We start from the raw sequence: 144179 nt of genomic DNA, 5'->3' as shown, positions 1-144179 counted from the left end.
TGCATGCTCATAGTTCTTATGCATCTTATATCTTGTTTTTGTTTATTTTATTTGCATTGATTCATATAAATCTAATGTTTTTCTCTGAATTGCTTATTCATCAGTTCTTAAGTGTTTTATGGTATTTCTCATAGAATTTTAGTACTTCTGATACCATTCTTACAGGACCATACCACTCAAGGAAGATTCTCTGTCTTCCTTGTTTCCATATATTACTCTTTTTTTTTCCAAAATCTATATTTGATAAGTTCTTTGAGTATCTATATTTTTCTTCATATAGCTCTTTATCTCTTCCTTATTATCATCTCTGTATCATAATTTCATTCTTTCATTCCTCCTGAATAAATGGAGTAGAAACATTTATCAATCACATGCCAAGCACAATGCTAAAAGCTGAGGGATAAATAGAAAATATAAGACAGACTTCCTCTCAAGAAGCCCACACTCTAATTGGAGATTACTCATAAAAAAAGTTCTGCTACAGGGAATAAAAAAGCCTAAAAGTTCTAAGTGTTGAATGAATGGTAAGGGCCAGAGGTTCCTAGGTTACATAAGCAGGTCAGATGTCAGTGCCAGGGGACAGTAGGGCATAGGAGAAGGGTAGGTGGTAAGAATTGGAGAACCTTTGGAGGCAATAATAGAGCAAATAAAAAAGCTTCTAATTGGAAGTGATTTTCTATCTAATTAGAAGGAAATGGAGTCATTGCAAAATATCTCATGCATATTATATGAACAGTTAAGCATACTGGACAAAGGGAAAAGGAAAAAAGAGCAGTTATAGAGAGTCTTCCCAATATCCAGCAATACCAGATGTGTTCTATGACAACCAGGGCTGGGGGAAGGAGAAAGACAGAAGGCAAAGGGGAAATGCCTTCATCCATGACTGAATTTCCTTGTAAAATTCAAAGCCATAGATACTGCAGTATTTGACCTTTTTTGAACTCTTCTAAATCTACTTTACCCAAACCTATGTTGTATTTCAAGCCAAACTCAGATTCCCTATCTTTATCTTTAACTCTGAAAGGAAGTTGCCATGTCTGCCCAAAATTCCTGTCATTTTTGCTTCTCAATAATGATTTTCTTCTTGTTGATTGGAAGCTGGTCCAAAATATCAAAGACAAAATTCTGACTAAGGTTAGTTAAAAAAAATGCCATTTAACTGTTCTACTTTTGACTGAAAGAGAGCTGGTATCTATATGGCAAATATTTTCCTATCATTACAATATTATATTTCTGGACCAGGTTTATGATCTGTTTCCCAGAGTCCTCATATATTTTTTCCTTAACTTTAGATGGGATTATGGCAGGGCTTCTTAAAGTTTTTCTACTCACAACTCCTTTTTGCCCAAAAAATTTTTACATGACCCCAGGTACATAAATACATAAAATTAGGTTTACAAATAAAACATTTGCTGATAATAAATCATAATTTTGAAATGTGCATGGTCAGTTATAGGACAACATATGGAGTCATGAACCACAGTTTAAGAAGCTGAGGTATATGGTATATGCCAGTAGCAATATTGCTTTTATTTTTCCTTCCATTTATCCTTTTCCTAATTCTCTTCTGCATGCTTCTCTTTTGTAAGTAGATTTCCTCCTATAAGTATACATTTGTAAGAGTAGGAGTATTCTACTTCTCTTTTATCTACTCTTTGAATGAGATATAACATCAGTTAAATTCCAGTTGTAAGTCCCTGAAGTTTACAGGTACTTATGAAGCTGAATTTATTTCCTTACTTTAAGATGACTAATCTATGATGTTTGTTTACCTTGTTTACATTAATTTATGCACTTGTATAAAGACAAGTGAGTTCATGGGCTTTACTGCTTCCTCTCTTTTTACAAAACATCTTTTTTGAATTACTGGCCCACTCTATCATGGCTCATAATTTTTTGTTGGCAAATGCTTTGAAATGATTTCCTCCATCTCTCACTTTTCTTTTACTTTAAAACTCTCTTGACTGGATTTATAAAACTCCAGAGAAATGTCTTTATTCATAGGATCTTATTTGACTATCCCTGGCCAAAAGCTTATCATTTATGAATTTTAAGCCATGATTGAGAAATACAAATCCTGTTCATAGATAAGATTTTTAAAAATTAGCCTTTCATTTCAAATCGTCTTTTGGATCTTTTGCCTTTAGTCAACAAGAATTATGAAAATACTACCTTTGTGCCCCAAGTCATCATTTTCATTCCTAATACTTCATGATTCAAGAAGTTTGTCTGGATTCCTTCTGGTGTTAACTTTTCTCCACATAGGAACCACCAAAAGTAGAGGGTATTAAATAGATTTCACAAATCTAAGAATTTGCTCTTCAGAATGTCCTGGAAAGTTATCTTGAGAAAATTATAAAACTTTGTATTAGTCATTCTAAGGTTACAATGGGCTATCTCAATGCACTTCAATATTACTCATCTTCTTCTGATCAATAATAGACTCTTTTGATGAATGTGTAAATTCACATTATTATTCATTAGAGTAAAGAAAATGCTTTTTTCCTCAGAGTCCAGCTCCATCTATCATACCTATTACATAGTTAAAAATATTGATTAATTCTTCCTTTCTTCCTTCTTTAAATCACATTCTTCTATCATCCATCTTTTTAAATATAGTTTAGGATTTTCTAAATCCTAAACTTCTATCATTTAAGCTTTTTCCTCTTTTTCCTTTGAAACTGATTTAATAGGAAGTAGGAACTTAGTAGGGAGAAAAATATATTTTGTGGATATAGCTATTATTTATAAAAAATAAAAATACAATATGTTCTCTATAGATTATCCTTAAAAATTCTGTCTTCATGCTTGCTGGAAACCAGATCCTCAGTCCTCATCCATTCTTCTTGGTAGCTCTAGTGTCTAATACCTATTATGAACTATAAGGAAAAAGTATCTTTTTGCTATTCATCACACTAGGGAACTCTGTCAATCAGTCAGTCAACAAACATTAAGTGCTTGCTGTTTTCAGACATTGTGTTAAGTGCCGAGCATACAAAAATAGAAAAACAAAAACAAAGTCACTACTTTCAAGGAGTTTGCAATCTCATCTGCTAAGTACTTTTTTATATTTCTTTATTTGTAATAATTTTCCTTTCTAGAAAGTAACTTGACGTTTTCTTGTTCGTATTCTTACAAAGGCCCAATGCAAATAGAAGCTGCCCTCTGCTATTGTCTGTTTCAGAGTCTTAAGAAAAAGCTAACTTTTTTCTCTCCCACTGAAAAGACATAATATATATCTTCCCTTTATGATACTACTGTTTTATAATTTTTCATTTTTCAGATCTAGAACCCGAATCCCAGAATGTTTGTCCAACATAGCTAGTTAATAGTAGAACCAAGAATAAAACCATGGTTTTCCTATCTCTTTCCATCATTTCCCCATTTCATGATGCTGCCTTTCCAACTCTTTTTCTTCTTAGACTCCCAAAGGTAGCTGTGAACTAGGATTCTCTTTCTCTCTCTTTCTCTTTTCTCTTTCTGTCTCTTCTCTCTCTCTCTCTCTCTCTCTCTCTCTCTCTCTCTCTCTCATTCTCTCTCTCTCTCTCATTCTCTCTCTCTTTCTCTTTCTCTTTCTCTCTCTTTCTCTCTCTCTCTCTCTCTCTGTCTCTCTCTGTCTCTCTCTCCCTCTCTCTCTCTCTCTCTCTCTCTCTCTCCTTACACTCAAACACTCCTGAATTATTCCACACTAATTACTTTATTATACTTTCTGTTGTAGACATGGCCTTCCTCTTTACCAATATCAATCCTAACACATATAGCCTTGATTTCATCCCCTACTGTTTTTATTTCTGGAAAATGGGTCTCTCAATAATTACTTTTCACCCCACAAATCTTCAATCTCCATCTATTGATTCTTTTCATGCTGCTTATAAACCAGAACCCCCCATCCTTTCAAAAAAAAAAAAAAAAAAAAAAAGGACTCATTAGTTCTTGCTTTTCTCCCCAGCTATTATGCTAAATCTTTCTTTCTTTTCTTAGTCAAGCACTTTGGAAAAGCTGTCTACATTAATTGTTTCCCTACCAGCACTGTAGCTTTTTTTTTTTTTTAATGTTTTTTTGTGTTTGTTTTTGTTTTTTGTTTTTTGTTTGTTTGTTTGTTTTGTTTTTTGTTTGTTTTTTGTTGCTGTTTTCTCCTTTTTTTCCAGTTTTTCTTAACTCTAAATTTTATGTTACAACTGGTACTTTCACACCTAGGTATAGAAAAGCATTATTTCAAATTTCAAACATTTTTGGGCTGCTGTTTCCAGTTCAGTGAATCTGTAAGTTTTTCATTGTTTCCACGATGGTGTTATTCTGGGAAAGGTGTGGTTACTGTTTTCCTGGTCTATGCCCAAGAAGGGCCTGAATTATTTGTGGTCATAATCACTAGGTCTTGTCTTGGCCCTGGAACTCTGAACAGGTCTCCTACTCTCCTGAAGCCACAAACACTAGCATTCCTCTCTGTTTTATAGCTGTAATCCAGAATTGTATATGGGTAATGCAATTGACAATTAGCATCAGTTGTGGTAGGTGTTTGCAAAGGTCCCTTATAATCTCTTTCTGACCAGTTGTCTGAGCCCTTTACAATCTCTAGGTTGAGAACTCCTGAAGTCACTGCTATGGCTGTCTCCGAGGCCCATTGCTGGGGTTGCTGCCCTCAGAGCTCTCAGCTTATTTCCAAAAGTCACAGACCATTCCTGCCAACTTCCTAAATTGTCTTAAGCTAGAAAAATGTTTTACTTTAAATTTTGTTAGCTCTGCCACTATAAAATTTGGTTTCAATTGTTATTTTAAAATTGTTTGAAGTAAATGTTGGGAAAATTCTATTGTGTTCCTACCTTTATTTTGCTACCTTGGTTCTGCCTTTAGCAAGCTTACTTTCTAATAAAGGAAATAAAATATGTAAATCCATGCATGGTCTGCCTTTTCTTATCTAGAATTCAGCACCCACTGAATTTTATTGTTTTGTTGAATTTTAGTAAAGGGCTCTTTTGCTTGGTACTTGTACAGCCAAGAGCCCTTCACTTTGGAAATTATGTGTTTATTGGAGGCAGCCTGGGGCATGAGCTTCCCAGGGAGATGGTTCTTGGTTCACTCTGTGGCAGGTGTTCCTTAACCTTTTTTATATCATGGATCCTTCTGGAAGTTAGATGAAGCCTATTGGACCCCTTCTCAGAATTATGTTATAAATGCATAAATAAAAATAAAATAAATATGATATAGAGGAAATCAAGTATATTGAACAGTATGTTTTTTTTTTTAAGTTTATAGACTATAGTTTAAAATTTACTCCTCTATGTGAATGCTCTAAACTCTCACCCTGTTGCCAGAGTGGGAAACTTTTTTTTTATCTGCTAAGAACCATTTGGATATTTATAGCATCATTAATAGGTCATACAAAATTATCAACTTAAAGGACTCAAGCAGTGGAAGTTTGTTGTCACCAGTGGTAGTGTTGGCAGGGCCAGGCCAAATGATTTCATACGCCTTATATGGCCAGCAGGCTGGACATTCCCCACCTCTGCTAGTGAATAGAACCTATCATAGATTCTCAGATTATCTGAACTTTCTATGTTAACAATAATAGTTAATATTTACATAACACTTACTATGTGCTAAGCACTATGCCAAGTGTTTTACAATTATTATGTCATTTGTTCCTTTCAACAACACTGATGGGTAAATGCTATTATCATACCTATTTTTATAGATGTGGAAAACATAGTAGACAAAGATTAAGTGATTTTTCCCAGAGTCACATAATTAATATCTGAGAACAAATTTGAACTCAGAACTTTTTTGCCAGCTATTGCCAAGCTGTATCCATCATCTACCTTGCTGCCTCCAAATCTTACTCAGTCTTGGTCAACCAGGAGGAGTTACAGTTTCAGTCTCTGATAGACTCCTTAAAAATATTTTATTTATTTATTTCATATTTTCTTCCAGTTACATTTAAAAGAAACAAACAAAAAATATATATTTTTATATTTGTTTTTAAAATGTTTGAGTTCTAGGTTCTCTCCCTTGTCTCCACTGACAATTAAGAAACCACATGTAAAGTTATGCAAAACATTTCAATAAAAGTCAAGTTGCGGAAAAAAAAAAATAGATCTCCCACTCTAATAAAAATAAAAACTCTCTAGGAAAAAAAGATAAAAAAAGACAGAGAGAGAATGCTTCAATCTGTATTCAGATACAATCTGATAGATTCTTAACAAGTATTTTATGAATTCATCAAATTCATAAGATGTAAATCTGTAAGGGACATTGGAGACCGAGTCTAGCATGATAATTTTACAAATAAGAAAACTGAAGCCTAGAAAGTGGAAGTAACATGCCTAAAAATCACTTAAGGAATAAACTAGTATGTATGCTCCTTGAGGGTATAAATGTTTTATTTCTGTCTTCATGTCCCGAGCGCCAAAGCCTGGCATATAATAGGCATTTCATAAATGCTTGGGGATTGATTAAAGTAGATCAGGCATTTAAACTTAGATTCTCTAACTTAGGGTCTCATGTCCTACATAATGCAAGGTAACATCTTATAATGAAATTCAATTCTTAAGATCAAAGAATCATCACTCTAGAATGAGGAGAAACATCACAGCTTCAAATTGGCTCAACCTTTTTGTCCAAGGTCACAGGGTAATAAATATCAGCAGAGGAATGCAGATTCACTGACTCTAGGTCCAATACATTTTATAGTACACCACACTAACTTCTAATTCAATTCAATTCAACAAATTTTTCACTTGTCTTTCTAATGTTTCAAAATGAGTAGAGGCCAATTTAGCTGTGCAATCCCAATGGCCCTGGATTTTCAAAGTGATAACTCCAGTTCAGTGTGACAGGTTGCTGATGTCCTTGGTTGACATCTAACCTTAACAGGAAAGGAGGGGGACATAATCTTCATCTTAGATATTTCTAAAATCTTTTCTTCCAGTTTGTAAGTTGCTTCGGGTTTTTCTTCTTCTTTGTCTCTGTTCTGAAGAGTTTTGATTTTGAGAAATAAGTCTGTACTATTTGTATGAGAAGGAAAAATCAATAGAAACAGAAAGTTTAATAAAAACAAAATACATTCTCCATTGACTTTAATTAACTTGGCCTTAGGTTTACAATTCTGGCAAATGTGGTGAATGAAAAAAAATTACTCATGTACCAGACAAGTTTTCACAAGTCCTGTTAAGTATGAAATATCAAATTGAAATTCATATACATACACACACATATTATTTTGTTTGTAACATAGGATGAGAATAAGAAACTTCAAAACCAAGGCCAAATCCAAGGTTCCTTAGAGTATCAGGAAGGGAGCAGAGCAGTACTTCAAACCTCGGTTCGTATACAGACCACCAAAAGCAGGTGAATTGATTTATTGATATTCTGAAAAAAAAATCTGTTGTTTCCCTAGGTTCAGATCAACTCAGCTCTGTGTGTGTGTATGTGTGTGTGTGTGTGTGTGTATGTGTGTGTGTGTGTGTGTGTGTGTTCTTCAGAATCTCAGCTTGGAACAAACATATAGCCCTTGAGTTCTGTCTGTATTTGTTTACATCAGCACTTCTGTTTTATGGTTATAGTGTGCTGTTCTGTACAGGAAAACCCAGATGTCAATATATCAACTAGACAGAAGAAAATTACGTGGGTGCGTTCCTATAACGTGGTGAAAGAGACAGAGTGAGTAGCACAATACATGTGCTTTTATGAGATTTTCATAATATTTTAAAAGTAAGCATGTTTTCAGATACTTATGCATGAATGTATACATATGCATATGTTTGAATAAGTGTAAGATGCAAACATAACTTTACAAGTGTAACCAAAGAAAGTGAGCCATGAAAGTAAAGGATATGACAGAAGTATTGCATGTAGATATAGAAGTACCAGTTAATTTCTAAGTATATGTTTGTATGCTTGTTTGCACACAAGTGAAAGTAATATATAAATGGGTACACCTGTGTTAATTCATACATAGAATTATTGTATGCATATTTGTACTGTAAATGCATATATTTATAAGTTTACAATGGATATATATATCTGTCAACATATGAATATATACAATTATATATATATATATATATATATATATATATATATATATATAATTGTGCCAGTTAGAAAATATTTATTAAGCATTTACTATGTGCCAGGTGCTGTGATAAGTGCCATGGCTATAAAAATGTATGCACATATTTGCATGCTTATGTACACATACTTATATGTTGGTACTAATGTTTGCTTGTTTGCATATTTCTGTATTTATGCACTTTTGTACATGTATGAATATAACTGCATGCACATGTATTTTCATGCTTTGGTACTTGGAGTTATTGCAAACTGAATAATTTTTTAGCTATTCTAGTTTAGAAACATAATTTCCTGTGTTTGAAAAATTTTAGTATAACTGAACTAGGAAGCTGCCTATTATGGCCATTCAGCTGAGGCTGCAGATAGGCTTGTGGATTCAGAGGACTCTGAGTCAGTTATTGAATAAAAATGGACTTTCATCAAAAACCAAGGATGTTAGATTGGCATAGTTTTCTATGAAAATTGATAATAAAGCACCACAGAATTCTAATCCTTAAAGCATTGTGTGGGGTTGAAGGAAAGGTTGGGAGACATGATATTTTTTATGCCTCAAAACCAATAATTTGGCTATTTTCTTCTTGGGGCAGTTCCTCAGAAGGAGAACGTGGTTTTACATGAGAAGATGTGGCCTCCAAAGGAAAAAAATGTATAGAATTACAGAAAATCAATTGAAAATATAAAATATTTTTCTTCTGAAAATAATAATAATAATAAAAAAGAATTATACTGAGGTCATTCAAGGCAATTCCAATAAACTTGAAATGAAAAGTGTCATCAGTATCCAGACAGAGAATTATGGAGACTAAATGTGGATCAAAGCATAATATTTTTTACTTCTTTATTGTTATTGTTTGTTTGTTTGTTTTTCCTTCTTTCTTGTGATTCACCCCCCTTTCATTCTGATTTTTCTTATGCAACATGGCGAATATGGAAATGTTTAGAAGAATTGCACATATAACCTATATCAGATTGCTTGCTGTCTTAGGGAGGAGGAAGGGGGAAAGAGAGGGAGAAAACTTTGGAATATAAGGTTTAGCAAAGGTGAATGTTGAAAATTTTGCATTAATTTAGAAAAATAAAATGTTTAAAAAGAATTCTTTGTCTTTTTCGTTACTTTTGGCTATTTCTATTTAGGATCTTATTTATTTTTATGAAAATGTTACTGAGAAAGTCAAATCCAACTCTAAGTTTCTGCCATCAGAATATTGTGTCATGTTCTTGGGGACATATTTTAGGAGGAATGTTGGCTAGAAATATGTCTAGAAGTAGTTGGAAGAATGGTGAAGAGACCAGGAAACATGTGGTTGGGATCAGTTGAATAAACTAGTCATGTTTAGTTTAGAGAAGAATAGAATTAAAGTATACCTGATAGCTGTCTTCAAATATTTGAAGTTGTCATGTGATAGAGAAATTTAGTTTATTCTGCAAGACTCCAGAGGGAATAAAACAAAAACCCAAAGATGAAATGTAAAAAGAAACTAGTTTATGTTCAATAAAGAGCCCCCTAAAATAGGAAGGGAGTATGTTGTATAGCAGAGAGAACACGAGAGAATAAAAAGATCTGAATTCTAGTTCTGTCTCTTCTACTTATTAGCCTGAGGATTTTGGGAAGGCTGCTTAAACATGTTGTTACCTTGTTTGTAAAATGAACAGAAAATCCTCATTGTCTATTCTGTGTGAGGGTAGTGTAGGGAAAGTGAATTGTCAACTGTAGATGTGTCCTATGATTTAATAGAGAAGTTTTTAACTGTGTAGGTAGCTTAATGAGGTACTTAGTGACCAGTAATGGAAAGGATTCATGCAGAAGATGGTGACCACTTGCTAAGGATATTATAGAAGGGAAGGGAATTTGGTTAGATTGACTTCTTTCAACTCTATGAAGTTATGAATACATATTGGGTGTATTTATCATACTGAAAGGATGATGAAGAGGAATCATAGTAGCTATGTTTAAAAAAAATTTAGTGTCATGTAAGACATAAAATAATAATATGATAATATAATATAATATAATAAGAATAATAATATGACCTATTCTTTGGTACTAGAGAAGATTGTATCAGAACTAATGAAAGGAGTTAGAGGCTCATAAATAGAATGAAGAATAGAGGAAGAAAATTTACATGTCCAATATCTATCAAGTGGTCTGATTTGACTGGAGTATTGTATAAGTGACGGGAATAAGGAAAAGGAGAGAAAATAACCATAAATATTTTAATAAGAAGGATAGTAACTACCCTGATAGTAATTGTGTAGTTAAATAAATAGGAATAAAAAGAAGGGGCTTGTCTAGCAGAAAAGGTATGTGGTAAGAAAAGAAGAGATATTGAATATAATCCTAAAAAATTCAGCCCTAGGGAGAAGGGGAATAATGAAGAAAAAGGAGAGGAAGAGGAAAAGAAGAGTGAGAACTTTTTTGGGAAAAATGATAAGTTTAATTTTAGATCAAAAAAGATGATATGTGGCCATATTCAGTAGGCAATTGGAAATAGGAATTATTCTAATGAGGAGAAACAAGGAGGGTTGTTTAATGAACTAGATATTGATTTGCAGGGAATTCATTAACTATTATCTTCTATTTAGCTTTTAAAGCCCTTAACAACCCTAATTTTTGCTACCATCCCAATCTTCTAACACATTACTTACCATACTCTATGACTGAACTATATTGGCCAACTAGCAGTTCCTTGCTTGTGACACTCTATATCTTAATTTCATGCCTTTTCACTGGTCATTTCTCAATCTCGGAATTCTCTTTCCCCTTACTTCTGCCTTCCAGTTTTCAATTCAAATCCCTCTTTCTGAAAGAGGCCTTTCCTGGTCTCATCTTTCCTTCATTTCTTTTAACTCTTTCCCTCTGAGATTGCTTCTCATTTACATTGTATATATCTTATTCCTTGAGAACAAGAGCTGTATTTTAGCCATTCTTTGTATTCTTGAGGCCTGAAAAATAGTAAGCACATAATGAATGCTTATTGATGTTATTGTCAGCTTCTGCTTTTTCATACCTTGAACGATATCTTCCCCATATGGACATTTGTCTGGCAACAACTGATTAATTATAGCTTATGTATGGGCCCATCTTGGAGAACACTTACTTGATTCTCCATTGTTTCTATTCTCTTATTCCCCAAGAACCTGACTGACTTTTAGGGGTTGTATTGTATTATCTTGCTGTGCTTTGATCACTATTGTAAAATAGTAATCATACTATATAATTTTTAAAATTATGATTATGGTATAGCTCTTTACTAGTCCATATTATTGTATTTCTTCAGACACTAAAACTTCAGAGAAGAATTAGAGTTCCTGATAGCAGATCATCCCACTTTTCTGAGCTGAAGTTATTAATAATAATAGATCTCTTTCCAGTGATATCTCAGCTAAGTGATGTCTTTCCTACCTCTTTTTCCTTCAAACAGTCCAGACTTTTAAGGCTCACCTAACCCTCAGGAAGCACAAAATAAAGTCTATTGCATTATAAGGAGAAGAATTTTATGAACGGCGTAGAAATATCATATGCATTAAGCTTTCTGTTCCGGACTTTGTGTTCCTAGCAAACTCAGTATGGTATTATTTAACCATTCTGGCTATAACTCTCTTAAAGGAGATAAGGATACCATTTAAACTTTCTTGATTGCTGCCAAGGTTAGCATTTGTTAGAGAAACTAGTTGTCAAAGTCATGATCTTGGTCTGAAAGGGTCAAGAATCTTCATTCAGAGAGATTACAGGATATCTACTTCAATCCTTGTTTTTCACATGAAGAAATGGAAACCAATTGAAATAAAATGACTTGCCCGAAGTCACTCAATAGATAGAATAGGTAAGTTTCAAATTGAGGTTCTCTAATCCCAGAGACTGTGACATTTTCTCTGTGCCATGATTCATCTGATGATAGCTACTGCAAAACCTTTTGGATTATTGTGCTTGGCCAGAGCAGCGAGGTGGCATAGTGGATAGAGTGCCAGACCTGCCATCAGGAAGACTCCTTTTTGTGAGTTCAAAGCTGGGCTCAGACATTTACCAGCTGTGTGTTATCACTTCATTCTGTCTGCCTCAGTTTCCAATCTGTAAAATGAGCTGGAGAAGAAAATGGCAAATCTCTCCAGTATCTCTGCCAAGAAAACTCCAAATGAGGTCATGAAGAGTCACATGTGATTGAGGCAATTAAACAACTTCACTTGTCCTGTCCTACCAACTGCTTTCTGGTAACTGCTATAGTCTGAATATATTATTATTCTATCACCTTGAACTTCTTCCACATTATTAGTAAATGGGAGCTTTAAACCTAGCTAGATTTCCTGAGGGTCATGTTCTCTCCCCACCTTTTTTTTTTCTACATTACTTCCCATAAGCCTTTGTCCTGCAGCTGTTGTGGCTGCCAATCACCAAGTAGAACTGGGACAGAGAAGATCAGTTGAGCGCTTGTTACAATGTTTACTTGCATCGGTGGGACACTCTCTGGAGGAAGTCCCAGATTCTCAGCTGTGCTTTCTTGTATGAGTAGCTCCGTTCCCTTCATGTCACAGATTGTCTTTACTCTCTCCATAAGTATGACCATAAATTCTGTCATAGGGGGAATACTAGAGAGAGCATCCTCATCCACGCGGATCTTCCCTGAGCTGGTAATTCATAGTTGGCTTTTGTAGCTAGCTATCCAAATCAGACTGGCAGCATTCAGTTTGGTGCTAGTCAGAATATTTCTGTGAGTTATTGTATATCAGTTTTTGGAATTTAACTCTCTCTCTCTCTCTCTGTATATATATATATCTATATATCTATATCTATCTATATATCTATATCTATATCTATATAGATATATAGATAGATATAGATATAGATATATAGATAGATATAGATATATAGTCTTGGAGTTTGTAACAGTTAACTTTAAAGACAAAAACTCTAATTTGTGGAGAGGGTAATGAATATCTCTGTCAATCAATCCTCTACAAGAAAATGCAAACCACTTTAGGTAGCCATCAATCTCTTAGCATAAAACTGTTTATTAAACCTCCTGGCTGCCATCACTATGTTTGTATCTTCCAAAGTCACCTCTGATATATATAAGATACAATTTAAGTATAAGTTCAACTTACATGTGTCATCTCAACAACATCCAAAAGTTGATTTCCCCCACCTATGCTGTGATGGAGATTTTCCTCTATAGAGTTTCTCTTATTTCTCTTTCTACTTATCTGACCATTGCTTCTCAGAATTCTTTGCTGGATCATCATTCATACCTTACCTCCCTGTGTGGGGCCTTGCTCTTTTCTCTATTCATTTTCTTGGTGTTTTTATCAGCTTCTGTGGGCTCAATGACATCTACACCCAACCCTCTTCTCCCCAAGTTCTCATATCTCATCAAAACTGCATTTTGGAAATCTAACAGAATGCTTCATATGCATCCCATATTCAACATTTTGCTTTAATTTAATTCAGCAAGCATTTATCAAATGCTTACTATGTGTCATATGCTTATTTTCCAGGCACACAAAACAAAACAAAATGAGAAAATACCAACTTCTGATCTCAAAGATCTCATGTTCATAGGGACAAGATGGGGAACCAATATATATCCCCAGTATTATTGGAAGCTTTTGTACAGGAGGCATTGGAAACTGATCTGGCAATGTGTGGTACTTGATCAGTATCTTAGAATCCATTTTAATCTCAAGCGGAAATCTCTAGGACATTTGCTTATTTTAGATACCCAAAAGCCATGGTTTCCACCTCTTCCTAACACAGACAGCTGTCACCATGGTTATAATTGTTAGATTTGGTTGATTCTCTACCATTCTTAGTTAAATGGACTGCGTTCTTGAGAAATTTGGTGGTGCAACAAAAGTAATAGTGAGATATCCTGAATAAGGAAGAGAGTTAAGTTAAGTCAAGAAGTTGTTACTGTTGTTATTTTGATGAAGATGGGGAGATATGAGTATGTTTTATTCAAAAGAAAAGGTGTTAGTAGAGACAGAAATATTAAAGATGCAAATTAAATATAAATATGGAAAATGATGCTGACACAAAGCCTCACAAGATGGGGATAACATCAAAGAGGACAGCTAGGGTCAAAATATCAATGACATGTGCAGTCAGTAAAAGGAGGAATGCCATCTCTTTCTTTAAATCAAGAGAAAAAGTGAAGAAAGAAAGAGTAAAATTACACATAAAATATTTCTAGTATTTTTGGTAAAAAGAAAAATGTTTGCTGCATGAAGGATTGACTAATTATAGACTTCATTTATTCCTAATATTATTCTTTTTATTCCAGTTCTAGGAATTTCTAAAGAAATGTTGTTTTTGAATTTGGGAGGAAGGAAATAAGAGAAATCCTTTCTCCTATTTTCTTACCTCTAGGCAAAGCCTGGGAAGGTGGATGCCAATTCAGCCTAAATAGTAAGTTGAAGGATTGGACTCTGTGTTAGCTGTAACCTCTGTAGTAAGACATAATCAAGAGCTAGCTATGCTATGAGTTTAGTGTCATTCATCAGGGCTAAAGATGTGGACAATGGCAAGTAGCATCAATTGCTCTGCCTTAGCCAAGAAGCTAAAGTTCCCCCCCCCCCCCAGCTCTGTCCTTCTGTTTTCTTCAAAGATCCAGAAATGCAACCTTTTATCATTTAATACACAATGTTTTTCCCTACCCATTCTGTAATGTGGTTCAGCACAAAGACATTTTTCTGCCCCCCTTTGAGAAGGTTCGACAACCATGCATCTTGTGATTATTTTCCCATGTGAATTGTCCAAAGATTTATCTGGAACATCAGGCCAAAGGAATGACTGTCATTCCTACCACATAGACAGCCCAGTCCATCTGTTATTGAAACATGTTCCCAGCTCTACCACCATCCTGCACAGAATATACTGCCAAAGGCAGTTAAGACAAATTTGAGGGGGGAAAATTTTAAGACAGAGAAGAAGAAATTAAAAGTCAGATCTAAAACAGGGCCCAGAGACACATTCTCTCAGTATTCTCTATTACCATCTCTTCTTTAGAAGGACCATTTCTTCAAGGGGTGTTTGACCTTGTAATTATCTTGGGTTTATGCAAATTACAGATTTTGAGACTCCTGCTTTGTGAAGAAACTAATAGCAGACAGTGGAGCTGAGGATTCACTCATTTACTCTTCCACTCTAGCCAGGAGCACTCAGTGGGACTAGTACAGCAACTGGCAGAGGGAAATAAATGCTCCCCAGAGAAAATACAAGACAAAATAACTAAATAAGTATGTGAATGTCTATAAAAGTAAAACCTAGCAACCTTGAACAAATGCAAACATGAATGATCCCTTCTCTTCTCCAACCAGATGACCAGAAGTCTTCTAATTGACATCTCCTTTGGTTAACCCTTCTGCTTCCTTGACAACATATATTTCAAAACGTGACTGAATATAGATGTAATTATGAGAAATCTTTCTGATATCATAACACTCCTGCATTTAGCACCCTCTTTTCCAAGCGACCTAGTATTTTTTGACACTAATAATTTAATCCAACACAATCTAATAAGCTTTTTACAAAGCACATATGGTGATTTATCTAGATTTACTTTTCTAAAGCAAGGTTGACTGCTTGTCCTCACAATTTTAGGGGAGATTCTGAGGGGCTGAGTATGTCCCTTCTTTAAAACCATCAGCTTAAACAGTCCACTTCAGTGTAGTTTCCTGTTAATTTCCTGTAATTTACAATGTAGTTACAGTTAACCAACTAAGATTAGTTTTTACAAAGAGGTATTTATTTTGAAGATGTGGGGGAAAATGGAGGTAGAAATATTTTCCTTCTGATAACACCTGGGAAAGATACTCTATACAATTTTGGTCCCAGTGATAATGGGTTCAAACTGGGAATTTCTATTTAGAATCAGGTCCTTAAAGTTTATGCCCAAATGGGATATTGTTGCCAGATAGTTCACTTACTAAAGGATAAAATCTCAATATTCTTCCTCAAAACATCAATGATATATTGCTGCAAATGCAGATGAACTGTGAATAGGTTATTCTCCTGATCTTTCAAAGATCATAAGGTAATAGACATGTACAACAGGAAAGGATGAACACAATAGATATAGAAAAAAATAAGGTTATGAACTCGGCTATATGCTGGCTGTAAGGGGATAGGGTACCCAGCACCTTCATCTTCCCAGAGGCCCTCAGAAGCTCATTTTTTCTCCAATAAAGGTATGGAGGAAAAAGTGTGTGATGAGAAAGAAAAATCTGGATGGCTAGTGGTCCAAATCTCCAAGGCATTTCCATTGCAGAACATCATGTTTTTGAGAGAGAGAGAGAGAGAGAGAGAGAGAGAGAGAGAGAGAGAGAGAGAGAGAGAGAGAGAGAGAGAGAGAGAGAGAGAGAGAGAGAATTCCCAGCCTCTTCTATGTAGGGATTATATCAGCCCACTCTTTCCCCTAAACATACATAAAATGTGCACGACATTATGCTAAGTGTTGGAAATACAAAGAAACAAAATAAAAACTGTCCTTGCCCTCACACAGCATATATGCTTTTGGGAGAATACAACAGCATATACATGATTATTTGAAGAGAGAAAGAACACTGGCAATTAAAAGGGATCAAGAAATGACTCCCTCATGGGCTGAGCTTTGAAGTAAGCCAAAATTTCTAAGCTATGGAGCTAAGGACAGACACATTCTATGTACAGAATCTGTATAATGGAATGGAGTAGGAGATGGGACATCAAGGAGTTCAGAAAGGAAGAGATCACTGTGAAATTAAGGAGTCAAAGGAGGTTTCATTTCTAAGGATTTCCAAGTTACTATAAGATTTTTTAAGCACTTAACTGAAATATTACCCATGAGCTAAGTAGTAGAAGTTTGTTTTCCACATTCTTACTGATGAGGAAATTGATGTTCAGAAAGTGAAGTAACTTGCCTATAATCACACAGCAAGTAAATATCCAGATTTAGAATTTAACTCATGTTTCTTTACTCTTTTCACTATATCACATGGCTTAAAAACAGAATTGAATTGGCCTTTGAAGGATGCACAAGATCAGTAATAAAGGTCAAAGAGATGACTGTGGGCAAAGGGATGCAAAAAGCATGAACAAAAATATTCAAGAAGCAATAAATAAGTCAAGCAAAGAAATTGTACTGACTGAAGAAGAACATGCATAATGGTGATTTAAAGTAGATGGTTTTTAGGAGAATATAGGAAGAAGTTTGATTGAGGAGAGTTTTCAGAGTCAAGCAGAGGGATTTATATTTGATATAAAAGATAACAGAAAGCCACTGGCAGTGCTATATAAGAATGCCATAGTAGAATTCAAGGAAGATTAGTCATCATCCTCCGAATGTCATAATGAGGTAGAAAGATGAAACATTGAAATGGAAGAGAGCAGGAGTTTACTGAAGAATCTAAAAGTGAGATGATGAGAAATGAGATAAATGTGGCCACAGAAAGGAGAGAGAGAGAGAGAGAGAGAGAGAGAGAGAGAGAGAGAGAGAGAGAGAGAGAGAGAGAGAGAGAGAGAGGAGGGAGAGGAGAAACTGAAGGACAGGATTTAGTAAAATATTGTATGGAAGTAATAAAGCACAGGGAGGAAGCAAAGTTAATGCTCAAATTTCTAGCATGTGAAAATAGAAGATTTTTAGCTCAAATAAAAAAGGACCAATAGAGAGTCAATATATTTTCTTAGGGAAAAGTTATGATTTTGGTTTTGTACACATTGAATATGAAGTGAGGAAAAACATGACATCTAAGTGGAGAAGTTCATATAAAAAGAAGTTTGAATTTTCAAGATTATAATATTAGTGAGACCTGGAAATGTGAATTTGAAAGCCAATAACTCTGTGAATGCTGATAGAGTCATGAGAGCTCATTATAAAAGTGATTGAAAAAAACAGCAGAGTGAATAACAGAGACACTTAGGGGACATCCATTGTTAGGAAGAGAAAGAGAAGACAATAAAAGACAGAGATGGAGAGTCTAAAGAGAAAAGGACTATTATTGTCATCAATGCTTGTAGTAGTAAAAACAACAATTTTCAAAACCTGTTTAGGAGTTCAAAAGTGAATCTACTGAAGCAGCTATGTGACTTTTGGAAAATTATTTAATCTCTTTGAATTTGATTTTCCTTCTCTGTAAAATGGCATATGACTTGTGCTGAACCTTGAAGGAAAAATAGCATTTATGGAAGAGGTAAGGATTTGGAGACAATCCAGATAGTATGAGTAAAAGTTCAGAGGCTAGGATGCATGGAGTATGGCTAGGGGAAAGCAAGTATAGCAGTTTGCTGGAATACAAAGTTGTGGAAGAAATAATGATTCATAAAGATGTAGAGACTCGCAAATGATGACTTATGGTAGACTATGAAACTTGGGCTGGGGGAGTTTAAAATTTATTGACAATGCAGTATCATAGATACCACCTGCACAGAGTTCCTAAAAAAATGAAATTAACAATTTAAAATGTCAAGAAATCACTGAGGATTCAAAAGCACTACATTTGGAGTTAGAAAGGACCTGAGAGTACACTTACTATAATCTAGAGAACCTAGCATATTCTCTATACTATAATCTATAAAGTATATACTCTATAGTATAACATATATTATATTATTCTTATAAGATTTTCCAGAAATACAAATGATATATATTCCATAATATATATACTTATATACCTTCAATGAGAGATATTTTATTATTTCTCAATTATCATCCCATTCCATTCCATTTTAGAAAGCTACATTTGAGAGAAAAATTTTCTTTCAATGAGCTCAATCTGCCTTTCCATTTGGAGATTCAAATTATCTCTCTTACTTCTGTTCCTGCAACCAAACAAAACAAGCTTAATCCTTCTTCCTTATGAGCATATTTCTTATACCTAAAGAGAGCTATCCTGTCCTTGCTAAATCTCTCCCATAGGCTAAAAATTCTTAGTCAATTTAATTAAGTCCTCATGACATAAACACAAAGCCTTTTATGATCTACATTCTCCTCTGGACAGTATAAAATACCTTTTCTAAATTGTGGCTCTTGGAGCATAACAAAATATTCTAGATGTATTTTGATCATTATATTTTCTTGTAAATGATGATGATGGTGACTATGATGATGTTGATGATGATATATGTGCCAGACTTGTGATTTCATTGATTGAGGAATGTCAAGAAGGGAATTCCTTCATTCATTGTAGCATCAGCTTCTGCTTTGCAATTTAGACTGTTAAATTAGAAAGTTGTTGAGGCCACTGAATTAGTGACTTTTTGTGGGTTATAAGCTAGCATGTGTCAGAGATGAGAAAAATCTAGGTTCTCAATGTTTCAAATATGAATGACAATAGTTGAGCAATCCCATTTCTTAGTTCTTTCAACATGTCAGAAAATGTTATTTGATCCAAAGAACTTGAACTCAATAAAGACAACTAGATGCTTTCTCATTATCCTCTTATTCATCTTGTGTATTAAATTCTTTTAGTTGTCTTTTATATGTCTTTGCCAGTTCAATTTCCCTCACAGAGATAACAAAAACAAAATAAAGATAGAACTGGTTTTCTTTTTTCTTCTGCTAATGGTCACCATTCTATACTTTTATTTCCCCCCTAAAATAGGTTAAAAATGAACAATAAACTTATTTTAATCATTAACTTTCTTTGTCAGCCTCAGTTCACTTTTACCTTTATTACTTTTAACATTATCCCTCCAAGGTCATTCCATATTTTACATTCATTCTACATTATCTGCCTTTTATTTCATAGAATCAAAATCATTTGGTGCCTTTCTTTTGCATCCATATTTGTAGCCTCTACTGACAAATTATTTTTCTTTTAATTTGAATTATTTCTATTAATGCTTTCAATATTTCATTCATGATAGCTTCCCATCTCTCCTGAACTGAATTTTAGTGTATAATTTTAATCTCTGGGATCTTCCCCATTTTTTTCTGAAAGCTATGAAATGTGCATTCCCCAGATTCAGGGTTCAGGTTAGTTTGAAATTAGAATCTCTTTTCTGTCACAAATTCTATGATGGCCTTTACTACCACTGATTTGCCCATCATATCAACTCTAGCAACCAAATCTTTATTGATGAGAATCTAATCCAGTGTAGGATTTCCACTTTTTGATTTCTCTATCTTGTCCATGATAAAATAGTCATTAAGGCAAATTTAGAAGTTATTAGTTGCTCTGTTTCTGGCAAAGACAGAGTTCAACAGATGTCCAAATAATTGAAGTCTCTCATCACTACGTTATCATTCCTCTGTGCCAGGTTTGGGATCTACTTCCCAAAGTTTTCTTGCTGCCCAGGTGGTCTTTAATATATTCTGATGACAATTTTCATTCTGTTTCTGCCTCTATTGATCTTTCTCCAGATGCTCTTCACCATGTTTATTTCTCTTTGTTTCCTGGATTTTTCAGACAAGTATATATTTTTAAAAAATCTGTTCATTCTGAATATTATATTTCTTTCCAGACTAATAGTCTAAATCTCAATAGACAATTTTGTCATCTTGGATTAATAATCCTAGTTCATCTTGTTTTTTACCCATATTTTTGTATGAAATATTATATTTGCATACATGAATACATACATATGCACACACATATATACACACATACAGAAAGAAGAAGAGAGAACAAGAGAGAGAGAGAGAGAGAGAGAGAGAGAGAGAGAGAGAGAGAGAGAGTTGTGAGGTTCATTACTTTTATTCTTATATTTTGTCTCCTTCAAATTTCTGAGTTTCTCAATTGTCTCCATTGTAACTACTCTCTATGCTATGTAATATGGTGAATATCCATAAGCAGTTTTATTTTTCCATCTTCATTTTTTCAGTTTAGTCCCTTTTGATTAGGCTTAAAAGGCTCCAGGCAAATACAATCTTACCAGCTCGTGTTTGGTTCACTCCATCCCTAGCCAGGAACCTGTCATTCCTACATTTAAAGATGTGGTCCAGAAATCCAAGTCCCATTCTCAAACACCATCTTCTTAACCATCTGTTCACTTCCCAAATCTGCCTTTCTCTTCTGAATCCTTTTCCTTAACAGGCAGCAGTGATGAAAACACCACCTGTGCCCTTAAGGTCTTTACTTTCTTGCTGAAGACTGCCATTTTTAGCAAAGTCTTCTAGGTTCTTTCTGGGAGTAACATTTGTGCCCACACAAATCACTAAAAATGGACAATACTCTCCATATTAGAAGGTCCTCTGGCATATTTTATATATAAGCCCTAGAAAGATAGCTGATAGCTGACTTCTTTATCATTAAGCAAACAGTCCATCTCAGTACCTGATAAGAGTAACAGGGAATAACCCACTCCCTGTTTCATCACTTTATCACTTCTTTCACTTACTATTACTGGATGATCTATTGCTTGACATCACCTGACAATCCACTTTAAAAAGCTCCATTTTTAAGGTGCTTGCTAAATCTCAAAGCAACCAAGTATACTTTGGGATAACTATAATTCTTAGGAAATTTTCATTACATTAAACCAAAAATAAGTATCTATTATTTTCACAAATTTATCTTGGTTCTGTACTTTAAGATTAAGCATAGCTAGTTAACCTTCCCTTATTTATACCCTTTCAGGTATTTGAAGAGAGCCATCATAGGCTGGGATCCCTAAAACTTGCCAGGCTAAGCATCTCTGTTCCATTCAATTGTTTCCTATGTGGCACAGTCTTTAAATCCTCTCTCCATTCTGATTAATCTTCTCTGAATTTGTATCAGAATGATGTTGTGTTGAACATTTCTGCCCTGATGAAGAACACCTCATTTCATTGTTGGCTGTCATTATGTAATTTTTTTTCCCTGAAATGTATCTAAGTCAAATTGTATCTTCTTGTATAAAAGTAGTTGAGAACTGAGATAAATGTAGTCTTAGTATCACTTCAATATTTAAATTATTTATATATACCAAGTTTATGGAATGTGTTTGCTGCATATACAGATAATTAGATCAAGATCCTCTGTAGCTATTGTTGATTTCTTCGATTCCTTAGGAAGGAATTTGATCCCTCACAAGTAAAGTGAGTTTTGAGAATTACAATTATAGTCTAGAAGTCTAAGGGAACCGCTAAATCAGTGAATGTAATTGCAAAGCATGTTGTATCACAGCTTAAGACTCTGCTCTAAAAGAATAGCCCAATTGAAGAAGACTTGAAGTCAGAAGACATGGATTTCAATTCTGACTAGTTGTGAGATCTTATGAAAATTATTGATCACTTACAGCTTCATTTTCTTCTTATGTAAAAAAAAATTAAGGCCTGGGTGAGTTTATCTCTGAGGCTATTTCAAGCACTAAATGGGAGAGGACTAATAACTACTTCCCATTATTATCAGATGAAGCCAATTTTTCTCTTCAAATTACCATGAAGTCTTTACATTTAAAAAAGAAAATTTATGTTCAAATTCTCTCTTTTCCTTCTTCTACCAATCCCTATTGAGAAGATAAGAAAAATAATGTCCATTATAATACTAAGTCATGTAAAAATACATATATACCCACTTGAGCAACAATTACTGTGAACTATATGGAACTTAATGGAAATTGTCTCTGATGAGTCACACTTAACACTCTCTCTAGGAAGAAAAATAGGCAGCACTAAGAATGGTTTTTATTTAGATATTTTTATTTATTCCTACTTCCCTCTGAATAAATTTATATAGCATTAGGGAGCCTGCCTAGCCTTTGTCTTTTCCCTGCTTTCATCTTTCTCCCCTTTGTTCATCTTTTCTCTCTAGCCTATCCCTGAGCAATTGAGTTTTTGAACCCTCTTGTGGGACTTTACATTATTCTTAGAAAATTATTAGCTTTAGCCCACCAATCTACTTTGTCAAGATCTTTTTTAGATTTTTTTCTATCTTTTATTCATAAATTGTTCCTCCTCAGTACATCATCTGCAAATTTGCTAGAAATGTCATCTCTCAGATTCCCTTATGATTCACAGAATCCCATGGAATCTGAAATAGACATGCCCAAGAGAATAGTAAAGGATTCAGAAGGTGCTCTAAGAATGCTTGTGATCCCTGGTCATATTAATGTATACTATCCTTAAAATATTTGGCAACTTAATCCCATTAAGCAATGACCTTCATAGAGAACACAGAATGAAAGACAAATGTCCTCACATCTACAGAAGTCAAACAAGTATAGTTCAAAATATTTTATCACTTGGCCAAATAGCAATATCACATTAACTCTCTTTATTTGGCTCTTGTCATTCTAATTAACTTTGTAGCATGAAAGCCTATTTAGAAAACAGCATTCTAGAAATCTAAGCTTGCTCTGCTTTTACAAGCCTGGGGGATTGGGTTGGTAAGACACTAGTGCCCTCATCTGCCTTTCCTTTCCATACATAAATTATTTTTTCCTTCTTGCTGTTGTCTCACTGTTTATTTCTTTATTAGTCACAATAAAATAATGTTGAACAGCAGAAACCTAAAACCAAATCCCATGGGACAGTGTTAGAGACTTTTTTTTCCAAGATAAAGTCATTCATTATTTGGGTCATGTCATTTAATTGTTTTAGTATCTACCTGACTACATTTATTTTACATTTCTAGATCTCATTCACTAGAAAAAATATGAGATACTTTAATACATACTTTTCTGGAATGTAGGTATATGGCTAACTAATATCCCCTTGTCTTACCAGTCTGTGAACACTTCCAGAAAAGGAAAGGAAGGAAAATCATGAGGTTATTAAAGAAAGTCATAGCCTATTCTACTTTTCTTGTTCTTACTATATATATAATCTGTAGTATTGTGTTCAGTTACATAAAGACACATTTTGGGAAGATGATTGATAAGTTGAAGAGCATTCAGAGGAATACAACCAAAATGGTGAAAGGTTCTGAATTCAAACTACATGAAAATGGTTGAGGGAAGTTGAGATACTTAGTACCTAGAACAGAGTCTGACACATAATCAATGCTTAATATATGCTTGTTGATTGATATATTAACAAAAGAATGATAATAGCTAACATTTATGTAGTGCCTTAAGGTTTAGAAAGTACTTATTAAAATTATCTTGTTTGATGTTCATGACAATCCTATGAGGTGTTGCTGTTATTATTTACATTTTGCATATTGGAAAACTGAAACTCAAAGACATTCAGTAATTTGGACAGATTGACAGCTGAAAAGATATTCAAAGGTGATATGAAAGTCATCTTCAATGATGCAGGGATTTGAAAACAAAAATGATGAAAAAAGAATTATATTTGTTCCGCTTGGCCTTAGGGGTCAGAACTAGAAGAAAATAAATGAAAATTACAAAGCATAAAATTTCAAATCAATATAAGGGGAAACTCTCCAATAATTAGAAATTCATAATTAGAATAAACTGATATAATAGGCCCTTTTTTAACAGCATTCTTCAAATGAAAGCTAGATCAATGATTTCTTTCTAGGAATGATGAGAGGTAGTGTGATATGATGCAAAAAGTGTTTGGTTTGGAAACAATGGGCCTAGATTCAAATTCAGGCTCTTCTTCTTGTATCAGGTGTGGCAAATCAAGTCACTTAATGTATCTAAACTTTGGTTTCCTTGTTTGTAAAATGAGGGGGTTGACCTCAACATTTTCTAAAGGTCCTTGTGATTCCAATTCAAAATCTATGATCCAATGGTTTTAAGTGGGATTCTCAGTCAGGTATGGGTGGGTTCCAAGGAGCCATAGGCACTTAGTGACTGTCATAGTCTGGCTGTTGCTAATGGTGTCAAATGTTTCTTAAAGGTCAGTAAACACAATGTAGAAATGTTGATGTTATTCCTCTTACTTCTGTTGTATGTGCCAGGTAGCAAAGGTCACATTCATAAGATTAGATGCCTGAGAGCAACTGGTCCACAATGTTGGGTCATAACTAATACAGGAAGACATGGTCCAGGAATTGTCTGGCAATAAAGAACATTCCTTTGGTTGGAAAAATTAGGAATATTGTGCCTGGAGAATAGAAAATTAGGAAGGAAATAATAGCTATCTTCAAATATTTTAAAAGAAATCATGAAAGAAGAATCCAACTTATTTTGGCCTCAGAAATATTAAACTAGGACCAGTTTAGATAATAGCAATGGGTGATAGCTATGTGATAAAGTTCATATGGTCCTGACATTTATAATCTACATGAATTTGTTTATTGCTTTTTTTCCATGAATAGTGCTACTTAGTTTGCAGAGAGGTAGCATGCTATAGTAGAAAGATTGACTAGAGTCAGAAGACCTTTAATAAATAAATTAATATTTATGTAACTTCTACAAAAGTTAACATTAAAGTTTACAAAACATTTTAATACATATTTCATTTGAGTCTTTACAAATACCTTATCCATGTATTAAGACAGAAATGATAACATCCACAAATAAGAAAATTAAATCTGGGAGAGGTGATTTGTCCTTGGTCACATAGTCAATCAGCTAACCAACATTATTAAATATTTTTATGCCATGCACTATGATAAATGCTGAAAATAATAAAGAAAAACAAAAACACTGTTCTTGCCCTTATAAAGCTCATCCCTTAATGGGGGAAATGATGCATAAATAATCTTGTATATACAATACATAAATAGTGTAAATAGGAGAGAGATTTTTTTAAAGGGCACTAATTAAGGTAAGGGATAGCAAGATGGTATGGTAGATAGAATGCTAGGCCTGTAGTCAGAAAGACTCATCTTCCCAAGTTAAAATATGGACTCAGACACTTCCTAGAAATATGACCGTGGTAAAGTCACATAATCACATTTTACTCATCTGTAAAATAAGTTGGAGAAGGAAATGGCAAACCACTGGAGTATCTCTGGGATTACAAAGAGACAGATATGACTGAAAATGACTGAAATACAACACTGACAATAACTCTTGGGGCAATATTGAAATAATACTGAAATTCTTGAAATAATTAACAATGGGTACAAAACAATAATAACATTTAATATGCCCTATTTCTAGCTCTATAGAATTATTCATATGAGCCATTATACCCTTATCTTTAGTAGCTATTCAGGTCATTCACATAAATGGCATATACCAATGGGCTACCTGTTCAATGTTGTATAAAATATATATATATATATATTTTTTAATTTAATTTTTATTTTATTTTATAATTATAACTTTTTTTTTGACAGTACATATGCATGGGTAATTTTTTACAACATTATCCCTTGCACTTACTTCTATTTATATTTTTTCCCTTCCTCCCCCAACCCCCTCCCCCAGATGGCAGGCAGTCTTATACATGTTAAATATATTACAGTATATTCTAGATACAATATATGTGTGTAGAACCGAATTTTTGGTTGCACAGGAAGAATTGGATTCAGAAGGTAAAAATAACAGTTTACACTCATTTCCCAGTGTTCCTTTTCTGGGTGTAGCTGATTCTGTCCATCATTAATCAATTGGAATTGGATTAGCTCTTCTCTATGTTGAAGATATCCACTTCCATCAGAATACATCCTCGTACAGTATCAAGTGTATAATGATCTTCTGATTCTGCTCGTTTCACTTAGCATCAGTTGATGTAAGTCTCTCCAAGCCTCTCTGTATTTCTCCTGTTGGTCATTTCTTATAGAACAATAATATTCCATAACATTCATATACCATAGTTTACCCAACCATTCTCCAAATGATGGACATCCATTCATCTTCCAGCTTCTAGCCACTATGAAAAGGGCTGCCACAAACATTTTGGCACATACAGGTCCCTTTCCCTTCTTTAGTAGTTCTTTGGGGTATAAGCCCAGTAGTAGTATGGCTGGGTCAAAGGGTATGCACATTTTGATAACTTGGTGGGCATTATTCCAGATTGCTCTCCAGAATGGTTGGATTCTTTCACAACTCCACCAACAATGCATCAGTGTCCCAGTTTTCCCACAGCCCCTCCAACATTCATCATTATTTGTTCCTGTCATCTTAGCCAATCTGACAGGTGTGTAATGATACCTCAGAGTTGTCTTAATTTGCATTTCTCTGATCAATAGTGATTTGGAACACTCTTTCATATGAGTGGAAATAGTTTTAATTTCATCATCTGAAAATTGTCTGTTCATATCCTTTGACCATTTATCAATTGGAGAATGGCTTGATTTCTTATAAATTAAAGTCAATTCTCTGTATATTTTGGAGATGAGGCCTTTATCAGAACCTTTAACTGTAAAAATGTTTTCCCAATTTGTTACTTCCCTTCTAATCTTGTTTGCATTAGTTTTGTTTGTGCAGAAACTTTTAATTTGGTGTAATCAAAATGTTCTATTTTGTGATCAATAATGGTCTCTAGTTCTCCCTTGGACACAAACTCCTTCCTCCTCCACAAGTCTGAGAGGTAAACCATCCCATGTTCCTCCAATTTATTTATGATTTCGTTCTTTATGCCTAAATCTTGGACCCATTTTGATCTAATCTTAGTATGTGGTGTTAAATGTGGGTCCATGCCTAGTTTCTGCCATACTAATTTCCAGTTTTCCCAGCAGTTTTTGTCAAATAATGAATTCTTATCCCAAAATTTGGGATCTTTGGGTTTGTCAAAGATTAGATTGCTATTTTTATTCACTATCTTGCCCTGTGAACCTAACCTATGCCACTGATCAACTAGTCTATTTCTTAGCCAATACCAAATGGTTTTGGTGACTGTTGCTTTATAATATAGCTTTAAATCAGGTACACTTAGACCACCTTCCTCTGACTTTTTTTTCATTAGTTCCCTTGCAATTCTCGACCTTTTATTCTTCCATATGAATTTTGTTGTTATTTTTTCTAGGTCATTAAAATAGTTTCTTGGGAGTCTGATTGGTATAGCACTAAATAAATAGATTAGTTTGGGGAGTATTGGCATTTTTATTATATTCACTCGGCCTATCCAAGAACACTGAATGTCTTTCCAATTATTTAAATCTGAATTTATTTTTGTGGCAAGAGTTTTGTAATTTTGCTCATATAATTCCTGACTCTCCTTTGGTAGATATATTCTCAAATATTTTATACTATCGACTGTTATTTTGAATGGAATTTCTCTTTGTATCTCTTGTTGTTGGATTGTGTTGGTAATGTATAAAAATCCTGAGGATTTATGTGGATTTATTTTGTATCCTGTGACTTTGCTAAAATTCTGAATTATTTCTAATAGCTTTTTAGCAGAGTCTTTGGGGTTCTCTAAGTATACCATCATGTCATCTGCAAAGAGTGATAGTTTGATTTCCTCATTTCCTATTCTAATTCCTTGAATCTCTTTCTCGGCTCTTATTGCCGAGGCTAGCATTTCTAGTACTATATTGAATAGTAATGGTGATAGTGGGCAACCTTGTTTCATTCCTGATCTTACTGGGAAAGGTTGCAGTTTATTTCTATTGCATATTATGCTTACTGACGGTTGTAAATATATGCTCCTGATTATTCTAAGGAATAGTCCATTTATTCCTATACTCTCAAGCGTTTTTAGTAGGAATGGATGTTGGATTTTATCAAATGCCTTTTCTGCATCTATTGAGATGATCATATGGTTTTTATTAATTTGATTATTAATATGGTCAATTATACTAATAGTTTTCCTAATATTAAACCAGCCCTGCATTCCTGGTATGAATCCTACTTGATCATAGTGTATTATCCTAGGGATGATTTTCTGAAGTCTTTTTGCTAATATCTTATTTAAGATTTTAGCATCAATATTCATTAAGGAAATTGGTGTATAATTTTCTTTCTCAGTTTTCGATTGACCTGGTTTAGGTATCAGTACCATGTGTATGTCATAAAAGGAGTTTGGTAGGACTCCTTCATTCCTATTTTTTTCAAATAGTTTATATAGCATTGGGGCTAATTGTTCTTTAAATGTTTGGTAGAATTCACATGTAAATCCATCTGGTCCAGGGGATTTTTTCCTGGGGAGTTGATTAATAGCTTGTTCTATTTCTTTTTCTGAAATGGGACTATTTAAGCAATTTATTTCCTCCTCTGTTAATCTAAGAAGCCTATATTTTTGGAGGAAGTCATCCATTTCACTTAAGTTATCGAATTTATTGGCATAAAGTTGGGCAAAGTAACTCCTTATTATTTCTCTAATTTCCTCTTCATTGGTGGAAAGATCCCCCTTTTCATTTGTAAGACTAACAATTTGATTTTCCTCTTTCTTTTTTCTGAGCAGATTTACCAAAGGTTTATCTATTTTATTGGCTTTTTCATAAACCAACTCTTGGTTTTATTTATTAATTCAATAGTTTTTTTACTTTCCATATTATTGATTTCTCCTTTTAATTTTTGTATTTCAAGTTTAATTTTTGGTTGGGGGTTTATAATTTGGTCTTTTTCTAGCCTTTTAAGTTGCAAGCCCAATTCGTTAATCTTCTCTTTCTCTATTTTCTTCAAATAAGCCTCTAAAGATATAAAATTTCCCCTTATTACTGCTTTAGCTGCATCCCACAGATTTTGGTATGATGTCTCATCAGTGTCATTATCTTAGGTGAAATTATTAATTGTTTCTATAATTTGCTCTTTCACCCAGTTATTCTTTAAGATGAGATTATTCAGTTTCCAATTACTTTTTGGTCTATTTATCCCTAACTTTTTACTGAATGTAGCTTTTATTGCATTGTGGTCTGAGAAGAAGGCATTTATTATTTCTGCCTTCCTACATTTAATTTTGAGATCTTTATGTCCTAATATATGGTCAATTTTTGTATAGGATCCATGAACTGCTGAGAAGAAAGTATATTCCTTTCTATTGCCATTCAGTTTTCTCCAAAAGTTTATCATACCTAGTTTTTCTAATGTTCTATTTACTTTTTTAATTTCTTTCTTGTTTGTTTTGTGGTTTGATTTGTCTAAATCTGAGAGTGCAAGGTTGAGATCTCCCACTATTATAGTTTTACTGCCTATTTCTTCTTGCAACTCTCTTAACTTTTCCTTTAGAAAGTTAGATGCTATACCACTTGGTGCATATATGTTTAGTATCGATATGGCTTCATTATTTATGCTACCTTTCAGCAGGATATAGTTTCCTTCCTTAACTCTTTTAATTAGATCAACTTCTGCTTTTGCTTGATCTGAGATAAGGATAGCTACCGCTGCTTTTTTGGCTTTACCTGAAGCATAATAGATTCTGCTCCAACCTTTTACCTTTACTCTATATGTATCTCCCTGCTTTAAGTGTGTTTCCTGTAAACAACATATTGTAGGGTTCTGATTTTTGATCCAGTGTGCTATCCGTTTCTGTTTGATGGGAGCATTCATACCATTCACATTTACAGTTAAAATTACTAATTCTGTATTTCCTGCCATCATATTATCCCCAAATTATGCTTTTTCCCTTGACCCCCCTGAACCTCTTCCCCAATATTCAATTTATAGACCCCCCTTGTGACGAGCAGCCCTCCCCCCCTTTTTTTTAGTATCCCTCCCCCCTCCCTCCACGTCCCTTCCCTTATTCTCCTTTTCCTTTTCCCTTTTCCTCTCCCCCCTTTTAATGAGGTGAGAGAGAATTCTCTGAAAAACAAATATGACAATTATTTACTCTTTGAGCCTCTTCTGATGAGAGTAAGATTTACACAATGATTCTCCCCCTCTCTAAATTCCCTCAGATATGGTGTATTTTCTATGCCTCTTCCTGGGATGTAGTTTCCCTCTTTTTATCACTCCCTCCCCTTTTTCTGATACTACCCTCTTCCCTTTACTACACCACCTCCTTTTTTTTTTCTTTTATATCAGTAAAATCAAATTATCCATGTGTACTTTCTATATACCCACAACAGAGATATAGTTCTCAAGGGTTCTGTGTACCTTTTTCTGTTTCTCTTCAGTCTTGTGGATGTAGATCAAATTTTTTGTTTAAGTCTGGTTTTTTTCTTAGAAACATATGGAATTCCTCTATTTCATTGAATGACCATCTTCTTCCATGGAAAAAGATGCTAAACTTAGCTGGGTAGTTTATTCTTGGTTGCAATCCTTGATCTTTTGCCTTTCGGAATATCAGGTTCCAGGCCCTTCTATCTTTTAATGTGGAGGCAGCCAGATCTTGTGTGACCCTTATTGTGGCACCTTGGTATTTAAATTGTTTTTTTCTAGCTGCTTGCAGGATTTTCTCCTTTGTGTGGTAACTCTGCAGCTTAGCCACAATATTCCGTGGTTTTCTTTTGTTAGGGTCTATTTCAGAAGGAGTTTGATGAATTCTTTCAACATCTACTTTCCCCTCTGTTTCTATTATCTCTGGACAGTTCTCTTTGATAATTTCCTGTAAAATAGAATCTAGGCTCTTTTTTTGGTCATAGTTTTCGGGAAGTCCAATGATCCGCAGATTATCTCTCCTAGATCTATTTTCCAGGTCTATAGATTTTCCCAGTAAGTATTTGATGTTGTTCTCCAGCTTCTCACTTTTTTTTTTGTTTTGTTTTGTTTGACTGATTCTTGGGTTCTCAGTGAATCATTCATTTCTATTTGTTCCATCCTGACTTTTAAGGAATTATTTTCTTCATTCACAGTTTTTAGTTCTTTTTGTAAATGCCCAGTTTCATTTTTAAATGAGTTATTTTGCTCTATTGAATTTTTTTCCATTTCCCTAATTTTTTTTTGAGAATTGTTTTCTTTTTCCAATTCAGAAATTCTATTTTCTTGAGACTTTTTTTATCTTCTCCAATTCAGAAATCCTACTTTCCTTTGATTTTTTAACCTTTTCTAATTCACAAATTTTGTTTCCCTGCATCTCCTGTGAATTCTTTATTTTTTCCAACTCCAATTTCAGGACGTTGTTATTCTCTATCATAGCTTCCCTTTCCTTTCCCCATTTTTCTTCAAGCTTTCTTAACTTTTTAATAGTCTCATCTAGGAGAGAGTTATGTGATGGGGGGCAGGAATCGTTCCCCTTTAGGTTGTTATCTGCTGACTCTGTGCTGTTAACTTCCTCGGGTTGGATACCCGCTCTTTCTCTGTGTAGAAGGAATCTATGGTTTTTTTGGGCTTCTTGCTCATACTTAAAAAATCTTTTGGGGTTTGTCCTGGGGTAGGAAATTATTTATTGATTTCTTTACCAGCTTCTTCCCAGACTGGATGGATGCAGAGGCCCCTGCACCTGAGCTAAGAGAGAGCTCTGGGAGAGAGTTCCCCACCCCCTCCCTGGAAGTGCTTCAGAGGTGATCAGCACTGCTGTGCCCTGAGGGCGCTGTGTTTAAGCAGCTTCCCTGAGGTTCGAGACTGAACAGTAAAAGTGACTCAAAGTCTAGCCTATGCGTCCCCGTGGGACGTGGATGTCTGCAGCAGGTGACGTGAAAAGCCCCTGCGCTCAAACTGGAAGTGTCTGCCAGAAACTGTGGTCCCTTATTCAAAGGTTCCACTTCTCTGGGACTTCCGTTCCACCTCCTCCAGCCGAGCCAGGCACTATGAGTTACCTCCCCGCCCACTCTTCAATCTCTTAACTACCCCAGGTAAAACCCTGGATTGCCTATGTAGGCCATACCTCCAGTGCCCAGATCTGCTGAGTCACCCCTGGGATCTGGGGAGATCCAATCTGGTTTTAAATTTTAAAGTGACTTATATTTCTCCTCTGAACTGCTGTTTTATAAGGAGAGAAGAGCTAACAGCCTGTGCCAGATTCTTTTATGTCAGTGGATTCTCTGATCCCAGAGCACTCCCCAGCGCGACCGGCGCAGTGTGCCACTATCCCACCATCTGCACTGGCCTTTCTTCTTCCTCCCCTGGGAGCTGACCTTTCCTGCTAAAACTCCAGATTCTCTTCAGCTGGTAAGTCATGGTTCCAGTCCTTGTGGATTCTATCAGTCCAATGCTATTTCTGAGGCTGATTAAATCTAGTTGGTTGTGAGGGAAGAAAGGAGCTTACACAGTCGCATGTATCTTCTCCGCCATCTTGGCTCCACCCCCTCGACTGTTATTTTGAATGGAATGTCTCTTTGTATCTCTTGCTGTTGGATTGTGTTGGTAATGTATAAAAATGCTGAGGATTTATGTGGATTTATTTTGTATCCTGCAACTTTGCTAAAATACTGAATTATTTCTAATAGCTTTTTAGCAGAGTCTTTGGGGTTCTCTAAGTATACCATCATGTCATCTGCGAAAAAGTGATAATTTGATTTCCTCATTTCCTACTCTAATTCCTTGAATCTCTTTCTCGGCTCTTATTGCCGAGGCTAGAGTTTCTAGTACTATATTGAATAGTAATGGTGATAGTGGGCAACCTTGTTTCACTCCTGATCTTACAGGGAAAGGTTCTAGTTTATTACCATTACATATGATGTTTACTGAAGGTTTTAAATATATGCTCCTTATTATTTTAAGGAATAGTCCATTTATTCCTATACTCTCAAGCGTTTTTAGTAAGAATGGATGTTGGATTTTGTCAAATGCTTTTTCTGCATCTATTGAGATGATCATATGGTTTTTATTAATTCGATTATTAATATGGTCAATTATACTAATAGTTTTCCTAATATTAAACCAGCCCTGCATTCCTGGTATAAATCCCACTTGGTCATAGTGTAATTATCCTGGGGATGATTTTCTGAAGTCTATTTGCTAATATCTTATTTAAGATTTTAGCATCAATATTCATTAAGGAAATTGGTCTATAGTTTTCTTTCTCAGTTTTCAATGTACCTGGTTTAGGTATCAGTACCATGTCTGTGTCATAGAAAGAATTTGGTAGGATTCCTTCAATCCCTATTTTTTCAAACAGTTTACATAGCATTGGAGTTAGTTGTTCTTTAAATGTTTGGTAGAATTCACCTGTAAATCCATCTGGTCCTGGAGACTTTTTCTTAGGAAGTTGGTTAATAGCTTGGTCTATTTCTTTTTCTGAGATGGGACTATTTAGACTACTTACTTCTTCCTCTGTTAATCTGGGCAAGCTATATTTTTTGAAGGTATTCTTCCATTTCATTTAAGTTATCGAATTTATTGGCATAAAGTTGAGCAAAGTAGCTCCTAACTATTTTTCTAATTTCCTCTTCATTAGTGGTGAGTTCACCCTTTTCATTTTCAAGACTAACAATTTGCTTTTTCTCTTTCCTTTTTTTAATCAGATTGACTTAGGGTTTGTCTATTTTGTTGGTTTTTTCATAAAACCAACTCTTAGTTTTATTAATTGATTCAATAGTTTTTTTACTTTCAATTTCATTAATCTTTTGAATTTCAAGTTTTGTGTTTGTCTGGGGGTTTTTAATTTGTTCCTTTTCTAGCAATTTTAGTTGTAAGCCCAATTCATTGGCCCTCTCTTTCTCTATTTTATGCAAGTAGGCCTGTAGAGATATAAAACTTCCCCTTATTACTGCTTTGGCTGTATCCCACACATTTTGGTATGATGTCTCATTATTGTCATTTTCTTGGGTGAAGTTATTAATTATGTCTATGATTTGCAGTTTTACCCAATCATTCTTTAGTATAAGATTATTTAGTTTCCAATTATTTTTTGGTCTATTTTCCCCTGGCTTTTTATTAAATGTAATTTTGATTGCATTATGGTCTGAAAAGGATGCATTTATTATTTCTGCCTTACTGCATTTGATTTTGAGGTTTTTATGCCCTAGTATATGATCAATTTTTGTATAGGTTCCATGAACTGCTGAGAAGAAAGTATATTCCTTTCTGTCTCCATTTAGCTTTCGCCAAAGATCTATCATATCAAACTTTTCTAGTATTCTATTTACCTCTTTGACTTCTTTCTTATTTATTTTGTGGTTTGATTGATCTAATTCTGAGAGTGCAAGGTTGAGATCTCCCACTATTATAGTTTTGCTATCTATTTCCTCTTGCAGCTCTCTTAATTTCTCTTTTAAGAATTTAGATGCTGCACCACTTGGTGCATATATGTTTAATATTGATACTGCTTCATTATTGATGCTGCCCTTTAGCAGGATATAATGCCCTTCCTTATCTCTTTTAGTTAGATCAATTTTTGTTTTTGCTTGATCTGAGATGAGGATGGCTACTCCTGCTTTTTTGGTTTTGCCTGAAGCATAATAGATTCTGCTCCACCCTTTTACTTTTAGTTTGAATGTCTCACCCTGTTTCAGTGTGTTTCCTGTAAACAACATATAATAGGATTCTGACTTTTAATCCAGTCTGCTAACTGCTTCCTCTTTATAGGCAGTTTGCCCCATTCACATTTATGGTTAGAAGGACTAATTCTATATTGCTTGCCATCCTATTAACCCCTGCTTATGCTTTTCCCCTTTCCTTCCCTTTTACCCCCCTACCCAGTATTAAACTGGTGAACACCACTTGCTTTTCACAGCCCTCCCTTTTTAGGATCCCTCCCCCACCTTAAAGATCCTCCCCTTATTTTACCCCTTTTCCTCGAAATTTCTGTATTCCCTTCCCCTTAGTTTACTCCTTCCCTTTCCCTTTTCAATGAAGTGGAAGAAGTTTCACCATAAATCGAATATGTCTTTTGATACACACTATGTTCATCTCCCTCCTTTCTTTCTCTCAGATATAATAGGTTACCTTTGCCTCTTCATGAGATGTAGTACCACCACTTTACACTTTTTTATTATATAATTTCCTTTCCACCTCTAGTTTCTAAGACAAATTGTACATATGTTCTTTACATATTTTTTTGGCAGAAGTATAGTTCTCAAGATTTCTTTTTACCTTTTTAGAAATCTCTTGAGTTCTGTATTTGAAGATCAAACCTTTTATGTAGGTCTGGTTTTTTTATCAAAAATAGATGGAATTCATTTATTTCATTAAATGTCCATCTTCTTCCCTGGAAAACGATGCTCATTCTTGCTGGATACATTATTCTTGGCTGCATACCAAGTTTTTTAGCCTTTTGGAATATCATGTTCCAGGCCCTGCATTCTTTTAATGTGGACACTGCTAGATCCTGGGTTATCCTTATTGTGGATCCTCCATATCTGAATTGCTTTTTTCTAGCCGCTTCCAATATCTTTTCCTTTGTCTGATGGTTCTTGAACTTGGCCACTATATTTCTTGGCGTTTTGATTTTAGGGTCCCTTTCAGTAGGTGATCGATGAATTTTTTCAATGTCTATTTTACCCTCTGTTTTCAGAATGTCTGGGCAGTTCTCTTTGATAATTTCCTCGAAAATGGTGTCCAAGCTCTTTTTTTCCTCCCATTTTTCAGGGAGTCCGATTATTCTCAAATTGTCTCTCCTGGATCTGTTTTCCAGGTCTGTTGTCTTTCTAGTAAGGTACTTGACATTCTTTTCAATTTTTTCATTTCTCTGGTTTTGCTTGACTACCTCTTGGTTTCTCCTTGAGTCATTCATTTCTACTTGTTCCAGTCTAATTTTCAATGATGTATTTTCTTCACTCACCTTTTTTATATCTCTTTGTTATTGTCCAATTGAGTTTTTATCTTCTATGGAATCTTTTTCCATTTTATCCATTTTATTTTTTAGAGAGCTGTTTTCTTTTTCCAGCTCACTAATCCTGTTTTCCTTGGAGTTGCTTACCTTTTCCAGCTCACTAATCTTTTTTCTTAATGATTTGATTTCTTTATCCACTCTTGTCTTTGAATGCATGGGATGACTTCTTCAGGCTCTCTTGACAAGCTTCCCTTTCCTTTTCCCATTTCTCTTCCATCTCTCTTGTGAGAGCCTTTTTGATTTCCTCTATGAGGTTCTTTTGTATTGAGGAGCAGCTTATATCCCTCCCAGGCGATACATCTGGGGACAGTCTGTTCCTAGTCTCCTCAGCATTTGAAGTCTGCTCCCTCTCTACACAGAAACTGTCACTGCTTAGAGCCCTTTTGAATTTTTTGTTCATTTTGTCAGAGTAGGAATCAAAGAAAACAAACTGACAAGAGAAACAATTGGTCTGTTTTGTGGGGGATGGGGCTGGATGGTATTAATTGGCCTCCTCTACAGACTGGGCGTGGGGCGGCAGAGAGCCACTAACAGAACAGCAATGACTGTACTGAGTCTGCGCTCCGAGGCTCTGAGAAAGCACTGAGTCAGTCTAGGTGGGGGTTGGGGGTGGCCGGGTTCTGAGAGACGCTGGCTTTCTGGGGTTTTAATCTTCACCTCCGGTGTTTATACCCTCTCTGCTGCTCCTGGCTTACTGCCAAGACGGAGTATCCACACTGGGGTAAAAGCCTTTTCGCAGAAACCGCAGGGATGGTACCCCTCCCCCTCTGGTCTGAGCAGTGTGAGCTACCTGTCTCACTCTAGCCTGCCTGCCCTCAGTCTGTGCCCATTCTGATTGACCCTCCCCCGAGCAAACACAGACCTTTTCTGGCGACTTTCAAGGATGTCTTCTCTTGGTGATTATTTGTGGTTTTCTTTCTGGGTCAAGCATTAAGTCTGAGGCTTGTCATGAAGTAAGTTCTGAGAGAAAATGAGGAGCTCAAGCAGCTGTCTGCCTCCACGCCGCCATCTTGGCCGGAAGTCCCTGTTGTATAAAATATAGAAAATATTTTTCACCCACTTTGTTTTTGCAGTGTAAATGGTGAGGCTATTTTTTGGGTTTTTTCCCCCTCAGGAAATTTTATATTTTATATTCTAAAATTTTTTGCAAGAATTTTCAGAGATCTTGATTTGCCATATTATAAATTAAAACATTAAAGTATTATGATATGAAGTAGAACATATTTTGAAAATTACTGTTTTAAGGAATAAAAAATCTTATTAGGAGGCCCTGTACTAGCACTCATGCAATTATGAAAATGTCATCCAAAAACAGGATCATCTAGATAACTTTACTGTTACCCCTCTTCTATTTGAACTTTGCACAAGAGATCCTCTATCACAAAGCTCTTAAAACTATGGGTCATAATTCCATATGGGGTTGCATAACTGAATGTTGTGAAAAATTTGGCAGCAGTAAAAGATATCAAATATTCTGCCAAGAATTAATTCTTTATGTAAAAATTAAACAAATACATCCATCTCATTAATATGTAAATTTGCTTTTGTTTTAAATAAATGGTAAAATTATAAAATTTTACATATACCAAAGAATTGTTTTAAAATAAATATCTTTAAGATTTATTATTAGTAAATGTTTGTATACCTATTTTATGCACTTATATATACTTACAGCAATTTTCAGAGGCAAAAAAGAGGTCATGAGTGGAGTAGAAAAAGTTTAAGAAGTGCTGTTCTATTAGACTAGCAGGCACCTTTGGTGAGAACATGTCTCGGCAAGAACAATTTTTAGAAGAATAAAAATTGCAGATGAACCATAAAGCAATGGAAGGATCTCATAGATATAAGGAAACCGCAGCTTATTTTATGAGGCAAAAGCTGGATTGGATTTTACTTTTTAAAAAATCTACTCTTCCCCCACTGTAGCGAGCTGTCGTCTCTAGAAGCTGCCGGATCGCTCTCTGGGAAGAGATCTGCTGTGTCTACTCAAATTTCTCAGACAGATTCTTCTTCCTGTAACGAACCGTTGTCTCCAGGCAGTTGCTGTTAACTCTTGTCCAAAGAAGTGACTTCCCTTCCTGCAGAGAGTCCCGTCAAGCCTGATGCAATTCAGAGTCTTCTTCTTTCTCTGAGAGTCCTCTCTTTTATTCTCCCAGAGAATGGGCGTGGGATAATGCAAGGGCTTCTGGGAAGAACCACCCCAGCCAATGAGCTTGCCCCCTCTATCAAGTCAACCTGAGTTCTCACCTTGTAATTGTCCAGAAAACCTGAATTCTCACCTTGTCACTGTCCAGACAACCTCAGTTCTCACTTAGTAATCCTAACATCTCCCCCTTTCTTTTGATTTAGAACATAGGACAGTCATGACCTTGAAACATAAATCCATCAATATGGGAAGTATTACAGATAATTACATAAATGACCTTGAAACATAAATCCATCAATATGGGAAGTATTACAGATAATTACATAAATTACATAAGCATATAGTAACATAGTAACATAACACATGCTAGAAGTATATAACATAATCATAAATTGAAAATTTATAAATGTCCATAAGTCCATTGTCCATTAGTCTCATCTTGTGTGAGGAAGTCCAATGATTCCTGCTGGTTTTAAAGTTCTTTAACAGTCTTCTTATTATCCATGCTCTTTCAGTGTCAGATGTTTCTTAGATCTTCTCCTTTATTTTGAGGTCTTTCTCTTTTTCTGTCTCTCTCTGATGGACAAGGCGAATATGACTCGTTGGCACCCATCTGATTCCTTCTCCTGCTGAAGAAATACAAGCAAACCCTCTCCCCCAGGCAGTTAACCTATCTGGTCCCTTCCATTCACCACTTTCTGGATCTCTCCACATCACCTGGCGATTATCTAAGGACAGTGGAGATGCTCGCACTGGACACTGCCCTTCTGGTGGGTTATAAAACCTGTCTGCCGGAGCCAGTGCATCTTTGTCAAAAATTAGAAAATTAATGGTATAGAGAACTAAATTTAGAAGTTCCCTAGGGCTACCTGTGGCTCCCCCTTTCTTTTGTTTTTGGAGGAGTGTTTTAATATCTCTGTTTCTTCTCTCTACTATTGCCTGCCCTTGAGGATTAAAGGGTATGCCCGTGGTATGTAAAATCTTATACTGTGCACAAAAGTGTGTAAAATGTTTGGACGTATATGCAGGTCCATTGTCTGTTTTTATTGCTTGTGGCATACCCATAATTGCAAAAGCTTGTATAAGGAATTCAGTGACCACTCGGGCTGTCTCTTTTGCTGCTGGCATTGCAAATGTGAATCCTGAAAAGGTGTCTACCACGACATGAATAAAAGATAGACGACCAAAAGATTTATAATGGGTCACATCCATTTGCCAGATTTCATTGGGTCTCAAACCACGAGGATTCTTCCCTGGAGGGAGTGTAGGAGCATGGAAAGGAAGACAAGCTGTACAGCTTTTTACTATGCTCCTAGCTTCCTCTCTTGTGATTCCAAATTGTAAACGTAAAGCTCGAGCAGCCTGATGATATTTAGAATGAGATTCTTGTGCTTCCTGAAATAAAGGACTACTGGCTAACATGGTTAGAAGGCTATCTGCCTTTGAATTTCAATCAAAAATGGGACCTGGAAGTCCACTATGTGAGTGGACATGCAAGATATAAATCTTGCCTGGATGTTTTCTCACTTGCTCTTGAAGTTCCTTAAAGAGCTGATAAATATTGGAGGCTGCAAATTTTATTTGGGCTGTGGCAATTCTTTGTACTACACCTACTGAATAGGCTGAATCAGTAATTATATTTACGTCTCCTGGGTAATAATTAAGAGCTAGCATGATAGCAAATAATTCATTCTGTTGAGTGGATTGAAAAGGAGTCCTGATTACTCTCTTTATGGTTAAATCATGAGAGTATATGGCACAAATATTTTCTTTGGAGGCATCTGTAAAGATTGTTGGTCCTTTAAGAGGAACCTTAGAAACCTTTTCTTCAAAAATCCATCGCCAATTATGTAGTAGCCGGGTAATCTTTAATGGAGATCCATGTGCAAAATTTGGAGCGGTGGCCAATAAAATTTGCCATTCTGGGATGTTTTCACAGCATACATTAATCTGTGCGTTAGTATAGAATGTGTATATTTTTTCAGGACTTATCCCAGATAATTGTGTTACTCTCTTAATAGCCTTTAATAAAATCCTAGCCACAAGCACTGGGTAAGGTGTAAGGTTTTGTTCTGGTTGTGCTGGGAGGTTCACCCACTCAATCACTCTGTCTCCTTGATGAAGGACTGCTGTGGGTGCCTCTTTTGTAGCAAAAACTGATATTTCCAAGGGTTTTTGAGTGACTCTTTCAACCACATTGGATAAAGCCAGTTCAACTTCTCTCAAAGCCTTTTGTGCTTCTTTTGTAAGCTGGCGTGGTGAATTTAAAGCACTGTCTCCCCTTAAAATGTCATAGAGAGGTTGTAGTTGATTGGTAGTTAAGCCTAACACTGGACGCATCCATTGGATATCTCCTATTAATTTTTGAAAGTCATTTAAGGTGTTCAACTTCTCTGTTCTTAAAGAAAGCTTTTGTACTGTGAGTGTCTTAGGATATACTTCATATCCTAAATATTGAAAAGGAGCATGTCTTTGAATTTTTTCTGTAGCTATATGCAGTTTGTAGTACTTTAATGTTTCCATGGTCCTTTGTAGACATGCCTCTAACATTTGTTCCTCAGGTGCACATCCCAAAATATCATCCATATAATGTAACAATATTACTTTTGGAAAGGCTTTTCTTACTGGAGCAAGAGCAGCTGCAACATACATTTGGCACATAGTAGGGCTGTTTTTCATTCCCTGTGGCAAAACTGTCCATTCATATCTTTTATATTTATTTTATTTTATATTATATTTTATTTATATTTATTCATATCTCAGCCAAATTAACACTAGGCACTGAAAAAGCAAATCTTTTCATATCCTCCTTATCTAGAGGAATAGAATAGAAACAATCCTTAATGTCTATAACCCATAGAGGCCATTCTCTTGGCAACTGAGTAGGAGATGGAAGTCCAGGCTGAAGAGTTCCCATAGTTTCCATCTGTTCATTTATTCTTCTTAGATCAGTTATCATCCTCCATTTTCCAGATTTCTTTTTCACCACAAATACTGGGGAATTCCAAGGACTTAGAGAAGGCCGCAAGTGTCCTTGGTCAAGTTGTTCTTGCACTATGTCTAATAAGGCCTGAATTTTATCACTTCTTAAGGGCCACTGTTCTACCCACACTGGTGAATCAGTCTTCCACTGAATAGGAACTGGTGAAAGTGCAGGTAGGCCTTCAACAGCAGCCCTGCCTAAAAAGCCGAAGTGCTTATTTGTAATCCTATCTGCTGTAAAATGTCTCTTCCCCACAGATTGATGGGGATTTTTTCAACCACAAAAGGAGTAAAAGCTCCTGTTTCTCCTTCAAATACCCATCTCAAAGGCCTAGCACTAACTTCTGCTGCTATTGATCCTCCCACCCCAGACATATAGGTGTCTGCTTTAATCTTTGGCCAGTGACCGGGCCAATTGGCACCTCTAATAACTGTAAGATCTGCACCCGTGTCTACCAATCCTTCAAATGGTATTCCGTTTATATAAATAGTAAGCATAGGTCGGTCAGCTGTCACAGCTGCTGTCCAATATATTCCTGGATTTTGTTCATTGGAGTCAAAATCTAGGCGACTATCACTAGGTTGCTTATTAGGGGTCCGTAACAATAAGCCTGATGCTACTACTTCTCCTGGTTGATAAATCACACGTTGTCTGCCTGTGTTAGTGACTGGGATATTAGATACACGTTCTCCAGTCTCCCACATCAGTGTATGGATGGACACTGTTTTGTAGGCACTCTCAGAAGGTGAAATGGTCAAGCCTACTGTGCCTGGAGGCAAAGGATCCATAGGCTCAACAGGAACAGATTTCACTTCTCCAGGGAGTATCTCGGTAGTCTCTACTGCACACAACTCTATTTTTCCTAATTTCAATCCCTTTCTTCCATCTGATTGCCTTTTGGCTGATTGATCGTGTCTTAAAATTCTCTGGATGTAACCTCGGCTGCCATCATGCCCCACTTGGGGGGCTGAAGCTGGGCCCCACCTGTCATTTCCCTGTGTCAATCTACATTCGGAGGCCCAGTGGAGGCCCTTGTGACATTTTGGACATGGAGTTTTAGGTCTTCTCTCACCCTGTCTTCTCACTGTATCTCCATATCTACACTGAGCTCTTAGATGCCCAATTTTTCCACATTGAAAACATCGCCGAGTTTCTCTAGAAGGCCCTTGCCATGAGGGACCCTGTCTTTCCACATTCATCATTGTCCGGGTGTAAAAAGCATTTGTTCCCACTGTAGCACAGCGTCTTATGATCTCCTCTAAAGGAGCATCTTTGTCTAATCCCCATATAATTCTTTTGCAAATCTCATTGGCATTTTCCTTAGCCAGATGTCTGGTCATTATTTCTGTAGCTGCATTTTCTCCAATAGTTCTTTTGACAGCAGTTTGCAAACGTCCCACAAAATCTGCAAAAGGTTCATTGGGACCTTGCTGTATTTTAGTGAAAGCCTCTCCACGATCTTTCTGTCCAGGAAGGACACCCCAAGCTTTTATTGCAGCCTTAGCAATTTGTTCATATATTGTCATGGTATAATTAATCTGTTCCGAATTCTCTCCATATTGACCTTCACCAGCTAAGTGCTCAAAAGTGAATTGTGTGTTAACTCCTATTTCCAAATTGCATCTGACTTGAATTTTACATAATTCATGAAATTCCGCAAGCCATAATAAATTTTCTCCAGGTTCCAGACATGTCCTTGCTATGGATTTCCAATCATTCGGGGTTAGGACTTCATAAGACAAACCATCTAGTAACATTTTGACATAAGCTGATGTAGCCCCATAAAGGGTACAACCTTTTTTCAAATCCTTAATTTTATTCAAATCTAAAGGTGCATATCTTCTCCTTTTTTTACCTACAGAGTCAGTATTTTCAATCACAGGATATGCATGTATAAAATCACTTATATCCTGTCCTTCTCTCTTAGCTTTAACCAATGCTTTTTCTAATCTTGTCATAGGCTTAGGCTTCTTCACAGGCAATTCTGTTTGTGTTTCTGCCTCTTCCCCTCTTTCTTCCTCCATCTCTGAAGGTGGGATTGATGTGGGCCTGTCAATAATCTGTTCTCTAGGCAGGGTTGAAGCTTCTTCAAGAGAATCATACCATAATTCCTCATTTAAATCCTCTTGCTCTAGGGAAAGATCTTGATCTTTCCTTTTTTCCTCACACTTCCTCCTCTGTTCATTTTTAAAACTTTTCCTTCTCCTACAACTTGCTTGATAGTTTAAGGCTAATTGAACTATGTTGTAGATATAAAATACTTCTGCAGAAACTGAACGAGGCCCATTTTTTGCTTGAAATTCTTTCATTTCATATCCCACTAGCTTCCATTTATCTACATCTATCTTTTCTTCCTCTAAGAACCAAGGGGATGTGCATCTTAATGCAGCCAAGAGTTTAGCAATCTGTACCCAGGTTACAAGTAAACTCTGCTCCTCAATTATCTTGATTATACTCTCTATAGTACCACTCCTGAATGGGGGTGGAGCTGAGGTTGCTTCTGGGGCTGGGGTTGAGTCGGCTGAGGTCCAGGGATTGAATTTAGCTAACATCTGCCCCATTTCAGCTATAAGAGATTCCTGGTTTAGCCCTTAACAAGTTAAGTTCCTTATTTATCTATTAGCACGCTCACTTAATCTTTAACAAAGTTTCCTCGTTACTCACGGTTCTGGGTCAGAGAGATTGAGATCTAGATCGGAAGCTTTTCCACTGGAATCAGGATCGTGTCTGCCCCACGTTGGGCGCCAAATGTAGCGAGCTGTCGTCTCTAGAAGCTGCCGGATCGCTCTCTGGGAAGAGATCTGCTGTGTCTACTCAAATTTCTCAGACAGATTCTTCTTCCTGTAACGAACCGTTGTCTCCAGGCAGTTGCTGTTAACTCTTGTCCAAAGAAGTGACTTCCCTTCCTGCAGAGAGTCCCGTCAAGCCTGATGCAATTCAGAGTCTTCTTCTTTCTCTGAGAGTCCTCTCTTTTATTCTCCCAGAGAATGGGCGTGGGATAATGCAAGGGCTTCTGGGAAGAACCACCCCAGCCAATGAGCTTGCCCCCTCTATCAAGTCAACCTGAGTTCTCACCTTGTAATTGTCCAGAAAACCTGAATTCTCACCTTGTCACTGTCCAGACAACCTCAGTTCTCACTTAGTAATCCTAACACCCCACTGCTAGTATTTTTTATGTACATAGTTTTTTGTACATTATCTCTTCTATTAGAATGTGTCCTTTGAAAAGAGAGACTATATTTTTATCTCTCTTTGTATTCTCAGAATTTAGCATAGTGCCTAGAATATTGTAAGTGCTTGTTGACTGAATGTGACTCATTCTGTGTCAGTGAAAACTATCATACTGAAAATGTTTTGATGTGAAATTTATTGAGGTTTGACATTTAAAAATGCAAATTGAAATAAAATTGAGGATCCTTTAAGAACTGAAATACATATTGTCATTGTAGTTACTTGTTTTTGTTAGAGTTATTTTTTTAAGGGAAAGAACTTCCTAATCTCTAATACTCAAGCTCTTTGGCTTGAATAATAGTTGGATACATTTATTCAACAAAACCACTGACATGCTTGAGCAGCTAGATGGTTCAGTGGGTAGAACATTGGACCTGGAGCCAGATCCTAAATTCAAATCTCACCATCAAATACTTACTAGCTGTGGCAAGTCACTTAATCTCTTACTCTACTGGAAAAGGAAATGGCAAGCCACTCTACTAGCTTTGTCATGAAAACCCCATGGACAATATAGATAGTCAAGAACATTCCATGGGGGCCCAAAAATCAGACATTATTGAAAGACTGAATAACTACACCAATCCCATCTAAGACATTTAGAAGTGGTAAATTTAGAAATTAGAAAAGAAAAACCTTATATCTTAATCTTAGTTATTCCTTAATTATGTGAACAAAATACTCGGCTTTATCCACTTTCTAATTCTGGGACAATGTAAAGAGTCTGATAAAAGAAAAATATTGTTTGGAAGTAAAATTCTTCTGTGGATTGGTACTGATTTCTTCTATCAAGAGACATCATCATTCCCCCATTTTGTAATTTGATGACCTTCTTAAACTCATTGAAGGGTTTTTCTAGAGCACTGTGTATGTGTGTGTGTGTGTGTGTGTGTGTGTGTGTGTGTGTGTGTGTGTGTGTGTGTATGAGAGAGAAAGATTATCCTGAAGCAGCTTGAGCAGTATAGAAACAAACAACTTTGTTTTTTTTTTCCAGAACTCATATACTTCTGAGATCATGATACATGTGTTCTTTCTTGATATCATACTATTTCTGCAATTCCCTTTTTGACAATATTTTAAGATTAATGAATATAAGAAAACAAAAGCAACTCTACTTGGGTCTTAACATCTAAAAGAAAAATCTTTGATATTTAAAATTTTATATTGTCTTTTTATTATTATAGCTTTTTATTTACAAGATACATGCATGGATAATTTTTCAGCATTGACAATTGCAAAACCTTTTGTTCCAACTTTCCCCCTCCTTCCCCCTACTCTTTCCCCCAGATAGCAAGTTGACCAATATATGTTAAATATGTTAAAGTATAAGTTAAATACATATGTTGTCTTTTAAAAAATGAAAAGAGTATTAGAAATTGCTTGCTTTTTACTTTTTTTCTTTTACTAACTTTCACTTAATAGATAAGGAAACTAAGGGGAAAGAAGGTACTTTTCCAAGCTCTCACTTAATGTTTAAATTGGAGATGGAACTAGAACACAAGCTTCCTTATTCTTAAGTACAGCATTCTTTTGCTCTTTTTCATTCCCTTGGTATTTTATACATTTAGATTTAACTTTCAAGCACATATGCTCCACTAACAAGAACTAAATCTGCAATTAGAACATTTTCCTCCAACTTGTAGTAGGTTTGTTGGATAAATCAATTCAATAATTTTTCAAGCCATAGGGTTTGAGTCTAGTGATTAGAAACATATATCTACCAGTCCTTTCCCTTAAAAATCACTCTACCAAAAACAATTATGTGCAGTAAAAATACGTCTTTCAGTTTTTCAAGGATTCTCAATTTTATTGGGGTGCATAATTCCTATAATTGGGCAATTAGATTGCATAGTGAATACAGTGCTGGCCCTGGAGTCAGGAGGACCTGAATTCAAATCTGGTCTCAGACACCTACTATCCATGTAACCTTGAACAAGTCATTTAATCCTGTTTGCCTCAGCTTCCTCATCTCTAAAATGGACTGAAGGGGAAATGGTAAACCGCTTCAACGTCTTTGTGGAGAAGGAGAGCATATGAAAAGTTGGATATGCATGCAAAATGACTGAACAAAAATAAATATTTCCTCTAAATGCACAACACATAACCCTTCTACAATTTGGAAAAAAGATCTTCAAGAGTTAGGGCACATAATTTGTTAGCTGTAGAACTGATAAGGCAGTAAACACCTTCTTTTCCCCTATTAAATAATTATATCTCCAAGAACTGTAACTAGTACTACTCATCTACTGAACTTGGTTGTTATTTAGGATGAACCATATTTGTCTCCTCTCAATTTGCCTTATTTAGATGCTAGCTATTTGATTCTGATCCAGCTTTCTGACCATACACTTGTTTATCGCTAATCTGATATTGTAGAACAACCCTTGTCTACTTTCATAATTTAGTTATATGACTCGAGTAAATTCCTGCCTTAATAAACATAATCATGAATCAATAGGTTATATTATAACCAAATAAAAAGATGATTTGACTTCTGTTATATATACTATTGGTTTATTTTCATATATCATGTTGTTATACATTGAATTACTTCATGTGCTAAATCAATTATACATGTATATGTGTAAAATATGCATGTATATACATAAATTGAACAACATATGAAAGAAAATTGTAACTTGTACTGAATTTAGAGTGATTGCATGAATTAAATGAAATATATGAAAATCAACATGTATGCTATTTTGCATACCAAAGGATGCCCTGTTTTCTCCCAATTGATTTACAGGATCTATCAATTTTCACTTGAGGAGAGCATATAAAACACACATTTATAAGACTTTTACATTTTTCTGATATAAAGAGTCGAAAAAATAAAATATGAAATTTGTACATATGTGTGCACACACATAACACAAAGTATTATTTCCTAGGGCAAAAATTGCTTCAGTGCCTTTTTCAAATGAGCTAATCAATATGTGTCTAACAGAACACTGAAATTAATAACCAAAGAATTCTGGACTCCAAAGTATCATGAAATTACTGGGCAAATGTATATTGCTTGGTTATGACTTAGCTGGGAGAAATGAGGATTGTAATGCACTTTCTGGTTAATCACCATAAGCTAGAGGGATTTCTCTCATTAAGATCACCCTACTCTGAACCCAGAGGGTGATCCAAGAAAAGACCTCAGAGGTGTGTTAAAGAAATGCATCACTTCTATTCACTGTTATCTGCTGCTTGGGAAGTTGAAAAACCTTTGAACTCTGTCAAACGAGTAGAAATGGAGCTAGTTCCACATATCTTAGACTTGAAGGTCTCTTCCCTTTCTTAAAGAGAAAAGTGCTACCTCAGAAGCTAAGGACTTGCCTAGAACAGGAACAGAGCATAACAGAAATGGAGTAACCTGGCTCACAAACAGAGCATCCTATCTAGGAATAGAGATGTATGGCCCAACAATAGGGGCAGAAATACAAAACTTCTAGGCTTCCATCTAACATAGACATTATGCCCAATAATAAAATTTATAAGGACAGAGTCTGAACAAGAGAAACATATGGGCCTATGTTTCCAGAGTTGTGACTTGTTCTGAACACCTATATGCCTAAACATGTCCCTATCATGATATTTTAAATCTATGTCCATTCTACTCTATTTCTTCAACCCCCACAAACACTGTATGACTAGCTAGAATAACATACACCTAGTTTATGGATAGAATGCTGTGTAATTATTATGCTAACTTTACCCTTTAATAAATTCTTTTTAAGAGTTGAGTCAGATTACTGATTTGTTGACACCATGCACACTAGTATCTATGGAAGTATAAATATATGTATTCATTATAGCTACTCCCAAACTCTAAAAATAGAAGTAAGCGTATGTTCTGAGACATATCAAATAATTAACATAGTTTGGGGAAAATGAAAAGAGAAGAAGAAAGAAGAAGAGGAGGAAGAAGAAGAAAGAAGAAGAAGAGGAAGAAGAAGAAAGAAGAAGAAAGATGAGGAGGATGAGGAGGAGAGGGAAGAAGATGAGGAGGAAAAGGAGATGGAGGAAGAAGAAGAAAAGAAAAGAAGGAAGGAAGGAGGAGAAAAGAAAGGAGAAGAAATAAGAAAAGAAAAGGAGGAAGAAGAGGAGGAACAGAAACAGAAGATTAGAGAGAGAGAAGGAAGGAGAAAGGAAAGAAGAGAGATAGAGGGAGAATCCAAACAACAGCATGGGAAGGACAGCCACCCCACTAATATGAATATAAAATGAAGGAATTTAGGATGTTTAGTGTAACTGGTTGGCCTGAAAAAGGGAAAACAGGTTTCCATGTGATAGTTTTTAGGTCTGTTATGTAAGCAAAAACAAAATTTTACCAGGGCAGAGATTGAAGGGAAAAGGGGGGGAAGGAATAAGGATGTCAAGGGTTTAACTTTTTCCTCTCCCTGCCCCACCCATATCTAACAAGTTGGCAATGCTATATCCCAGTAATATCCCGTCTGTCTTCTCCTTCTACTCACAATGCCAGCACTCTGGTTCAGAACTTCGTCATCTCTTTCCTGGACTATTTCAATTGCCTCTTAATTGGTCTCACTTCTTCCGAACTCTATTCTCTTTGATTGATCTACCACAAAACTGACAATTTGATATTCCTAAAAATTAAAAGATCTGCTCAAGGCTACTCAACTATTAAGGTTCCAAATAAAAAAAATGAAATCAGAACTCCTCTGTCTCAGAGTCCAATATAGTTATGCCATCCTCATATTTGTAGATAATTATAATATATAATCATAAGATCATGACATTTAGAAATATATGAAAAGATCATTGGATGAAGAATAATTCTTGAGGAAAATGAACAGTTGTGAGAAATTCTACTAGTTTATAAACTCCATGTATTTGATCTCTAACCTATATATCTTCCCCAGGACTTATTATGATGCCTTGGCCACAGTAGGCATAATTCTACACTTTTGAATGAATAGTATAATCAGATATCCTCTTTTTCCAAATGAGAAATTTGAAGCCTAGAAAGATTAAATAACTAGTTTAAGGGGATAGAGCAGGGCTTCAGATTCATATCCTTTTCCTCCAGATCTATTTTTTAATATTGTTACATCAGACATTTGTACTCATGGTACCACAATGATATGCATTAATTCTCACTTAAGTATGCCTTATTGTGGAAGCAGAAAAGAACATTATAGCTGTAGCTTTCCTGTTTTGGTGTAGCCAGATGTTTTCAAAGAATTGGACCATAATAAGAGACATATTCCTCATGAGATAAATGGAAGTCACTAATATCTATGGGATGGAGGTAGAATTTCAGCCATGGGGGGCAGACTTTTCCTACTTCCTCACACTCTTTAACCCTTTTTCCAATCGACTATTCTCTGCCTACTCAAAAGGAATTTATCCCCAGCATAATTTTATCTAGGTAAGTCTCTGGTCCCAGCCTTATGATGATGAAGAAGAAGATAAACCAGGATAAAAATATTTGCTATAGTATTTGGTTATATATTTCATTATTCACTTCAATCAATTATTCAATCTATTCTTAAGATGATCCCACAATTATGCCCAAAAAGTTATTAAACTGTGCATACCCTTTGATCCAGCAATGCTACTACTGGGCTTATATCCCAAGGAAATATTAAAGGGAAAGGGACCTGTATGTGCCAAAATGTTTGTGGCAGCCTTTTTTGAAGTGGCTAGAAACTGGAAAATGAATGGATGCCCACCAATTGGAGAATGGTTGGGTAAATTATGGTATATGAATGTTATGGAATATTATTATTCTGTAAGAAATGACCAACAGGATGAATACAGACAGGCTTGGAGAGACTTAATCAGCATCAACTGATGCTGAGTGAAATGAGCAGAACCAAGAGATCATTATACACTTCAACAACAATATTATATGAGGATGTATTCTGATGGAAGTGGATATCTTCAACATAGAGAAGATCGAATTCAATTCCAATTGATCAATGATGGACAGAATCATCTACACCCAGAGAAGGAACACTGGGAAATGAGTGTAAACTGTTAGCATTTTAAAAAATTTTTCTCCCCAGGTTATTTTTACCTTCCAAATCCAATTATTCCTTTGCAACAACAACAACAAAATTTGGTTCTGCACATATATATTGTACCTAGGATATACTATATGATTTTTAATATGTATGGGAATGCCTGCCATCTAGGGGAGGGGGTGGAGGGAAGGAGGAGAAAAATTTGGAACAGAAGGGAGTACAAGGAATAATGTTGTAAAAAATTACCTATGCATATGCACTGTCAAAAAATGTTATAATTATAAAATTAATAATAAAAAATTTTTGAAAGAAAAAAAAAGATGATCCCACAAAACAGATACAATTAAAAATAGTCATCTCAGCAGCTCTGCATAGATTCACCTTCAACACTGCTTCAAAAATTATTACTTTCACCAGAATTGGGATTTCCATGGTGGGAGGTACAGCTCTCTCTTTTAAAAGTCTCTTTTAAAAGAACATTTAAGCATAAAACATTATTCATCTGATAAGAAAAAGGCCTCATGACTTACTTTCAGATAAATTTAACAACCTGTTTCTTACCTGACAAAAAAAAACAACGTATAGATTATATTGCAAAAGCTCCATGTAACCATAAATCAGCTATTTCTTTTGAGGAGCAGTATGAACCTATCTTTGTCTCCCTTTCATCTCTGGAGACACAAGAGTCACAAGCAAAGTCTTGAAGAGGAGACAGTCCAAGGCATTACTGGCTCTTTGTTTTCATCATGTAAAACTTAAAAGTGTCTCCAAGATGTCAAATCATGGCTACAGAATACTTCACAAAACTGTTGAGAAAATGGAGATTTCAGTCCATTTTGACAGTTTTTTATTATCATTCTACTTAGAAATAATTCAGAATTTTAGCAAAGTTGCAGAATACAAAATAAATCCACATAAATCCTCAGCATTTTTATACATTAACAACACAATCCAACAGCAAGAGATACAAAGAGAAATTCCATTCAAAATAACTGTCGATAGTATAAAATATTTGGGAATATATCTACCAAAGGAGAGTCAGGAATTATATGAGCAAAATTACAAAACACTTGCCACAAAAATAAAGTCAGATTTAAATAATTGGAAAGACATTAAGTGCTCTTGGATAGGCCAAGCGAATATAATTAAGATGACAATACTCCCTAAACTAATCTATTTATTTAGTGCTATACCAATCAGACTTCCAAGAAACTATTTAAATAACCTAGAAAAAATAACAACAGAATTCATATGGAACAACAAAAGGTCGAGAATTTCAAGGGAAGTAATGAAAAAAAAAATTAAGTGAAGGTGGTCTCGCTGTACCTGATCTAGAACTATATTATAAAGCAACAGTCACCAAAACCATTTGGTATTGGCTAAGAAATAGACTAGTTGATCAGTGGCATAGGTTAGGTTCACAGGGCAAGATAGTGAATAAAAATAGCAACCTAGTATTTGATAAACCCAAAGATCCCAAATTTTGGGATAAGAATTCATTATTTGACAAAAACTGCTGGGAAAACTGGAAATTAGTATGGCAGAAACTAGGCATGGACCCACATTTAACACCTTATACTAAGATTAGATAAAAATGGGTCCAAGATTTAGGTATAAAGAACGAAATCATAAATAAATTGGAGGAACATGGGATGGTTTACCTCTCAGACTTGTGGAGGAGGAAGGAGTTTGTGTCCAAGGGAGAACTAGAGAGCATTATTGATCACAAAATAGAAAATTTTGATTACACCAAATTAAAAAGTTTCTGCACAAACAAAACTAATGCAAACAAGATTAGAAGGGAAGTAACAAATTGGGAAAACATTTTTACAGTTAAAGGTTCTGATAAAGGCCTCATCTCCAAAATATACAGAGAATTGACTTTAATTTATAAGAAATCAAGCCATTCTCCAATTGATAAATGGTCAAAGGATATGAACAGACAATTTTCAGATAATGAAATTAAAACTATTTCCACTCATATGAAAGAGTGTTCCAAATCACTATTGATCAGAGAAATGCAAATTAAGACAACTCTGAGGTATCATTACACACCTGTCAGACTGGCTAAGATGACAAGAACAAATAACGATGAATGTTGGAGGGGCTGTGGGAAAACTGGGACACTGATGCATTGTTGGTGGAGTTGTGAAAGAATCCAACCATTCTGGAGAGCAATCTGGAATTATGCCCAAAAAGTTATCAAAATGTGCATACCCTTTGACCCAGCCATACTACTACTGGGCTTATATCCCAAGGGAATACTAAAGAAGGGAAATTTTTGTGGCAGCCCTTTTCATAGTGGCTAGAAGCTGGAGAATGGTTGGGTAAATTATGGTATATGAATGTTATGGAATATTATTGTTCTGTAAGAAATGACCAACCAAACAGGAGAAATATAGAGAGGCTTGGAGAGACTTACATCAACTGATGCTAAGTGAAACGAGCAGCACCAGAAGATTATTATACACTTCAACAATGATACTGTACGAGGATGTATGCTGATGGAAGTGGATATCTTCAACATAGAGAAGAGCTAATCCAATTCCAATTGATTAATGATGGACAGAATCAGCTGCATCCAGAAAAGGAACACTGGGAAATGAGTGTAAACTGTAATTCTGAATCCAATTCTTCCTGTGCAACAAGAAATTCGGTTCTACACACATATATTGTATCTAGAATATACTGTAATATACTTAACATGTATAAGACTGCCTGCCATCTGGGGGAGGGGATTGGGGGAGGAAGGGAAAAAATCTGAATAGAAGTAAGTACAAGGGATAATGTTGTAAAAAAATTACCCATGCATATGTACTGTCAAAAAAAAGTTATAATTATAAAATAAAATAAAAATTAAAAAAAAAGAATAATTATTAAAAAGAAAAAAATTATCATTCTACAAAAGTCATATAATCAGTTGGATTGATTTAAGTTTTGACCAATTGCTTTGGGGTTATGATGTCTACCTAGCCTTTAGGCACTTATTACTATGAGTATGAAGACAATTGGAAATTAAGATACCAGTATTTACCCATAAATCTTTCACAGTTATCTGTTTGAGAACTTGGCCTACACTTACATGACCAGGGCCATTTCTACAATATGAGTCCTATGTAAGATATAAAAAAGCACAACTATTATCCCACTAGTCTAGGATCTTAGATCTAAAACCTGGGGAGTATTGGACCACTTAGCCTAGGTTAAAAATAGGCTAGACGATGCAAAATTCCACCTTGATTTTCTTAATTCATAATAACTTAAGTGAGAAACCTCAAACAACTGCTATCAGTGATTATATCAATGATGGAAAATATATGATATGGCATTGTATTATCAGAAGCAATCACAGATATCAATGACTAAGGGCTATAAATAGAGATGACTAAGAGAAATTGCAGCAAGAGAATGGCACTGAAATATCTTACATTGGAAGATACAAGAGTATCAAGCTTTACTAACACTTCCTTCTCAAATACTGGTATTAGTATGCACAAAGCTGTGGAACGCTCCTAAATGTAAATCTCCTCTCTCCTTGCTATTATTATTTTACACCTATTATTAATTATTTCAAGAATTTCAGTATTATTTCAATTATTAATTTCTGCTTTGCCTTATTTCTATGAATTATGTTTCCTTGTGGATCATATGGCATAAATTGTTTCTAGCCAGTGAAAACAGAACTCAGGAGACTGAGAAGACAATGACAGTTTCGTTATCATCAATAACATATAATATTTTATCAAGTTAATTATGAAATGTTTGACTCAAAAGTCATATCTTTAAATACTAATGCAAAATTCTTTGTATTTTGGCTTAGTTGCTTCTTATTGATTTTGGAGCATGTGAAAATAAAGTGAGAGAGACAAATAGGATATAGATAGAATGTGGAAGGAAGCTCCATTTCTGAGTTAGAACTGTGATTACATAGGATCACTGAATCAAACATTCCATTTAATAACTTTTTTGAGGGGAGTACTTTTATAAAGTAAAAGGATCAGCTGAAGCAACTGTGGACATTTAACCTGAAAAAGAAAAGGCTCAGGAGCATGCAATGGCAAGTACTTAAATGACTATTTTTGTGTAAGAGAAATTCACCTTATTTTGCTTTATTCTGGTGGGTAGAAGTGGGAGGATATGAGAAAGTTGAATAGAGATAGAAATAGACTAAATATAAGGAAAGATACCTTGATATTTAGAATTGTTCAAAAGTAGAATGGATTCCCTTTAGAAGTAATGAACCCTTCATCTCTTGATACCTTCAAATAGAGATTGGTTGAATATTTTGCTAGGCATGTTGCAGCAGGGATTTCTGCTCAGTTACAATTGGATTCTACATCCTCTTGAAGTTCTTTCCAAATTTTTAACTTTCTGGTTCTTCTGACTAGTCATCCATATGTCAAGAAAATAAATGTTACAAAGGGGAAATGAAATTTTTAAGGTGGACCCAAGAAGAGATTGAGAATATTGAAGTTATTGATTTTAACTCTGAAGACCAATACACATTTGCAGGACTCAACTAATTTCTTTCAAAATTTCTTGAACACACAGTGATAGGGACAGAGGTAGAGAAATGCCATTACACATATACTAGTGCTGTGATTAAAGGTCATACTTTTAGCATTTCTCCTTTCCTCCCCCAAGAATGAAAAGGATGCAAGAAAGGCCTATAGCATATTCATTAAAACTTTTATTTTCTTTTACAAACATGGTGGACATGGATGAGAAGCAGAGAGGATGGGACAGACCTAAATAGTTTGCAATATGTATCATGGGAAGGAATAGGTAAAATTATAGATATGTTAACTCATTGGAACATTGTATTCTTTGAAAGATATAGTATGTCAAAACACACAAAGAAGCAGCAAGCATTAGTAGAGGAAACCTTTTAAAATCATTATTATTTCTAATATATATTGTAATCCTGTGACTAAGACATTGCTGAATTTTAGCTGTGACCATAGTCACTTTGTACTAGGGAACAGGTTAGTATTAGTGTCTTCTTGAGGAACGATGTTTTCTTTGTACATAATGGAATCCTATTGAAATTTGCATAAATACATTTGTCAAATCACACAATCTCAGAGCTAACTGGAGGTTCAGAAGGTTATCTGGTCCAGACTCTACTTATGCCAGAATCTTCTCTATAATATCCTCATAAAATGGATCATCTAACTTTCATTTGAAGACTTTCAGGGATGAGGAACTTGAAACCTCACAGTATACAGGAATAATATCTTCAAGAAAGCCAATAAAAAAGTAGTCATTGGAGTAAGTTTAAAATGTCAGATCAAATTAGTTTAAGCAAAAAACAATCTTAATATTTGTGTGTTCAAAAATATTCTTTCCTCTCTTTCACATTACATACTACAAAAAAGGAGAATTACTTCCACTATACCATTACACCTTAGTTTCTCCAAGCCCCGTTGTCATCTATTTTAGCCATAAAAGTCTAATCAGCTTCTCCTTTTTAGTTACCATCCTTTCCCTCAGGTAATTGTGTTTTACTTCTTTCACTTTTATTAGTATTTATCCATCACCAGGATATCATTATCAGAAATCATCAAAGTCTTATTTGTGAACATTACTTGAAATTTCTGCCAATGGCATGAATGAATCAATTCCTACTGAGTCTAAAATCCTGCCATTGTAATCCAGTTATTAACTGTTGACCTGTCTCTAGCCACATTAGCCAAAATAGTAGTAAGTCCAAGAGTAGGAATAGATATGCAATGATACAAATTTGAGGGAACTGATCAAATTGACTTTATTTTCTTTATATAAATGTGGATTCAGTCAGTATTAAAGCAAAATGTCCTACATATTTTGTTGCTATCTTTTTCTCCTTTCATTTCCCTATATCTTTAGGTTTATACAATCCACTTTTAAATTACTTCATAGAATTAGCCTACTCCTCTGTAATTATGATGTCTTGATCAACAAGGATTTCAAGGGCCAACAATCAATATGATTCAGAAAAGGGAACTAAGATGATGAGAGATACATTCAATAATTCTCCTAATTGCCTCACTTTAGCCTCACTTTAAAAAATCAAGGGAAGACCTTGAGACTCTCTCATTAAGAGAAAAAAAAAACCTCCTTATTGTCACAATAATTATCACCTGAATTTTCTATGCTAAGCTTAACCAGTTTGATTCCCCAAACATAAGAAGGGAATTTTGAGTTTGGGAATGCTAGAGAGAACAGTATTTCTAATTAAAACAATTTAAACCTCTGTCCAGTCCTTTCATATATGTCTGCAAACTTACTTCATCTCCCAGTTTCAGGTCTAAAACCTATTATTTCACAGTGGCCATTAAAAAGCCTCTGTAAAACACCATGAAATTACCTTTAGCACTGCTTTGTAATAATGTCCTTTTATTCTTGGATGGTCTCAAGTTGACAGCTATCAAGGTTGGTGTAATTTGTGTCAAGCGGGCCATCTACAGGGAACATTTTGGAGTAGTGAAGGTTCAGGAGATGGGGGGAAAAGGTAATGAATACAAAGTGTAAATGCCATAGTAAAGTAATAGAGACATATAATAACAGCCAGGGAAATTTGACCTTCTGGCCAGAAACCTGATAGTGAACCAATTGGAGAACTTTAGAAAATTGGATCAGCCTCAATAGTCACAGAGTAAACATGGGAAGTGCAATACCGTCTTATTAAACATAATGCACGCTTAATGCATAATTTTATTGCAACCAATTTCATGCTACTGCTTTAAATGAGACTGGGTCTACTTCCATTGCATCAGTCCACTACCATTAGTGCCTCTTAAAAGAACTGCAAGGCCAGTAAACTATCACTGGTCTGATCTCTTCCTTATCCCATACTTTCTGCTTCATAAACTCTCCCTGTTCCCACAGCTTGTAGTGAGATCTTGTCTTCATTCAGTACATGGCTTTTGAAACACTAAACTGTTTTGGCAAGTCGTTTGCATATGGGGATGTGACAGCATTTCCATTTTATGTGAGCATGCTAAAGCAGTGAACCTTGGCATCTAGAGATTGCCTAACTCCCAGCCCTAGGAACATGACTTTCTGGTGTCCATACACTGAAGCTGGGGCTGGGGATTTCTCAGGAGAAGTTGTGTCCATTTTTTTTTAAGACAAGAGATAGTATTTACCTCTGGATTAAAATAGAAAGGCAGAAGTCTGGGAGAAAGAGAGAATCTTATTTTTCTAAAGCCCTTCTTGATTAAACTCCCACTCCCCTTTCCAATGAAGAAAATGACAGAAAATATTTCTCAGTATTTTTTCCAATGATTATTTCAGGCCTTCATATATCTTAGCATGCTGCATATGATACATTTTAAGAACAAATCAAGTTCTATAGAATTCATGTTTATCTTCACATACTAACTTTAGCTCTGTAAAGGGAGATAAATACATGTATGTATGGATGCGTGTATACATATACATACATACATATAGTTGTATGTGTTTATATACACATACAAACATATAGTTGCATTTAAAAAAGAAAATTTCCCTCAGGATCTGCTTCCCCTTTCCTTCCTTCTCCATGACTTTAAAATTTCTGAAGATTTTTTTTTTAACCTGAATAAGAAGAAAGGATAGAGCAGAAGGACCCATGAAAGGAAATAGTGGAAGGTTCTTATAGTTCTCTAGAGCCTTTTATAAATTCCCAGCACAAAGCTTTCAGCAAATTAATTCTGAGCCATGGTTCTTTCATTCCTGCTCTTGGCTCAGCTATTGTGCCTAGGAGTCAAAAAGTCCCTGAGGTCAGTGGTTGAATCGGGTCCATCAAGTGCTGTCCTTGAACAGGGTAAACAAGAGACAACACAGAAGCTATTGAATTCAAGTAAGACCCACATCAGTTCTTTCAGACATGATAGAGAAAGGAAAGTTTTAATTTTTGATAGACTAGAGACATGTGATATATTAACTTGCTCAACAATCAACACATTTTTATTAAGTAACCTATGTGCCAAATATCATGCTAGGTATTGGAGAGACAAAACAAAATGGACACACTCTCTGCCTGCCTTCAAAGAGCTTATGTTCTATTGAGAGAATATAGGCACAGAAAGGTGAATAAAAGAATAAAAAGTATAAGTATTGAGAAAGTGACAGAGAAAGAGAGACAGACAGACAGACAGAGACAGAGACAGAGAGGGAGAGGGAAGAGATAAAGACAGGGACAGGGATAAAGAGAAAGAGAGAGGAAGAGGGAGGGAGAAATAGGGAGAGATACATGATGGAGTGTGCCCCAAGTTTAAACAGCATGAGTAAGTTTCCTACAAATTGTATGAAATTTACAATCATATTTTCATGTTTGAGTCTCCTTATTCTCTTATAATGTGCCAGGATTTTTAATGGTAAAGGATAATACTGTACTATGAACAAAATAAAATAAGATACATTGAAAGCACTGAAGTAGATGCAAGATAATTATGAGAGGTTAGGAGAAGGCATTGGTAGCTGGGAGAATCAAAACAGCCTTAAATAAGAGAGAGCACTTGAAATGAGCTTACAGGGAAACCAGGTATTTCAAGAGGCAAAGATGAAGAGTGAGTATACTCTAGACATGGGGGAAGAGGACGCAGAAGATAGCCTTTGTGAAAGTAGGTGGTTGAAATATCTTACAAAAGGAAAATCAACATTGTTTGGCTAGACTTTAGATTGTGTGAAAAGGTTGAATATGTTAATAAGCCTAGAAAGCCTTTATATGCTCTCCTAAGGTTCCCTGAAATCTTAAAATTCATCTCTCCAGGAAGATGACTCCTTTTCCATATAACACTACTGTTTCAGACACTACTTCAAGAGAATAGCTTGGAATGGTTAGAATGCAAGTCCCAATTATATCCTTGGGAAATCCATTTGGAATTGGAGACTGGATGGAGCACAGAAATATTCCATACATCCAAATTCTTTTGAAGTCTGTGAAGACTTATTTGAGCTGGAAGCCTTATTCTTGTATTTTCTATAAAATTATATATAAATTATTCTCTAGACACAGAATATTGGTGAAGAGGATAAGAACACAACCAAAATAAAATGGCTCCAACTTTTGTTCTTCTAGGAAAACTTAAAAACTTTCCGGCTTAACATTCAAGGTCTCCACAATTAATTGCATTCTACCTTTCTAGGTTCATCTCATATTATTCCCCTCCATGTACTCTATGCTGCAGCCAGCTTACTCAGTTTTCTAAGTACCCTTGGTACTCTAATAAATAATTATAACAATAATAATAATAGCATTTATATAGTACCTAATATGTGCTTCATAATATGTACCAATATGTAATGAGCACTGTGCTAGGTTCTCTAGAAACATTAGCTCATAAAGTTTCCTCTTTCTCGAATGTCCTCTTCTTTGCCTGTTGAATCCCTCCTTCTACCCTATGAAGTCCAATCCAAATATTATCTTTTCCATGAAATGTCTCCCAGTATCATGTAGTAGTTTCTTATGTGACTTTATCATGCAGCTATGTGCTGCATTAGGTCAGGTGTAATTTCTCACTTTAACTTTATATGTTTCCCAGAAGCTAGCATATGGTAGATATTTATATATATATATATATATATATATATATATATATATATATATATATATATATATATATATATATATATTGTATTGGATGTTGTTGCATATGTATTACATCATAAGGAAATGTATTATATTGAGTTATATGATATGATATTCTATTGTTTTTAAGCTAAGTTGAACTGACATGGGTAATGCAAATTAGCCTGATTTTTAGGGAATTATATAGCACTCTATTAGTCTTCTACAAGTTTGAAAGTCTCTATTTTTGGTGTTAAGTCCTGATTAGCTTTCAATGTTGCTTCTCTTTAGCTACTATTATTTGAAGTCTAATAGTTTTATTCTTGTTTTGTTTCTATTTCTATTATCATAAAATGTGTGTGTATGTGTGTGTGTGTGTGTGTGTGTGTGTGTGTGTGTGTGTGTGTGCGTGCATCAGTACTTTTTTCCCCGGTGAAACCACACAAGTTGAAAATCAGATTTGATTGACTATCCAAAATGCTGAACCTGATTATCTCTCCAAGACACTGGTTGAAAAGACAATTAGACCATTCTCAATGGAAGATTAGCAAACTCCATGAAATTGTTGGTATCTTTCCAAAAAATGTCCCATATTATGCTTTATAATGCTATTTATATGACCCTGGACAAGTCACGTTCTGTCTGCCTAAGTTTCCTCAACCATAAAATGTCAATAATATTAGCATTTACCTCCCAGGGTTGCTATGAGGATCAAATATAAATAATATAGGTAAAATGTTTAGCATAGTGCCTGGCACATAGTGCTTACTCAATGTTAATTCTATTACCTTCTTCCCCAAATCAGAATCATCTCCATTCTCTATATAACCCTTTCCTATCTTCCCAATTATAATAATGCACAGGAAAATGTTATAGTATAAATTATCAGAGCTTACAAATCTCTGTGCAGAACTGTGCAGCCTTGGAAAAACATAGAACAATCTATCATTAACCTACATGTTCCAGAATTTATCCCACCAGATATACCATACCAAACAAATAAGGAATTCTGGGATGAGTAATGGCATAAAATTTCCAGGAAGCTTTCTCCCAATTATCCATTTTACCAACCAATATTGAATATTTGAAGACATTGAACCACATAGGCCCTAACAAGTAATCAGGACAAAATAGAAGAGCCTGGAAAGAGAACAAAGAATTGGGAAACTTATGGTTGTTAAACTACATTAGTAACAAGGGAAAACAATGAAGAAAAGGCATATTTAAAAGAAATTTTCAAGAAGTAATCATTGTTGGTTTTTTTGTTTGTTTGTTTGTTTTTTTCCCCTGAGGCTGGGGTTAAGTGACTTGCCCAGGGTCACACAGCTAGGAAATGTCAAGTGTCTGAGACCAGATTTGAATTTGGGTCCTCCTCAATTCAAGGTTAGTGCTCTATCCACTGCGCCACCTAACTGCGCCTCATTAGACACTTGTAAGTCAACATATAGGGGTCCAAGGAAAAAAAAGGTCAAAGATATCTGAGGTTTTAAGCCTCAGTGATAGATAGAAAGGGGTTGCTATTGGTTTTAAAAATATAGAAATTAGAATGGGAAATTATTTGAAAATTTTTAACGAGAGGAGCAGGGAAGGAAGATAATCTGAGTTTGGGCCACATTCAATTTTAGATGATGGCATAATTTGTGAATAGAAATTTTAGAGATATGGGCTTAAGATATAGTTTTGAAAAATCTCATAAAAGAAAAGATTGAAGTTATGATACTGACTTTTAGTTTAAAAGTTAAAAATTGCTCTACCATGTTTTTTGTTTTCATTCCAATTCCAATTCACTAAACATTTAGCACTGTGGTGATTAAAATAATGAATAAAAATATAAATAGTACCACTCCTTCCTTCAAAGAGCTTATATTTTATTAAAAGACATTAGAAACAAACTAGAATTTGGTAAAAAAAAAGATTGAAGGCATCATGAGAAATCCACATGGAAGTAGATAATCTCTTTTTGGGAAGAGAAGAGAAATTTTCATGAGGGAATTATAGAATCAAAGAATGTTAGATCTGAAAAGGGACACAGACTTCATCTGGTCCAAGCAATACTTGAAGCATGAATCTCCTCTATAATATTTTTGACAATCAATCAATCAAAAAGCTCTTATTAATGTTCCATATGCTATAGGTACCTTGGAACTAAAAACCAAAATGAATGTCCTGACCTTAAGGAAATTACATTCTATCAGGTTAGATAGTTTTTACATAAATTAGGATGAATAGGTAGTCAGGTTTGCTTGAAAACTTTTAGTGATGGGGAGCTTAAAGGGTAGTTATGAAGGTAGACAATTCATTTTGGGATGCCTATAAACATACTTATTTTGCTGAATGTGTCGCATTCATATAAAGATGATTATTGAAGTAAGGAGTTTTAATATAGTGGTATAATAAAAAGAAAAAAGAGGGAGAAAGAAAACATTAATTATGCATTTACTATGTACCAGATACTGTGCTAAATATTTTACAAATATTATCTCGAGACTTCTGGCCAAGATGGCAGCATGGAGGCAGACAGCTGCTTGAGCTCCGCGTTTTCTCTCAGGACTTACTTCATGACAAGCCTCGGAGTTAATGCTTGACCAGAAAAGAAACTCACAAATAATCACCAACAGAAGACATCCTTGAAATTCACCAGAGAAGGTCTGTGTTTGCTTGGGGGAGGGTCTAACAGACTGGGTACAGACTGAGGGCAGGCAGCAAGAGCGAGTCAGGCAGCTTACATAGCTTGGACCAGGGAGGGGAGGGGTGCAATCTCTTCCGTTTCTGGGAAAAGACTTTTTCCCCAGTGTGGATGTTCCATATTGGCAGCAAGCCAGGAGCAGTGGAGAGAATACACTAGAGGTGAAGAATAAAACCCTGGAAAGCTAGCATCTCTCAGGACCTGGCCAACCCCACCCCCACTCCCACCCGGAGTGACACAGTGCGTTCTTAGCGCACAGATGCAGCTCATCTATCTTTGTCCTGTAAGTGCCTCGCTACTGTCTCCTTAAGTCTAGAGTAAGCTGGATAACAACATCCAGCCCCATCCCCCCCAAAAAACAGATCAATTGTTTTTCTTGTCAATTTGTTTTCTTCAATTCCCGCTCTGACAAAATGAACAAAAAAATTTAAAAGGACTCTAACCATTGACAACTTCTGTATGGAGAGAGAGCAGACTTCAAATACTGAGGAGACCACAAACAGATTGTCTCCAGAGGAATCCCCTAAGGGGGATATGAGCTGCTCCTCAATGCAAAAGACTGTCATAGAGGAAATCAAAAAGGGTCTCACAAGAGAGCTAGAAGAAGAATGGGAAAAGGAAAGGGAAGCTTGGCAAGAAGAGCCTGGAGAAGTCATCCATAGTGGATAAAGAGATCAACTCATTGAGAAATAAAATTAGTGAGCTGGAAAAAGAAAATAGCTCTCTAAAAAATAAAATGCATGAAATGGAAAAAAATTCCATAGAAGAAAAAAACTCACTTAAAAACTCAATTGGGCAATTACAAAAAAATATGAAAAAAGTGAGTGAAGAAAATACATCATTGAGAATTAGGCTCGAACAAGTAGAAATGAATGACTCAAGGAGAAACTAAGAAGTAGTCAAGCAAAACTAGAAAAACGAAACAATTGAAAAGAATGTCTTATTGGAAAGACAACAGACGTGGAAAACAGATCCAGGAGAGATAATTTAAGAATAATTGGACTCCCTAAAAAATGTGGGAAAAAAAGAGCATGGACGTTATTTTCCAGGAAATTATCAAAGAGAACTGCTCAGACGTTTTGGAAACAGAGGGTAAAATAGACATTGAAAAAATTCATCTATCACCGACTGAAAGGGACCCTAAAATCAAAGCACCAAGAAATATATTGGCCAAGTTCAAGAACCATCAGATGAAGGGAAAAATACTGGAAGCTGCTAGAAAAAAGCAATTCAGATATGGAGGAGCCACAATAAGGATAACCCAGGATCTAGCAGCATCCACATTAAAAGAACAAAAGGCCTGGAACATAATATTCCGAAAGGCTAAGGAACTTGGTATGCAGCCAAGAATAACTTACCCAGCAAAAATGAGCATCATTTTCCAGGGAAGAAGATGGACATTTAATGGAATCAATGAATTCCATCTATTCTTGATGAAAAAAACAGACCTACACAAAGTGTTTGATCTTCAAATACAGAACTCAAGAGATTTCTAAAAAGGTAAAAAGAAATCTTGAGAACTATATTTCTGCCATAAAGATATGTAAAGAACATATGTATAAGTTCTCCTAGAAAATAAGGTGGAAAGGAAATTATATCATAAAAAAGGATAAAGTGGTGGTACTACATCTCATGAAGGGGCAAAGGCAACCTATTATATATGAGAGAAAGAAAGGAGGGGGATGAACATAGTGTGTATCAATAGACATATTCGATTTATGGTGAAACTACTTCCACTTCATTGAAAAGTGAGAGGGAAGGAGTAAGCTAAGGGGAAGGGAATACAGAAATTGTGAGAAAAAGGGATAAAATAGGAAGAGGAACTTTAAGGTGGGGACAGATACACAAAAAGGGAGGGCTTTGAAAAGCAAGTGGTGTTCACAAGTTTAATACTGGGTAGGGGGGTAAGAGGGAAGGAAAGGAGAAAAGCATAAGCAGGGGTTAACAGGATGGCAAGCAATATACTAATTAGTCATTCTAACCATAAATGTGAATGGGGCAAACTGCCTCATAAAGAGGAAGCAGTTAGCAGACTGGATTAAAAGCCAGAATCCTACAATATGTTATTTACAGGAAACACACCAGAAACAGGGTAATACATTCAAACTAAAAATAAAAGGGCAGAGCAGAATCTATTATGCTTCAGGTGAAGCCAAAAAAGCAGGGGTAGCCATTCTCATCTCAGATCAAGCAAAAACAAAAATTGATCTAATTAAAAGAGATAAGGAAGGGCATTATATCCTGCTAAAGGGTAGCATAGATATTGAAGCAGTGTCAATATTAAACATATATACACCAAGTGATGCAGCATGTAAATCTTAAAAGAGAAATTAAGAGAATTGCAAAAAGAAATAGACAGCAAAACTATGATAGTGGGAGATCTCAAACTTGCACTCTCAGAATTAGATAGATCAAACCACAAAATAAATAAGAAAAAAGTCAAAGAGGTAAATAGAATGCTAGAAAAGTTTGATATGATAGATCTTTTGAGAAAGCTAAATGGAGACAGAAAGGAGCACACTTTCTTCTCAGCAGTCCATGGAACCTATACAAAAATTGATCATATACTAGGACATAAAAACCTCAAAATCAAATGCAGTAAGGCAGAAATAGTAAATGCATTCTTTTCAGACCATAATGCAATCAAAATAACATTTAATAAAAAGCCAGGGGAAAATAGACCAAAAAATAATTGGAAACTAAATAATCTTATACTAAAGAATGAATGGGTAAAACTGCAAATCATAGACATAATTAATAACTTCACCCAAGAAAATGACAATAATGAGACATCATACCAAAATGTGTGGGATACAGCCAAAGCAGTAATAAGGGGAAGTTTTATATCTCTACAGGCCTACTTGCATAAAATAGAGAAAGAGAGGACCAACAAATTGGGCTTACAACTAAAATTGCTAGAAAAGGAACAAATTAAAAACCCCCAGACAAACACAAAACTTGAAATTCAAAAGATTAATGAAATTGAAAGTAAAAAAACTATTGAATCAATTAATAAAACTAAGAGTTGGTTCTATGAAAAAACCAACAAAATAGACAAACCTGTAGTAAATCTGATTAAAAAAAGGAAAGAGAAAAAGCAAATTGTTAGTCTTGAAAATGAAAAGGGTGAACTCACCACTAATGAAGAGGAAACTAGAACAATAGTTAGGAGCTACTTTGCTCAACTTTATTCCAATAAATTTAATAACTTAAATGAAATGGAAGAATACCTTCAAAAATATAGCTTACCCAGATTAACAGAGGAAGAAGTAAGTAGTCTAAATAGTTCCATTTCAGAAAAAGAAATAGAACAAGCTATTAACCAAATCCCTAAGAAAAAATCCCCAGGACCAGATGGATTTACATGTGAATTCTACCAAACATTTAAGGAACAACTAACTCCAAAGCTATATAAACTATTTGAAAAAATAGGGATTGAAGGAGTCCTACCGACTTCCGGCCAAGATGGCGGCGTGGAGGCAGACAGCTGCTTGAGCTCCTCGTTTTCTGTCAGAACTTACTTCATGAAAAGCCTCTGACTTAATGCTTAACCCAGAAAGAAATCCACAAATAATCACCAAGAGAAGATATCCTTGAAAGTCGCCAGAAAAGGTCTGTGTTTGCTCGGGGGAGGGTCAATCAGACTAGGCACAGACTGAGAGCAGGCAGCCAGAGCAAGACAGGCAGATCACACAGCTCAGAATGGAGGAGGAGGGGTGTGATCTCTGCCATTTCTGTGAAAGGGCTTTTGCCCCAGTGTGGATACTCCATCTTGGCAGCAAGCGAGGAGCAGCAGAGAGGGTGTAAACACCGGAGGTGAAGATTAAAACCCCAGAAAGCCAGAGTCTCTCAGAGCCCTGCCACCCCCAATCCCCACCTGGACTGACTCGGTGCGTTCTCGGAGCCTCAGAGTGCAGACTCAGTACAGTCATTGCTGTTCTGTTAGTGGCTCTCTGCTGCCCTACCCCCAGTCTGTAGAGGAAGCCCATTAATACCATCCAGCCCCATCCCCCGCAAAACAGACCAATTGTTTCTCTTGTCAGTTTGTTTTCTTTGATTCCTACTCTGACAAAATGAACAAAAAATTCAAAAGGGCTCTAACAATTGACAGCTTCTGTGTGGAGAGAGAGCAGACTTCAAATGCTGAGGAGACTAGGAACAGACTGTCCCCAGATGTATCCCCTGGGAGGGATATAAGCTGCTCCTCAATACAAAAGAACCTCATAGAGGAAATCAAAAAGGCTCTCACAAGAGAGCTGGAAGAGAAATGGGAAAAGGAAAGGGAAGCTTGGCAAGAGAGCCTGGAGAAGTCATCCCATGCATTCAAAGACAAGAGTGGATAAAGAAATCAAATCATTGAGAAACAAGATTAGTGAGCTGCAAAAGGTAAACAACTCCAAGGAAAACAGGATTAGTGAGCTGGAAAAGGTAAAAAAACTCCAAGGAAAACAGGATTAGTGAGCTGGAAAAAGAAATCAGCTCTCTAAAAAATAAAATGGATAAAATGGAAAAAAATTCCATAGAAGATAAAAACTCAATTGGACAATTACAAAGAGATATAAAAAAAGTGAGTGAAGAAAATACATCATTGAAAATTAGACTGGAACAAGTGGAAATGAATGACTCAAGGAGAAACCAAGAGGTAGTCAAGCAAAACCAGAGAAATGAAACAATTGAAAAGAATGTCAAGTACCTTACCAGAAAGACAACAGACCTGGAAAACAGATCCAGGAGAGACAATTTGAGAATAATCGTACTCCCTGAAAAATGGGAGGAAAAAAAGAGCTTGGACACCATTTTCGAGGAAATTATCAAAGAGAACTGCCCAGACATTCTGGAAACAGAGGGTAAAATAGACATTGAAAAAATTCATCGATCACCTACTGAAAGGGACCCTAAAATAAAAACGCCAAGAAATATAGTGGCCAAGTTCAAGAACCATCAGACAAAGGAAAAGATATTGGAAACGGCTAGAAAAAAACAATTCAGGAGGATCCACAATAAGGATAACCCAGGATCTATCAGAGTGCACATTAAAAGAACAAAGGGCCTGGAACATGATATTCCGAAAGGCTAAGGAACTTGGTATGCAGCCAAGAATAACTTACCCAGCAAGAATGAGCATCGTTTTTCAGGGAAGAAGATGGACATTTAATGAAATAAATGAATTCCATCTATTTTTGATGAAAAAACCAGACCTACATAAAAGGTTTGATCTTCAAATACAGAACTCAAGAGATTTCTAAAAAGGTAAAAAGAAATCTTGAGAACTATACTTCTGTCAAAAAAATATGTAAAGAACATATGTACAATTTGTCTTAGAAACTAGAGGTGGAAAGGAGATTATATCATAAAAAAGTGTAAAGTGGTGGTACTACATCTCATGAAGAGGCAAAGGTAACCTATTATATCTGAGAGAAAGAAAGGAGGGAGATGAACATAGCGTGTATCAATAGACATATTCGATTTATGGTGAAACTTCTTCCACTTCATTGAAAAGGGAAAGGGAAGGAATAAACTAAGGGGAAGGGAATACAGAAATTTCGAGGAAAAGGGGTAAAATAAGGGGAGGATCTTTAAGGTGGGGGAGGGATCCTAAAAAGGGAGGGCTGTGAAAAGCAAGTAGTGTTCACCAGTTTAATACTGGATAGGAGGGTAAAAGGGAAGGAAAGGGGAAAAGCATAAGCAGGGGTTAATAGGATGGCAAGCAATATAGAATTAGTCCTTCTAACCATAAATGTGAATGGGGCAAACTGCCTCATAAAGAGGAAGCAGTTAGCAGACTGGATTAAAAGTCAGAATCCTACTATATGTTGTTTACAGGAAACACACCTGAAACAGGGTGAGACATTCAAACTAAAAGTAAAAGGGTGGAGCAGAATCTATTATGCTTCAGGCAAAACCAAAAAAGCAGGAGTAGCCATCCTCATCTCAAATCAAGCAAAAACAAAAATTGATCTAATTAAAAGAGATAAGGAAGGGCATTATATCCTGCTAAAGGGCAGCATCAATAGTGAAGCAGTATCAATATTAAACATGTATGCACCAAGTGGTGCACCATCTAAATTCTTAAAAGAGAAATTAAGAGAGCTGCTTAAATAGAAATAGAAAGCAAAACTATAATAGTGGGAGATCTCAACCTTGCCCTCTCAGAATTAGATAAATCAAAGCACAAAATAAATAAGAAAGAAGTCAAAGAGGTAAATAGAATGCTAGAAAAGTTTGATATGATAGATCTTTGGCGAAAGCTAAATGGAGACAGAAAGGAATATACTTTCTTCTCAGCAGTTCATGGAACCTATACAAAAATTGATCATATACTAGGACATAAAAACCTCAAAATCAAATGCAGTAAGGCAGAAATAGTAAATGCATCCTTTTCAGACCATAATGCAATCAAAATAACATTTAATAAAAAGCCAGGGGAAAATAGACCAAAAAATAATTGGAAACTAAATAATCTTATACTAAAGAATGATTGGGTAAAACTGCAAATCATAGACATAATTAATAACTTCACCCAAGAAAATGACAATAATGAGACATCATACCAAAATGTGTGGGATACAGCCAAAGCAGTAATAAGGGGAAGTTTTATATCTCTACAGGCCTACTTGCATAAAATAGAGAAAGAGAGGACCAACAAATTGGGCTTACAACTAAAATTGCTAGAAAAGGAACAAATTAAAAACCCCCAGACAAACACAAAACTTGAAATTCAAAAAATAAAAGGTGAGATTAATAAAATTGAAAGTAAAAAAACTATTGAATTAATTAATAAAACTAAGAGTTGGTTTTATGAAAAAAACAACAAAATAGACAAACCCTTAGTAAACCTGATTAAAAAAAGATAAGAGACACAGGAGATGCAGGGAAACAAAATTTATGAATTAGAAAAGGTTAAAAAAACACAGGAAAGTGTTTCTGAATTGGAAAAGATAAAAAAGTCTCAAGAAAATAGAATTTCTGAATTGGAAAAAGAAAACAATTCTCAAAAAAAAAATTTAGGGAAATGGAAAAAAATTCAATAGAGCAAAATAATTCATTTAAAATCGAAATTGGGCATTTACAAAAAGAACTAAAAACTGTGAAAGAAGAAAATAACTCCTTAAAAGTCAGGATGGAACAAATAGAAATGAATGATTCACAGAGAACCCAAGAATCAGTCAAACAAAACAAAAAAAAATGAGAAGCTGGAGAACAACGTCAAATACTTACTGGGAAAATCTATAGACCTGGAAAATAGATCTAGGAGAGATAATCTGCGGATCATTGGACTTCCAGAAAACTATGACCAAAAAAAGAGCCTAGATTCTATTTTACAGGAAATTATCAAGAAGAACTTTCCAGATATAATAGAAACAGAAGGGAAAGTAGATGTGGAAAGAATTCATCGAACTCCTTCTGAAATAGACCCTAAAAAAAGAACACCACGGAATATAGTGACTAAGCTGCAGAATTACCACACAAAGGAGAAAATCCTGCAAGCAGCTAGAAAAAAACAATTTAAATACCAAGGTGCCACAATAAGGGTCACCCAAGATCTGGCTGCCTCCATATTAAAAGATAGAAGGGCCTGGAACCTGATATTCCGTAAGGCAAAAGATCAAGGACTACAACCAAGAATGAACTACCCAGCTAAGTTTAGCATCTTTTTCCATGGAAGAAGATGGTCATTCAATGAAACAGAGGAATTCTATATGTTTCTAAGAAAAAAACCAGACTTAAACAAAAAATTTGATCTACATCCACAAGACTGAAGAGAAACAGAAAAAGGTACACAGAACCCTTGAGAACTGTAACTCTGTTGTGGGTATATAAAAAAATACTCAAGGATAATTTGATTTTACTGATATAAAAGAAAAAAAGGAAGGGGTGTAGTAAAGGGAAGGAGGTCGGTTCAGAAAAAGGGGAAGGAGTGATAAAAAGAGGGAAACTACATCCCAGGAAGAGGCATAGAAAATACACCATATCTGAGGGAACTTAGTGAGGGGGAGAATCATTGTGTGAATCTTACTCTCATCAGGAGAGGCTCAAAGAGTAAATAATTAACATATTTGTTTTTCAGAGAATTTTCTCTCACCTCATTAAAAGGGGGGAGAGGAAAAGGGAAAAGGAAAAGGAGAATAAGTGAAGGGACTTGGAGGGAGGGGGGAGGGATCCTAAAAAAAAAAAAAGAGGGAGGGTTGCGCGTCACAAGGGGGGTCTGTAAATTAAATATCGAGGAGGGGGATCAGGGGGGTCAAGGGAAAAAAGCATAATCTGGGGATAATATGATGGCAGGAAATACAGAATTAGTAATTTTAACTGTAAATGTAAATGGGATGAACGATCCCATCAAACAGAGACGGATAGCAGATTGGATCAAAAAGCAGAACCCTACAATATGTTGCCTACAGGAAACACACTTAAAGCAGGGAGATACATACAGAATAAAGGTAAAAGGTTGGAACAGAGCCTATTATGCTTCAGGTAAAGCCAAAAAAGCAGGGGTAGCTATCCTTATCTCAGATCAAGCAAAAGCAGAAGTAGATCTCGTTAAAAAAGATAAGGAAGGAAACTATATCCTGCTGAAAGGTAGCATAAATAATGAAGCCATATCAATACTAAACATATATGCACCAAGTGGTATAGCATCTAACTTTCTAAAGGAAAAGTTAAGAGAATTGCAAGAAGAAATAGACAGTAAAACTATAATAGTGGGAGATCTCAACCTTGCACTCTCAGATTTAGACAAATCAAACCACAAAACAAACAAGAAAGAAATTAAAAAAGTAAATAGAATATTAGAAAAACTAGGTATGATAGACCTTTGGAGAAAACTGATTGGCAATAGAAAGGAATATACTTTCTTCTCAGCAGTTCATGGATCCTATACAAAAATTGACCATATATTAGGACATAAAGATCTTAAAATTAAATGTAGGAAGGCAGAAATAATAAATGCCTTCTTCTCAGATCACAATGCAATAAAAGCTACATTCAGTAAAAAGTTAGGGGTAAATAGACCAAAAAGTAATTGGAAACTGAATAATCTCATCTTAAAGAATGACTGGGTGAAAGAGCAAATTATAGAAACAATTAACAATTTCACCCAAGATAATGACAATGATGAGACATCATACCAAAATCTTTGGGATGCAGCTAAAGCAGTAATAAGGGGAAATTTTATATCTTTAGAGGCTTATTTGAAGAAAATTGAGAAAGAGAAGATTAACGAATTGGGCTTACAACTTAAAAGGCTAGAAAAAGACCAAATTATAAACCCCCAACCAAAAATTAAACTTGAAATACAAAAATTAAAAGGAGAAATCAATAAAATTGAAAGTAAAAAAACTATTGAATTAATAAATAAAACCAAGAGTTGGTTTTATGAAAAAGCCAATAAAATAGATAAACCTCTGGTAAATTTGATCAAAAAAAAGAAAGAGGAAAATCAAATTGATAGTCTTACAAATGAAAAGGGGGATCTTTCCACCAATGAAGAGGAAATTAGAGAAATAATAAGGAGTTACTTTGCCCAACTTTATGCCAATAAATTTGATAACTTAAGTGAAATGGATGACTTCCTCCAAAAATATAGGCTCCCTAGATTAACAGAGGAGGAGATAAATTGCTTAAATAGTCCCATTTCAGAAAAAGAAATAGAACAAGCTATTAATCAACTCCCCAGGAAAAAATCCCCAGGGCCAGATGGATTCACATGTGAATTCTACCAAACATTTAAAGAACAATTAGCCCCAATGTTATATAAATTATTTGATAAAATAGGGGATGAAGGAGTCCTACCAAACTCCTTTTATGACACAGACATGGTACTGATACCTAAACCAGGTAGATCGAAAACTGAGAAAGAAAATTATAGACCAATCTCCTTAATGAATATTGATGCTAAAATCTTAAATAAGATATTAGCAAAAAGACTTCAGAAAATCATCTCCAAGATAATACACTATGATCAAGTAGGATTTATTCCAGGAATGCAGGACTGGTTTAATATTAGGAAAACTATTAATATAATTGACCATATTAATAATCAAATTAATAAGAACCATATGATCATCTCAATAGATGCAGAAAAAGCATTTGACAAAATCCAACATCCATTCCTACTAAAAACTCTTGAGAGTATAGGAATAAATGGACTATTCCTTAGAATAATCAGGAGCATATATTTAAGACCTTCAGTAAGCATAATATGCAATAGAAATAAACTGCAACCTTTCCCAGTAAGATCAGGAGTGAAACAAGGTTGCCCACTATCACCATTACTATTCAATATAGTACTAGAAACGCTAGCCTCGGCAATAAGAGCCGAGAAAGAGATCCAAGGAATTAGAGTAGGAAATGAGGAAATTAAACTATCACTTTTTGCAGATGACATGATGGTATACTTAGAGAACCCCAAAGACTCTGCTAAAAAGCTACTAGAAATAATTCAAAATTTCAGCAAAGTGGCAGGATACAAAATAAATCCACATAAATCCTCGGCATTTTTATATATCACTAACAAAATGCAACAGCAAGAGATACAAAGAGAAATTCCATTCCAAACAAATGTTGAGAGTATAAAATATTTGGGAATCCATCTACCAAAGAAAAGTCAGGAATTATATGAGAAAAATTACAAAACACTTGCCACAAAAATAAAATCAGATTTAAATAATTGGAAAGACATTCAGTGCTCTTGGATAGGCCGAGCGAATATAATAAAGATGACAATACTCCCCAAACTAATCTATTTATTTAGTGCTATACCAATCAGACTCCCAAGAAACTATTTCAATGACCTAGAAAAAATAACAACAAAATTCATATGGAAGAATAAAAGGTCGAGAATTGCAAGGGAACTAATGAAAAAAAACTCAGAGGAAGGTGGTCTAAGTGTACCTGATCTAAAGCTATATTATATAGCAGCAGTCACCAAAACCATTTGGTATTGGCTAAGAAATAGACCAGTAGATCAGTGGAACAGATTAGATACAAAGGACAAAAAAGGGTACATCTATAGCAATCTAATCTTTGACAAACCCAAAGATTCCAACATTAGGGATAAAAATTCATTATTCGGAAAAAACTGTTGGGAAAACTGGAAATTAGTATGGCAGAAATTAGATATGGATCCACACTTAACACCATATACCAAGATAAGATCAAAATGGATCCATGATTTAGGCATAAAGAGGGAGATAATAAATAGATTAGAGGAACAGAGGATAATCTACCTCTCAGACTTGTGGAGGAGGAAGGAATTTATGACCAGAGGAGAATTAGAGATCATTATTGATCACAAAATAGAAGATTTTGATTACATCAAACTAAAAAGTTTCTGTACAAATAATACTAATGCAAACAAGATTAGAAGGGAAGTAACAAATTGGGAAAATATTTTTAAAAATAAAGGTTCTGACAAAGGTCTCATTTCCAAAATATATAGAGAACTGACCATAATTTATAAGAAACCGAACCATTCTCCAATTGATAAATGGTCAAGGGATATGAACAGACAATTCTCAGAGGGAGAAATTGAAACTATATCCACTCACATGAAAGAGTGTTCCAAATCACTACTGATCAGAGAAATGCAAATTAAGACCACTCTGAGATACCACTACACACCTGTCAGATTGGCTAAGATGACAGGAACAAATAATGATAAATGTTGGAGGGGATGTGGGGAAATTGGGACACTAATACATTGCTGGTGGAGTTGCGAAAGAATCCAGCCATTCTGGAGAGCAATCTGGAATTATGCCCAAAAAGTTATCAAACTGTGCATACCCTTTGACCCAGCAGCGCTACTACTGGGATTATATCCCAAAGAAATACTAAAGAGCGGAAAGAGTCATATATGTGCCAAAATGTTTGTGGCAGCTCTTTTTGTTGTAGCTAGAAACTGGAAGATGAATGGATGTCCATCAGTTGGAGAATGGTTGGGTAAATTGTGGTATATGAAGGTTATGGAATATTATTGCTCTGTAAGAAATGACCAGCAGGAGGAATACAGAGAGGCCTGGAGAGACTTAAATCAACTGATGCTGAGTGAAATGAGCAGAACCAGAAGATCACTGTACACTTCAACAACAATACTGTATGAGGATGTATTCTGATGGAAGTCAAATCTTCAACATGAAGATCCAACTCACTTCCAGTTGATCAATGATGGACAGAGGTAGCTACACCCAGAGAAGAAACACTGGGAAGTGAATGTAAATTGTTAGCACTAATATCTGTCTGCCCAGGTTGCATGTACCTTTGGATTCTAATGTTTATTGTGCAACAAGAAAATGATATTCACACACATGTATTGTACCTAGACTATATTGTAACACATGTAAAATGTATGGGATTGCCTGTCATCGGGGGGAGGGAATAGAGGGAGGGGGGGTAATTTGGAAAAATGAATACAAAAATTAAAAAAAAAAAGATAAGAGAAAAAGCAAATTGTTAGTCTTGAAAATGAAAAGGGTGAACTCACCACTAATGAAGAGGAAATTAGAAAAATAGTTAGGACCTACTTTGCTCAACTTTATGCCAATAAATTCGATAAGTTAAATGAAATGGAAGAATACCTTTAAAAATATAGCTTACCCAGATTAACAGAGGAAGAAGTAAGTAGTCTAAATAGTCCCATCTCAGAAAAAGAAATAGACCAAGCTATTAACCAACTTCCTAAGAAAAAGTCCCCAGGACCAGATGGATTTACAGGTGAATTCTACCAAACATTTAGAGAACAACTAACTCCAATGCTATGTAAACTATTTGAAAAAATAGGGATTGAAGGTGTCGTACCAAATTCCTTCTATGACACAGACATGGTGCTGATACCTAAACCAGGTAGATTGAAACTGAGAAAGAAAACTATAGACCAATTTCCTTAATGAATATTGATGCTAAATCTTAAATAAGATATTAGCAAATAGACTTCAGAAAATCATCCCCAGGATAATACACTATGACCAAGTGGGATTTATACCAGGAATGCAGGGCTGGTTTAATATTAGGAAAACTATTAGTATAATTGACCATATTAATAATCAAATTAATAAAAACCATATGATCATCTCAATAGATGCAGAAAAGGCATTTGATAAAATCCAACATCCATTCCTACTAAAAACGCTTGAGAGTATAGGAATAAATGGACTATTCCTTAAAATAATAAGGAGCATATATTTAAAACCTTCAGTAAACATCATATGTAATGGTGATAAACTAGAACCTTTCCCTGTAAGATCAGGAGTGAAACAAGGTTGCCCACTATCACCATTACTATTCAATATAGTACTAGAAACTCTAGCCTTGGCAATAAGAGCCGAGAAAGAGATCCAAGGAATTAGAGTAGGAAATGAGGAAATCAAATTGTCACTTTTCGCAGATGACATGATGGTATACTTAGAGAACCCCAAAGACTCTGCTAAAAAGCTATTAGAAATAATTCAGAATTTTAGCAAAGTCGCAGGATACAAAATAAATCCACATAAATCCTCAGGATTTTTATACAATACCAACACAATCCAACAGCAAGAGATACAAAGAGAAATTCCTTTAAAATAACAGTCGATAGTATAAAATATTTGGGAATATATCTACCAAAGGAGAGTCAGGAATCATATGAGTAAAATTACATAACACTTGCCACAAAAATAAAGTCAGATTTAAATAATTGGAAAGACATTCAGTGTTCTTGGATAGGCCGAGCGAATATAATAAAGCTGACAATACTCCCCAAACTAATCTATTTATTTAGTGCTATACCAATCAGACTCCCAAGAAACTATTTCAATGACCTAGAAAAAATAACAACAAAATTCATATGGAAGAATAAAAGGTCGAGAATTGCAAGGGAACTAATGAAAAAAAAGTCAGAGGAAGGTGGTCTAAGTGTACCTGATTTAAAGCTATATTATAAAGCAACAGTCACCAAAACCATTTGGTATTGGCTAAGAAATAGACTAGTTGATCAGTGGCATAGGTTAGGTTCACAGGGCAAGATAGTGAATAAAAATAGCAATCTAATCTTTGACAAACCCAAAGATCCCAAATTTTGGGATAAGAATTCATTATTTGACAAAAACTGCTGGGAAAACTGGAAATTAGTATGGCAGAAACTAGGCATGGACCCACATTTAACACCACATACTAAGATTAGATCAAAATGGGTCCAAGATTTAGGCATAAAGAACGAAATCATAAATAAATTGGAGGAACATGGGATGGTTTACCTCTCAGACTTGTGGAGGAGGAAGGAGTTTGTGTCCAAGGGAGAACTAGAGATCATTATTGATCACAAAATAGAACATTTTGATTACACCAAATTAAAAAGTTTCTGCACAAACAAAACTAATGCAAACAAGATTAGAAGGGAAGTAACAAATTGGGAAAACATTTTTACAGTTAAAGGTTCTGATTAAGGCCTCATCTCCAAAATATACAGAGAATTGACTTTAATTTATAAGAAATCAAGCCATTCTCCAATTGATAAATGGTCAAAGGATATGAACAGACAATTTTCAGATGATGAAATTAAAACTATTTCCACTCATATGAAAGAGTGTTCCAAATCACTACTGATCAGAGAAATGCACATTAAGACAACTCTGAGGTATCATTACACACCTGTCAGATTGGCTAAGATGACAGGAACAAATAACGATGAATGTTGGAGGGGCTGTGGGAAAACTAGGACACTGATGCATTGTTGGTGGAGTTGTGAAAGAATCCAACCATTCTGGAGAGCAATCTGGAATTATGCCCAAAAAGTTATCAAAATGTGCATACCCTTTGACCCAGCCATACTACTACTGGGCTTATAACCCAAGGAACTACTAAAGAAGGGAAAGGGACCTGTATGTGCCAAAATGTTTGTGGCAGCCCTTTTCATAGTGGCTAGAAGCTGGAAGATGAATGGATGTCCATCAATTGGAGAATGGTTGGGTAAACTATGGTATATGAATGTTATGGAATATTATTGTTCTATAAGAAATGACCAACAGGAGAAATACAGAGAGGCTTGGAGAGACTTACATCAACTGATGCTGAGTGAAACGAGCAGAACTAGAAGATCATTATACACTTCAACAATGATACTGTACGAGGATGTATGCTGATGGAAGTGGATTTATTCAACATAGAGAAGAGCTAATCCAATTCCAATTGATTAATGATGGACAGAACCAGCTACATCCAGAAAAGGAACACTGGGAAATGAATGTAAACTGTTATTTTTACCTTCTGAATCCAATTCTTCCTGTGCAACAAAAAATTTGGTTCTACACACATATATTGTATCTAGAATATACTGTAATATATTTAACATATATAAGACTGCTTGCTATCTGGGGGAGGGGGTTGGGGGAGGAAGGGAAAAAATCTGAATAGAAGTAAGTGCAAGGGATAATGTTGTAAAAAATTACCCATGCATATGTACTGTCAAAAAAAAGTTATAATTATAAAATAAAAAAAATTTCAAAAAAAAAGGGTTTGTAAGGGTCAAAGCTGAAAAATTACCCATGCATATATCTTGTGAATAAAAAGCTATAACAATAAAAAAAAGGAGTCCTACCAAATAACTTTTATGACACAGTTATTGTACTGATACCTAAACCAGGTTGATTGATAACTGAGAAAGAAAACTATAGACCATTTCCTTAATGAATATTGATGCTAAAATCTTAAATAAGATATTAGCAAATAGACTTCAGAAAATCATGTCCAGGATAATACACTATGATCAAGTAGGATTTATACCAGGAATGCAAGGCTGATTTAATATTAGGAAAACTATTAGTATAATTGGCCGTATTAATAATCAAATTAATAAAAACCATATGATCATCTCAATAGATGCAGAAAAAGCATTTGATAAAATCCAGCATCCATTCCTACTAAAAATGCTTGAGAGTATAGGAATAAATTGACTATTCCTTAGAATAATCAGGAGCATATATTTAAAACCGTCAATAAACATCATATGTAATGGAGATAAACTGGAACCTTTCCCCATAAGATCAGGAGTGAAACAAGGTTGCCCACTATCACCATTACTATTCAATATAGTACTAAGAAACACTAGCCTCAGCAATAAGAGCCGAGAAAGAGATTCTAGGAATTAGAGTAGGAAATGAAGAAATCAAATTGTCACTTTTCGCAGATGACATGATGGTATACTTAGAGAACCCCAAAGACTGCTAAAAAAGCTGTTAGAAATAATTCAGAATTTTAGAAAAGTTGCAGGATACAAAATAAATCCACATAAATCCTCAGCATTTTTATACATTACCAAAACAATCCAACAGCAAGAGATACAAAGAGAAAATCCATTCAAAAAAACAGTCGATAGTATAAAATATTTGGGAATATATCTACCAAAGGAAAGTCAGTAATTATATGAGCAAAACTACAAAACACTTGCCACAAAAATAGTCAGATTTAAATAATTGGAAAGACATTAAGTGCTCTTGGATAGGCTGAGCAAATATAATTAAGATGACAATACTCCCTAAACTAATCTATTTATTTAGTGCTATACCAATCAGATTCCTAAGAAACTATTTTAATGACCTAGAAAAAATAACAACAGAATTCATATGGAACAACAAAAGGTCGAGAATTTCAAGGGAAGTAATGAAAAAAAATTAAATGAATGTGGTCTAGCTGTACCTGATCTAGAACTATATTATAAAGCAACAGTTGCCAAAACCATTTGGTATTGGTTAAGAAATAGACTAGTTGATCAGTGGTATAGGTTAGGTTCACAGGGCAAAATAGTGAATAAAAATAGCAATCTAGTGTTTGATAAACCCAAAGATCCCAAATTTTGGGATAAGAATTCATTATTTGACAAAAACTGCTGGGAAAAGTGGAATTTCATATGGCAGAAACTAGGCATGGACCCACATTTAACAGCACATACTAAGATAAGATCAAAATGGGTCCAAGATTTAGGCATAAAGAATGAGATCATAAATAAATTAGAGGAACATAGCATAATTTACCTCTCAGATTTATGGAGGAGGAAGGAATTTGTTTCCAAAGGAGAACTAGAGATCATTATTGATCACAAAATAGAAAATTTTGATTACATCAAATTAAAAAATCTTTTGTACTAACAAAACTAATGCAAACAAGATTAGAAGGGAAGTAACAAATTGGTAAAACATTTTTACAGTTAAAGGTTCTGATAAAGGCCTTATCTCCAAAATATACAGAGAATTGACTTTGATTTATAAGAAATCAAGCCATTCTCCAATTGATAAATAGTCAAAGGATATGAACAAACAATTTTCAGATGATGAAATTGAAACTATTTCCACTCATATGAAAGAGTGTTCCCAATCACTATTGATCAGAGAAATGCAAATTAAGACAACTCTGAGACATCACTACAGATCTGTCAGATTGGCTAAGATGACAGCAACAAATAATGATGAATGTTGGAGGGGATGTGGGAAAACTGGGACATTGATGCATTGTTGGTGGAGTTGTGAAAGAATCCAACCATTCTGGAGAGCAATCTGGAATAATGCCCACCAAGTTATCAAAATGTGCATACCCTTTGATCCAGCAGTGCTACTATTGGGCTTATATCCCAAGGAAATATTAAAGAAGGGAAAGGGACCTGTATGTGCCAAAATGTTTGTGGCAGCCCTTTTTGTAGTGTCTAGAAACTAGAAAATGAATGGATATCCATCAATTGGAGAATAGTTGGGTAAATTATGGTATATGAATGTTATGGAATATTATTGTTCTGTAAGAAATGACCAATAGGATGAATGCAGAGAGGGTTGGAGAGACTTACTTACATCAACTGATGCTGAGTGAAATGCGCAGAACTAGGAGATCATTATACACTTTAACAATAATACTGTATGAGGATGTATTCTGATGGAAGTGGATATCTTCAACATAGTGAAGAGCTAATCCAATTCTAATTGATCATTGGTGGACAGAAACATCTACACCCAGAGAAGGAACACTGGGAAATGAGTGTAAACTGTGAGAATTTTTTTTATTGTTTTTCTTCCCAGATTATTTTTACCTTCCAAATACAATTCTTCCTTTGCAACAACAACAAGAACAAAATTCATTTCTGCACATATATATTGTACCTAGGATATACTATATGATTTTTAATATGTATGGGAATGCCTGCCATCTAAGGGAGGGAGTGGAGGGAAGGAGGGGAAAAATTCAGAACAGAAGGGAGTACAAGGGATAATGCTGTAAAAAAATTACCTATGCTTATGTACTGTCAAAAAACTTTATAATTATAAAATTAATAAAAAAGAAAACAAAAAGAAAAACAAATATTATCTCATTTAATAGGTTTAAAAGAACAAATACAATTACTTTGGGAAGGTAACCAATGTTCCCACTCTACTGGTCACATCAATAAGGCCACACAGGGAAGAAATAATAGCATGAGGTTTTTCATTCCTAGCATTCCTCCCTCCATTCCAGTCCCATGATGCCGCCAATTCTATGAAATGAATGATTTTAGATATGAGATAAATATTAAGACCACTTTAAAGTGATGAGATGTTCCAAGAGTTCCTTATGTGCATTTTCCTTTTGTGTCTCATTGTTGTTGTTTTGAGATATGAATGTTTCATTAGTGGATGTCTTCCAGTGGAGGCTGGACAACTATTTAACAAGAATGCTATACAGAGATTCATGTTTCAGGTGCATTCTTCTCTTCAGTTAAATCTTATGTCTCCTTGCCTTTCATGTAGAGTACATTTCACAAGGAATTGTTGCAGATGATCAAAGGTTAAGATCTCCTAGGTCATTCTCTTTCTCTTAGACCTCATCAGGAATGAAATTATAGATGTTTGATGATGAACATGCGTGATATTGCTAACATGGAAAGTGTAAATATAAGACTTTTTTGTTAAGAGAGTATTTTATGAGCAAATGTCATATTTATAGCTGTCTTTCATATAGAAAACTGTAGCATGCTGTCGTCTCCAGAAGCTGCCAATCGCTCTCTGGTAAGAGATCTGCTGTGTCAACTCAAATCTCTCAGACAGATTCTTCTTCCTGTAGAGAATCGTTGTCTCCAGACAGTTGCCGTTAATTCTTGTCCAGAGAAGTGACTTCCCTTCCTCCAGAGAGCAGCGTCAAGCCTGATGTAGAGCAGAGACTTCTCCTATCTCTGGAGTGCTGTCCTCTTTTATCCTCCCAGAGAATGGGCATGGGATAATGCAAGGGCTTCTGGGAAGAAGTACTCCAACCAATGAGATTGCTCCTCTTAGAATTCCTAAGGTGTAAACTCCCTTTAAAGGCCCAAACCAAAGATCTGAGCCAGAGAACTGTCAAGTCAACCTGAGTTCTCACCTTGTAATTGTCCAGACAACCTGAATTCTCACCTTGTCACTGTCTAGACAACCTGAGTTCTCACCTAGTAATCCTAACAGAAAACATTCAATAAATATTTATCGAATGAATGGATGAATAAGTGAGAAGTAATATAATTCATATTGAGGGTTTACTCGCATCCCATCTGAAGAGGATTCTATATATAAGGAGCAAGAGACTCAGACAAGGTGTCAGGAGAGTCTTGTAGACACATTAATTACTTGACTTTAGACAAGTCCCTTAACATCTCTGAATCTCAATTATTTTATCTATGAAACTCCCAAGTTGGAATAGTTGGTTTCTTAAGGAACTTCCAAACTCTGTCATCTGTGAAGTTTGAACTTGGAACTCCCTGAAATGGATGTTAAAAGTTTCCTGTTCTCTGCTGTCCTTCACTCTTTCTGAATTCCCTTACAGAGGCACAATGGAAAGAAAAGAAAAAAAAAAAAACTTTGGAAACAAATAATAATAAATTTGGAATTACTTGTTTCATACAGATGAAATCTAAATAAGAGAAGAAAACTAAGTGCCCAAGTATGATGGACATATATTTAAACAACATAATTGCCCTTTAAACAGAGTGAGTGGCACCTTTTATGTTTATAAATGAAGTAACTGGATTTGCATATGGCAGACATGATGGTGCACTAAAAATGAGGTGGTTGTTTTTTTTTTTTTTTCCTTTGTAAACACATTTCTGAGGGACAGGATTTGATAGTGGGCATATTTAGAAAATGCAAAATACATGTAGTCCTCTCTTGTGTGTGTAGTTTTTAAAAACACATTTTTTCAATCATCTTCTAGTCTCAAAAACCTTAGCAGCTCAGCTCTCTTAAGTAATAATAAGTCAATATGCATGAATGATGTAGAAGAGAAAGAAATTTGGGAAAGAAAATAATTTTTGTGTCACCTTTTCAAGGAGTTATTAGCTAGAAGAAAAAATGTATTTTTTTTAATTCTGAAAAAATACTTTGGTCTCATCAACTTAGCTAGCATACTAATACTTAGATCATTTTGGAGTTAAAGTTTGAGACAAATTTTTTTCATTCTCTCTCATCAGCTCTGATTTTTTAGTGATTTAGTATTCTTCTTGCAATTATAATGATTTGTATATTTTCTTATGGCCCTTACTTATTGTAACCTTCTTGAGGGTAGGGACTGTGTTTTATTCACATTTTAATATTTTACAGTACTTTACATATTACATAGTAAGCATAAAATAAATGACTGAATGAATGACCCTGCACATTAGTATAGCTACAGAATGGAAGCAAGGGACATAAACTGAGAGATCATGTTCTCTTTGTAAGTAAGACCTCTAAATAACTTTTAGTCTTTTCATCTTCTCCATGCCTTAGCATGCCCATCTACAAATAAAAACACAATTATCCCTTCCACATCTCAGGGGTTAAGCAACCTCCTGATCTGGAAAATCTGTATAAAATTGTTGTCCCTCCCTTCATATCAGAGAAGTCTGAGTTATTATGGCATTCAAATTGAAATTATAGAATATTATATATATTTCATGTATTTCTGAGCTTCTAAAATTTTTCTGCATTTTCTGCTAAATCTTTGTGTATTATTTGCAGCTTTCACAAAGCTCCTCCTAAATACCCCTTTAATTTCTTATGCTGACCCTCCATGTATCTAAGCCTCTGATGGGGAAAGTTCCAAAGTGGAAGGGATAACTGTCCACACTCAGTTCCCACAGTCCTCTCTCTGGGTGTAGATGGCTTTATTCATCACTGAACTGGTTTGAATCATCTCATTGTTGAAGAGAGCCCCATCCATCAGAATTGATCATCATATAGTATTGTTGTTGCTATGTATAATAATTTCCTGGTTCTGCTCATTTCACTTAGCATCAGTTTATATTAGTCTCTCCAGGCCTCTATGAAATCATCCTGTTGGTCATTATTCCATAATATTCATATACTATAATTTATTCAGCCATTCCCTAATTGATGGACATTCATTCAGTTTCCAGTTTCTTGTCACTATAAAAAGGGCTGCTACAAACATTTTTGCATGTGTGGGTCCCTTTCCTTCCTTTAAGATCTCTTTGGGAAATAAGCCCAGTAGAAATACTGCTAGGTCAAAGGGTATGCACAGTTTGATAACTTTTTGAGCATAGTTCCTGATTGCTTTCCAGAATGGTTAAATCCATTCACAATTCCACCAACAATGTATCAATGTCCCAGTTTTCCCACATCCCCTTCAACATTCATCATTACCTTTTCCTCTCATCTTGGCCAATCTGAGAGGTGTATAGTGGTATCTCAGAATTGTCTTAATTTGCATTTCTCTGATCAATAGTGATTTGGAGTACCTTTTTATATGACTACAAATAGTTTCAATTTCTTCATCTAAAAATTGTTATTCATATCCTTTGACCATTTATCAATTGGGAAATGGCTTGAATTCTTATAAATTTGAGTTAATTCTCCATATATTTTTGAAATGAGACCTTTATCAGAACCTTTGAAACTAAAAATGTTTTCCCAGTTTATTGCTTCCCTCCTAATCTTCTCTGCATTAATTTTGTATGATCACAATTATCTCTTTTGTGATCAAAATAATGATCTCTAATTCTTTTTTGATCACAAATTCCTCCCTCCTCCACAGATCTAAGAGGTAAACTACCATATGTTTTTCTAATTTGTTTATAATATCATTCTTTATGTCTAGATCATAAGCCCATTTTGAACTTATCTTAGAATACAGTGTTATGTGTGGGTCAATGCCTAATTTCTGCCATGCTAGTTTCCAATTTTCCCAGCAGTTTTTCTCAAATAGTGAATTCTTATCCCAAAATCTGGGGTCTCTGTTTGTCAAACAGTAGATTGCTATAGTTACTGACTATTTTATTCTGTGAACCTAATCTATTCCACTGATCAGCTGCTACATTTCTTAGCCAATGCCAAATGGTTTTGATGACTGCTGCTTTATAATATAGTTTTAGATCTGGTACACCTAGGCCACTTTCTTTTCTTTTTCTTTTTTTTTTTTTTTATTAATTCTCTTAAAATTCTTGACCTTTTCTTCTTCCAGATGAATTTTGTTGTTATTTTTTTCTAGGTCAGTAAAATAGTTTTTTGGGATATAGTTTTGGTATAGCACTAAATAAGTAGATTAGTTTAGGTAGTATTGCCATCTTTATTATATTCGCTTGATATGTATCCAAGAGCACTTGATATTTTTCCAATGGTTTAGATCTGATTTTATTTGTGTGGAAAGTGTTTTGCAGTTTTCTTCCTGACTTTCCCTTGGCAGATAGATTCCCAAATGTTTTATATTATTGACAGTTATTTTTAATTGAATTTTTCTTTGTCTCTCTTGCTGTTGATGTAGAAAAATGCGGATGATTTATATGAGTTTATTTTGTATCCTGAAACTTTGCTAAAGTTGTAGATTATTTCTAATAGATTTTTAATTGATTATCTAGGGTTCTTTAAGTATATCATCATATCCGCAAAGAGTGATAATTTCATTTCTTTATTATTATTCTAATTCCTTTAATCTCTTTTTCTTCTGTTATTGCCAAAGATAGCATTTCTAATACAATATTGAATAGTAATGATGATAATAGGCAACCTTGTTTTACCCTTGATCTTATTGGGAATGATTCTTGGTAGAAGGTTTAACACATATTTAAAGGCTGGAAATCATCTATATCAAAGTTTGTCAGAAGTCAAAGAAGTCAAGCCCAATATGCCCAGATGACTCCATGGAATAGCTTGCTTATCCTGGCAGCTAAAGTTCTGTCACAAGAGAGCAAATTGTTTAGTGGCTATGCTTAATTCAGAAATGCATTTCATGTTATGAGTGCTCTGAAGTTTAAACCTAACCCTCCCTAGGGATTGATCTGATATAGGGGAAATTTTTTGACTTCTGGGCCATGGAGATCTTTTGGCTCTTTGGTTCTGTTATATATTTTCAATAAATATCCTTTTATAGAAATTAACTGATTTTAAATGATTGAATGGATAGAGTAGCAATGTTTGCTCATTAAATGATACCATAGAGGATAATACAGACTCTAAGCAATTGATATTGGAAAGAACATGCAGGAATGAAGGTATGAGCTGATAGCATTATGATTTGTTGTGTTGTTCAGTCATTTTTCAGTCATGTCCAACTTTATGACCACAATTAAGGTTTTCTATACAAAAATACTGGAGTGATTTACTGTTTCTTTCTCCAACTCGTTTTACAAATAAGAAAATCAAGGCAACGAGAGTTAACACAACTAGGAAGTGCACATAGGCTTGAGGCTACATTTGAATTCATGAAGATGAGCTTTATTTAATGCCTTCAGACCCAGTAATCTAAAAACTGTGCTACAAAGCTGCATACTCCTGAACAATTAGGGTCTACCATGAAAATATTAAAAGGAGATCTAGGATGTCTTTTAGAAATCAAATATGTGTTAGAAGTTAGGATGAGGATCACCATACTCTACAAGACTATAAGATTTAATAATTGCCCACTCCTTAATATTTTTAAAAGTAGTTTAATGACATTTCTGTGAGAAAATAAACAGACATCTCATACATTTTGAAGGTACCAAATCTGGATTATATAGAATAGTCTGGACTTTGAATATGATGATAACCAGTCCTCCTGTAATTATTGAAATTTTTGAAGAGTATTTTACATGCATTACATATACACATATTTCTCATTTTGTCTTATAACATGTTGAGTTGGATGCTAAAAAGTTTTCATATGTTCATTTAATGGATAAGAAAACTGAGGCTATAAGAATTTAGGTGAATTGCCCATGATTGCCCAGCAAGAGTCAGAGACAGGATATGAACCCAAGGTTTTCAGAGTTCATATCTAATACTCTATTGGTTATGCCATGACAACAGAATGAAAAAGTTAGATGACTGTGGAATTGAATCAGTAGGTACAGGTTGGAATCTGGATGTTTAGAAAAACTAATTTTTAAAAAAATTTCAATGTAGTATTTCACAGATGGACTGTATTCAAGGTAAAGTAGATAGATTTATATTTATTTATATTGATATCTGGATCTGAGTAAAGAAGACAAGAGTTCAATCCAGCCTCTGATACTTACTAACTGTGTACTCCTGGGCAAGTCAATTAATTTGCCTCAGTTTCCTTATTTGTAAAATGAGGATAAGGAAATGGAAGACCATTCCAGTATCTTTGTGAAGAAAAGCCCAAATGGGGTCATCCAGAGTTGGACATAATAGTAAGACATAATAGATTGATAGAAAAAATGATAATTGGGAAGATAGAAAGATAGGCAGATAAATAAACAGAAATGTTAATAATGAAGTAGATTATGAATGAGGATATAGGGACTCTTAAGTAAAAAGTCTCTCTAGTTAAGGTAAATAAAATCAACAGAAAAGGCCAAGATTTTCTTTCTCATTGAGAAAACTTTAGAGGAGAATGGAAAAAGCGAATGTAGTACTAGTGAAAGCATCATTTATATGGTACTCAAACTTTTTAAATAGGGGGTCAGTTCACTGTCTCTCAGACTGTTGGAGGGTCTGACTATAGTAAAAACAAAAGCTCACACTCTGTCTCCGCCCCTCAGCCCATTTGCCATAACCGGGACAGTCACATAAATGTCCTCAGCAGTCCGCATCTGGCCCGTGGGCTGTAGTTTGAGAACCCCTGAAAAGAAGAATGCCCACATCCATCTCCTGGGTGAAAAGTAGAACTAATATCTAAATTTAGTATTCAGCTCAGTACCATGGAGCTGTTAATTGTATTCAGCTAGGCTGACTTAGAAACTAAATGGTGAAGAGGAATAAAATAAGCATTTCACTTAACCTTTAAGATATGTATGTTGTGATTGTCTCATCATCTCATAGTTTCCTTCTCTCCTATAATTCCCAAATATTTTCTTTTCATTTTATCCTACCCTGGTATTTTTTTATTTCTGATTTTCACAATTTTCCTATCCCCCATTTTCAATACTTTCATTTTTTTTCTTCCTTGATTCTCCTTTCTGTGTTCTTGCTATTGAGAAATGTTGAGAGATCTCATGTTAAATGGGAGGTGGTCTGGTACCTTGAGTGCTGTGGAATGATTAATTTACTAATGTCTTTAAGGAAGTGGAACATCTAGATGAAAAGAAAAAAATAGTTCAAAAACATAATAGGGTAAAATCTCTTTTCTCAAATCCCCATCTCACTGGGGTAGTAGAGCTCAAAATTAATATCTATTTTAGAATCATAATTCAGTTTTTAAAATCACAACTTCTTTGGATGATAAATTTACATATTTCAAGAGATTGAATTATATAAGCAAGCCTTTAAGTTGGTCCATTATTGTTTTGTTTTGGCTATTGTTTAGTTGATTCAGTCAAATCCAACTCTTTATTACCATATTTGGGTTTTTTTCTTGGCAAAGATACTAGAGTGGGTTTCCCATTTCCTTCTCCAGCTCATTTTACAAAAGTGGAAACTAAAGCAAATAGTATTATCAGACTAGCTCAGAGTTACACAGTTAGTAAGTATCTGAGGCTGGGTCTTCTTGACTTTAGGCCCAGAGCTCTCTCTACAATACTACCTAACTATCCTAGCATTCTTTTAGTTAAGTCATGCGTTTAAAATCATGGGACACAATAGTCAAAAATTTCAAGTAACTTTGAGAACCATAGAAAGACATAATGGTAGACATAAAATGGTTTCCTATGATCTATTACCAAAGATGAACTAATTAAAGAAATTATTAATGCCATATTATAGAAAAATGCTGGGTTATTCACATAATATGAGAGATAAGAAACCTATAGCCTGAATGTGATACTTAAAAAATTACAGGAATTTAAAAGAGCTAAAAGGAATACCTAGAACATGTTAAATGGCAACTTTATAAAGAAATTATATACATGTTTAAAAATAAGATTATGGATGAGAATTGTGAAGGGTAAGAAGGAATGAAGGAACAAGAATCTCCATTAGTGAAGGAAACATCCTTTCTGATATGCTCATTTATCCATGTAAGTATATAATTTCTTTAATCTACTTTGAGGGAAACAAAACAAAACAAAGAACTTTTCTTACCTCCCTAACCTTCTCATTTCCCACCATATATACTCCAAAGAGCTTGTGAAAGCCTTAAATTCCATAGAAGTTTACATGGATCCTACCACTGAACCACATTAATAAAAATTGCTTTCATACAGGGGGGTTAATAAAGATTTCAAATGTTCCTTTTGTGTTCTAAAGCTGCTATCCCCTGCAGCAGAGATGTAGATCAAGGAAAGTCTCTTTGGGGTTTCTGTGAAAAAAATATTAGTTATATAACAATCAAGAAATCTAATACCAGAAACTATTTTTTTCTTTGTCTTTAGTCATTTACTAATCTTAAATTTTAAAACAAAAAGAGATGTGTCTATATTTCAACCTAGGAGATAATAGATGTCACTCTAAGGGCTGAAGTCTTTGATGTATCTACTGTGAAAATAAACAAAAATAATTCTGAATGCAAAAAGCCAACAGAAAGATCCAGACTTGAATACACAAAGATAAGGTCTGGAACCTTTGGATTGGAGTCATCTGGAATCTCTTCCAGCATCCCTGAGTGGGAACCATTCTTGAAAGTGTTTCTTCTGCTTTGCCATTAGACACAGCAGAGAGGAATTTAAATCAGATGGTCTGGAATTGGGAGATCGGTGTTTATTCTTGGACTTGAAGGAATGTCTTCTAATGTGCTGACTTGATAAAGAAATTTGAAATCCCATGCCTATATTCTTCTTTCTGAATCATAGAATAATAGAATTGCAAATACCATGATATAGCATTCTATTGTAGAAAGAATACAAGTCTGGGATTTAAAGGACCTCCATTTAAATCCTAGCCTAAGACTTAGTAACAGAGATACTGGGTCAATCACTTTCTCTCTCTTATAATCATAACCACATTTGTATAGTAATCTTAATACTTTTAAAGTACTTTATACAGATTAGCTGATTTGAGTCTCACAACTCTGGGGTGTAGTTTCTATATTTCCATTTTGTAAATGAGGATCAGAGAGCCTAAATTACTTATTTAGGATCATACATCTGCTAAGTATCAAAGGGAAGTTTTTTTCCCCATCCCATTTGATTATAATTCTAGCATTTTATCACTTAAGCCATGCTAGCTGTCTGCTCAAGATTCAGATTCTCCATCTGCAGAATGGGGTCAATAATATTCTCACTATTTAAAATTATTGAGAAAAATTAAGAAAACTATGAAAGTGTTAGATAAATCCTCATCCTTAGCCAGATCGTTTAGCCCAACTCACATATTTTACAAATAAGATAATTGAAACTGGAAGAAATCAAGGGATTGGAAATGAAGATTGGATTGCTATTTAGTGCCAAAGTTAGATTTGTTGAGAGCTATTCCTTTAGTTTTATTATGAGATTTATCATTCTAGTATGGTTTGATGATATTTCCAAGCTTTTGAATCTATATGTATTTCCCAGAGAAAATGGCATATCTTAACACCAGCTTTCAGGTTTCTTCCATCCTCAAAGATGATTGGAAAAGTGGAATGAAATGGGAAAAAGCTGAATGAGAAGTTGAAATGATTTATTCTGCAACCAAGATGGATGTTAGTTGCCTTCTATGGCATTGATCTGAATTTCAGGTATGCACATATACCATTTCAAGCTTACTTTCAACATACTATTGTGAATTAATATAATAATATAATTTTCTTCATATATGAAGGTGTTTCTGCAACTTATGAAAATGGAACACACATTGAGAATTTTTTTTCGCAAGTAAGAATGATTTTGTACAGATCCATCTACACCCTTCCTCAGTTCTCTTTTACTTAATGGCTTTTGCTTCATGTTAGAGATAGAAGGGACAGATCAAGTACAATTTCTTAATTTTTTACAGGAGAAAGGTAAGGCTAAGGAATAAGAAGTAATTTGCCAAAGGTCACAGAAAGTTGGTGGCAAAGACAGAACTAGAATCCGTATTTTCTGACCCCTCTTTCCATTTACAATACAATGCTTCCTCTATGTATCTGAACGAATCAAAAGTATGGAATTATAGGGAAGTTCTATTTGGTGCTATTGGAACTCTTTTGAGATATTAACATTATGGATTCATTGCAATGAAAAGTTAGCAGAAGCTATATGATGTAGTGGAAAATGCAATGATTTGAGTTGATATTCTCTACTGCTTTATATTACAAAAATCCCCAACATTTTATGGATAAAACATTCAGGGAGTATAAGAACACCAGAACATGCTAGCTATATCAGTCCAATGATCTATCCATACAGTTGTTTGTCTTTGATAAAGGCTCCAAGGAAAAGTGTCAAAGTAAGCTTTTCTGATTTTTCTAATGATTAGAGGTTAACATTTATAACTTCCTACAATATCTCTAACTTCCCTTAATAACCCCATGAAAGCAGAAATCATAGCTTAATTATCTTTGTATTTTTCCATTGCTTAGTACAGTGCTTTGTAAAGTGTTGGTACTTAAGAAATGAATAGTAAATGAATGAATGAGCTGTCATCTATGAATTTATTTAAACCTTTCTTGAAGAATCTCTTTATATGTTTTGATTATAAAGCAAAATAATCCTACAATCTTAACAAATTATGGAGAGTTTAATACTCCAAGGATATATAATTTTGTGGACATAAAGGCTCCTTTCACCAAAGCAATTCTCAATTCATGAATCTTATATAACTCAGTATATAGTTTTTGAGAATTACTATCATTTTAAAAATCCATCAACCTGCAGCCAATTTGATGATAAGTTTCTACACACTTATGTAGGTCATTCCTTGAACAATATCAAATCTAAAAATGGGCCCATATACCAAATCAAAAAAGAATTGTTAAAATCTCAGCATACATTCTTTCTTAGGTTAAAGAGATTGCATCTCTCTTCATGATTCTGGTTATAGCGGTTCTTGCTCCAAAACTTGCAATGCGGGCCCTGTCACCACATCTTGACAAATCCTTCCTAGCTTGAATTAAAAGATAATTCTAGGAAGCAAGCAAATTAATCCTCTAATTTTCCAGAAAAGAATGAATCCCAGAGAAATTAAGCTCTACAGTAAAATAATGGTGGTATCCGAACTAGAAGTGAAAACTCCAAAAATAAAGAATTATACCATTTTAATACTACTGGAACTGGAGAATGGAAAACCTAAGTTCAAGGCCAACTTCAGACATCTGCTAATTGTGTGATTCAGAAGTCACTTAACCTCTGCTCAGTTTCCTTATCTGTAAAGCAGGAATAATAATAGCATTTACCTCCCAAGATTGTTATGATGATTAAATGAGTGCATTTTAAACATGAAAATTAATATTATGCTTCCACTACTGGGCTGCTTCAACTCTTGTCTTTGAGAGGGTATCCTACCCATCCTCAGTTTGTGGAATGTTGGGCATTCAATATCAGCTTTTTGAGTTTCTTTCTTTAGTCTTTGGAAATTGTGTTAATGGATTTGCATTTTTCTTAACTCAAAATATTTATCTTTATATAGATTTAAATAAACTTCTTTTTGTCTACATTGAAAAGCCACATTATCAAGGTAATAACAATATATTATAGTTTTTGCTTTCCCAAAGATCTTTCTGATATCAGAATTATTCCCATAAAATAAGGTCTAGCGACATTGTCTAACATGACCCAAAGAAATGCCTACTATGGATCTCATTTATTTGAGAGTAAGATGCCCTATTATAGAAAGTTGCTGAAGTATTATTATGTACTAGTCTAAAAAGGATAAAAATTATACATTAATCTGAATCAGGGGATCTCTGCATTTAAACCACCATAGGATAAAGTGCAAACTTCTTTAGTCTGGTATGTAAGTCCTTTGCATTTTCTTTCCAATATTCTCTCTACTATTGCTATAATCTTCACATGACCAGAATGATCTATTTCCTTGGCATGTCAAGTCACTCTTACCTTTGCTAGTTGTACTTCAAATATCTACAAAATTCTACCTTCCTTCCTAGGTCTAAAATGTATTCATCCTTAAGACTTGGTTCGAGTTTCATTTCTTCATGAACACTCTCCATTGTCACTCCAAGACACATGATCTTTCCTTTCTATGAATTGGCAAAGTTTTAGCTTTTTAAAATCCCTCATTTCTCACTTAATCATATATTGCTTATGGATATGGACAGAGATGCTAACAAAACTTGTAATTTTCATTGGTGTAGGGAAATCTCCTTCTTTACAATTTATGGTCTTCAATAATTTCCTAGAGCACTGAGAGGTTAAGTGATTTACCCTGAGTCACAAAGTCATTTTGTGTGAGAAGTAGGATTAGAAACTTTCTGTTTGGTTCTCCACCCAGTAGGCCATGCTACCTCTCATGTTGCCTAATGGGAAGTTTTCTACTTCTTTTTATAATAATTAGTTAACTTTTTATGTGTCTATATCTTGCTTCTTGTAAACAGGGATCATATGTTCTATTAAACTGTATTCTCCACAGCATTTTGGATGGTATTTTAAATAAGGCAGATCCAAAAAAAGGATCCCCAAAACATTTCCCCCCAAAAAACCCCCACAAATCTCGTCCTTGATTTATAGAAGGCCAGAATTAGAAAGGACTTTTGAGAAAATCTAATCTAATCATTTTCTTTTTACAGGAGAAAAAAATGTCCAAAAGATGAAATAACTTTTGTAAAGTCATACAGCTAGTTATGTGGATATTGCTCTCCAGAGGGGAAAGAACTTGATTCTCAGACTTTCACAAAGTCACAGCCATTGGTTCCCCAGGTGACCTCAGAGAAGTCAGCTGAAAGAATGAAGAAATTAAAGGATAGGTTTGGGATGTGATAATAAAATAACAGGTACTTTTTTTTTTTACTAGCTCTAAGTGTAGAGCAGGTCTTCTTTCTCATGTGTTCTTTCCATGTCTCGATTGCCTCATTGAACAAATGGAGGGATGAATACTAGGCTGAAAGCTATCACAGAAATCTATTCCAAGTTGCATACTTGATTTCCCAAGTACAATGATTGACCAAAAAGCATAGAAACAGATTCAAGAAGGTCAATACGTTACTCAAAACTGACAGGAAAAGTCTAGTCTAGCAACTTCAAACTAGATTACTGGTTACACATTGGGATTTTCAACTCCATCAAGTCTCTGAAGGAATAGATTTTATAACTCTGTCTGGAGAACTTTTTGATAATTATCTGAAACAAAATATCTCTCCACACTGTAGTGAAACTTTATCTCAAAGCCATTAGTGTGATTCTAGGCTGAGTGAAGGAGGGGGTAAGAAATTTCCAGGTTAGGGTTACTCTGCTTCTTGTTGTCAGAGTAGTTCATAGAATAGAAATGTTGCCTTAAAATTGTGGTTGTATTTTTTTTTCTTCTCATTCTAGCATTACTAAATGTTTTGTGGAAAATCATTACCATATCTTTTAAAGGTAATTGAGTAAGTTTTTAAAAAATCCATATCATAGTTTAAGAAACTGAGGCTCTTTCTTCCCAGAGATCAAACATTTCATTGCAAATGTTTTCTCAGGAGCTGTCCTGTCACTTTCAAATTAGTTCTCTCTGTCTCAGATAAGGTAAGCAAAATATTCAGAGGAGCAAAGACTGTCTCCATTCTTCAGAGAGGAAGCTTGAATGTGGGCCTTCCACCACTCTGTCTAAGAATGAAAAGATCCCATTTCTTTTATTGTCATGTCTATCTTCTATTTTCCTTCTGTCTTCTCAGCTTTCTATCCTAAAATCATCCAGGGAGCTAGTGGCCATGATCTTGGAGAAGCTAGACAACTGAGTTCCCTTCCCCTCCTGGGGAGCAATATGCACATATGACTAGACTGGTCCTAAACACAGGATTGCTTATGAATAGGGAATTAACCCTCCTGGGAGCTGGATATTATGTGCCTCAGTAGTCAGGCCAGCAAACAATATCTCTGTGTGCTTGTGTTTTCCAGCTGTGCTAAAAATAGACCCCAAACTGTGAACCACTGCAGGGCTTTCTCCCATGAAAGTCATTTTGACTCATTAACACCATGTCAGCTCACATCGGTCTGAGGCCACTGTAGCTCTAAACTCTAGCAGAGGACACCCTATTCCTCCTCCCAACTGGCCGGATGTGGCTCCCCTTCAATAGATGGCTTCCTCAGCTTCAGCTGAGAAAGCTGGAGATATACAAAAGGAGACACTGCCTTCATGGTGTGAAAAGGGCGGAAGAAAGGGGGAGGCAGGGATGGGAACCTGGATTCATTTCAAGCATTGTTGATTCAAACCAAGGCATCTAAGTGGGACTGGCAGGGTAAGTGAATAAGCCAGCAATTTTAGACCAAATGTTCTCTGTCTGAGCCCCAGTGAGCATCCACTTGTCCTAACTGAAATTAATTTGAGTCTTCTTGCCTTGTTCTGGTAAGTCAATAATTCATGTCATGAGGCATTCTTTTTTCTCTCTCTCCTCTCCAGGCAGTTATTGGCAATTGTTCCTCAGTGAAGCCCTAGCTGGAGGAGGGAGTCTTCCTCACTCACCCCTCTGTACTTCTGTAGGGATGCTACCTAAGTTCTGGTGCTGAGTGTGAACTCTGCCTGCTATTTAAAAACAAATGGGAAAGATGCACCAGGGAATATAGGGTGAAGATCTTGACAGTTACTCTCTCCTGTCCACTTCCAAGTGCTGCCATATAAAGGAGGTGCCAAATTGTCTCTTTATGCTCCAGTCGATCACAACTTTGAGCTGTTTGCCTGCTTTGAATGAGATAATTTGTCAGACACCAGCTGCTGATCATTCTTTCCTCATGGGCACATTTATTATTATGTTACAATGCGCATGAAGAATCCCGAACATCACTGAAGTGAAAAATGATTAAAATTGTATTTTTGCAGAAATTCTGGAGCCTTCATTCTACCAGAGAGAGTGTCTGTTAGGCATCGTGTTGGGAAAAGTAATAATCATAATTAGCAAAACAACACATACACACACAAAATAACTCTCTCCCCTAAACCCCCACCCAACCCCCCAGCAATGTGTCAGTGGAAGACTGAGCAGTGCCTTTGTGAACAGACGCAGGAGTTTGGCACTGGCTAGAAACAGGCCTCACTGTCTGTGAAAGAGTTACTGAGGATGGGTTGGCAGGCTAGCTTCTAGAGCGACACCATGTCTAATTATGTACCAGGAGGAAAGAAAAGGTGTAGGTCTGTCTTTCCAGTTCAGAGGGAAAAAAAAATGTGGTGTCCTGTGTATAAGAAACGAACAGGCTGACCTTTTCAGAGCTGCTGAAAGAGAAAACCAGATGTATTCCTCAAGAGTCACTATGACTGAAGGGTGATAAAGGCTTGTATTGTGCACTTGAATAAAGGGAAAGCTAACCAGCAAACAGCAGCTGATAATAGTCAGGCCAGGCTGTGCCATTGTCCAATGCACAAACGTTCAGCTTTGGCCCAGACCACCACTGCTGGTATATACTGCACACACTATGGTGGCTGTGGGTTTTTTCTCTTTTCCTCCTATTTTTCTCCCCCCCTCCAGTCCCACCCCCTTCATTCCCCAAGCCTCACCCTTGGTGCCCCTCTCTAGAAAGTTCACCTGCACCTGTAAACAATTATACTCATCCAGTCCTCACTCAAAATGGGAAGAGGGAGTTTGTTGTGTTTCCTCTTTGTACCTTACAAACTCTTGTTTCAGCAGAGCTCCATACAAAAGCAAAAATTTCGTTGCCTGGGTCTGTGACTGGGGAATGGATTGACTGAGGTATCCAGCACACACTCCTTTTCTCTGGAGTCCAGCCAAAACATGGAAAGGGTGGGGCAGGGGGCAGCTCGAGGAGGTGGCTGGTGATTTGGAGTAGTCTCTTTATTGGTGGGCTGAGAGCCACTTCTTCAAGATTTCAAATAAATACTGTAGTGAGTGTGAATGCTGGTTTTGTTTAGTAGAAGTTGGGAGGGGGAAGGAGTGAAAAGATAATGGAGAAGGGAAGAAAGGAGATGAAGAAGCTAATGGAGGAAAGAGGCAAGTTATACTCTTCTCTGTTCCACATCTGCTCTTTTAATAGTAATCTGACTCTCCTCCTTCCTCCCCCCAGTTCCTCACTAATATAGTGAATGGAAAAGTCAAAATAGAGAAATTTGGAGGATTTAAAGAAAGGAGACTAAGTCTCTCAAATGGAATAAATGAACTCTTGAAAATCCTAGTCTAGTCTGCTCAATTTAACAAGCTGAAAAAAACCCTAAAAAAACCCCCTAAACTTTAATAAAGTAAATCCTCTTCTAAATGTTTGAGAGGGGCATCGGTCACTATTACAAAACTCCATAGTGAATTATTTATAGAGTGATATAAATAATCATAACTCAGTGTAATGTTGTAGCATGCATTTCATTTTGCAAAATGTATCCACAAACATTCCATTCAATTAAACAAGCATTTGTTAAACGCTTATGATATATGACAAATTGTGCTAGCTGCTGAAGATAGAAGTGATACAGTTTTCACCCTCAAGGAGATTATATTCTACTAATTTGATACATTATGTATTCAGACTTTTTCTTTTGGTTTGGAGTTGAGATTGCATTGATGCAGGGAAAACAATGTGGAAACTCCATTCTCTGATACAGATAAGGAATTCATCTGTAACTTAAAATCATATGAATTTGACCAAGATGAACGCTAAGTTAACTGACTTGTTCTTGGTCATGCAGCTAATCAGTCTTCTTGCCTTCAAGAACAGTTTTATTTCCATTATGACCCAGTCAGTGCTTCTGGTGTATATTGATAAGAAAATACAAAGTATATATGAAGTAAATATAAAGTTAATTTCATGAAGAACATTAACATCTAGGAGGACAAGGAAACCAATTAATCAATCATCAAGCATTCATTAAGCAATACTATGTGCCAGTCACTGGGAATATAAAAAAGATGAATGAAACAATTCCTACTCTCAAGCACTGGAAAACTCTTTGTTCTCCACTGCCACTTCCAGCATCTCTCCCTGCCTCCAGCACTCAGTAATCTGTCATCCTTTGAGGCTTATGCAACTCAGCTCTATAACCCTATCAAATCACTGGTATCTGATGCACACAGATATTTAGGTCACTTCCTTTTCTATCTCAATGAGTTTAGTATGTGGTTGACAATTTCTCCTCTTCAACTGTTGGATGTCAACATGCATATTTACTCTTCCCAAATATACAGGTCACTCAACATAGTTCCTCAACCTATTCATTTCTCGTGATCTGCTTCTCTATTACACCTCAGCTATACACAAAGATGATCATACCCTTTCTATCACCCAAAAAAGCACCACCAATTTTGAAATCTTGTCATAATCTATCAACTCTTCACCTCTCCCTCTGCCTTCCCTTATAAAACTCTAATATTTGTCTACTTATCTATTTGTCAGAAGTCAATATGACTTCTGATCTCTTAACAACTAAATTCTCTCTTTTTGCCATTTCCCTTGCACTAGCCACTGCCTCCATTTTTCCCTGTTGGATCCTTGAATTAATTCTATTCTACTATTCCCTTATCATTTCATTGATTGAATCTTGCCAACCCTTAGTTTTTGACCACTGACACTCTTCACTCTTACATACTTGCTATGAAACCAAGGTACAGAGAAGATCATGTGACTATGATGATAGGATCCACTATAAATGTATGATATATAACTTCAACTGGACCCTTGCTCCTACTGAGAGCTATCTTCTTATACCTCCCTTATCAACTCATTTTCTCACTCTTCACAGTGACTCTTTTAAACTTTTCATCCCTCCTCAAATATCCCATGGTTCTCCTTCCCTTCACAATTTTAGTTCAACTCATATTTTACCAAAAAAAATTGAAACTATTTGCTATGAACTCCCTCTTTTCTCTCTTCCTTACCTCCTGTCCTTCAGATGTCTTCTATCTCCTCCTTCACCCCTGTCTCACATGATGAGGTAGCCTTATTCCCTACCAATATTAATGCCATTACTTAATCAACAGATCCCATTCCATCTTGTCTCCTCCAATAGATTCCCCTCTCTGTCATCTCCACTCCATCACTTATGTTCAATCTCTTCCTGTCTACTGGCTCCTTCCCTCTGCCTATAAACATGGCTATGCTTCTCTCCTTCACACACACACACACACACACACACACACACACACAAAACTTACTTTATTCTTTTATCCCTGTCCTTTGGTTTAAACTTATGAAGGCTGTTTACAATGACTATCCCTACATTTTCTCTAAATATCTTCTTAACCTCTTATATTATAGCTTCCGACCTCACTTCATCATTATAATAAAACCACTTTGTATATAATTAGCAACTTCTCTCTTAATTGACTTTTTCTCAATCTCCACTCTCTTTTATCATTTGAAGCCTTTTATTTTGTTGATCTATTTTTCCTCTTTGTTATTCTCTTCCTCCTAGGTTTTTGGGATGCCACAATATCCTGATTCTCCTTCTATATATCTAACTGTACCTCCTAAGTTTCCTTTGCTGGAACCTTATTCTTATCATGTCTTTTAAACACAGATGTTCCACAGGGTTTTTGGGCCCTCTTCTGTTTTCCCTCTACATTATACTTAGAGATCTCATCAGATCCCACAAATTTAATTACTATATTTATGTTCATAATTCTAACACCTACCTATCCTGCTGCTCTGCTGACCTCAAATTTTGTGTCATCTATTGCCTTAAGACATTTCAAATTGGATGTCCAATAGACATCTTAAACTCAACAAATCTAAGTCAGAATTTATTATCATTTTCCCTATCACTCCCTCCCACACTCCTATCTTCTTCATTAGTTTAGAGAATGTTGGTGAGTAGGTGGGGAGATAATGAGTTCAGTTTTAGACATGTTGAGATGCCTTTGGGATATTTTGTTTGAATTGTCTACTAAACAGGTGGAAGAGGCAGTTCAAAGTGAATGGAAAGTACTTATAGAAGAGGTGTATTTGAATCATTCTATGTTGGGGACAACAATAACTTGCATCATACTCAGCTAATGGCTTATTTTCTTAAAATTGAACCATTAGAATTATTGAATCATTCTAAGATACACAGATGAAGAGAGAAATGATTCTAGGCATGAGGAAGAGAACCTATGAAGTGATTTATGTGTATATCACTATTTGTATCTATATCTATATAAATATCTCTCTATATATCTAGAGGGTGTGAACCAGCAATACACATATAAATACACACACACACATATTATTTCTGTAGCTCCAAGTTACCAAAACCTAGAATCATAGAGCCTTGATATCCCTAGAAAATAATGAGTCTGAGAAAGTTCACAGACATTCAGAAATATTTATTTTTAGGGAAAGCGCCAATGGTTTTAAGGAAATGACTTCTATCTATGTTAGAGGGTACTTACTACATGGGAGAGGGAGAAAGTGAGGAAGTGGAGAGATATACAATGAGTACACAGTTTTAAGAGTGGGAAGACATAAAATAGGCATGTGACAAGAATGAGCTAAGAATGAAAATAGGCCAAACTAGTAGTTGAGATAGTAGGGAAGAATGAAATCAAGATGATACCTTTCTTTCCCTTGCTTTTTTTCCCCAGCAAATTGGGAAAAGCTCATTTAAAATTCAAATTCTAATCTCCTTTTAGTAATCCATCCATTAAATAACTGGGAATAGACTATAGGAAAGAAAAAAGAGGTGACTTTAGATGCAGGTCCCACAACAATCTTTGTTGAATTTTGAATGTTTATTGCAATTTTTGATTTTAATAAATGCTTATTGATTTTAATAACTGATGCTGATGAGTATTGCTAATACATTTCAGGGTCAATAGCAGTGATTTTATATAAATTCATAAATTTATGCATTTATATTGGAGAGAAGGGAAACTTGTCCATGGGAAAATAGATTTCCCTGATTTTTACTTCATGATAGAAGCTAATCTAATTAGCAAATATCTATAATTTCTGTTTATACCCACTAGTTGAGGCTATATCAAAACATTCCCACTAAACTGTCTTTGAACTTGAAGAGAAAAGATCAAAAAAGTTAGGAAATGAGCCAATAGATGAATGGGGTGGAGGTTATTGTTGTTCCCAAGATAACCTGAAAGGTACTGTATCACACACCTGTATCCATAATGCTGTATCTTGTAGAACTGATTTTCTTTAAAGTGAATTCCACTCTTTGATATCTCTGTGATATGATTATTGGACATGCTTTATTTTGGCCTCTTCCATATCAGAAAAACCCCAGACTTTCTTTCACTAAGCTCTGACAGGATTTTGTTTGATATATTTTCAAAATAGCTTGAGAAATTAGATCATGGGGCAATTTGAATTTTTTGAGTAAAGATATTTTTATCCTACAGAGATTGAGGTACTAAATGTTTGAGGTGCATGGGGGTGACATGATTCTATAGCTATGTTTTAGGAAGGTGAGTTTTTTTTTCCTTTCTTCTCTGTGCTATTTATGCAATTAAGTGATCTTTATAATCAACATGCTTGCAAAGGTGGTAGTTGGCTGTAAAGTAAAAGGAAAGATTTGCTAATTACTAATTTTGTGTTTGGGAAGTCATTTTTCTTTTCTGGACAGTTTACTCATTTATAAAATGAGAGAGCTGGACTTGAGATTTCCAGGGTCCCTTTCAAATGTGACTTTCCAATTTTAGGAATTCTATATCTATTTTATGTTAGAGAACAGAGAAATGAGACAATAAGATCAACTGGGGGTTATAACAAAAGATAATGAGGATAAAGATGATGACAAGGACTATGGCAAAAATATGCATGTAGACTTATTTTAACAGGGGAAATTCATAGGACTTGAAAACTAACTGGAGAATAAAGTAAAGGGGGAATAATTAACATTGATTATAAGGTTTCAAGTTCTAGTTGACCAGAAAAATATTTATTTTGTCAATAGAAACAGGAAAGTTGAGGCAGGTTGAAGGGAGAGGAATAACTGGTTCTTTTTTGTTAATGATTATTAGGAAGATATTCTAGCAGTTGATCAGAAATTACAAACTGTAGTTTAGAAGACAAAATATGGCTAGAAATGTAGATGTATGACCTACATAGAAATAATAATTGATGCTAAGGACATGTCTGAGAATTCCAAAAAATAAAATACAAAGAAAAAAGAGCCAAAAACAGAACCTTTGGAAGAAAAAAGAAGTTGGTGAAGGAAGTCAAGAAGTATTAGAGGAACCAGGGGAACCTTCTTGGAAGTGAAGGGAGTATCAAAAAGGCAGGAACAGAAAACAACCAAAAATATTACATGCTGCTACAAAAAGGATCTAGCAAAATGAAGCCTGAGAAGTTACTAAAGCTGACAATTAGTAATCACTAAACACAGAGGAGAGAAATATTTAAAAGTTAGAGTGTAAGGCACTGAAAAGGCAATGGTGTGGAGACTGTAGAAATGCTGAATGCAAGCATTGTTTCTTAGATGATTGGTTGTGAAGGGAAAAAGACATATAAGAAAATTGATGGCAGGAGGAGCAGGATCAAGGGAAATTCTATTTTCCAGGCTAGCAGGTCATGATAAATGAAAGTTGCTGTTTCCCAAGTCCCAAGAGAACCAAGTCTGCCAGTCACAGGGAAGGACCAAGGTGAATATTTTCTTCTATTGTCAAATCTTCATCCTTTTAGTTTTGAGGTCTAGCCTTGGATGCCCTATATAGATTCACCTAAAGAGCACCTCTCAAAGTCTTTCTGTGGATGTTTTTGTTTTTGTTTTTTCTCTGTAGGCGCTTAAGAAAAGAATCAGAGCACACTCTCCTTCCAGAGTCCAGCATTTCCTCAAGCTTCTCTACTCAAAAGGAGGGGAACGGAGAGTAGTAAACTGAGAGTTATGGAGGAACACTAATATCCACCTAACTGAAAACCAACATGCAGATATGTAGGAAGTAGAGATTATGGAACACATATTTAATTCTTAGCTGAAATAAAGCAAACTGAAGTATGTTCATATGAATTCATGGGACAGAAGAATCCAAGTGAATGACTTTCCAAGGACTTGCTGCATCTTGCTCGGTGAGGAGGTATTTCTTGACTATTTCTAAGAGGCAGACATTAAAACCTGCAGCATAGTCATTTAGAATTTCAAAGGTTTCTTCTTCAGGGGGTAGAATACAAAAGGCGCCACGGTTATTCACATAATGCTGGGATGGTGGGAAACAGCAGCATACCATTAAGTAAGACTGCCGCAAACCTTTATGGAGAAGGCAAGGAGCTGCTCTGCTAAGAAAAAGAAGACACCTCATTATGGTTTTCTTTTTTTTTTAAACAAAGATGATTATCATTATGATTTTTTGCAGACTCATTTGCTTATTCTCTCTAGGTTGGGTGAGTTCAAGATGGAAGAGACAATTTTTAAAAAGCAGTTTGTGGATCATTAAAGAATCTGAAAACATTGAAAATTCAGTACACAGCCCCTCTCTCTCTCTCTCTCTCTCTCTCTCTCTCTCTCTCTCTCTCTCTCTCTCTCTCTTTTGCTAAGAGCTGTGGGTGTCAATCACTGATTCAAGCAAACTGCACAATCAAAACCAGGACCCTCCTGGATCAAGGCAGATGCTTTTCGCTACTGTCCCCCCATGGATTTAAATACAGTAATAACCTAAGTGAATGGGTGGAAGGAAGAAATACATTCAAGTCTCACATATGTAAAGCATTCCCTCCTCCAACATATTATTACATGGCATTTCCCAGTTCTCCCCTTCTTTTTGTTGATAAATTACATGAGATGAATGCCACAGATCTAAGTTTGAAAGCCAGAAGCCAAAGCTGCCTGCAACAACTACAAGCAGACAACATTGTCACTGAACCCCTATTGTTTCTATTTCGGGAGCACATTGAGTGATTAGTTTGGGTAACAGTAACATCACATTACCTTCTACAGGCTGGAAATGTCTTTTAAAACTGAGGCAACACTGAAGCCATGTGATACAATACTGTAGACAGAGCCAAGTGGAATACATCAAAGAGAGCCTTGATGCAGATGTTTCATGCAGAAGAAAATTAGGTCAGAGACCACTTCAATTTCAGCTTCTGCCAGGCTTGTTTGAGAGCTTCCAGTGAATTCCTAATGAATAGCTTCTAGGGCACTTTTCTCTCATTCAGTCACAAACTGCCACAGCCAGATGAGCTTTCCGTGTGGAATCTTTTCTCATTATTTAAAACTGCTATTTTGTGTTCTGATATTCTAGAACCCTTCCCCAATGCACCACTAGCAGAGTTCTGCCTGAAACAAACAAAACATTTTTAGATAAAAACATTGGATCAACTTGTATTGTATAATTCTGTGTGTCTATGTCTTTCACTCTCATACAAATATCATCATATCACATATAGCTATAAGATGAATTTTTATCATTCATCTATCTATCCATTTATATATCTACCATCTATCATCTATCTATCTATCTATCTATCTATCTATCTATCTATCTATCTATCTATCTTTCTTTCTTTCTTTCTTTCTTTCTTTGTCTTTCCTCATCTCAATCATCTATCTCTAACATGCTTTAACATTCCTTAAAATCCTCTATTTGCCCTTGCATCCAGACAGGCACACAAACAGCAGCCAAGGGCATTCTCAAATATAGTGCTTTCAGAATGTTACTCAACCTTTGAAGAGATTGAGTGGACAACAGAAGTCCAAAGTGCTTTGTTGATTCCTTGCAGGGTATGTGAATGTGGATATGTATTTGTATAAAAAGCTTTTTTCCCTTTCCCTCTGAAGAGAGCAGAGAGAATCTAACCTCAACAGGAGCAAATGATGCATCTTTCTCCCGCCCACTAAATCTCACACTATCTGTTGGATTTTGAGTGTTTTAATTTGAAACAACTTGGCACCTTTGTTTTTCATAGTATCACGGCCCCCCTTTTTCCTGTGGTTTTATATGAACTCCTTTGGAGGTAAGGGAGAGATATTCTTAATCAGTGTGAGGAAAGAAGTTGCCAGATCCTAAATCCTAGGAATGTATTTGGAAGAGAAGAAACAGAGAGATGTTTGAACATGCTGTAGGTCTCAAGGACCTCCCTGGATCCACAGACCTGATGACATTCCAATTTCCTGTGCAGCCTCTTCATCCCCCCAAATATTTCTTCCCTCCCCAAACCCCAAAATGGCAGCTAAATCTCAATCTTATGCGATTGTAGTCTTTCAGTATTACTCTGCCTGCCTTTTTCTCTAAAGCACTGGAGCTTTAATTAAGCATAGTGCTCAATTCTGAGATCTGCAAACTGGAGATAGCAAGAGCTCTGGTATGAAGCCCACCTCTATATCAACTCAGAATAGTTACCTGTCAAGAAGGTTTATATTTTCTTTGTTTGCTCTTTTAAAAATGAAGGTGTCTGTTAAAAATCTGTAGTCTTGGTTTTTCCCTTCTTCCTCTCCTACTCCCAGCTCTTGCACATAGACACAAACAAACTGATGATTAAAACTTCTTTAAAATATAATCCTTCTTTTGTACTGTTGATAAATTATAACCACTGGGAAATAGCCTTCTGAGGGCTGTGATTACTTATCAAGTAGCTGTGATCACTTATCTATTAATGATGAGGGATGGACTATGATGAGGATGACGATGATGATACTTACATTACACATTAAATCCACAGTTAGGAATCATCTGCTTTTAAGTCAGAGGCTTTTTTCTGCATCCTTGTCATGGCCTCATGGCTAAATATAGAGGCACATACTAATAAGGCATAAAATACTTTCATATAATTAAAGGTTAGGTTAATGAAAACGATAATTCTACTTGATTTGGTCTCTAATAATTTATTTTTGGCCTCTAACAATTTATGTGGAACACATGGATAAATTTGACCCTTTGAGTTTATTCTTAAAAGAAATTTAGAATCAAGAGAAACAATTCTCTTTAAGGATAGCTATAACCTGTATAATTCCTTGCCATGGAAGTCAAGACAACCAAATAGATAATGAAGTCTCAAGTCTAATGCATCTGTTTTTCATACAAGTGGATTCCTTTAAGAAGTATGGGAGACTATATTTCTTCTTTCAAAAGGAAGAGATATAGAAGGGAACATCATTTCACAGAAAGCTTACTTCTTCATGTCATTCCTAATATTTAAACCTGAAATATTCTTTTGGTATTTTGACCTTGACTTACTCTTGATCTTTTCTCAGAATTCTGTCTGCCCAATAAATCCTTTTTTTTTTTTTTTTTTTTGAATTGGGTCCTGTTTTCCCAACATTTCAGTTCTGACTTCTCCTGCTGATTCCTTTCCTCACTGGCTTCTGGTTTTGTCTGCTGCTTGGGGCTCTTTCATCTTCCCTCCTTATTATGATGTTCCACCTCTCTCCCTTCCCTATCTCTGTAGTCTACTCCAGATGCTTATCTGAATAGAGACAGAAAAAAGGAATGCAATATGCTAGAAAGAGCACCAATCTTGGAAGTCACAGATCCTGGGATACTATCTGATTTTGAGCAAGTCAAATACCCTCAATTTACTACTCTGAAAAATGGGGATAAGAATAGGAGTTTGGGGACTGGATTTGTGATATCATTATTACTATTGGGAAACTCCTAGATGATGAAATTCTCTTGATCAATGCAAGAATTCAAATCTTCCTGACTTTTAAGGCCAACTTTCTATTTACTACATAATTCTACATCCTTGACTTAGTCACAAAATATGGGCATCATTTCCATGGTAAATCATTTGCCCACTAAGAGGAATATTGGGACCATGTAGTCATTAATAAAACTTAGAGTTGCTCTGAAAATCAGATGAGATAAAAATTGTAAAATGCTTGGCACAGTGCCTGGCACATAGTAAGTGTTATATAAATATTACTTGCTATTATTATTACTATTATTATTAACATTACCCTATAGCCATGGGAAGGGAGCAATTTTCCACTATGATGGAAAGATCTGAGACCTACACCAAGGAAGATGCTATAGCCCCATTTTTACTGCCTTGAGTTAGTCAATCAAACTACCAAATTTCTGAATTAGTTCTCTAGAATGTGACTAAGAAGTTTTGTGTTGGCCGAATCCTACAAATTATAGAAAGAAAAAAAGTGAGAAAATTGTTTCTGTCTATATTTCTGTCTCCATCTTTCTCACAAATTCATTCTCCCTCTTTCCCTCATCTTTCACTTTTCCTTTGTTCCTCTTTTCTTCAATCTCTCTGTCTCTGTGTTTCTTATTCTCATATATACATATATATATATATGCAAACATATGAATTTATATGTTTAAACACATATGCAAATCCCTTTCCCTGCTCCATATTCAGTGGCATATACCAGTCCATTCTATTCATGTTCACAGGTTTCTTATCTCTTGTTTACTTGTTTCTATAAAATTCTGACATGATTATTTGTAATGTAAAACAACAGGAATCAACTAATTATTTTCATCATACAACCTCGAATGATTTAGAGAGGTTATTTGATTAAGGAATTAACCAGTTGTTTTGATTCCACTTGGGTACAAACTCAGTTATCTAATACCCAAATATTTAGAGAACCCTCAAACTTTAGCTATCAGTGGTCTAGATATTTCTACTCTCATTTCACTGGACAGACAAAAGAGAGAAAGTCCATTGTTACAAATTTAAATACATCAATTGATTTTCTTTTTCATTCATGTGGGAATTTCTTCCCTAAGTTTGAATTGCAAACCATCTACCTATGCTCACCTTGCATAATTCTTGTCTGTATTCTATAATAGGTTTTCTATAGAGTCATCCACTCACTGTACTGGAAGTTTTCTTCTAGTTTTTATTCCATAATTTGTTGGTTTCAGTATAATACTCAGAGTGGCCATTAATTATCTATTCTATAGATAAATTATCAACTAAGATCTGATTGTGCAATTACTAATAGTACTTATTCCTCTTCTTTCATAAGTCACATAGATTATCATGTGAAATATGTAGCCTACTTTCTATCTGATTCTCTATTACTTTTTTTTTTATCACCCACAACTTTAATTCTTTGGAGATCATGGAATCTGAAGATTCACAAACATATAGCATCACTGAATGAATAATAGAATAAAAGAACTGATTTGCTGTTGTGGTGGTGGTGGTTGTCATTTTAGAGAACGTTGGGATTGTTAAAAAGCAAAACAAAACATTGCACACTTTCTCAAAGGTATCTACTCCATCTTCTTCCTCCTATAATCATCATCACTGTTAGCATTTAGATATTGCCTATGTGCCAGGAAATATGCTAATCACTTTACAAAAATCTTCTTTGATTCATAAGTATTATTGTTATCCTCATTTCTACACTTGAGGGAACTGAGGCAGCTGGAAGTTAAAAAGTAACTTGTCTAAGGTCACACAACAGAATGTATTTAAACTCAAGTCTTTCTGATTTCAGGCCCCCAATGCTCTATCCAATGCACTATTCTACAGTGTCCTATATCTATGTCTATATTTAGCATATATTTATAACACACATATACATGTGTATTCTCTAACATTCTGCATATAGATATAATGCTGTACTAACTGTTGTCATATTAACTCAATTAACTAGTTATTTAATCATATGATGCTGTCTGTACTCTGGATGTTTCCCATCTATTTAACTTTTTCCTCTCCTCTGCTGTGGCATAATTTCTCCACCCTATCTGGAATCTCCTTAGTCCTCATCTCCACCTCAAAAATTCATTATCTTCTTGTGAGGAGGCATCAAAGTACACTTCAGGTATTTCTTCCTAACAGAGACTTTTTTCTCATTCCCTTAATTGTCAGTGCTTACTTCTTTTTGAAATTAGTTTTTATAACTGTAAAAAAAGATGACAGTATAGTAGAGAGCTGGTCACAGAGTCAGAATGAACTGCAGGCTATTCCTATCTCTGCCTCATGTAGTCTTTATGACTCGATAAATCACTTAATCTACCAATCTCCCAGTAGCCCTCTAAGACCATGTTTTAGACAATGTACTGTAATGAATGGGTAGAAGTTCCTCATTAAAATATGTTCCTTATGTAAGAGTTTTGTGTGAAATGAAAAGTTTTATTTTTAATGAAAATATTCCATTTATCCTTTGCATTTGGTCATTTATATGTGATACCTTCCTTAATTGTTGCAATTGTTGCAGACAACAATGCCTTGTGATATATGAAAAAATTTTATTGACTTGAATTGGATCATGAAGCAGAATTCTAGAACAGTCACAGACTTCATTGAAGAGTTCCTATTACACTACTGAACTTCACACAATCCAGGCATTTTCATGTGCCAAAGAAATATTTGGAGGACTTCAGTATCAGTAGGAAATGACTTTTCCATTTGAGTCTAGGACTCCACCCAAGTGAACAGTATTGACAAACTTATACATCCTAGTTTTATTATTAAACACAGAAGAATTAAAATCAGGTAAGGTGGAAAAGGTGGAAGAATAAAGTGGGGATAAGGGGGAGGGTAAACTCTTTAAGAATTCATCCCCAAACAATTAAATGATTGGCAACAATGAATTAACAGATCCACCTGGGACAGTATTATATATTAAATGAGTGTTTTCATATTAAGTAGCTTTGTGATGGATATTTCACAGGAAGCACTGACATTCAGAGTCAAATAGAATAATTCTTTCTCCCCAGATCCTGTTCTTGGCAGTTGGTGAATCTATTATTGCATGAAGTACCAACTTCAGGCTATCTGAACCTATCAGCTCTCATTGCTATAGGGTAATTTTAGCCCCTTTTCCTTTTCAGAAGGTGGGTCTACATCACAAAAGGGACTTTTCTCCTAAGTCTTTGTTATGACTATTCATCCTAGTCAGACATTAAAAGACTTTTGGAATATTTTGAGAAAGACCTTCACCAAATCTTTGGGATCAATTGGAAACCTTTGACTACTGACAAACCAATTTATCTCTCCATAACATTAGCAACCCAATAATGGCTAAATATGTTTTAATAATAATAATAATAATAATAATAATAATAATAATAATAATAATAATAATAAAGAAGCTTTCACCCAAGAGGAGTGATATGCAGAGGGAGGTGTACATTGAGAAGAGAATGCTCATATGGAAAAACTAGAAAGAGAAATGGAATGAAATATATTTATTTTGAGGCCAGAAGAGTAGCTATATGATTGGATGAGTCATTTGATGTGTCTGGGTTTCAGTTTGTTCATCTAGAAAATGAGGATGGGATGATCTCCAGATACCTTAAAGCTCTGACATTTTGAGAAGCAACACAACATAAAAGAGAGTTTGATGGACTTTGACTTAGGAATTTCTGAGCCTATAGTTCACCTCTAATATTTTCTGGATGTGTGATCATGAGCAAATTCCTGCAACTTCCATGACCTTTAATTGAATTTTTAATATATATATATATATACATATATATATATATATATATATATATATATATATATATATATATATATATATACTGAGGATAGCACCTACAATATTCACTTGACAGGATTGCTATAAGGTTAAAATAAAATGACATATATAAAGAACTTGGAAAACTTTTAGATACTTTAAGTCAGGACTATTATAAGTGATTATTAGTATTATCCTATGAATTCATCAAACAAATCCAAAGAACTAATACCAAATCTGACCTTCCCAAATGAGGAGATAAATAAAAATGTACACAGTATCATGTAGTTATATAGCAGCAAGATCTCAAGGATAGAGATTCATCTTTGTCAAGTTAAAATCAATGGAACTCAGGAAGAGAATTCTTTGCTGACACAGTGAAGGGTGTCTTGTGAGGTTTTTTTTTTTAATGTTTCCTTCTAAAATGTTTGTAGCAGCTTTTTTTTTTTTTTTTTTTTTTTTTTTTTTTTTTTTTTTTTTTGTAGTGTCAAGGTACTGGAAATTGAGTGGATGCCCATCAACTGGAAAATGGCTGAATAAGCTATGGTATATGAAGGTAATGGAATATTATGATTCTATAATAAATGATGAGCAGGCTGATTTCAGAAAATCCTGGAAAGACTAACATGAACTTATGCTGAGTGAAGTGAATAGAACCAAGAGAACACTATATACTGTAATACCAAGATTATATGATGATCAACTGTGATAGATATGGCTCTTCTCAACAAGTGATTCAGGGCAATTCCAATAGACTTGGGATGGAAAATACCAATCACATCCAGAGAAAGAACTATGGAGATTGACTATCGATCAAAGGATACTGTTTTCACCTTTTTGTTTAGGATTACACATACTTAACTTAATTCAGATTATTTTCTCTCTTGGGGATGCAAGAGGTAAAAGAGGGAAGGAAAAATGTAGTACACAGAATTTTACAAAAATGAATGTTGCAAATAATCTTCACATGTATTTGGAATAATAAAATACCATTGAAAAAAGTTGTTGCTTCTTTTTAATCAAACACTTGGCTAATAGATCGGATTACTTGGTTTGAAAATACCTGAGTCAAACAGTGGATAATTATTCAATTCTGTCTTGTTAGAGATCATTTTTATTTTTTGAAATGCCTAATGCTAGTTTTAATACCTAAGTGTTATAGGAATAATATGGAGATGCTAGATAGCAGGATCTTACAGGTCAAACTACTGTCACAAATCTATGAAAGTCATTTCTGAACTGTTATTTCCCTATTTTTATTTTTCCACCAAATAATCCTTTTCTGGTACTTCATCATGTGAGAGGCAAACTTGGGCTCTCCAAAGATATGCTAGAGAGCAAGAGCTAGCAATATTACCAAGTAGGGGAGTTTTTGACTATATGCTATGCAGTAGACTTTTGTCTATTATTTGAGAACCAGCTTATCTAAAAATATAGGGACCCAGCATCTGAAGGTGAGTCACAGGTCATGAGTTTTTTCCCCTTCAACAAGTCAAAAACTTCATCAACTATAGTATAGAGAGAAATGACAACTTATGCTAATGCTAAGGAAATCATTCATCTTTAAAGTCTTGAAGTTAATTCTTTGAGAGAAAAATCCATATAGGAAGATGATATCATTGATCCTTTTGAGATGCAATAAGTTCATTCTTGATGATGAGTTAATGAAATAACACATTTCCAGAAGAATCAAATTTGCAGATTATTCCAGGGACAAAGAAAGATGCATAACCAAAGATGGTTGGTGCATATTATCAATTATGGCTGAGATATATATATATATATATATATATATATATATATATATATATATATAAAGTGACATTATTTTTTTTAAAGCCATCAAGAACATAGCTGAGTAGAGAAGGAAGTAGATAAGTAATTAGTAAGATTGAGGAATGGTAGCTAGAGACTACTAGATAGATTATAATTAACTACACTGATAAACATGAAATGCTAAACAGACAAAACTCCATTGATAAAAAAGATTGAGCATTTCTGGAGAAATCACACAAATTTCCTAGATGGGCTGCTATCTACATCAATGGAGGAAATAACTTTGTCAATGGAAACATTATCTTTCTTAATCTCACTTTTGACTCTCAGCAAATATTTACAATATGCATGGCAGAGGGAAGCTGAGTATTAGAACATGGGATTCTAATCTTAGTTAAATGGCTAACTTGGTGTATCATATCAGGCAAATGTTCCATCATTCTAGGCCTAATTTTCTGATCTATAAAATGAATATTTTTGGAGTCAAAAATTTTCTAGATACCTCTGTGAATGAGACAGAGAGAAGTACTGGATCTGTGATTTCACTCCCAGGTGAGGGAAATTCCTATATAAAGGCAAAATGCAGGGTGATAGCAAATTGAAATTAATAATCTTAAAAACAGTTTCCTGTGGAAAATGTTGTCTGCATCTAGAAAGAGAATTATGGAGACTGAATGTAGATGTAAGCATAGTATTTTTACCTTTGTTGTTGTTTTGTTGTCTTTTGTTTGCTTGGGTTTGTTTTTGTTTTTGTTTTTTGCTTTGTCATGTTTTTCCCTTTTGAGCTGACTTTTTTGCACAACATGATAAATATGGAAATACGCTTAATAGAATTGTATATGTTTAACCTATATTGGATTATTTGCTGTCTTTGGAAGAAGGGGGGTAAGGGAGGGAGTAAGGGAAGAAGAAAATTTTGGAACACAAAGTTTTACAAAAGCGAATGTTGAAAACTATCTATACATGTATTCAGAAAAATAAAATTATTGGAAAAAAAAAGCACAGTTCCAGTTTCCTGCAACATTGAGAGATGGAATAACTAAATCAGTGTTACAGAGTCAGTAGATATTAGAAGTGAGACTTGAACCCAAATCTCCTTTACTCTAAAACTATTCAACTCCTATCCCACACTACTTCTGCGATAATATATATTACTTAGCAAACCTTCAAGTACTATAGAAACTTCAGGGATTATTATCAGCCTAATGATCTACAAATGTACAGCTATGGCTAAAAAAAAACCAACAGATAAAATTACTTGTTACCTGTGTGACTTTGGGCAAAACATTCAAACTCTCTGGACTTTTTTTCTTTTCTAAGAATCCTCTAACTCAAAATAAATCTGTATAACAAATGCTTGACCTGCCTATGGAAAAATATATTAGGTTTCTTCACATTCCATAATAAGAAAAGGAATAGGTCCTTGCTCATCTGTTTTCTTCTATATTAAGTATAATGCAAATAACACTGATTCAGGAATGAGAGAAACTGAGTTCAAATTCTACAACTGAGACTCATTAACTGTATGATTTTAGGTAAGTTAGTTGACCTGCCTTGGTCTCAATTTCTTCATCTGTAAAATGAAGAGGCTAGTTAAGATGGTCTTTGAGGACCCTTTAAGTCCCAGAGTCTGCATTATTGAAGACTTTCATAGATCCCATTAAAAGCCTCATAAAGTGAGGAGGAAAAATGTATTTTCAACATCAGAGTGAATACACTAAAGGTATTCTAGAGACTAGCTCTTTCATTTTCCTGTAGTAGCTAAAATCCCCAAGGCTTACCAGAGAAGAGATATTTTTCAAACGCTCCAGTCAACTGGTTGCTTGAGAGATAGGGCACAGATTTCTTGCAGAGTCTTGGATGGTTGCTAAGTACTATTAAGTCAACAGTTGGCTTCTTGCCTGACTCTTAATCTTTTCACCATCTTGCTTTTAAAGAAGGTGACAAAGAAGAGACATCAATCATTTTATTGTTAAAAGACAATGGGGGCTCTCCTCATGCTTCCCCTCCCCCCAGATCAGCTGTAAGCCTTTTCTCCCTGTGTCATCAGAATCCTCACCAAGTGTAGACCATTTTATGACAGGTTGGGGCTAGTACCTGTCCAAGATCTATAAGGCCATTTAATTATATTCATGTAAAATGTTGATGATTCCTACAGATTCTTCTCTTACTTATTGAGTTTAGGCAGCTCTTTGTGTACTGTGGGAGCAAAAAGAAAGGAAAGAATCTACCAGAGCTACAGTAACTCAAAACACTGCAACAGAGACTTTATTGATTTGCTCTAATGCATTAGGAAGTAACAGGAAACTTGAGGAAGGTCATGACAAGTAGCACTGAATGGAACGTATCTTTCCTTTGTCCAATAAAATGCCACTTAACATTGCTGAGAGGAACATAAGCAGGAAGAAAGGGAGAGAGTGAACATAAGAAAGAAGACATGAAGTAATAATAATGAACCTTAACATGTTATGTTTATCAATGGGATGGTCACGGACTAATCACAGAGAATTCACATCTCTGTTCATGAATAAGAGCACATCTGGGAAAAGGAAAAAACAAAAAACAAAAAACTTGCTCTCCTAGTCAGGCAGGAAGAAGTAAGAAATTTGGAAGCTTCACTCCTAGATTTTTGCTCTGTTGTCTAGAGTCTAAGAGGTACTTTCCCTTAATGGTTGACTTTAGTTTTGGGGGAGAAGGGCATCTGCTAATTTTTGCAGACACATAGGACAATGAAGTTGGAAGGATCATTTTTTTCTATCCTACTGCTTGTTGTTTGTATGTACTTTCTCAACAAATTGAAACAGTGAAATTCTAAAGTTGTATCTGGATTAGTAATCCTGAGAAAAGTGCAAAGTTTGGAAGGGAAATAGGGATTCTGAGAGGTGATAAGGAAAGAGAATTATAGGCATGGGGAATGAACAATCCAAACACATGATTATGAGACATAGATCAGACATGGATCATCATGTGTAAGACATAGAAAGTTAGTGAGTTTGGTTGGCTCAATTAATCAGTTAATCAATTTATTAAGCACCTTCTATATATATATGTATATATATATATATATATATATATATATATATATATATATATATATATATATATATATATATATATATATATATATATATTAGTTATTAGGCTAAGCACTGGGGATAAAAAATGAAAAAAGCAAAATATGATTTCTACTCTCAAGGAACTTACAATCTAATTGGGAAGACAACCTTCAAACAAGTATATGTAAAGAAAGTTATGTATGGAATAATATAAAATAATTAACAGAGGGAAGGCATTGGATTTGAGAAAGTTTGGTAAAGTCTTCCTATAAAAGATAAGATTTTACTTGGGATTTAAAGAAAATCAAGAAAGCTGATTGCTGAGGAGAGATAATTTGAAGTATGGGAAACAGCCAGTGAAAAAGCCTAAAGCTGAGAGATGGAGCATCTTGTTTGTGGCATAGCTAACAAGTAAATGTTGCTGGATCAGAATATATGTCAGGGAATAAAAATTAAGAAGACTGGAAAGGTAGGAGTGGGGCTTTGAATGCTAGACTGAGCATGTTGAATTTGATTCTGAAAGCAACAGGGAACCAATAGAGTTTATTGAGTAGGGGAGTGACATGGTCTGGCTTATGCTTTAGAAAAGTCATTTTAAATGTGTGGACAATATAATGTGTAAGTAGACTAGAAATTTAAGTGGAACTGAATGTGAATAGGCTGGAAGTAAAAAAAAAAACTATAGCAAGCCTAAGGCAAACTTTTTGAGCACCCTATGAAGAAAAGAACTTTCAGGTACCATGAGCTAAAAGTAAAGGATCTGGGACCTAGATAGTAAGTAAAATGGAGTGGAATAATCCTAAGGCAAAGGACTGTATATAAAGTGAGTGTGTATAAATTGGGGAATGCTTGAGCAAATTGGGGCATATGGATGTATTGATGTATTATTGATATATAAGAAATAAATATAACTTCAGAGAAACCTAAGAGTAATTGTAATGAACTAATTCAGAATAACATTAGCAGAGTCAAGAGAATTGTGTCAGTACACAATGACAACACTTATGTAAAGGAAAACAGCTTTGAGAAACTAAGAAAAATGGACTCATGCAGAAAACAAAAAGTGAATTTAGAAGACTGATAATGAAGCATGCTTTCCACCTCTTAGAAGAAAAGTAATGGATTGAGGCAGAATGAGACCTGTATTTTAGACATGGCTAATGTGTTGAGTTGTTTTGATTTATTACATTTTTTAGTTATGGAAAGATTTGGATAGATTTTGAAGAGAAAGTGAGGCTGTTGACCTTGCATAGACTATTCTCATTTAAATCTAGTTCATTTACATACCATGGCATCACCTCCCTGATGTCATGGTCCTCTTCAAGACCAAAGAACAAACATTTGTGGCAGCCTTTTTTGTAGGGACAAGAAAGTGGAAACTGAGTGGATGCCCATCAGGAGAATGGCTGAATAAGTTATGGTCTATGAATGTTATGGAATATTATTGTTCTATAAAAAAATGATCAGCAGGATGATTTCAGAGAGGCCTGGAAAAACTTACATGAACTGACGCTAAATGAAATGAGCAGAATAGATCATTGTACACAGCAACAAGATATCAATTTTGATGGATGTGACGCTTTCCAACAATGAGATAATTCAAGCCAGTTCCAATGATCTTGTGATGAAGAACATCATCTACACCCAGAGATAGGATGTTGGGCATGGGAACTGAGTATGGATCAAAATATAGCAATTTTTGTTGTTTGCTCACATTTTATTTTCTTTCTCATTTTTTCCCTTTTTGATCTGATTTTTCTTGTGCAGAAAGATAATTACAGAAATATATATGCATATCTTGAGACCTGTTAGAGACCTTAGCTTAAAAAGGCCAAGGTTTCTCACTGTATCCAGTTACCCTGATTGATCTATATCTTGCCACTGGATCTAGGCTCTGGAGGGAAAGTTAGGCTAGTGATTTTGCACAGTAAACTCTTACTTAAATCCAACTCAGTTGTATGTCATGGAATTACTTTACTATCACTTTACTGATGTTATAGTCCTTTTCAAGAATGAAGTACAAAGAAGAATAGCACTTAATATGGTGTTTTTTACATAGTAAGCACTTTGTAAATGCTGGCTAACTTTGTCAAGGATTTTCATTCAAAAGGAGAAGAAATATATAGGATAATAATTATAAGGAACAAGGGCATCAAGGGAGGGTATGTATGTAAGGAATGAGAAAGGAAATAGTAGATAGAGATTGAAAAATAGGTGATGATGATGTGAAGGACAATTTTCTGGATAAAACAGTTGAGAAAGTTTGGCCTTGCTAAGGAGAAAGGACATTTCTTCAGAGAGCAGAATAGGAATAAATGGTCAGGTTCAGTAAGATAAAGAAATGAGGAGAAGGCAGAGTTTATGTTAAATACTTTCAATTTCCTCAGTAAAGTATAAGTGAAGTTTCTTAGTGGAAGTTGTGGGGACAGTATTTGAGTCTTGGGAAAAAAATAAATAGAGGTAAACTCTTGGTTATTAGTAGAATAGAGAATTCATGAAGAAGGAATAAAAGGATTGCCCTAATATAATGAGGGTCCAATTGAGATTCTATAATATAAATTTGTAGTAGATTCAGTCAGAATGGCTGTGTCACTTCTCTCAGGTCAATCCAACAACATGTGAATAAGAGTGAAGAAGGAATATAGTGACAAAGATCTAGGATTGGGTGATAGTTGAATAACTAAGCAAGACAATGGACAGTAGATGATACTTTTTAAAAACTCCTGCTTATTCCAAGCAGCATGCTACAATGGAGAAGAGGCAAGGTGGTGTAATAGAAGTATGTTGGAGTGGAAGATCTGGGTTTAATCCTATCTCTGTTAATTACTCCCTTTATGACCTTGAAAACTCTGAGCTTGTTTTCTTCAATGAATTTGAAGGCCTCTTTCCCTCATAAATCTTATAATACATTTGGAATAGGAACAAAAAAAAAACCCTGTACTTTAGCCCTGGTTGTATTTCACTATAATCTGTGGTCAGAGGTAGGTCTTTTTGTCTATATGGATCTCAGTTTTCTCTTTGGCAAAAGGAAGGGAATGGTCAACCCAGTCTCAACAGACCCTCCAGTTCTAATGGTTTGTCCCTTAGCCACACAATTCACAACTGGATATATGGGAGCATTTGAATAACAAACAAGTTTTTTTCACATTTCAATAAAATGTTTGGTATCTTGTGCAGTCTCTACAAATATATTGATTACAGAATCTTAAGAGTTTTTAATGAATGGTTTGTGAGCTATACATTTTAGTCAATAATAGATTTTTGGTTGATAGGATTTGTGATTAGCCCCAAATGAAATCTTTTCTCTTTTATTTAGAGTTGTCTAGAAATAATAGAAAATATCTCAGAGTGAATTCCACCATGTTTGAATTCCCATAAACTTTTGTTCACATCTTTCCTGGACTCATAAAATAATTTCATCTAAGACATTTCACTTTGTAGTTTTCTCAATGTTCATATCTAAAATAATGACCACCATTACTACTGTCTTCATTTGATATGACTACAACTCAACATTGTAATGGATTCACATTCACTATAATTATCTGGTAAGTTATGGCAAATGAACAACTAATTTGTCAAAATTAAATATTTTTGAATGGAGGAAGGAGAGGATGGAGTATAAATTTTGTTTAACAATCCATACAATAGAAAGCAAATGGATAAAGAATATTGTTTTTCCAGACTATGGTATGCATTTGGATAGACAGTTACTGAGATAGTCATTAGAACATATATCTTGAAAAACACTGCAGTGGTGCAAAGTGCTAGACCATGAATTAAATCTAAAAAAATGGAGTGTCATGGATTACACTTGGAAAATCAAACTGTACTTTAAACAATTCTAAACTTCTTTTTGAAACAAATAAATAATTTCTTTTTTAACTACAAATATTTTTCTGGTGATGCTAAGTGATGATATTTTCTGGGGCGAAGGTGTTTCTTAAGTAATCCCCTCTAAAATGGAGAAAATGATTAGCATGATTAGGTACAGCATATTGCCATCCAATCACTTTGGATGTAAGGAGTAGATTGAAAGATACCACCCAGGAAAAGCATGTGAAAAGGAAAAAGAATAGCAGATAGGAAAATGAAAATGCTGACCTCTTACTGATTTAATATTTAAAAAGATCTATGGGAAAATTTCTAATCATGTTGGATGGATCACCCCTTTTATAGAAGAATATTGGGAAAAGTTGCAAACCATGAGAAGTAGTGAATGCATTGAGTACTATATCTCTGGAGACAGTACTCCCATCAATATCAGATTCATTGAAATACATAGTTTTTTCAGGATTGATATTAAGATCCAAGGTAGGGATGGGGGCTAGACACAGTATGACACAATTAATTTGAAAATGTTTTCCATGAAAAGAAAGGAAGCTGAGTTATTCAAAAAAACAAAGATGAAAATACTTTCCTCTTTAGACTAATTTGTGATGGCTTTGTATATGTACAGAAAGATTGCCACAAAGATCATATTTATAAGTAGCAAGACCCAAAACTTATAAAAGAGAGAATCAAAAGCTAAGAATTTCATTGTACAGTGAGTTAGCAGATTAAAACAAAGTCAGTACCTCAATTAATGAAAGAATCAAAGAGACCTAAAGTTAGAAGGAACCTTATAGGAGCATTGAATCCAAATCTTACCTGACATGTGAATTCCCTCCCCATGAGTCTTAACATGTAGTTATTATGTCTCTGCTGCCTTATCTCCAGTACACAGTGAGATTATTACCTATTCTTCTGTAAACACATAAAGCTCTCCATTTTTCTATGTTTCATAAATGAATGAACAGAATATTTCTTAGGACCCTAATAGGTCCAACCCAATCATAATAACATCAATTTCATTGGTACTATTATCTTTTCAGCCATTAGTTTGATTTGTCTCTGTTGCTATAAATTACACTCAGACTTCGAAACCCAACTTGGAAATATGTGTCTTCAGTGATAAAGGGCAAGAGAGTTTGGCCCAAATCCAAAACTTCTACTTTATAAAAATTAAAGCAATTGACTAGTAATATCATTATGTGTAATGAAAAGCATCAAAATTTAATTATTTCTTTTCAGTTAATTGACAGAAGAGGAGGTAATATGGTGTAGTGGAAAATTATTCTTGGGATTAGAATTAGTTGGCTTAAATTTAAATCTTTGCCCTGGTACCTATGGTCTAGGTGACCTTATAGAAGCCATTTAACTGTTTTGGGAATTCATTTCCAGAAGTGCAAAATCAGAAGATCAAATAAGATGATCTTAAAGATTGTTTTCCCCTCCACTAAGTCTCCTCACTCAAATCTTATGATCCTATTTATCAAGCATCTATTATAATGTGTAAAATATGTTATGCTGGGCTATGTTAAGATCATATACATTTTTAGACTATCCTTGGTGGGTACAATTCTATGGCAATCATTCATAGATAATTATCATCTAAGAAAGTTTCCAAAATTCTTAATTCATGTCAGTGAGTTGCTTTCTTCAGTTAAACAACAATCAAAACCAGACTCAAAGCCATGAGACTGCTAAATTCCAGGCAAGCAATGGTATATCACATTTATAATTGTTTAAATACATGAAGATCATCTCCTAGTCTAAGAGCCAAAGGCAGAATAGTACCAAATTCCATCCTGAGCCTTCCTTTCTGCCTCATTTCTTCTGTGGAATGAATAAGTGATATATTGAATCAGACTGTATTATGGGAGCTGATCTAAGTTTCTTGGCTTCTTTCACAAGGTTAACCCAGGATTCTTTCTCTTATGTGAGACCCAACTCTGCCTAGGATTTGTTATGTCAGGATCATTGGTCCAATATGTCAAGGAATCTCATGACCCATCTATACTTTGGTCAAGAAATATACAGAGACTAGTGTTCCTGTCATCTTAGATACTAAGTAACAGATGTAGCATAATATAGAAGGGGTGAGTGACAATATTGATTTTGGCATAAAATCTATCATCTGTTCCTTGTTAAATGTGATTATGTCTTGAATAATTCACTTGATCTCTCTGAGACTCAGTTTCTTCATCTACAATATGGGAATAGCAACTCTGTTTCCCAGGATGTTTTTGACGTTCAAATAAGATTTGGAAAAGAATATTATAAATTGTAAAGCACTTTATCAATGTAATCAATTATTTTAATTACCATTACTAATATCACCTTCAACACTGCTATAAGTATTAATAGAAATATTCCAAGTGATTTCTTTAAAGAAGAACTTGACAAATTTTTCTGAGTAATGTCTTCTACCAAAGAAGTTCTACCCTTCCTCTGAAACTTAATAATTTTAACAAGTTGCCCAGGGCATTGACAAATGATAGGACTTATCTTTATATAGCTGGTATATATCAGAGGAACAACTTGAATTCAGGTCTTCCTGACTCTGAGACAAATTTTTATATTGTTTCATCAGAAAGAATGCTGGGTTTGGAGCTTGGAAGCTCTAAATTCAAATCTAATCAACTGAGAGACGCTGGGCTAGCATATTTCATTTTCCCTATCTAAAGGGGATAATTATGACATTTACTGCTTGGCATTGTTTTGAGGATAAAATGGGAATACTTTTTAAAATCTTGCCAATATTTTATTTAAAATGGGAATTCTTTTTTTATTATAGCTTTTTATTTACAAGATATATGCATGTGTAATTTTTCAGCATTGACAATTGCAAAACATTTTGTTCCAACTTTTCCCTTCCTTCCCCTCACCCCTTCCCCCAGATGGCAGGTTGACCAATACATGTTAAATATGTTAAAGTATAAGTTAAATACAATATATGTATACATGTCCATACAGTTATTTTGCTGTACAAAAAGAATCAGACTTTGAAATAGTGTTTAATTGGCCTGTGAAGGAAATCAGAAATGCAGGCGGACAAAATTAGAGGGATTGGGAATGCTATGTAGTGGTTCATAGTCATCTCCCAGAGTTCTTTCACTGGGTATAACTGGTTCAGTTCATTATTGCTCTATTGGAACTGATTTGGTTCATCTCATTGTTGAAGAGGGCCACTTCCATCAGAATTGATCATCATATAGTACTGTTGTTGAAGTATATAATGATCTCCTAGACCTGCTCATTTTACTCAGCATCAGTATATGTAAGTCCAGGCCTTTGTGAAATCATCTTGCTAGTCATTTCTTACAGAACAAAATGGGAATTCTTTTAAGGCTCTTTGAAAACTTTAGATATTATATAAAGTCTACCTATTGTTACTGTATCAAAATGAGATAATGGATATAAAATATCTTGTAACAGTAAAACCCTATTTAACTATACATCATAATCTGTGGAGTACATTCTACTTTTAAAAACACTTATACATCTTTTATCTTATCTGGATTCTACAAAAAACCTGAGGGTGTTTTCATTTTAACTGTTAGAAAAATAAGGTTTGTTTTTTTTTTTAATGATAAAAATCTTGATGATCCTAGCATTAAGAGACATTGAGTCAAATCCTACCCCTAGTATTTATTTTCTGTGTACACATATCGGTCTTATTCTCCTCATCTGTAAAATGCTGATGAAAATATTTGACTGTTACACAGAGTGTTTATGAGAAAAACCACTGTATAAACCTTATTTTTTTAAATTATAAGGTTAATGATAGTGCTATTATTAGGAGACTTCAAATACCCTAACCTACTGGCTAGGGTTATTATCAAAATAGCAGCTGCATATAGAATTGGCAAGATTCCCCAGTATTCACTAATAGTGTGATTTATATAAATCTTTCAATACTTACCTCTTAACGCTCCCTCTGCCCCCTAAGAACTTTATTGTTAACTGCTATTAATTTTTATCTTACCACCATTTAAGATTATGTGGCACTGATAAGTATATAATGGGACTGAGAAAGTACGAGTTTAGGAAAACTAAGAGAGATGATTCTTATTGCACACTCAACAAATGCTTATATCAAAGGTTGGCATATATAGATTATTCAAGAAAAACTAGTACCTCTTGTGTGAAACCCTTTCCAGTGCTTTTATTCACCTTACATGTTTCATCTTTCCTGACCTGTGGCTCCAAGAAACTATAACAAATACTATACGTACCATGGCCAAACCTGGATAACAACTCAGCAGATGGACTAAACCAGGTTGAGTGGGGTATCTGGCTCAAGCATCTGGTGGAGTGGCTGGATGAGAGCAATTTGTTTCAATAGCTATGACGATAACTGAAGCAGGTATTGTGGAGTGCTTAAAATTTGGTCAGATATCTAAGATGTCAAGATCATCCACTGCATCCAGGGCCATTGCCAGTCACCTTGACTTTTGTCTCATCACTGGATTTTGATGAATCTAGAAGAGAAAGTGAAGCAGATGATTTTGTGCAACTTTGCCTCAGTTAAATTCAATTCACATATAAGTCAAGACATCACCCTCTAATATCATTAATCTTCCTCACAAACCAAAGACAAATCAACAATATCAAAGGTAACTGAGAGAGTTAAGTTTGCTTTCATAAAAGGCAAGATGATGGTTGACTCTAAGAAGCCATGCCCATGATATTATCAACTATCAATGTCCAACCCATGGGCAATATAATGCTGATGAACCACAGGTAATGCTGAACTGAAAGTTATGTATAACAACCTCCCACTGCTTGAGTTATAAGTTAATAACTTTTATGGCCTACAAATGATACTATAAATATTCAAATAGTCTTTGTCAGAAAAAAAAAGATTCCCCATCCATGATCTAAGTAATGAAGAGATGATACCAAAATCAGGAAACTGAAATGAATCTAGAGATGTGAGTTGAGCAGGAAACTGAAGGATTTAGCACTAGCATTGGTATTTTCATTATGATCTTAATTGAAGAGAAATATTTGAAAAGAATAAAGGAATATATGACATGAATATGGTAACATCTCACGAAGGGATGGAGTATACTTAATAAGGGTTAGAAAGAATGAATTTGCCTGGAGATGGAATTATTTAATTAAGAAGCCTTTCAACTGAAAAAGGAAGGTAAGACATTAATGTATCTAGATATGCAATAACCAAAAAAGATATCATAGAGAATAAATATGCATTTAATAAGTTAAATGGATAATGGTAAAATTGCAATAGATTCAGTCAGTAGCTAACAAGATACCATAACCAGGAAGAAGGGAAGAAGTAAAACTCACTACTTAAGATATCTGTAATCAATTCAGTTTAACAAACATTTAGGAACTTCCAGCCAAGATGGCAGCGTGGAGGCAGACAACTGCTTGAGCTCCATGCTTTCTCTCAGGACTTCCTTCATTACAAGCCTCGACATTAATGCTTGACTGGGAAAGAAACCCACAAATAATCACCAACAGACTACATCTTTGAAATTCGCCAGAGAAGGTCTGTGTTTGCTCGGGGGAGGGTCGAACAGACTGGGCACAGATTGAGGGCAGGCAAGCCAGAGCAAGACAAGACAGCTCACATAGTTCAGACCTGAGGGGGGAGGGGTACAATCTCTGCCGTTTCTGCAAAAAGGCTTTTACCCCAGTGTGGATATTCCAACTTGTCAGCAAGCCAGGAGCAGCAGAGAGGGAGTAAACACCGGAGGTAAAGATTAAAACCCTGGAAAGTTAGTGTCTCTTGGAACCGGCCACCCCTACCCCCACCCAGAGTGACTCAGCTAATTCTCAGAGCCTCACAGCACAGACTCAACAAAGCCATCCTGGTCTTGTTAGTGGCTCTCTACTGCCCTACCCCCAGTCTGTAGAGGAAGCCCATTAACACCATCCAGCTCCATCCCTCACAAAAAACAGACCTATTGTTTCTCTTGTCAATTTGTTTTCTTCGATTCTGCTCTTGGTGAAATGAACAAAAAATTCAAAAGGGCTCTAACCATTGACAGCTTCTGTATGGAGAGAGAGCAGATTTCAAATACTGAGGAGACTAAAAACAGACTGTCCCCAGAGGAATCCCCTAAGGGGGATATGATCTTCTCCTCAATACAAAAGAATCTCATAGAGGAAATCAAAAAGGCTCTCACAAGAGAGCTAGAAGAGAAATAGGAAAAGGAAAGGGAAGCTTGGAAAGAGAGCCTGGAGAAGTTATCCAGAGTGGATAAAGAGATCAAATCATTGAGAAACAAAATTAGTGAATTGGAAAAGGTAAACAACTCCAAGGAAAACAGGATTAGTGAGCTGGATAAAGAAATCAGCTCTCTAAAAAATAAAATGGAAAAAATAGAAAAAAATTCCATAGAAGAAAAAAAATTCACTTAAAAACACAATTGGACAATTACAAAAAGATATAAAAAAAGTCAGTGAAGAAAATACATCATTGAAAATTAGACTCGAACAAGTAGAAATGAATGACTCAAAGAGAAACCAAGAAGTAGTCAAGCAAAACCAGAGAAATGAAACAATTGAAAAGAATGTCAAGTACCTTACCAGAAAGACAACAGACATGGAAAACAGATCCAGGAGAGACAATTTGAGAATAATTGGACTCCCTGAAAAAATCTGAGGAAAAAAAGAGCCTGGACAATATTTTCCAGGAAACAGAGGCTAAAATAGACATTGAAAAAAATTCATCTATCACCTACTGAAAGGGACCCTAAAATCAAAACGCCAAGAAATATAATGGACAAGTTCAAGAACCATCAGACAAAGGAAAAAATATTGGAAGCTGCTAGAAAAAAGCAATTCAGATATGGAGGAGCCACAATAAGGATAAAATAGGATCTATCAGCATCCACATTAAAAATAACAAAGGGCCTGGAACATGATATTCTGAAAGGCTAAGGAACTTGGTATGCAGCCAAGAATAACTTACCCAGCAAAAATGAGCATCGTTTTCCAGGGAAGAAGATGGACATTTAACGAAATAAATGAATGCCATCTATTCTTGATGAAAAAACCAGACCTACACAAAATGTTTGATCTTCAAATACAGAACTCAAGAGATTTCTAAAAAGGTAAAAAGAAATCTTGAGAACTATATTTCTGCTATGAAGATATGTAAAGAACATATGTACAATTTGTCCTAGAAACTAGAGGTGGAAAGGAAATTATATCATTAAAAAAAAGGGTAAAGTGGTGGTACTACATCTCATGAAGAGGCAAAAGTAACCTATTATATCTGAGAGAAAGAAAGGAGGGATATGAACACAGTGTGTATCAATAGACATATTCGATTTATGGTGAAACTTCTTCCACTTCATTAAAAAGTGAGAGGGAAGGAGTAACCTAAGGGGAAGGAAATACAGAAATTGTGAGGAAAAGGGGTAAAATGAGGGGAGGAACTTTAAGGTGGGGGAGGGATCCTAAAAAGGGAGGGCTGTTCACAAGTTTAATACTGGGTAGGGGGATAAGAGGGAAGGAAAGGGGAAAAGCATAAGCAGGGGTTAATAGGATGGCAAGCAATATCCAATTAGTCATTCTAACCATAAATGTGAATTGAGCAAACTGCCTCATAAAGAGGAGGCAGTTAGCAGACTGGATTAAAAGCCAGAATCCTACTATATATTGTTTACAGGAAACACATCTGAAACAGGGTGATACATTAAAACAAAAAGTAAAAGGGTGGAGCAGAATCTACTATGCTTCAGGTGAAGCCAAAAAAAAGCAGGGGTAGTCATCCTCATCTCAGATCAAGCAAAAACAAAAATTGATCTAACTAAAAGACTTAAAGAAGGGCATTATATCCTGCTAAAGGGCAGCATCGATAATGAAGCAGTATCAATATTAAACATATATGCACCAAGTGGTGCAGCATCTAAATTCTTAAAAGAGAAATTAAGAGAGCTGCTTAAATAGAAATAGACAGCAAAACTATAATAGTGGGAGATCTCAACCTTGCACTCTCAGAATTAGATCAATCAAACCACAAAATAAATAAGAAAGAAGTGAAAGAGGCAAATAGAATACTAGAAAAGTTTGATATGATAGATCTTTGGTGAAAGCTAAATGGAGACAGAAAGGAGTATACTTTTTTCTCTGCAGTTCATGGAACCTATACAAAAATTGATCATATACTAGGGCATAAAAACCTCAAAATCAAAGGCAGTAAGACAGAAATAGTAAATGCATCCTTTTCAGACCACAATGCAATAAAAATTACATTTAATAAAAAGCCAGGTGAAAATAGACCAAAAATAATTGGAAACTAAATAATCTTCTACTAAAGAATTATTGGGTAAAACAGCAAATCATAGACATAATTAATAACTTCATTCAAGAAAATGACAATAATGAGACATCATACCAAAATGTGTGGGATACAGCCAAAGCAGTAATTAGGGGAAGTTTTATATCTCTACAGGCCTACTTGCATAAAATAGAGAAAGAGAGGGCCAACGAATTGGGTTTACAACTAAAATTGCTAGAAAAGGAACAAATTAAAAACCCTCAGACAAACACAAAACTTGATATTCATAAAATAAAAGGTTAGATTAATAAAATTGAAAGTAAAAAAACTATTGAATTAATTAATAAAACTAAGAGTTGCTTCTATGAAAAAACCAACAAAATAGACAAACCCTTAGTAAATCTGATTAAAAAAAGGAATGAGAAAAAGCAAATTGTTAGTCTTGAAAACGAAAAGGGAGAACTCACCACTAATGAAGAGGAAATTAGAACAATAGTTAGGAGCTACTTTGCTCAACTTTATGCCAATAAATTCGATAACTTAAATGAAATGGAAGAATACCTTCAAAAATATAGCTTTCCCAGATTAACAGTGGAAGAAGTAAATAGTCTAAATAGTCCCATCTCAGAAAAAGAAATAGAACAAGCTATTAAACAACTTCCTAAGAAAAAATCCCCAGGACCAGATGGATGTACATGTGAATTCTACAAACATTTAAAGAACAACTAACTCCAATGCTATATAAACTATTTGAAAAAGTAGGGATTGAAGGAGTCCTACCAAATTACTTTTATGACACAGACATGGTATTGATACCTAAACCAGGTAGATTGAAAACTGAGAAAGAAAACTATAGACCAATTTCCTTAATGAATATTGATGCTAAAATAAAATATTAGCAAAAAGACTTCAGAAAATCATCCCCAGGATAATACCCTATGACCAAGTGGGATTTATACCAGGAATGCAGGGCTGGTTTAATATTAGGAAAACTATTAGTATAATTGACAAAATTAATAATCAAATTAATAAAAACCATGTGATAATCTCAATAGATGCAGAAAAATCATTTGATAAAATCCAACATCCATTCCTAATAAAACCGCTTGAGAATACAGGAATAAACTGACTATTCCTTAAAATAATAACGAGCATATATTTAAAACCTTCAGTAAACATCATATGTAATGGCAATAAACTAGAACCTTTCCCTCTAAGATCAGGAGTGAAACAAGGTTGCCCACTATCATCATTACTATTCAATATAGTACTAGAAAATCTAGCCTCGGAAATAAGAGCCATGAAAGAGATTCAAGGAATTAGAGTAGGAAATGAGGAAATCAAACTATCACTTTTTGCAGATGACATGATGGTATACTTAGAGAACCCCAAAGACTCTGCTAAAAAGCTATTAGAAATAATTCAAAATTTCAGCAAAGTGGCAGGATACAAAATAAATCCACATAAATCCTCAGCATTTTTACATATCACTAACAAAATGCAACAGCAAGAGATACAAAGAGAAATTCCATTCCAAACAAATGTTGAGAGTATAAAGTATTTGTGAATCCATCTACCAAAGGAGAGTCAGGAATTATATGAGCAAAATTATGAAACACTTGCCACAAAAATAAAGTCAGATTTAAATAATTGGAAAGACATTCAGTGCTCTTGGATAGGCTGAGCGAATATAATAAAGATGACAATACTCCCTAAACTAACCTATTTATTCAGTGCTATACCAATCAGACTCCCAAGAAACTATTTTAAAGACCTAGAAAAAATAACAACAGACTTCATATGGAACAACAAAAGGTCGAGAATTTCAAGGGAAGTAATGAAAAAAAAAATAAATGAAGGTGGTCTAGCTGTACCTGATCTAGAACTATATTATAAAGCAATAGTCACCAAAACCATTTGATATTGTTAAGAAATAGACTAGTTGATCAGTGGCATAGGTTAGGTTCACAGGGCAAGATAGTGAATAAAAATAGCAATCTAGTGTTTGGCAAACCTAAACATCCCAACTTTTGGGATAAGAATTCATTATTTGACAAAAACTGCTGGGAAAACTGGAAATTAGTATGGCAGAAACTAGGCTTGGACCCACATTTAACACCACATACTAAAATCAGATCAAAATGGGTCCAAGATTTAGGCATAAAGAATGAAATCATAAATAAATTGGAGGAACCTCTCAGACTTGTGGAGGAGGAAGGAATTTGCATCCAAGGGAGAACTAGAGACCATTATTGATCACAAAATAGAACATTTTGATTACACCAAATTAAAAAGTTTTTGCACAAACAAAACTAATGCAAACAACATTAGAAGGGAAGTAACAAAATGGGAAAACATTTTTACAGTTAAAGGTTCTGATTAAGGCCCTCATCTCCAAAATATACAGAGAATTGACTTTAATTTATAAGAAATCAAGCCATTCTCCAATTGATAAATGGTCAAAGAATATGAACAAACAATTTTCAGATGATGAAATTGAAACTATTTCCATTCATATGAAAGAGTATTCCAAATCACTATTGATCAGAGAAATGCAAATTAAGACAACTCTGAGATACCACTACACACCTGTCAGATTGGCTAAGATGACAGGAACAAATTACGATGAATGTTGGAGGGCTGTGGGAAAACTGGGACACTGATGCATTGTTGGTGGAGTTGTGAAAGAATCCAACCATTCTGGAGAGCAGTCTGGAATTATGCCCCAAAAGTTATCAAAATGTCATACTCTTTGACCCAGCCATACTACTACTGGGCTTATATCCCAAGGAAATACTAAAGCAGGGAAAGGCCAAAATGTTTGTAGCAGCCCTTTTCATAGTGGCTAGAAGCTGGAAAATGAATGGATGTCCATCAACTGGAGAATGGTTGGGTAAATTATGGTATATGAATGTTATGGAATATTATTGTTTTGTAAGAAATGACCAACAGGAGGAATACAGAGAAGTTTGGAGAGACTTACATCAACATGCTGAGTGAAAGGAGCAGAGCTAGAGGATAATTATACACTTTAACAATGATACTGTATGAGGATGTATTCTGATGGAAGTGGATATATCCAATATAGAGAAGAGCTAATCCAATTCCAATTGATCAATGATGGACAGAATCAGCTACATCCAGAAAAGGAACACTGGGAAATGAGTGTAAACTGTGAGCATTGTTTTGTTTTGTTTTGTTTTGCTTTGTTTCTCTTCCCAGATTATTTTTACCTTGTAAATACAATCCTTCCTTTGCAACAACAACAACAATAAAATTCAGTTCTGCACACATATATTGTACTTAGGATATACTATAAGATATGTAATATGTATGGGAATGCCTGCCATCTAGGGGAGAGGGTGGAGGGATGGAGGGGAAAAACTTGGAACAGAAGGGAGTAAAATGGATAATGTTGTAAAAAAATTATTTATGCATATGTACTGTCAAAGAAAATGTTATAATTATAAAAATTAATTAAAAATTTAATATGTATATATATATAATTGGAAAAAAAACATTTATTAAATGCCTACTATTTATAAAACATGAGGGCATAGGGTTTAAGGTGATAGATTTAATCAGTTAGTGATCTTAAAAAAAATAGGTAAATGCCACTTTATTGAATTAATCTAAGATTGGTGGGATATCACATAATTGGAATGTAACAATTTCAACATATGGAGATCCTTCAAAATGAACAGAAGAGACAAAAAGGACAACAAACCAGTGTTTTAAAATGTCAACATGATCATAAGCAATTCATATGAAAAACAAAATTCAGTAATATGTAAAGAAATTAAGCGGAAAACATAATTTGTTTACCAATGAGCTCAAGTACAGAGTGTCACAAAAGACTTAATGCAGACTTCAGATTTAATAGAATTTTGGGACAATCTATACCAAATGACCACATGCCACACATGTTAACAAAGGCAGGTAAACTGAGTGTTAACCCAAGGAATATTTCTGATAAAAATTATACCAGGAATTTGAAAACCTAGTAGGACTGAAAGTTGTGGTAAATACTAAAGGCAAAGAAGAGTATTTTAAAATTCTTTTTAAAGTACTCCGAGGGCCAGGGAAAGATGGAATGATGAAATGATTCCAATGAGATAGTGTGTGAATGAGAAACATTAATTATTCAAAACACTGTAAAAATGTGTGAGAGGAAACAGTGGTACTCAACTCCATTTAGTTAGTAGCAGAGCTAGGATTCTAAACCCGGGACTAGATTCTCAGTTCTGATTCTAAGCCCAGCTGTCTTTCTATGATACTCATGTTGCCTTCCATTTCTGAACCACCTTTATGAATTCTAAGGAACATCTGTTTTCTCCAGAAAGCCTGGGCTTGGGTAAGGTCAAAGGAAGGTAATTTACCCTATCCTCTTAGACTTAGAACAAGGGCATCTTTCTATAATTCATTGTTGTAGTCTGGAAATTATGGCTTCATTTTGCTTTTGATATGCAGTTCAAAAACAGCTGCCAGCTCAGATTCATCTTTGTCAAACACTACTTTTTCATAAGTCTGCAGGCAACTTAAAAGTAAAGTTCAATGCCAATTTTATTGACATCACATTGTCTGCTGTTTTATATTCATTTTTCATTTGGAGGAGAAAAGGATGCCCAGTAATGAAAATCAGCCTCTTTCATAATGATAAAAATCAAAACAGGCATCTTCACTGAGATACAGCAAGGCAAATCTGGTAGCTCACAGGGTAATGGAAGTTCAGTGGTCAGAATATTGGGGTATAATAATATGCTTTAAAGAATTGAGAACTTAAATTAGAAATTAATATGGCAGAAACTAGGCACTGACCCACACTTAACACTGTACACCAAGGTCAGGTCAAAATGGGTTCATGACCTAGGAATAAAAAATGAAATTATAAATAAATTAGAGGAACATAGGACAGTTTACCTCTCAGACCTATGGAAGAGGAATGAATTTATGTCCAAAGAAGAACTAGAGATCATTATCGATCACAAAGTAGAAAACTTTGAATATATCAAATTGAAAAGTTTTTGTAAAAACAAAACTAATGCAGATAAGATTAGAAGGGAAACAATAAACTGGGAAAACATTTTTACAGTCAAAGGGTCTGATAAAGGCCTCATTTCCAAAATATATAGAAAATTGACTCTAATTTATAAGAAATCAAGCTAATCTCCAATTGATAAATGGTCAAGGGATATGAACAGACAATTCTCAGATGAAGAAATTGAAACTATTTCTAGTCATATGAAAACATGCTCCAAGTCATTATTAATCAGAGAAATGCAAATTAAAACAACTCTGAGATACCACTACACACCTGTCAGATTGACTAGAATGACAGGGAGGATAATGCAAAATGTTGGAGGGGATGTGGGAAAACAGCAATACTGATACATTGTTGGTGGAATTGTGAATACATCCAGCCATTCTGGAGAGCAATTTGGAACTATGTTCAAAAAGTTATCAAACTGTGCATACCCTTTGACCCAGCAGTGTTACTACTGGGCTTATATCCCAAAGAAATCTTAAAGAAAGGAAAGGGACCTATATGTGCAAGAATATTTGTGGTAGCCCTTTTTGTGGTGGCCAGAAACTGGAAACTACATGAATGCCCATCAATTGGAGATTGGCTGAATAAATTGTGGTATATGAATATTATAGAATATTATTGTTGTGTAAGAAATGACTAACAGGATGATTTCAGAAAGGCCTGGAGAGACTTACATGAACTCATGATGAGTGAAATGATCAGGACCAGGAGATCGTTGTATATTTCAACAACAATACAATATGATTTCAACAACAATACTATATGATCAATTCTGATGGATGTGGCCATTTTCAACAATGAGATGAACCAAATCAGTTCCAATAGAGCAGTAATGAACTGAACCAGCTACACCCAGTGAAAGAACTCTGGGAGATGACTATGAACCACTACATAGAATTCCCAATCCCTCTAATTTTTATCTGCCTGCATTTTGGATTTCCTACAACAGGCTAATTGTACACTATTTCAAAGTCCGATTCTTTTTGTACAGCAAAATAACTATTTGGACATGTTTACATATATTGTATTTAATTTATACTTTAACATATTGAACATGTATGGTCAACCTGCCATCTGGAGGGGGGAGAAGGAGGGGAAAAATTGGAACAAAAGGTTTTGTAATTGTCAATGTTGTAAAATTACCCATGCATATCTCTGGTAAATAAAAGCTATTTAAAAAAATACTGATAACTTCTGCTGTTGCTATTTCTCTGATTGCTTAATGATAAGCCATTGCCACCAGCCACTGTCTTCCTTCTGGAGAAATATTTTTTATTTGTAGCTTTCTTTTTCATATCAATAGGATCTCTATAACCATGGCTGAAACTAAGTTTATATGATTCTAATACACTCTGCAAGTCATGGAAACCCATGAGAAAAAAGAGTGGAAACCAAAGGAGTCTCAGAAGTGTTTTTCAGTTCAAAGAATGAGAATGTTACTCTTAGGGATTCCAAAGACTTCCATTTTCCAGTATCAGTAAATCAATTTACAAGTACTTGTTAAGCATTATTTATGGTCAGGCACTGTGCTAAGAACTGGAGATGCAAAAAGTAAAATAAAATAAAATAAAATATGGTCTCTTGACAAGGACCTCACATTCTCGTAGACTTTATAGAGCACCCATGTCAGGCAAGCTCTTTTCTTTGAAGGAGGTAATTTATTTGATGAAGATTACTTCCTCAGTTTATGACTAATTGATCAATTCCATAGCTTTAATCTTCAGTAAGAATGTGAAAAAAGTAAGAAAGTTGGGAATATCTCTTATTTTTTCATAAGAGGATTCTTTCTTTTTTAATTTTGGCAAGAAATTTCTAAGCTATGTACAAATAGATAGAAATTCATTCTTTCAATAGTTGGAAGTTCCATCAGACAAATCAACACTTCTCACTCATTGATTCATCCTTCCATTTATTTCTTTATTCACTCATTTGTCTCCTTCCTTCCTTTCCTCCCTTCAGCTCCCTTATCTATGTGTGTGTGTATGTGTCTGTCTGTCTCTGTCTCTGTCTCTCTCTGTCTCTCTGTCTCTGTCTCTCTTTGTCTCTCTCTCTCTGTCTCTCTTTGTCTCTCTCTCTCTCTCTCTCTCTCTCTCTCTCTCTCTCTCTCTCTCTCTCTCTCTCTCTTTCTCTCTCTCTTTCTGTCTCTCTCCCAATCTTTTTTTGAATATGCATTAATAGACAGCATACAAGCCAAATTCCTACCCTTATATGAGGATTTCCCTCTTTGCCTAAGGAATCTTGATTTTCTTGTTGACCAATCCATTGCTTCTTTTTAATATCCCTATTAACCCAAACAGTAGGCTAAGATTTGTTTCCTTAAGCCTGGTTGCCTGATTCCTGTTAGGAAACATAACTTTCTCTATTAGGTTCTCCTCAAACATAAGATGATGGCAGGATCTTGAGACCCAGAAAGTGTCAGACTGAAAAGAGTGGAACATATGTATCAATATATATTGATACATGACATTTCTTATGGGAAATGAGTCATGAGTCCCTCTGTCCTTACTATGTGAGGTTCTCTCTAAGTTTTTGAAACTGTCACTTTCTGACTCAAGAATTCAGGTGAATTGTAGTATAAAATAAGTTTCTATTTTGATCTAAGAAACATCTCTTTTATTTATTTTTAGGTTTATACCATTTCATTTTTAATTAAAATAATCAAATTGATTTGTTTAAAAAGAAGTACTAGAGACTCATGTTGTACACTGAGAACTAAATTATCATTTGAGGGATTAGAGATGCTTCTCTTTTGATTTTAATAAAGATTAGAAGAAGAAAAAAATCACAAAGGGATGAATCCATCTAACCCAATATAATAAATTGAACTGTTTCCTCTCGATTAAAAAAAAGAAACAAATGTATTAAACAAAGTATGAATTTGACAAAATAGCTCTGTTCTTGGTATGGATTTTCAAGGAGATTTAGAAAGTTGTAACCATCCCTCTACCCTTTCCCACTGCCATGTCCTGTTTTATTTGTGTATATTAAAGATTAATCTTCAGCTAGTTTGTGTGAATATGGTACTTGTATTTGCACTGCTTCTTATCAATAGATTTTCTAAAAATACAGAGATACCCTAGGCTGGGTTAATATGTCCTCCTTCTCAGAAACGTCACTTACTTGATGTGCTTCACTGAAGATGCTGAGATTATATTATAGTAATACTTTTCTTTTGCCAAAAGAATAGTCTATTGTCTTGAAGGTGCTGCTGTATTTCTATGTGTCATGAGTACTTTTAGATTTGAGGTAAGCCTTCAAGTCAAATGTTACTCTTCTCCAGAGAAGAATAAGGCTTTCATTCTACTGTGGGTTTTGCAGAACATTTTTAGTCTTTTTTTTTTTGTCCTGAAAGAAAAGGGATTTGGAAATAGATTAGTCTATCTTGGTATATGGCTGGAACCTTCAAATTTGGAGGACAAACAGAAGCTTCAATTAATGTTGGAAATAGGCTATTAGCTCCTTCATTGGAGAAATGGTAAGAAATAATGCTCTGTGGATGAAAGCTATATGTTGTCAAGCCTCAAACACAGATAGGATTCCAGTCATCTATACCTTCAGTTTGTTTCATTACTAAGCTATCTTGATCTTTAACCTGTACTAAAAGCTGCAGGCCTCTGAAGACTGCATTTAGCCCAGCTGATCATAGAAATGTGCTTTCACCCTACTGCCCTTTTTTGAATGAGGTGCCATGCCAGGTTATGATAGCACTTCATGAGCCATTCATGGAATATTACAGCCTGGAGTAGCCTTAGAGGTCATCTTGCTCCTTCCTTTTATGCATAAGGCTTAGAAAAATGTAACCTTAATGTTACAGAGTCAATTAGGGGTAGAACCCAGATCTCCTGGCACAGTCCTGAACTCTTTCCAGTATATCATGCTGTTCTTATTCATCATTCATCACAGGCAGTCCGTGAGCCGTGAACAGCTGACTTCCAAACATCCTGTATGCATGACTGGTCGCCCTATTGGGCTCTCCCTAAGCCATAGAGTGAGAAACATACTTCAAGCTGTCACCTTCTCTAGCCATTGCACTTGTGTATGTATGTATGTAGAGAGAGATTCCTTTCTCTCTGGGTGGCAAGCAACTTAGGTTCATGAGAGAATTTCTTTCTTTCCAGGTGGCTACAGCTCCCAGGGAGACAGGAAGAATATTCTCATTTTTCTAGGTGATTAGATGTTATTGAAACTAAAGAAAAGTAGATTTGTTCTCCAGACAGTTGAAGTTCTGAGAGAATTAATTTTCCAATGGATACTATGTAGGCTCTGGGGCTAGATCAACAAAATCTATTTAACCCTTAATGTAATAGAAATGATTTAATAATTCTTGAGTTCATATCCAGAGAAGATTTTATTGCAGCAGTCCTTTATTTCAAGTCTATTATGAATTAAATAAAAGTGCTGCTTAATTTAATGTTTTCAGAATTAAGAAGTACTTTATTCCTCAAAATATTGTTAGGTAGTAAAATTGTCAACACCTCCATTTTACAGAGGAGAAAACTGAGGCTCAGAAGTATCACACAGAAAGCACCAGAACCAAACTTTAAACACAAGCTTTGTAATTTTGCATCCAACAATCTTTCTAATATACCATTATGAAAATATGCTCATGTAGTTAAATTTGACTAGGAGATTAATGAAGATTTCTATGAAAAATATTTTAAACAGTTGACAGTCTCTCTAGATCTTAGTTTCTTTATCCAAAAGTTACCTCATATTTCTTGTGTCACGAACCATTTTGTTACTCTAGTGGTGATACCTTTGGACCTCTTCTTGGAATAATGCTCTTACATGCATCAAATAAAATTCATAGGATTACAAAGGGAATATATTTTATTGAAATACATTTGGATCTATTCCCCAAAGGCTATTAAACTGTACATGCCCTTTAACCCAGCAATAGCATTAAGTCTGCATACCAAAGAGATCAAAGAAAAAGGGAAGAGGATTTATATGTACAAAAATATAGTGACTTTTTTGGCAGCAAAAAGTTAGGAATTGAGGACTTGCTTATTAATTGAGAAATGACTGAACAAAATGTGGCATATAATTTTGATAGGAGACAATCGTATAAGAAATGATGAGCATGATACTTTCAGAAAAACTTGGAATAACATATGAATTGATGCAAAGTGAAGTGAGTAGAGCCAGGAAAACATTGCAACAGCAATATTGTATGATAGTCAACTCTGAATGACTTAACTATTCTCAGCAATACAATGATCCAAAAGAATTCCTAAGGATTTATGATAAAAAATGTTATCTACTTCCGGAGAAAGAATTGAAGTAATCTCATGCAGATCACAGTGAAATTTCTAAACTTCCTTCCTCCTTTCCTCTTTTTCTTTCCTCCCTCTCTCCCTCCCTCCCTCCCTTCCTTCCTTCCTTCCTTCCTTCCTTCCTTCCTTCCTTCCTTCCTTCCTTCCTTCCTTCCTTCCTTCCTTCTTCCTTCCTTCCCTTACTTCCCTTACTTCTTCCTCTTTCTTTTGTCTGTGTTTTCTTTTGCAACATAGCTAATATGGAAATATATTTTGCATGATTGCACATGTATAATCAATATCAAATTGTTTGCATTCTCAAGAAGTAAGGAGAGGGAGGAAGGGAGAGAATTTGGAACTCAAAAATTTCAAAAACAGATGCTAAACATTTTTACATGTAATTGATGGAGAAATCTCCAAAACAAAGTAATAAATCAATTTAAAAAAACCCCTCAGATCTCCTGAATTAAATGATGTTATATTAGGAGGATTCTGAGTTCTCTTTGGCTTTAAAACATGGAGATTGGAGTTTAATGTACATTGGTATAGCTTTATACCTGTTATTTGGGTCTACTTTCTATGGTATAGGAAGTAATAAAGCCCTTCCCTTCCCCCATCATCTCTTGCCCATTGGCAGCTGTTCCCTATGACTCTTTTAGGCACTTCCCATATTAAGTGTGTGATATTTGTCTAGGCTTCCTGCTTGCTAACCAGCTGTTCTTTTCCAGCATAGAAAGAAGGAGAGCAAATGGACTAGTATCCAAGGCTGGTATTTCTTTAAGCCTTATATGACAATGGTGGGACTTAGCTATGGATACCACTTACTATTATTGACAGGACCAAAATATAGGCAAAGATTGGTTTAGAAGTAATCTTACTTAGAAACATCCATATGGAGACAATATGATACTGAAGAAAGAGGGCTAGATTAGCATCCTGAGTGTGTGCTTCAGTTCTTCTGTGACATTTTCTAAATGTGTAACTGTAGGCAACTTACTTCTGCTCTGACTCTGTCTTCATCTCTACAGTGGGGTGTATATAAACAATTAAACCGGGATGTATAGGTCATTCAGGGACAGCTATCACCTCCTATATAAGGACTTGCTGAATCCTTTTCAGGGCTGCTCATCCACCTTTGGTGTCTACCTGGCACACAGGTAGAGCCAAGTGGTTATAGCCTGTATAGCAGCCACATCCCAACAAAATCATCTCAACAGATGGGCTTTTAGAAGGTTGAAGGTTGAAGGGAATCAATAAACCTGAAACCTATCTATGAGTTAGGAGTTCATTTACCCCAAACACTTCCCCTGTTGGAATGGGTAGATAAAAACAATTTGTTCCAATGGGCATGAGGTGACTGAAAAAGGCACTGTGAAGAGCTTAGAGCTTGGTCAGACATTGAAGATACCAACATCATCCACTGCTTCCTAGACCTCACCAGTTGTCTTGACTTTTGTCTTATCACTGAACTTCATTGACTTTAGAAGAGAGAATGAGGCAGAAGACTTTGTGCAATTCTGCCTTATTTAATATGATTCACCTCTGAGTTATGATACGGTGATGTCTCTGGTTCTCTTAGAAAATGAAGGAAGAATAACAATACTTAAACTACCTATCTTACATGGCAGTTGTGAGTGCTTTACAAACTTAAAAATGCTCTAAAATGGCAATTATTATTATTATCCTATACACTAGCAATTTTTAATATAAATATTCTAATAACTTCCCCCTTTATTGTATCCTTGTACTATCTCAAAAGAAATGAGAAGAGTTGTGTCCTGCTTTTGAGAATTCTAGGTCTTCAGAGATATATTCATATTCAAATACTTCCCGCATCAGAATTTCTCCTATTAAAATATCCCTGTAGCATCAAAGAATTTAATCCTTTAGTCTCTCAGTTATTCCGTAACCTGGAACATCAGGATTCCTCCTGAAGAACTTTAGAAAATGCTCAGTGCTGGTTCTCAGGAAGTAAAACAGTAGTTGAAAAGGCAAAGGGAAAGGATTGTGTTCATTCTAAACCTTAGAAAAAACTCATCCTAAGAGATAGAGGGTACATTGCTTCCTAATACAGAAAAGGATGGAAGAAATTATCTTGTTTTAACTATACTAGAACTAAGGACTGGACATCCTGAAAAAGTCCCACAGAATCCCTTTTGGATGATACTATGCAAGGGACTATGGGATGACTCAATGACAACTGGAAATGTATTGATTAGCATATGGGACATGGGACAGCTACTCTGTGAGGATGAGGGCAATGACTAAAGGAAGCAGAAATTTATGGAAATGGAAGAATTAAAAAGCCAAAATTAAATCCAGCTAAGAAGTCAGATGAACGTGTGACATGGGAGTCTGAGCCAAATGTTGACCACCCACCAAATATTGACCACTCATTGAATTTAAGTAGCAGTGTAATTTTAGAATTGAGTGAGACAGTCATGGGTTAGCTGAACCACCATTTCAATCATTTGGTAGATCCTTCATCTAATATGCAAATCATACTTTCACATTCTCTTATTCTGACTCATTTCTGTTTATATCTTTTTATAACTAATCTTTGAGGATAAAGTGAAATAGCTGAAGAATCTATGATTTAGTCAGTGTGAAACTCCTAAGACATATTGCAATCCCTCTAGGTAAGTCCTGGGAGTTGCTTGAGACATGCAAAGGAGAAATAATTTGCCCAGAGTTAGTGACATAAATGGGATTTGAAATCAGATCTTTGTGCTTCCAAATTCATCATTCCACCATACCAGAATGTGAAAAATAGCTTCATAATTGTAAAAAGGTATAATATGGAATTATGATTCTTTTCCCAGAGTAAGATATCTCAGAGGTCCTCCAGAATAGTAGACCTTGACATGGGACTATATGATTATAGATTTGGAGTTTTAGAATAATTTAGTCTAACCATATTCCTTTTTATAGATGAGAAAATTTAGTTCCACAGAGATTAAGTGACTCTTACAAGTGGCAAAGTGAACTTTTGACTTCAGAGCCAATAATCATTTCCCCATACCATTCTGCCTTTTCCCCAGCCTAAGACCTATATTCTCAGAGATACTTCTTTTAAAAAAAATATTTACCTGCATCATGGGAACCCTAATCAGAGAGCCCTCTTTCTCTGGGACCAGCTCATGTTTAAAAACTCTCTGTGTTTTTCTCAGATTGTCAAAACTCTGACAACAACACACCGGTCTGAGAAATGTCCATAGGGGAGTATTTCAGCTTTCAACTAACTCCTTTCCTGTAGAAGGTTGTTTTAAACTGATTAATGTGTGTGCTTGGGATCATTCACTTCAACTAATTATATCAGTATGGACAACATTTTGTTGGTGTGGGATAATGGGAGTTTTTTCTCTGACCTATGGAAGTCATCAGGATTTCCTGGTAGGTTCTCATAAAAAGGATAAGTGTAAAGTCTCAGGTTTTCCAAGTTTTGTAGATCAACCAGGTTTTTGTTTCTGTACCATATAAATTCTCAGAACTCAGAAGGCCCTCTTTATTTTCTCTTCTCACGGGTTTTGCTTCTGGCTTGGTTAAGAGTTTCAGTGTTTCCTCAAATTAAGGAATGAAGCTGCTCCAAGAGCTTTTGTTCAGTGTCTCCAAGGATGACCTTTTCTGATAATTCTTCTTCCCTCCCGGGTGCTGGGCTTTGCTAGTATTCAGATTCAGGGCCTCCTTGGATAATCAGAATTCATTATTTTCATTGTCAGGGGAAAGCAAGCTCTTTTTTTCTCTTTTTGCATGGAGGAAAGCCTTCTGGGTGAGTGATAGGTGGGATTCCCTTTGCTCCTAGTAGCTAATCCAGACAAGCTCTTATTTCCTTTCCCCTTCTCCATAGGCAAATGTGAATGTGTGTATGTGGCCATTCAGTAACTCCAAGATAAATACACTCACTCTCTCAAAGCCTTTGTTCCAGCTTCTCTTTACCAGGGAACACAGGAACAAACACTAGAGATTAAAGCAGCACAGAGACATACTAGTTTCTTCACTTGTAACTTTGGGGAAATGATTCTTTGGAGTTTGAATTTTCCATTTGCAATCAATGTTCAAGAACTAATTCTTCTCTTCTTTGTGTGTGTGTGTGTGTGTGTGTGTGTGTGTGTGTGTGTGTGTGTGTGTGTAAGAGTGCATTTGAAAAGTCTGAGTAAACTTTGTTCAGCTACTTTTGAAGACAGAAGAGGAGTTTTAAACTCAGAAGACAATCTGGAATGCATTTTCCCCCCTTTCCATTATTGCATGGCTAATCCCAAAATGATGCAGGTTTCATTGACAGTCTATTTTCACAAATGTAGTCCTTTCTAAGGAAACATTTCTTGAGATATTGGCTATTTGGAGGATTTTTTCAAAAATATATTTTATTACCCTTCATTACATGTTAAAAACAATTTGTAAAACATTTTTAAAGTAAAGCATATTAAACATATGTAATCATAAAAAATTTCCATATTGATCATTTTGTATAAAAAGGATGTGAATAAAAGAAAAACAATGAAAGAAAGTGAAAATTAACATACTTCAGTCTGTATTAAAACAATATCAGTTCTTTCTTGAGAGTAGATAGTATCCCTTATCATCATTAGTCCTTTGAGATTTTATGTATTGCTGAGAATAACTCAGTCATTCACAGCATTCTTTCATCAAAAAATATTGCTGTTGCTGTGTACAATATTCTTTTGGTTCTGTTCACGTCATTTTGCATCTGTTCATGTAAGTCTTTCCAGGTTTTTCTGAAATCATCGTGCTTTTCATTTCTTATAGCACAATATTTCTTTGGAATCAATTGCTTTTGGTATTACTCTGTGTGTGTAAATCATGTACTCATTTTGATCTTATTTTGAAATATAGTGCGAGATGCTGGTCTATATCTAATTTCTGCCGTACTTTGTTTCAGTTTTCCCAGCATTTTTATGAAATCATGAGATTTTGTTCCAAATGTTTTTATAGAGAGGGAAAGTAGGACCCAGAAAGCTTATGACTTGCCCAAGGATTGAATTTCAGTCCTCTGATCCCAAATCAGCACTCATCTCCTCTGTACAGCAAGACTCAGGTTATATTCTAGTATACCACTGATTAATTTCATGAACACTTTCTCCTTCCTTTTTTCATTCTCTCTCTTCCTTTCTTTTTTTTCATTCTCTCTCTTCCTTCCTTTTTTTCCTTTCCCTTTTTTCTTTTTAGGAAGAGTGGTCTATATCTTCTATATCTATTTCTTTACCACCCACACTTTCCTTAATTCCACAATCTGACTTCTGATTCTGCTATTAGTGAAATTTCTTCCTTTAGTATACTAAAGATCATTCTATTGCTAACTTAACTTGCAAATATTTTTTTAGTTATCATTGTCCTTGAACCTTGTGATATTTGATCCTAATGACCAGCTTTTGGTTTATGCTATTTCTTCCCTTTCCTTTAACGACATGATCTCTTGAAGTTCTTATTCATCTGACTTAAGCTTCTTTGTCTTTTTCATTGGTTAAATATCTTTCCCTTTTCCCTTGAAGTATTATTTTTCTTCAAGTCTCTAACTAAACTTCTCCTCTTTTCCACTTACATTATCTACTTTGGTGATATCTTTCTGCCTTTATTTTTATCTCTGACTCTTTTTTCCTCTCATATTTATCCTATCTTACCCAAACTGGAAGTGCAGGAGCCACTCAATAGTCCAATCCTACTACTGATTGGTACAGAATCTTTGACCTGCACTGTTTATGACGTAGGCTAATTTGTCTCACTTTAGGTAACCTGATGGTCCTCTCATTCCTGTGATTTTAGCTATTGTGTCTAAAATAACTCTGTCATCTTACTGGTAGCTCAGAATTTTTGTGCTCAAGTGATCTTTAAGCCTTCTTAGCAGCAAGGATTAGAGACATTTGAAAATAAGTCTGATGATTTTGGTGATCTAATCAATTCCTGTGACTTTAATGATCATTTCTATATAGTAAATTCCCTAATCTCCATTTCCATTCCAACTTTTTATCTTGAAACTGGGAGCCTGAACCTTATTTATGCCAAACTTATAGAAAACTCCAACAAAGTGGCTTAAAAATCATTATCTAGAGTCATCATGTATCAAGGTTGGCTCATCATCTCACCCTTTTAAAATCTGCCCCTACTCTCAATTTCCTTATTTCTGTTGATGTCACCATCATCTTCCCAGATACCCAGATTCAAAACCTCAGAGTCATCTTGGATTTTTATCTCTCCCCTATTCCCTCATATCTCACAATTTGCCAAGTTCTGTCACTTCTATTTACATGGTATCTTTTGAATTTGCTCCTTCCTCCTTATTCATATTATCACCACCCTACCCTAGACTCTCATCACTTTTCCTCTGGAGTACTGGATTCTTAAATAGTTTTTCTGCCTCCAGTTTCACTATTCTGTGATCTGTTCTTCAAATTGCTACCACATTGATCTT

The sequence above is a fragment of the Sminthopsis crassicaudata genome, chromosome 1 (assembly GCF_048593235.1).
Source record: "Sminthopsis crassicaudata isolate SCR6 chromosome 1, ASM4859323v1, whole genome shotgun sequence".
NCBI classification, from domain to species: domain Eukaryota; kingdom Metazoa; phylum Chordata; class Mammalia; order Dasyuromorphia; family Dasyuridae; genus Sminthopsis; species Sminthopsis crassicaudata.
Note: the sequence above shows the minus strand (reverse complement) of the source record.